The 139452-nt window shown below is 43.0% G+C and overlaps 12 protein-coding genes across 24 annotated transcripts in view; 4 read left to right on the top strand and 8 right to left on the bottom strand.

The window, feature by feature from the left end:
* LOC109905018 (aldehyde dehydrogenase, dimeric NADP-preferring) overlaps nt 1–774 on the top strand; it is a 6212-nt gene extending 5438 nt beyond the window's left edge. For all 4 annotated transcript variants that reach the window (XM_020502137.2, XM_020502136.2, XM_020502138.2 and 1 more), the window contains exon 10: nt 73–774. In XM_020502137.2, coding sequence (XP_020357726.1) covers nt 73–347 — 275 coding nt within the window. In that variant the 3' untranslated portion in view covers nt 348–774. The remainder of the gene's footprint in view (nt 1–72) is intronic.
* ccdc142 (coiled-coil domain containing 142) lies at nt 584–6973 on the bottom strand. Of its 2 annotated transcripts, XM_020502134.2 has the most exons (13): nt 6375–6973; nt 5778–5915; nt 5584–5645; nt 5418–5472; nt 3689–5287; nt 3523–3609; nt 3207–3371; nt 2809–2972; nt 2442–2558; nt 2203–2317; nt 1879–2056; nt 1430–1641; nt 584–1274 (listed from the first exon to the last, which is right to left on the bottom strand). In XM_020502134.2, exons 2-13 carry the CDS (start codon nt 5863–5865, stop codon nt 1024–1026), a joined length of 3093 nt encoding a protein of 1030 aa, XP_020357723.1. In that variant the 5' UTR covers nt 5866–5915; nt 6375–6973; the 3' UTR covers nt 584–1023. The 2 variants fall into 2 exon arrangements, with proteins under 2 accessions (XP_020357723.1, XP_020357724.1); XM_020502135.2 differs by having other exon boundaries at nt 5778–6973.
* Nucleotides 6974–7007: 34 nt separating this feature from the next.
* Nucleotides 7008–10600, bottom strand: slbp (stem-loop histone mRNA binding protein). 2 transcript variants are annotated; one of them, XM_020502140.2, is made up of 8 exons: nt 10278–10600; nt 9350–9478; nt 8830–8934; nt 8684–8746; nt 8340–8474; nt 8100–8249; nt 7699–7810; nt 7008–7531 (listed from the first exon to the last, which is right to left on the bottom strand). In XM_020502140.2, exons 1-8 carry the CDS (start codon nt 10334–10336, stop codon nt 7463–7465), a joined length of 822 nt encoding a protein of 273 aa, XP_020357729.1. In that variant the 5' UTR covers nt 10337–10600; the 3' UTR covers nt 7008–7462. The 2 variants fall into 2 exon arrangements, with proteins under 2 accessions (XP_020357729.1, XP_020357730.1); XM_020502141.2 differs by having other exon boundaries at nt 8684–8740; nt 10278–10574.
* A 1346-nt stretch (nt 10601–11946) lies between these two features.
* Nucleotides 11947–16944, bottom strand: tmem129 (transmembrane protein 129, E3 ubiquitin protein ligase). 4 transcript variants are annotated; one of them, XM_031789823.1, is made up of 5 exons: nt 16779–16944; nt 14773–14862; nt 14047–14521; nt 13666–13825; nt 11947–13101 (listed from the first exon to the last, which is right to left on the bottom strand). In XM_031789823.1, the coding sequence occupies exons 3-5, from the start codon at nt 14511–14513 to the stop codon at nt 12853–12855; spliced, it is 876 nt and encodes a 291-aa protein (XP_031645683.1). In that variant the 5' UTR covers nt 14514–14521; nt 14773–14862; nt 16779–16944; the 3' UTR covers nt 11947–12852. The 4 variants fall into 4 exon arrangements, with proteins under 4 accessions (XP_031645683.1, XP_020357722.1, XP_031645682.1 ...); XM_020502133.2 differs by lacking the exon at nt 16779–16944 and adding an exon at nt 15551–15707; XM_031789822.1 differs by lacking the exon at nt 16779–16944 and adding an exon at nt 15070–15646.
* A 16336-nt stretch (nt 16945–33280) lies between these two features.
* Nucleotides 33281–41333, top strand: atoh8 (atonal bHLH transcription factor 8). Of its 2 annotated transcripts, XM_020502130.2 has the most exons (4): nt 33281–33494; nt 33648–34330; nt 35287–35478; nt 40535–41332. In XM_020502130.2, the coding sequence occupies exons 2-4, from the start codon at nt 33650–33652 to the stop codon at nt 40538–40540; spliced, it is 879 nt and encodes a 292-aa protein (XP_020357719.1). In that variant the 5' UTR covers nt 33281–33494; nt 33648–33649; the 3' UTR covers nt 40541–41332. The 2 variants fall into 2 exon arrangements, with proteins under 2 accessions (XP_020357719.1, XP_020357718.1); XM_020502129.2 differs by having other exon boundaries at nt 33282–34330; nt 40535–41333.
* A 3452-nt stretch (nt 41334–44785) lies between these two features.
* st3gal5 (ST3 beta-galactoside alpha-2,3-sialyltransferase 5) lies at nt 44786–58316 on the bottom strand. Its single transcript, XM_020502124.2, has 7 exons — nt 57985–58316; nt 51826–51932; nt 51350–51473; nt 50385–50716; nt 49581–49767; nt 49230–49388; nt 44786–47478 (listed from the first exon to the last, which is right to left on the bottom strand). Exons 2-7 carry the CDS (start codon nt 51855–51857, stop codon nt 47221–47223), a joined length of 1092 nt encoding a protein of 363 aa, XP_020357713.1. The 5' UTR covers nt 51858–51932; nt 57985–58316; the 3' UTR covers nt 44786–47220.
* Nucleotides 58317–60196: 1880 nt separating this feature from the next.
* On the bottom strand, nt 60197–72957 carry polr1a (RNA polymerase I subunit A). Its single transcript, XM_020502123.2, has 32 exons — nt 72599–72957; nt 72149–72353; nt 71832–71981; nt 71610–71717; nt 71439–71524; nt 71243–71343; nt 70916–71105; nt 70603–70756; nt 69667–69840; nt 69403–69525; nt 69080–69307; nt 68604–68858; nt 68294–68485; nt 68053–68202; nt 66058–66241; nt 65777–65859; nt 65509–65667; nt 65047–65145; nt 64779–64931; nt 64606–64688; nt 64274–64439; nt 63890–64108; nt 63492–63706; nt 62912–63079; nt 62669–62804; nt 62342–62499; nt 62053–62182; nt 61510–61878; nt 61112–61312; nt 60886–61003; nt 60621–60785; nt 60197–60473 (listed from the first exon to the last, which is right to left on the bottom strand). Exons 1-32 carry the CDS (start codon nt 72673–72675, stop codon nt 60373–60375), a joined length of 5100 nt encoding a protein of 1699 aa, XP_020357712.1. The 5' UTR covers nt 72676–72957; the 3' UTR covers nt 60197–60372.
* A 48-nt stretch (nt 72958–73005) lies between these two features.
* ptcd3 (pentatricopeptide repeat domain 3) lies at nt 73006–80899 on the top strand. The gene is made up of 24 exons (XM_020502122.2): nt 73006–73125; nt 73346–73398; nt 73522–73561; nt 73651–73696; nt 73788–73856; nt 73953–74057; nt 74147–74270; nt 74397–74500; nt 75043–75122; nt 75222–75309; nt 75400–75460; nt 75659–75741; nt 75862–76006; nt 76112–76162; nt 78211–78300; nt 78420–78448; nt 78538–78644; nt 78768–78846; nt 78940–79030; nt 79796–79881; nt 79989–80137; nt 80231–80272; nt 80360–80518; nt 80604–80899. Exons 1-24 carry the CDS (start codon nt 73037–73039, stop codon nt 80647–80649), a joined length of 2016 nt encoding a protein of 671 aa, XP_020357711.1. The 5' UTR covers nt 73006–73036; the 3' UTR covers nt 80650–80899.
* Nucleotides 80897–98709, bottom strand: immt (inner membrane protein, mitochondrial (mitofilin)). 4 transcript variants are annotated; one of them, XM_020502120.2, is made up of 14 exons: nt 98264–98709; nt 97330–97403; nt 96879–97065; nt 96551–96695; nt 95384–95506; nt 93313–93426; nt 92902–93035; nt 90613–90716; nt 84602–84737; nt 83351–83480; nt 82822–83042; nt 82514–82645; nt 82145–82274; nt 80897–82070 (listed from the first exon to the last, which is right to left on the bottom strand). In XM_020502120.2, the coding sequence occupies exons 1-14, from the start codon at nt 98303–98305 to the stop codon at nt 81463–81465; spliced, it is 2280 nt and encodes a 759-aa protein (XP_020357709.1). In that variant the 5' UTR covers nt 98306–98709; the 3' UTR covers nt 80897–81462. The 4 variants fall into 4 exon arrangements, with proteins under 4 accessions (XP_020357709.1, XP_020357708.1, XP_020357710.1 ...); XM_020502119.2 differs by having other exon boundaries at nt 82822–83045; nt 98264–98608; XM_020502121.2 differs by lacking the exon at nt 95384–95506 and having other exon boundaries at nt 82822–83045; nt 98264–98604.
* Nucleotides 98710–101137: 2428 nt separating this feature from the next.
* Nucleotides 101138–106013, bottom strand: rnf103 (ring finger protein 103). The gene is made up of 4 exons (XM_020502117.2): nt 105205–106013; nt 104625–104773; nt 104168–104283; nt 101138–103539 (listed from the first exon to the last, which is right to left on the bottom strand). Exons 1-4 carry the CDS (start codon nt 105428–105430, stop codon nt 102018–102020), a joined length of 2013 nt encoding a protein of 670 aa, XP_020357706.1. The 5' UTR covers nt 105431–106013; the 3' UTR covers nt 101138–102017.
* A 738-nt stretch (nt 106014–106751) lies between these two features.
* On the bottom strand, nt 106752–112431 carry abhd18 (abhydrolase domain containing 18). Its single transcript, XM_020502116.2, has 13 exons — nt 112288–112431; nt 110617–110725; nt 110420–110504; nt 110111–110211; nt 109558–109633; nt 109315–109399; nt 109195–109222; nt 108948–109086; nt 108750–108839; nt 108507–108608; nt 107974–108301; nt 107697–107859; nt 106752–107599 (listed from the first exon to the last, which is right to left on the bottom strand). The coding sequence occupies exons 2-13, from the start codon at nt 110706–110708 to the stop codon at nt 107545–107547; spliced, it is 1344 nt and encodes a 447-aa protein (XP_020357705.1). The 5' UTR covers nt 110709–110725; nt 112288–112431; the 3' UTR covers nt 106752–107544.
* A 269-nt stretch (nt 112432–112700) lies between these two features.
* Nucleotides 112701–128673, top strand: trappc11 (trafficking protein particle complex subunit 11). The gene is made up of 30 exons (XM_020502115.2): nt 112701–112959; nt 113477–113701; nt 113917–114086; nt 114190–114260; nt 114456–114570; nt 116252–116351; nt 116534–116607; nt 116745–116841; nt 117066–117199; nt 117287–117434; nt 118085–118178; nt 119696–119775; nt 120376–120454; nt 120570–120624; nt 121705–121850; nt 122063–122124; nt 122227–122359; nt 122480–122610; nt 122713–122868; nt 123051–123238; nt 123587–123735; nt 124814–124935; nt 125145–125264; nt 125376–125441; nt 125700–125856; nt 126147–126258; nt 126404–126495; nt 126630–126763; nt 127264–127431; nt 127752–128673. The coding sequence occupies exons 2-30, from the start codon at nt 113495–113497 to the stop codon at nt 127794–127796; spliced, it is 3405 nt and encodes a 1134-aa protein (XP_020357704.1). The 5' UTR covers nt 112701–112959; nt 113477–113494; the 3' UTR covers nt 127797–128673.
* The last annotated feature ends 10779 nt before the right edge of the window (nt 128674–139452 follow it).

Raw genomic sequence — 139452 nt, 5'->3', positions numbered from 1 at the left:
GAATTTTCCTAGTCTAATATCCTATCTTATAATGACCTCACTTGCTGCTCTCTGAACTCTGACCCCGTGCAGGTCAAAGTGGAATGGGCAGGTACCACGGGAAACACACCTTCGACCAGCTCAGCCACCACCGGGCGTGCCTGATCAAGTCCTTGGGCATGGAATGCATTAACATGGCCAGGTACCCACCCCAGGACCGCTCACGGGCACGCAGGGCCAGACAGGCCATGAGGAGCTCCCTGTGTGACCAATCCAAATCCACCTTCGTGTGGGCAGTTTTGGCCACCATCTTAGCCTGTGGTCTCCTTGTCGCCCTGATTGTAATTGTAGTCATGGGTGCCAGGTAGCCCAGGTTCTCACTACTGCAACTCATCAACTGGAAATTGTTTTTTGCATCAAATGCACTTCTTGAAGTTGCTATATTGTAATGTATCATCATCAATGCATTATGTCAATAATTCTGTAATCTTACTATGAGAGGGTTTACTATCTATATATCAACCATGATCATCTATTTTATGAGCTGATGTTTCCTTTTCTGTGGTTAAAAAGTAAACAAAACAAACCCCTCAGGAGCCAGAGATGAAAAACAAATCTTTACTGTCCATTACTTCATTAGCACAGATTTACAAAAATATGTTAAATTATATGCACATGCCATGGATACACACAATATTTGAAATGTTGTTTTGAAAAGAAACAAAAAAACTTTTCAGTAACGTTATTGCTTTGTACCTTTTGTCGTTAATGATAACATAAATAACTTCAATACTAGTCTATTGACATGGCTTTGATTTGTTCAGATGAAGTCCTAGGAAATGTAACATCCAAATGTTCCTAGTAACTTCATAATCTAGTAAACTGGCCCTGTCTGGCCCTAGCGCATTAAGACATTTATTAATTCAAAGAGCAAAATGGCTTCCAGATGAGCAGCCTTGTAGGACAGCCTTTAGGCCAAAAGGCTGTTAATTTCCAGTGTCTGGACTGGAGGAGGAATGAGCTTCTACATAGAATACCTGAGGGTTAGGGCTCTGACCTTGTCAGGCACTGCAGCCCAGGGAGCTTCCAGCGGTTTCCATTGTGTATGCGCAGGTCCAGCCACTCTTGCTGTGCCACGGCCAGGTAGGAGTCCTGCGGGGTGGAGGCCAGCAGCTCAGGGCTCATAGAGCCCTCTGCCTGGGCCAGGGCCTGTTGACATGCAGACTGGAGGTCCATGTTCTCAAAATTATTCAGACTGCTAGACGATTGGTCCACCATATTGGCACTACTTGGACCTGACGGGTAGAAATCACAAGATTGTCAACAGGAGAAACAGGCCAAATACATTGCTGTAAAGTGTTGTGGTACGTCTGACTAATTCCACTATAGTGGGATTCAACTAAAAATCATGTTATCAATGATGAAGGTACCCCCCCTGGTGGACACTTACAGCAGCGTCTGAAGGGCTCCCAGCCCCGCGAAGGCATGTAGGGCTTGGCCACGGGCTGCTGCAGTAGGCACACGATGGCGTTGTCCACCTGGTGGAAGACCCGGAGGGAGAGCAGCCTCTGGTGGATCTCCTCTGACAGGCTGTATTCCTCAGAGCGTATCAGGTTCCGGATCAAGTCAAAGTCTTGCTTCAGCTGTAGAGCCCCCTGGATACTGCAGAGAGAGAGAGAGGGGAACAGAAAGGTTGGTGAATGGGTGTGTCTATCACTCCCCTTACTAGTGCCATGTTAGGAGATAACAGTAATGATAATCAGTATAATCACAGAAATAGAATCACTAGTATGGGCTTCCCAAGTCAGAGATTCTATGCCCATTGTAGTAATTGTATTTCTATGGTATTCAGCACGGTTGTATTTGCTCATCTAGAATCAGGGAATACTGTACACATACCTGAACTTGATCTTCTGCTTGAGGATGTGCTCCATCCAGGCCTCCATGAAGGCTGTCATGGCCTCTGTCAGGGCGGGGATCCGAGCCTCCTCAGGCAGGGGCTGCACTCCCTCCAGTACCTGTCCTATTACACTCTGAGCTGCAGTAGTAGCGTAATCACTAGGGCTGCTGGGGAACTCTACAGATACAATAAGATGAAGGAAAAAACAAGCATCAATTATATTGGCTCCATACACAAAGTACAACAGAAAAAAACTAAAATAGTGGACATGTTTCTTATGTTTAGAATATTGGATATTTCAGTTCCATCAGCCTGTAATTTACCCGTTTTATAGTTCACTCTCCAGTGCTTTGCTGAGGGCATGGTCTGCAAAAATATCTCCTCAGACATCCTCTTACAGTCCTTGGAGAAGATTCTGAGCACCAGTTCAGAGAATACCTTCAACAATGCAGACATAATAGAACTGAGTTTATTTGAGTAATAAACTCAAATCGGTTATAAGAGATGACAGGTGGAACATTGGTCTAGAAATTGACAGATCAACCATTATATTGTCCCTCACCTGTAGATCTGTGACACTCTGAGTAAGCTGTGCAGCCAGCAGCTTGAGGAGATGATTTTCATTCACACTCAGGGCCTCCACATGCTGCAGTAGCCTCACCACTGATGCTCTCAGAACCTTAAAGCACAGAACACTCTTATGTAAGTGCATCCCTCAATGTCAACATAGGATTTTTCACTAAAGACAAGAAGAAAGATGGAGACCACCTGAAGCAAGGCCAACATACATTCAATAGGGAAATAGAAGATGTGTCCCCCAAATGTCACCGTATTCCCTATATAGTGCACTGCTTTAGACCAGAGCTCTAGTTCAAAGTAGTGCACTATATAGGAAGCCATTTGGGAAGCATGTCAGAGTGAAGCCTCACCTTGAGGTCTCCTAGGGTGACAAGCAGGAACTTGTTGAGGGACCAGGAGGAAAGGAACTGGTAGGCCTTTCTCATGACCCAGAAGGTAGAGGATCGGACGGATGCCACCACTCTGCTCAGCGATCCTATGTGAAGGGACCTCATAGTCCGAGCATTACTGTCACCTGATGAAGGATGAAAAGCAAGATGACTACCGTGTGGCCTGGTAGAATGTTTAAGAGGTAGAGAAGGAGAATGACCTAGGGATATTTGGAGGTGATTTCCAGATTAATAAGCAGTTTAAATCATATGGATATGGGGGTTAACTTGGACCAGGTGGGCTGATATAGGGGTTACCTTGGACCAGGTGGGCTGATATAGGGGTTACCTTGGACCAGGTGGGCTGATATAGGGGTTACCTTGGACCAGGTGGGCTGAAGATTGAAGACACTGCAGCACTGTGAGGAGTGGAGGGGACAGCTGCAGGAGTCTCTCCATGGTACATGTCATCACCATGCAGTTCTCACACTCAACTCCTGGAAGACATTTATCTTTCAGTCCTGAGCCCAGTGACGCACACATCACTGCAAGAGAGAAAGAAACACACACACAAAGATTAGAGACAATACCTTAACAGAAACCAAAAATATTGTGTTGTTATATTACTATAACTACATGATGCAGATGGATGTCAAATTACAGTGTATTAAGGATGTTTTAAACACAGAAACTGACCCTCATCCCAGTGCCTAAAAGCAGTGTTGGACAGGAGCTGTAAGATGAAGTCATCAACCACTCCTCTACACTCTTCAGGGATGAGCTCTGCAAGGCATTCAACTATTATTTATTGAAAGTGTCACAGTCACACATCAACTGATTAAAAACAGGCAGCATTTGTTACCTCCTCTACAGCCATGGTTGAGCCACAACACAAGCTGGAAAACCATCTGGTCGTTCCACTGGTTAACACTGCCCAAAGGGTCTCTCTTTGGTGGCTGGTGGAAACGCTGAATGACGGCTTTGCCAAACTCCCTCCACAGCATTGTCCTGTAATGACCAAAGAGCTCCACACAAGCCCCAGACTGGACTGACTTGGGTCTCTTTATCTCCTGCCTGGCCTCATCTGTGGGTGAAGACTCTCCCTCAAAGCACCTGGGAGAATGTTCTGGGGTGTTGGTACACTCCGGCCTGGGTCTGTTGGGGATGTGTGGAGCCATCAGGTCTGTGGAGGACACCAGGGCCTGGAAGAGAATCTCTAGAGACTTTCGGTCCTGACGGATGAAGGCTATAAAGGGGAGATCAGAGGACCAGGAACAGGGTTTTCCCAACCTGGATTCATCTGAAGAGGGCCCAGGGAGGTTCTCCAGTGTGAGCCCATCAGGACTGGGCTCTGAGGGGTGTAGAGGGGAAAGCAGCGGGAATAACAGTTCTAATTTCTCCCACGTAGGGGCTGGGGCTCCAGTGTGCAGGGCCTGGGAGTGGAGAAAGCTCTGTTGGGAAGCCCATTGGTACAGCTGCTCTGCCGCGATCTGCCCCCTGTGCTCTGCCAGTATCCTCATAAGTTCAACCACTGGGAACGGTGCAGGAAGGCTACCCCTCCGGGTGGGCTGCCTGCTGGACAGCCCAGGCCAGTCAGACAGCTGCAGGGTCTGAGTTCTCCACCGCGAGCCTCTATGCTGGACTCTCTGCTCCTCCAGTACCTGGTTAAAGACCTCTGCCCCAGCCAGCAGGTCTTCTAAGGCATCTCTAGGCACCCTGGCCAGCTGAGCTGAGGCCAGAGCGGAGAGGGCTGTATAGATACAACGTTCCATCAGAACCAGGGCCTGCAGTCCCAGCACTCTCAGTGTCCGCTGCATGACAGCAAGGGTCTCTGTCCTCTGGAACAGAACAGTTCTCAGCCAGACGTCAGACTGGGCTTTGGCACATAGAGCATCCCAATGGCTCACGTGGATACGTAGTTCCTGGCACAGGCCTCCCATCCCAAAGCTCCAGGCAGAGTTTGGTCGCTCCAGGACTCGACTCCTGTCCATCAACAAACCTAGCTCCCGCTCCAGCAGGCTAGTCAGTTTGTCAACGTACACAGTGGTGACTCTGGTGCGCCGGGCATACTCATGGAGGAAAAGGAGCTGAGCCCGCTGTTCCAGTAGGTACTGCAGCTGCCCATAGTGCTGGCTGAGGGTAGCGGCTGGAGGGTGGTGGTAGAAACTGCCCTCTGTAGCGAGGCCCCTGACGCAACTCTGCAGCTGGCCTGTCCGTGGCCCCCGCAACACTTGGCACTGTGGACTGAGACCCAGCATGCCCTGGTCTAGCCGCTGCAGCCTGCTAGATGACTGAGAGGTGAGGTTCTGGCACGCTACAAAGGTATCCCGGTTCTCAAATTCCCACATATCATCACTTTTCTGCCTCAGTAGCCACCTCAGGCTGGGGTTGAAGCGAGTCCTCAGCAGGGCCTCCGCCTTCTGCAGAGACTTGGTGAAGGGACAACTCTGGGACCAAGAAGCTGAAGATGACAGGAGTATAGTGCTACTGTAATGCCACACAAACAGCATTGTCCTCTTATCAATTTGTTTCTATTTACATAGCTCAGGTGTTAACTATCAAAACAGTAACAAAGAAGGTGTTGCCCATACCATCAAGCTTGTCCTTTGAAAGAAAGTCATCATCTGACAAAGCATTTAGTCTCTTCTGAAATAAGATGGTTCAGAGAATGGTCAATAACAAAACCATAACTTAATGTTTTTTTACATTGATTTAAGCATACCACAAAATATTTCATTGAGAATGTTAGTCACTTACCTGTTCATCTTCAGAAGAAAAGGGTTCTGGGTTCTCATTCACAGGGGATGTCTCTGTTTTATCTGGATGAAGACAAAGAGTAGTATCAAACCACGCAACAGTGTTCCTATTCTGAAACAGAACACGAAGTAACAATAAACTACGTATTCACAATCACAATGTCAGTGTAGTCGTTAGGGAACAGAGAAGGTTACCTCCTGCCTTGTCCAAACCTCCCTGCCCCTCTATTTCCAGAGCGGTCCCATTCTGGGTCTCCTGGTAGGTGCATAAAATCTGAGCCATATCAAACAGGACACAGCATTCAGGGGTCTTTCCCAAAATGGCTCACATTGCTGTTGGAAACAACGTTATTAATTAAATGCCCTCATAGAATAAATAAACACATTTCCAGGAAACAGCACTGAGCTTTAACGTTACTCAAGGTAACATGATCACCCTCTTTACATTTCGTATTCAGGTTACGTCCAGCGCTTAAACTTTAGCAATGAGGTCAAGCTCGCCTGCTGATGTTTTCTGATAGTATTCCTTGACAAGCTGTCGCCACCAAATACTCCATCTGTGCGATCGCTGATAGTGGACTATCGTATAGAAAGGCAACAATAGCCACCGTTCACATAACTAATACAGGTGTCTATTTGAAAACGATTTCACACTTGCTTGTCATTGCCAAACTCTAGTGAGATTCATAACTCTATCACAGTGACACACTCCCTAACATGGTAGCTACGCGTTGGCCATCTGAAAAGTATAGGCTACTTACTGCCATAAGAAAACGGCAATAAACACAATACCTGTGAAATCAGTATCCGACGTAAGGGCCCAGTAAGAGAACCCCATTTAGCTGGCTAGTAAGTCTATGCTTCCTCTTGACGCCTAGCGTTGGCAAGTTCATTTGTCAACATTGCTTTTTACTCCACGTTGCTTGCCACTCTTGCTAGCAAATATTTTCTAGTTAGCAAGCGACGGCCAAATTGAAGAAATTAGCATCCATTGTTGCTAGCTACCGTTAAAAGGTAATAAAACATCACATTTGTACTTGAATACTTCCGTGTTTCACATCAACACTTGCTGTGAGGATTACAGCAGTCAACCGTTAGCAATTTAGCCAATCCTATTTTGAGTTTTAATCCTAGTGCTCACGAAAGTAGCGTGTTTGGTCCACGAATAGCATTGCTAGCTCAAAGCTAGCTAACCATCATGATACAAACAGCCAATGAAAAGAGAGCGTCCCTTGTTATGGTTAATACGGGGCGGAGCTATGGCGCTCGTCCACATAGATCTATTGCTCATCCATGCTTCCGATAATCACTAAGTAATAAGCATTACTGTACTATGAAAAACTAGCTAAGAACATATACATTTCGCAGCTACAGCCAGGCAGAACGCTGAGAATGCATATACAGAAAACTGATCATAGACTAAAATAACCTTGACGCATAACCTCATTTATTTTTTAAAAACTGCCTATAAAAATCTCAATGCCAACATAACCCTTCAAAATATAGTACATTGTATTTCAAAACAATTTACACAGGCTGCCAAATTCGGATATTTTTTTCTAATTGGTCATTTTTACCTACCACATCAGATCTTTTTCAGAGCTGATCTGATAGAGAAAAAAAGATCTGATTTGGACTGCCTGTCTAAACGCAGTCAAATTTACACTCCCAACTACTCACAATAAATGTATTTTCTTAACATAAAGTCATTAACAATTATAAAATGCAAGCATCCACAGCACAACATAAGAAAATTTTAACTATATACAATTCAGGTCACTGACTTGAATTTAATCATGAATTTATCCTGGAATTTTAATTAAGCATTATTTTTTTCCTGCTAGGGTGATCGCCATGGATTGTCTTTCAATGCACAACAGTTAGGCCATGTCAAGATCAACTGATGCATCTATTTTCATCATCTTGCTGGGAGTCCCTTGGCAGGAGTCCTAGAACAAAAAACAAAAAAAATCTAGATTAGTTTTATACTGAAAAAATGCAGCACAAAGTCACTCCAATTGTGTTTGGTAAGAGTCCAATAGTGCTTCCCAAAATTGCTTTTGAACATGGACCAATAGTTGTCTTCAAACATGCCAAGACTGGTTAAAGAACATACCGGTTGAGACGAAGAGGCATTGCTGACTTTAAGAGGCTGTGTGCTCGAGTCTGAATCCAGCTCAGGGAAGTCCAGCTCAATATCCATGACATCATCCAAGTCAACCTCCTCTCTAAATGATACATGAAACAAAGAACAACTGTATTACAAACTTGGTTTGAGTAAGCCATCTGGCACAAAGGTGTCCTCTCATGAAGGATTTTCCCTGAGACTAGATAGATAAATTTTTTCTACAGGATGGCTTTAACATATTTCCCAAATCCAATTTCAGGAGAACAACGTGTGCTTACAATTGAAGGACTATATCAAAGGAAGTATAAAGTTAAATGGCATAAAAACATAATATATATATACTTTTTTTGCTTGATCGTTTTAAATGCCAGGATATTTGAGGGGCTTACATGGCCTGCAGCTCACTGCCTTCCAGGGCTGGGGGATCCCACGCGTGAATCTTCACCTTCCACAGCTTAATCTGCTGGTCCCATGAGCGCCGGCTGTACTTCTTAAACTTGTTGGGAGTCTTAGGATGAACTCCCGGCTGCCTCAAGTGCCTGGCAAAACAATGGAAAACAAAATGGGTTAATATTAACTTTGATCTATTAGGGTGGTAGCTGAATGAAAACCAACACTATTTTACTCACTTGGGTACTTCCTTGATGTATCTGTCGTAGGCGAGTGTGTTCTTCCCATAGGTGATCTGTTTCTGCCTCCTCATCAGGACTTCCTCGTCCTCCTCCATGACCTCACCGGGGACAGGAGAGTCCCTGGACTCTGAGCTGAAGACAGGAAACAGATTAATGAACGAAATGCAATGAATGGATGTACCCTGAGTGCCAGTCTGTTTGTGCTATCATGCCAACTCCTTGTCACGCACATTGTTTGTTTGGCTTGACAATGAGCGAGCAATGGAGTTGGCAAGAGCACAAAAATCTGGGACCAGGCTCTCATGCAAAACACAGTATGAGACATACATTTTCAAACATACCTCCCAGAAGAGTTCTTTCGTTCCCTTGGACCAAAATCTGATGTTAGTATCCTCCGCCTGTAACTAAAAGAAACAATACTATAAGCAATTGAAAGCTTTTACAAGCACATTTATCTAAAAGGGGAAACTCCGCAGTGACTGCTGACCGTTGCATATCCCGACGGACACTTGAGCGCCTTTCGTCAGTCTCCACTTCACTCCCCCAATCCGCGCATCTAGGAACTGGACCTTCACTTTCAGGAGTGGTAAAACTGAAAGAGGAATGAAATGTACAGTTATTATGAGATTCCTCTCCAGAAGATGGCGTGAAAAAGACATTAAACATTACCATACATTTTAATTGTTTTTAACAGCATTATTCAGGGTGACATACATGGGGCACATTTGCATTTAGCAACCATCTGTCAACCAAGCTATTGTTCTCAAACGCTTCCCTCATTTACGTGTCATAGGGAAGTCTACTTAATTTATGGTTGTCAAGGTCTACATCCCAAATTGCTTGTCCCAATAAAGTGCACTATAAAGAAACCATAGGGCTCTGGTCAAAGTAGGGCACTATGTTGGGAATTGGGTGCCATTTGGGACACAAAAAAAGGGCTACACAGAAAATCTACCTAAAATATTGGTTTGATAACTCCCAAGTGAGCAGTCTGAATCTTATCTTACCTAACAGGTCTGTGGTTAGCATTCATCTTAAGATCACTGGTACCGGTTGAGTCCAAGTCCCCATTTGATCTCATACTGCCATCAGCTCCCCGTTTCCGGCAGTTGGACCACCTTGAAGGGCCCCTATTCCTAGAAACAATGATATATGGATCAACAAGACTGAAAGATCATGCCATTGTCAAGAACGTCATTTTCCCGAAGAACTTAACATTAAAACAGTACTAAAAATGCCTTGTTCCCTTTGATTTAGTTGATTATTGTCAATCACTACAGACTCAGTGGAGACACTAGTAGGTACACTAGTTGACTATTTATGAGATATTTCAAGCACAGTACAATAGCTGCTTCGGCGCCATAGGATGCATGAGCGCGAAAGGTTTTGCTAGTCAACCAACGTTACTATAGCTAGCTAGCAAGCAAGCTAACGTTAGTAGCTAGTTAGCTGTTGCATTAAAGCCAGTTACATTAGCTAGCTACATTTTAAGGGAAATACGTTGTTATAAAGTTGTCTGGCTAGCTAACGTTAGTTAGATAAACAAATGAGTTGCACTTTCTATTTAGCTACTGTAACTAGTTAAGGCAAGTTAGCGAGCTATTGTTAGCTGATTAGCTATCCAGCAGTAAACTTAGCTAGCTAACACCTGATCAAAATAAAAGGTTAGGTGTCTAGCAAACGCTACGTTACTGTACGTAGCAAAACTAGTCAAGAATGCATAAGCCAGCAATGCAATAAATGCTCACATACTTATAACACAATAGGAAACATACATTAGCTGGAAAAGCGTACCTAGAAACAATTAGCCAGCTAGCTAACCAGACCAGCAACAATTCGGGATTTCGCGGGAGAAGACTGGCGCGAGAGAAAGCGAAAATAGATTTTTAAATAGATTTTTGTTGCTAAATTACTTACAAACTCATGACAACTCACCTATTTTCATCTCCGTTATATTCAGCATTGGTGCGTCTGGATTTGTGGCGAAAAGACATTTTTTTTTCTAAACTTACAGAGGAACGAAGGGCTTGTAGCTACTTCCCTTAAAGCAGAGATCTTTTGATTTTGATGTGAACGCGCCAAAGCTAAGGAATGGCGCTTTCCCTGACGTCAGTCAACAATTGAAGCATTCATTTCGCATGGCCCGGTGGCCAAGGAGTGTAAAGATATCGGTTAAGGACCAATGGAATTGTCTAATTTCGCAGCCTCTGCTGTTCCGGGGCACCGTGCCATGTACAAACGAACATGCCCGTTGTTGTCACGTGACGGAAGGGGAGGGATTTGACGCGCTTGTTTACAAAACCACAGATGGAACAGTGGTGGTTTAGTTATAAATAGAGGCATATATTTAGGGGGCTAGGCAAACTTTTAGAATATTATACAACATACAAAGAGGCGCCCTATACATTCTGTTACATAGCATTGTTTAAATATTCCTCGTGTAATGGTGAGCTAACATGGCTGCCATAGAATGTTGTAGTGTCATGTAAATGCGTTATAATGCTCATTCTAGACAATCCGTTTTATAGCATTTTTTTAAATTGTGTATATTCCCCATGTACTGTTAATGTGCAGCTAACGCCACGTCAATGTGCTATACAAGGAAACTCCGAAATTTCAAAATGTTTAACTGGAAGTAGTTATATACGTGCTGCGTTCAAGCAAGTCGGAAATGTCGCGGCATAACATGGCTAGAATGTTGAAGTGTCGTTAATACATCATCATAATGCAGAATCCGCATTGGCCCAACTGTCTATTGATGCATTCAAGACAACTGGGACCTCTGAAAAAACGGGGTCAAATCATGTCAGTGACCTTCTGGTCAGAAAGTTAGAGGTCTACATAAATGCCAGAGTTTTCGACATGAAACTCCCACTTAATTGGTAATTAGATACTTATGCATACATTTCAGTTTTCTAGATCCGACTACCATGTGAATGCGGAATCATCTTTGCATCTGGGACAGCATGGGCAGCGCCAATGAGTAGAAACAAGTGTTCTGTAAGATTGGCTGATCCCTCTTGATGACCCGATTGGACACAGTTGTCTTGAACGCACTGAATTCGGACATTTCCGAGTTCAAAATTGTTTTAAAGGCGGCGCTAACACATGTTCTGCTTATACATTTCGTTGATTAAAAAACCTAATGTTGCCGCGTTCAAAACAACTGGGATCTCGGAAATCTGTGACTTCCAACTTCAGTGCGTTCAAGACAACTAGAAACTCAAAAAAACGAGCACCAACTGAGAAAATAATTTAGAATGTTCATCCAAATCGGAAACTCCGGCATCTTTCTAGTACTCCGTCTTTCTGACTTGAATATCGTCATGATTTGTCCCCAAGTTCCCAGTGAATGCGCCATTACTGTTGATTGCCACAAAGAGGCGCCCAAGACCGTCATGGTGGATCACTAGGCCTACTGATCAATGAGGTTCAGTAATTTCCTCATCCATTCTCGGTATTGTTAAAAACATGTTTTGTGGCAATTCTCACACAACAATTCTTAACCTTTTTGTTCCCAGGTCAAGTTAGTTAATTTTCTGTTGACAAATCCTCATCGAAATGTGGTATCAAGCAGTGGACATTCAGCAACAAACAAAACAAATTAGAGGGTAGCTATATTTTAATAAAGGTAACATAATTGTGAAATTAAGTATATGGCAATTTTAAAAAACCATGTACCACATCAGTTTTCCCCATGTCATCAACTGACTACTTCATTAATTATATTTTCATAGCCCTACTTGACAAAGTTCCGTAATTGCATAACAGACCGATGAAAGACTGATAACACAAAGATTAACAAAATGTTTCCATTACAGCACCCTTGAAAAAGAGACAGTAAAAACAGAGTAAAGATATGTTGTGCTGCACTGTCCAGAGCCTACTACATTTTGCCCCATTTGAGTCTCATCAGATCAATCAACTGGAAGATGTTGAAAACCACACAAGGTAATTCAAGGGGCAGACAAACGTAGGCTTAAGTGACTCAGCGATATGACGTAGGTACACAAAGTAAACAGCATAGTGGGTTGATTTCCACAACTACGAGCATTGACTCACGAGGCTAAACTTCTCAGCTGTTTTGGTTCATACCTACCACTCTTAACACTGTGACACGAACACGAGCACATGCACAGATACTGTGCGAGCCTTGCATCTCGCTCATCGCAATATCGTCGGTGCTGCTCATGGAAACATCATTTTGCTGAGACTAAATTTAACCTCTACTTAGAAATCTACCCAGCTTTAAAGCTCAAAGTTCATGTTGTAGCCATATTGTGCAGGGAAAAATATTTGATCAAATCAAAATCATGAAGAGCAAAGTTAGAACAAAACTAGAATATGCCAAGGTTTCCCATAGCAGAGTAATGGCACTAATGATGCAATAGAGACAAGGCACAATTAGAAAAGTAATCACAAGGGCTATCTGATGTACATCGCACCAAACCACCAGCAGATTCCTATGCATATCTTTAGAATTGACTGAGAGGAACACAGTATTGAGTGATCAGGGGACAATGCAGACATCCAGGATGCAGAACTTGGCCCTACAAGTGGGGCAAGGCACTCTGTTGCCCAACCAGGTCTCAGGTTTCTGCTGGTCCTGGCGGCTGGCAAACCATTTGCCCATACAGGTGAGACACCACATGGGTCTACAGTAGCACTGCTGGCACTCTCCTTCACCCTCCTCCTGGCATAGCCGTAACAGTTTGGTGTTGGCGGGCACCTGCATGCAACCAATGCAGGACTCCAGCTCCTAAGAACAGAGGCAGAGAAATACTGGGCATGATATTTCTAGTTTCTACTACACTGAGCAGAACACATTTTTTCATGACCATTTATCAAGCATGTTGGGAGAATTCATTTAAAGGTAGACTCAGCAAAATTATGTTGTCACGAGCAACACTGGAGATTGAGGTGAGCGCTTTGCGCTCACACAGTCAAAGGGGGATACCAAGTCAGTTGTACAACAATGCCTTCAACTGAAATGTGTCTTCCACATTTTACCCAACCCCTCTGAATCAGAGAGGTGTGGGGGGCTGCCTTAATCGACATCCACATCTTCGACGCCCAAGGAACAGTGGGTTAACTGCCTTGCTCAAGAGCAGAACAACAGATGTTTACCTTGTCAGCTCGGGGATACGATCTAGCAACATTTCGGGAACTGGCCCAGCGCTCTAACCACTAGGCTACCACACACAGTATGTGCACAGGTTCACTTCACGCTGTGTCGTTTACTTTCTGCATCATATCGCTGAGTCTACCTTTAATGTTGAATACATTAAATGGTTCACCCATAGACAATATAACATGGGGGCACCTGTCCGCTTGTCAGCTGGTAGACTTGGTTCATTTCCACCTGGGATTTGAATGTTTCCAAGAAGAGGTCACTCATAGTCTGGTGAATGACCACGTTGGCAGCATTCCTGATTGGTGCATGCAGCTTCTCTCGCAGTTCTGCATATTCTGTTGAATTGAGCCTACGCAGGTGCATAATTCAGAACTGAGTATTTCACATATATAGTACAACAGCATTATGCATCAGAAAAACAATATTTGCATTAAACAGGTGTTACAATGGGAAATAAATATGGTAGATCTATTTAAGGTTTTGAAAGGGGTTGGCATTTACGGTTTACTTCTCAAATGAGCTGACAAGACAACAGCAAGCTTAGCCTATAGCTCGTGTTAGCTACTGTACCTTATGTCAAAGGGCTTGACGCTGGGGTTGATGCTAGCGACTCGGAGTGTCAGGATCTGAACAGGAGTGGCTGAGTCAGGGGAGAGCTGGTGTTGCCTTGAGTCTGTGACTGTCAAGTGAGTGTCTTGCTGCAGTGCAATATGTACATAATAGGTAGTGACCTTCATGATCCAGGTGTCAGTGATGAGAACCCTTGCACCAGGGGCACCCGTTGCAAACTTGTCAATGCGGCGAAATTCTGTGTTGACAGAGGAGGCAACTGCCCCCCAGCCGGACTGGGGCAATGCATGGGCTTTAAGGTTCTGCGATATTGGATGATTTCCCCATTTGTGCCGAGACCAGTAGATGACGAGCACCCAGCTAAAGAGCTGAAGAGCCAGTGACAATGTGAAGAAAGCCCTCCAGCCATCACTTATTAAGTGAACATAGGCCAGATACTTTTCTGGAGCAGCTATGCACATTCCCATGTAGTACCCTGTTGGATACGGAACAGAAAGTTTGCTCAAATGTCTATAAACTTGACGTTTGAATGATGTGGCCAGCTACTAGCTAGGCAGAATTATCACAGATAAAAGAGACTAGCTATACTATAGTAAAAAACAACAATACAATCAGTTAGTACGAATGATCACTTGACAGGACAGTGATCAATGTGGGTATTGCATGTCAATAGCTATTTTTCACTAGGCCCCTGGCAGCTAGTTAGCTGCTAGCTAAGTGACTTACCAAGTGGCAAAGTTGAATGAACTAGTAAAGTGACGCTCGTTCTCCTCACATGATATTGAATGAAACCAATATCTTCACTTCCAAGCCATCCTGAAAACAGATTTTGCACGGTGAAACCAGCTGATCGAAATTCATTTGGTGTGAATACAAAGCAAAACGCTAATACTATGTAGGCTAAAGAAAACGTTACTTCTGGCCGATCCATGTTACCAATGTATTTGTATCTAGTTAAGCTAACAGTCTAGCAAATTTTATTAACACATTAGCTAGCTAGAACTGAATAGGAAGAAACCAGACCAAAAAATGACAACATCCTGTGCCACGACTTTCGCTATCCCCTGAATTTTCAAAATAAAAGTCGGGTGCTGTAGTCCAAACAAGTTATTTCTTCCCTTTCATTTAGGGGAATCCCCGTTGAAACCGGATGCAGTTTGATTTCCATCTTAAATGAAGGTCCAATTCACTAACTTTGCCCCCTCTGCCCTCGATTTAGCTCAAGGGAGCGAGTGACGAATTTAGACCACTTATGGTTGATATGACGCACAATTCAATGCAAACTGTAGTTAAGCGTCATAATCCGGGGGCCGCGAAGTGTCACATTTAATCAACGTAGGTAGCTTTTAGGAATACTAAAATGTATTGGAATAAACGACCAAACAAAAAAACTATCTAGCCAACTATGGGTAACTGTAGCTAGTTGTCTGACTCGAGTGCAAGCTAGCTACGTTAGCTTGCTAGGTACATTCATAGCTTTAAGTTGGTTGTTTTTAAACTCAACTTCCAAGATTTCCACCAAGGACTTTGTCTCTCTGATCATCACTCTCCCTTGCTCTAAGGGCTCCCCAGTGGTGCAGTGGTCTAAGGCACTGCATCTCAGTGCAAGAGGCGTCGCTGCAGTCCCTGGTTTGAATCCAGGCTGCATCACATCCGGCTGTGATTGGGAGATATCTATTTTCCTGGACTTCCTATAGGGCAGCGCACAATTGGCCCTGGGTAGGCTGTCATTGTAAATAAGAATTTGTCCTTAACTGACTTACCTAGATAAATAAAGGTTAATTTTTTTTTAATTGCTTGGGCAAGGGACATTTAAGGTACACTCAGACGTGACGATGTAAAACGTTATTCAAGGGCTGAGGGTTTAGCGCTGACAACCATGAGTTTGAACGGCAGCCTGGGTTTCGCAACAAACATCTTCTGTGCATTTTATGGCACACTACAAACCAAAAAGCTGTACTGGGTAAAAAAAAAAAGGTAAAATAAAACCCATATGTGATAGGGAAACCTAACTTAATTTACCCAAAATAAAACAAAAAAACACATTGACAACACAAAAACCCCTACTTCTTCCTTCCTTCAAATCTCCATATCTTTCTTCTCGGGCTCTATGACCTGAGAGGGTGGTACGGCTTTTGCAATGCAACCCCTCCGCCGAGAACTCTTTCAGAGCCAGGAACCGTTTCTCTCCACCTTGGGAGTGCCATTAATCACCATAGCTATAAATATCACAAAGTCCACCTGCTTAACCTTGAACATATCTGGGTCCTGCTGTTGAAGGGCAACCCCTGCAGCCTTAAGTGAAGGCCTATCCACCACCATGGACTCTTCAGGAGAACTATTTGAATCCTCAACCCTTTTAACAGGAGCTGCATATGAAATGCTCTGAACAGCCCTGACTTTGGACACCTCATTCTCTTTCACCCTTGTTGGGCATTCCAAAGACATGGCTTCATGGTTACCACCACAATTGCAACATGTCACATTTTCATCACTTTTAAAACAAATGATATGATCTTTTCCAAAACTTGAACATCTCGGTTTCTCTATTCTGCAAACACTTGAAACATATCCAAAAGCTTTACAATGATGGTCTTGGAACAGATGTTCCAAGAGGCACACAGGGCACATCAAACTTATCAAACCGGGTGAGAGGCAACACGCTCCCTCTGATCCTCAGAAGAACAAAAAAATCTAAACAACTCTTGTGACCCTCACAGCCTTCACTTTACCCAGCACTCTCTCCACCAGTTTGGATATATCACATGGATTCTTTAGAATTGGTAATCCAATCAGATGCTTTTTGAATAGTTTGTTCTCAAGTAAATTTCCCAACCACGTTGTGGCGAAATCCTGCACGGAGCCTTCACCGTGCGCTGCCACTTTAAGAGAGCATCAGCAGTAAGGAAGGAGGAAATAAAGACAGCTTTTTCAGCTCTTTGGGGAGGAGCTCTTGGTTGGCGCGACAGTTTGATTGTGTGTGCTATGCTGCAGAAATTTGGTTTATTTTCAGTGTGTGTAGTTTATTAAGTATTTAACTCAATCATTGGTGTGACAGTTCTAGGTCGTGGTTGTTATCGTTTGGGCCCGCGCTGGTTATGGATCGCATGGATTAGTAGCAACATTGTTGTGAAGCTTTGACATACAAACCAACAAACCATCGAACGGTCAGACAGGACACCAATACACCTGATGGTAATCATGGTCAGGATTCTTTCATTGTGGAAGGACTCGATGGACTAATGGAGTTGGATAGCACTGACCCTATTCCCCAGGCTTCCGGCTCACCTATAACATCTCCACCATTACCCTCCCCTCAAACCCTTCCTGTTACCCTGTCCAGAGAGAATGGGAGAGGTGTCTCTGTGATCACTGGACAAATGGAACATCAATGGACACACACCAATCATAGTTTGACAATGCAGGAGAATGCCATTCGCAAACTTAGTGAATGTGTGGAGGCTCATCAGACAGATGTGCAGCGGAGGTTGGATGCTTACCCTCTACCTTCCCTGTCAAATGGAGGAAAACCAACAACAAATTGTTCAGAGACAGAAATATTTACAAGATTCTCTGAAGCAGGATATTCAAGGAAAACTGCACTGGTTCAAAACACAAATGGAAACTAATCATCATCAAGTCATGATGAGGAGGAACAAAGGAGGAGGAACAAAAACAGAGTGCAGAGGAGTCAGCCTCTGTTCTTGAGGAGGAACAAAAACAGAGTGCAGAGGAGTCAGCCTCTGTTCTTGAGGAGGAACAAAAACAGAGTGCAGAGGAGTCAGCCTCTGTTCTTGAGGAGGAACAAAAACAGAGTGCAGAGGAGTCAGCCTCTGTTGTGAAGGGAGTATGTTCTTATCTGAAGGAATTTATGGAGGACATGAATAACTCTCTCACAGGGGAACTACGATTTCTGATTGAACAGAGTCAAAAAGGACGGGGGAACTACGATTTTTGATTGAACAGAGTCAAAAGGACACCGTTAATGAGATGGGGAAAGCACAGAAGGCCACAGACCTTCAAATGGAAGAGCTGCACCAGGAGGTAATGCAGTACTTTCCCTTCTGGACAAATCTTCTGCACCTCCCTTAGGTTTTACCTCTGCCACTGGCTTGGCCAGTAAGGGAATAGGAACAGGTAGCACTACAAAAGCCCCTCAGAAGATACTGTTAAACAGAACTCCCGCTGCCACTGTCATGCCTCCTCTAGAGCGCTCCCTCCCTATCAAACTTATTTTCCCCACTTTTGGCAGCCCAGAAGATGATGTTGATCCACTGTTTTTCTTATCTAAGTGTAATTATTTTCTTTCTATCCGGCCCCTTACTGACTTGGAGGTTCTTGCCACCCTCCGCAGTGTTCTCTATGGTACAGCAAGAGACTGGTGGGAGATGGGGTAAACATGTGTCAACCTGGGAGGAGTTAAAAAAAATATTCCTCTTAGCCTTCCTCTCAGAGGGATGAACTGGCAGAACGTGTTCGTAACAGAGTCCAGGGTGAAGCAGAGCCAATACGGGACTTTGCCTTCTCCTATCGAGTTCTATGTAGGAGATGGAAGGCTGACATTACTGAGCAGGAGATGGTCAAACTCCTTCTTAAGAACATGGTTCCCCGCCTTGCTAGTCAACCTTGAGAACGTGTGCAGACTGCAGAACGTGGATGATCTGGTGCGTCTTGGGACTCAGTTTGAGAAGGACTGGAAGCACCACCTCCAAACTAAAAACCCTGTTCCCTCATCCAAGTATACCCATAACTCTCCTGGGGCTAAACCATCTCAGATATTTGTACCCAAGATCCAGGACAAAAGTCCAGTTATATGTTGGAGGTGTAAAGTCCAACATCCTCCAGATTCTTGCCCCCTCTATGTCCAGCGTCAGGATTCAGGAAAAGCTCAGAAAGGACAGAAGACTGAAAGTCTAGACAGGCGTGGTGGCTTGCATACAATTGGGTAAGCTTTAAAGCCCACCATGAAGCCTTTAGACAGCACAACTAGCGGTCTTATTCCTATTCTGCAACAACTTTTGGTTCCTCTGACTGTTAGGAACTGGAGAGGTCATAATCGACACAGGGGCATCTTACACCCTGATGCAAGAGGCCCTGTGGCAGAACATGGCATTACCTCATGAGGAGCTACGAACATGGGAGGAGGGACCATTGTACTTGGCCAATGGAGAACCTACCACCCCCATGGGCTGGATTGGTATAATAATAAAACTGCATGGTGAGACTATTAACCTTCCTGTGGCTATTCTTGCAGATTCAAGCCTTGCATTTGCTGTAGTCCTTGGCCTAGATTTCCTGTTCTTCAATGGACTGACCATCTCTATGTCCAAACCCTCCTATCGGCTGCACTCTGACTATTCCCATTTCAACCTGGTAATGCACTGATTTCAGGCTGGAGCCTGCTACATTATGCAGAGTCCGGACAAGGTCAAGTCAGAGACAGAGAAAATATAAAGAGATAAAGACAAAAACATGTTCCACCAGTGAAGTCCGAGAACCCAACTATCACCCTGATTACCGCCGTACCTCCCCTTCTATCCGAGAGCAAAAACAAACCTGATGCTGATTTCTACATCAAACAAGCGGTGGAACAGGCATGTCTGTCGGATGATGAAAGGTGTTAGCTCTCCCAGATGTTGGACATGAACAGTGAGGTCTGTACTCTTACACTCATCCGTACAACCGTATTCAAACACAAAATCTATACCCGGCATGAGGTCCCCATTAAGCAGCGTCCCTACAGGCTGTCCCCTACCAAACTGGCAATTCTCAATGAACAGCTCAAAAGCATGTTGGAGAATGGAATTGTGGAACCTTCTTTTCCCTTGATGGGCTTCTCCGGTTGTCCTGATTCCTAAAAAAGATGGTGGATATCGATTCTGTGTGGACTACAGGAAGCCGAATGCCATAACAGAAAGCGATGCTTACCTTCTACCAAAAATAAATGACATACTGGAATCTCTGGCAGGAGCATCCATCTTTAGTAATCTGGATCTGAACAGTGGCTATTGGCAGGTGTCAATGGATCCCGCTAGTCAGGACAAGACTGCCTTTGTCACCCCTGCTGGTTTGTACTCCTTCAGTCATGCCTTTTGGTTTGAAGAATGCTCCAGCAACCTTCCAAAGGTTGATGGAGACTGTCCTGGGAGATCTGAGGGGTAGAAATTGTCTTGTGTATCTGGATGACATCATAATCTACTCCTCCTCTGTCGCGGATCATCTGCAAGACATACAGTCCGTCTTCGACAGACTAAAGGCTGCAGGTTTGACCTTGAACTTGAAGAAGTGTCATTTCTGTCTGCCAGAACTCAAGTTCCTTGGTCATGTGGTTAATGCTGAAGGTATTAATTTGCAGCCGTGCAGGAAGTCCACAGCTAAGATCTCTCTTGTTCTCTTTCTCTCCCCGCTATTGTTCCAGTGCTTTACCCTGCAACCAGACGTTCTATTTTTCAAATGCAATTCCCATTGAAGTTCATTAGAGCTGGACTATTATTACCCTGCCAGAAGTATTTGGGTGGACATTTTAGTTAAAAGTGAGGTTGCTTGTAAGTTGTGTATTGTTATTTGAACTGTATTGAGGTGGGGTGTACTAATGACATGTGGCCGAGAAGATTGTGGACATTTTTAAGGCCTTTGTGTCTATGAAGGGGGAGACACTCTACACAACTGTTATAGACCTATAACCATCCTGCCCTACCTTTTCTAAGGTCTTCGAAAGCCAATTTAACAAACAGATCACCGACCATTTCGAATCCCACCGTACCTTCTCCACTATGCAGTCTGGTTTCCGAGCTGGTCATGGGTGCACCTCAGCCACGCTCAAGGTCCTAAACGATACCATAACCGCCATCAATAAAAGACAGTACTGTGCAGCCGCTTTCATCGACCTGGCCAAGGCATTAGTCTCTGTCAATCACTGCATTCTTATCGGCAGACTTAATAGCCTTGTTTTCTCAAATGACTGCCTCGTCTGGTTCACCAACTACTTCTCAGATAGAGTTCAGTGTGTCAAATCAGAGGGCCTGTTGTCCGTACCTCTGGCAGTCTCTATGGGGGTGCCACAGGGTTAAATTCTTGGGCCAACTCTTTTCTCTGTATATATCAATGATGTCGCTCTTGCTGCTGGTGATTCTCTGATCCACCTCTACGCAGAGGTGTATACATCTGGCCCTTCATCTGGCCCTTCTTTGGACACTGTGTTAACAAACCTCTAAACAAGCTTCAATGCCATACAACACTCCTTCCGTGGCCTCCAACTGGTTTTAAATGCTAGTAAAACTAAATGCATGCTCTTCAACCTATTGTTACCCGCACCCGCCCACCCAACTAGCATCACTACTCTGGACGGTTCTGACTTAGAATATGTGGAGAACTACAAATACCTAGGTGTCTGGTTAGACTGTGAACTCTCCTTCCAGACTCACATTAAGCATCTCCAATCCTAAATTAAATCTAGAATCGGCTTCCTATTTTGCAACAAAGTCTCCTTCCCTCATGCTGCTAAACATACCCTCGTAAAACTGACTATCCTACCGATCCTTGACTTCGGCGATGTCATTTACAAAATAGCCTCCAACACTCTACTCTGCAAACTGGAGGTAGTCTATCACAGTGCCATCTATTTTGTCATCAAAGCCTCATATACTATCCACCACTACGACAGTGGTATGCTCTAGTTGGCTGGCCCTCACTACATATTCGTCGCCAAACCCACTGGCTCCAGGTCATCTATAAGTCTTTGCTAGGTAAATCCCCGCCTTATATCAGCGCACTGGTCACTATAGCAACACCCACCTGTAGCACGCGCTCCAGCAGATATATTTCACTGGTCATCCCCAAAGCCAACACTTCCTTTGGCCGCCTTTCCTTCCAGTTCTCTGCTGCCAATGACTGGAATGAATTGCAAAAATCACTGAAGTTAGAGTCTATATCTCCCTCTCTAACTTTCAGCATCAGCTGTCAGAGCAGCTTACCGATCACTGTACCTGTACACAGCCAATCTGTAAATAGCACACCCAACTACCTCATCCCCATATTGTTATTTATCCTCTTGCTCTTTTGCACCTCAGTATCTCTACTTGCACATCATCATCTGCACATCTATCACTCCAGTGTTAAAACTAAATTGTAATTATTTTGCCTCTATGGCCTACTTATTGCCTTACCTCCCTACTCTTATACATTTGCACACACTGTACATAGAATTTTCTATTGTGTTATTGACTCAACATTTTTGGGGTAACCGTGTTGTTGTTTTTGTCGCACTGCTTTGCTTTATCTTGGCCAGGTCGCAGTTGTAAATGAGAATTTGTTCTCAACTGGCCCACCTAGTTAAATAAAGGTGAAATAAATAAATAAAATAAAAACTCCATATTAATGCCCATGATTGGTAATAACATGTTCGATGAACATGTGTCCACACCTTTTGGTCATGTAGTGTATGTTATACCCACCTAATTTTTGCCTGCTTGAATGGCAATAGCTCAGATACACATGAAAACATGAAATTACCCAGGGAATAGGTAGAACATCGCTCAGAGATGCACAAAAACAATGGAACATTCAAAATGGGTGAACCTTTACTTTAAGTACTATGGAAGAAGTTAGTACAATGCTGCCACCTACTGCAGAAGAACACAAACTAATCTAATTTTATTGGTCACATACACATGTTTAGCAGATGTTATTGCGGGTGTAGCGAAATGCTTGTGTTTCTAGCTACAACAGTGCAGTAATATCTAACAATTCACAACAATACACACAATACACACAAACCTAAAAGTAAAAGAATGGAATTAAGGAATATATAAATATTAGGATGAGTGGCATAAACTAAAATACGGTAGAATAGAATACAGTATTTACATATGAGATGAGTAAAGCAAAAATATGTAAACATTATTAAAGTGACTAGTGTTCCATTAAAGTGGCCAGTGATTTCAAGTCTATGTATATAGGGCAGCAGCCTCTAAGGTGCAGGGTTACGTAACTGAGTGGAAGCCACCTATTGATGGCTATTTAACATGGCCTTGAGATAGAAGCTGTTTTTCAGTCTCTCGGTTCCAGCTTTGATGCACCTGTACTGACCTCGCCTTCTGGATGATAGCGGGGTGAACAGGCAGTGGCTCGGGTGGTTGATGATATTTTTGACCTTCCTGTGACATCGGGTGCTGTAGGTGTCCTGGGGGGCAGACCGCATCACCCTCTGGAGAGCATGCAGTTGGCGTACCAGGCAGTGATACAGCCCAACAGGGTGCTCTCAATTATACATCTGTAAAAGTTTGGCAGGGTTTAAGGTGCTAAGCCAAATTTCTTGAGCCTCCTGATATTGAAGAGGCGCTGTTGCGCCTTCTTCACCACACTGTCTGTGTGGGTGGACCATTTCAGATCATCAGTGATGTGTATGCCGAGAAACTTGAAGATTTCCACCTGCTCCACTGCGGTCCCATCGATGTGGATAGGGGTGTGCTCCCTCTGCTGTTTCCTGAAGTCCACGATCAGCTCCTTTGTTTTGTCGACATTGAGTGAGAGGTTATTTTCCTGACACCACACTCCTAGGGCCCTCAGGCTACACTCTAGGCAGTCTCTTCTGCTGATGTGTGTGGGTCTGGTAGTGGTACTCTCTCTATTCTACTCTTTTCCTTTCGGGCATGGTTAATACCTGCCTGGCGCCCAAACAAAATCTTTATCTTTATCCCTCTCAAATAAATACCGCCACAAGCCTTATCAGGTTATTTTGTTGAGTCTAGTCAACCTATCTCTGCAGCAGTAGCATTATAAATTAGCAGAACCAAACCAAGAACCAATCTGCGTTCATAAACGTTATGTGGAATAAATATTGTAGCGACCCTTCTGGGGTAGGGTGGGCAAACCACGTGCCAGAGTAGGTCACTCCCACTAAGGCCAACTTTGAGAGGTTAATATCCCCGAATTAGTGTGGATATAACTAGTGGGGAGAGCCCCATTTGGCTCTCTGGTGATTATCTCTCTCTGGGGGGATGCTTCCCTCTGGACTGTGAGTTACGGTATGGCTAGTTAGGTTGTTTTGTACAGCTCCCCATTACCTTGTGCAGTCGCTCCATTCATTTGTTCTTTAAGCTAGTAATGTTATAAGATCGGGAACCCCGTAAACGCCACAATACATTATTTCAGTATTAAAAACGAAAATTATGTATTTTTAAGAAGGTAATCTCATGGTCAAAAAAGTGAGACATAATAGCCAACTTTAAGTTTATTTCAACCTCTGTCTGCCAAGTGGTCTTGACCTTTATGACACTTTGTAATGCTGGTTCAAGATCCACTCCTGTTCATCAATAGTCCAATAAAAGATCATTCAGTGTAATGTGACAAAGTAACAGTTAATATAGTATTTGTTGGAAAGAGGAAAACAAATTAACAAAACAGATGTGCCTCCAAATGAGTATAATGAACACTATATTTTAACTGTACGATCCTTACAAAAAAGTATGAATTACCTCACCAGAGCTGCACAGCAACAGTGTCAGCTGGAAATATTTACTCTTGAGACCTGGTGGCGGCGTGGCGTCAGCCAGGGCAGAGTACATGCCAGAGGAATTTAATATCAGGAGGAAGCAGCAGCAGGTCGCTCAGCGGCTGGCACTCTGCCCAGGAACAACTGGAGGCCTTTGTGTTAAATAGAAAATAAAGAGAGCCCAAGCCTGTTTGTATCTCTTTACTCCCGAAAATGTTTATAACATTAAAGCCTGTCTATATATAAGGTCACTGCCTAAATTTTTTATGAATTAAATAGATATCTTGGATTACATGAAAGGCTGTATTTGTTCAAAATATTTTTTGAACTTCTGTGTGTGTACCAACCAACTGATCTATTTCATAATACCTTCAAATATGACATTCACATTTTAGGCAGAAAGGGCCTACATGAGAGTGACTTCCGGACAAGCTAAACACCTTCTTCACCCACTTTGAGGATAACACAGAGACACCAACGCAGCCTGCTACCAAGGACTGTGGACTCTCCTTCTCTGTGGCCGATGTGAGTAAGACATTTAAGCGTGTTAACCGCCAGCCCAGACGGCATCCCTAGCCACATACTCAAAGCATGTGCTGACCAGCTGGCTGAAGTGTTTACGGACATATTCAATCTCACCCTATCCCAGTCTGCTGTCCCCACTTGCTTCAAGATGTCCACCATTGTTCCTGTACCCAAGAAACAAATGTAACTGAACTAAATGACTAGCACTCACTTCTGTCATCATGAAATGCTTTGAGAGGCTAGTTAAGGATCATATCACCTTACCTTACCTGACACCCTAGACTCACTTCAATTTGCTTACCGCCCCAATAGATCCACAGACAATGCAATCACCATCGCACTACACACTGCCCTATCCCAGCTGGACAAGAGGAATACCTATGTAAGAATGCTGTTCATTGACTATAGCTCAGCATTCAACACCATAGTACCATCCAACTCATCAATAAGCTCGGGGCCCTGGGTCTGAACCCTGCCCTCTGCAACTGGATCCTGGACTTCTTGAAGGGCCTCCTCCAGGTGGTGAAGGTAGGAAACAACACCCCAACTTCGCTGATCCTCAACACAGGGACCCCACAAGGGTGCGTGCTCAGCCCCTTTCTGTACTCCCTATTCACCCATGACAGTAGTAGACCTGCTTACCAACAATGAGGTGACAGCCTACAGGGAGGAGGTGAGGGCACTGGGAGTGTGGTGTCAGGAGAATAACCTCTCACTCAATGTCGACAAAACAAAGGAGCAGATCGTGGACTTCAGGAAACAGCAGAGGGAGCATGCCCCTATCCACATCGACGGGACCGCAGTGGAGCAGGTGGAAATATTCAAGTTTCTCGACGTACACATCACTGACGATCTGAAATGGTCCACCCACACAGACAGTGTGGTGAAGAAGGTGCAACAGCGCCTCTTCAATATCAGGAGGCTCAAGACATTTGGCTTGGCACCTTAAACCCTGACAAACTTTTACAGATGCATATTTGAGAGCATCCTGTTTGACTGTATCACCGCCTGGTACGCCAACTGCATGCTCTCCAGAGGGTGATGCGGTCTGCCCAACTACCTGCCCCCCAGGACACCTACAGCACCCGATGTCACAGGAAGGTCAAAAATATCATCAAGGACAACAACCACCCAAGCCACTGCCTGTTCACCGCGATATCATCCAGAAGGTGAGGTCAGTACAGGTGCATCAAAGCTGGAACCGAGAGACTGAAAAACAGCTTCTATCTCAAGGCCATGTTAAATAGCCATCAATAGGTGGCTTCCATTCAGTTACGTAACCCTGCACCTTAGAGGCTGCTGCCCTATATACATAGACTTGAAATCACTGGCCACTTTAATGGAACACTAGTCACTTTAATAATGTTTACATATTTTTGCTTTACTCATCTCATATGTAAATACTGTATTCTATTCTACCGTATTTTAGTTTATGCCACTCATCCTAATATTTATATATTCCTTAATTCCATTCTTTTACTTTTAGGTTTGTGTGTATTGTGTGTATTGTTGTGAATTGTTAGATATTACTGCACTGTTGTAGCTAGAAACACAAGCATTTCGCTACACCCACAATAACATCTGCTAAACATGTGTATGTGACCAATAAAATTAGATTAGTTTGTGTTCTTCTGCAGTAGGTGGCAGCATTGTACTAACTTCTTCCATAGTACTTAAAGTAAAGGTTCACCCATTTTGAATGTTCCATTGTTTTTGTGCATCTCTGAGCGATGTTCTACCTATTCCCTGGGTAATTTCATGTTTTCATGTGTATCTGAGCTATTGCCGTTCAAGCAGGCAAAAATTAGGTGGGTATAACATACACTACATGACCAAAAGTTGTGGACACATGTTCATCGAACATCTCATTACCAATCATGGGCATTAATATGGAGTTTTTATTTTATTTATTTATTTCACCTTTATTTAACTAGGTGGGCCAGTTGAGAACAAATTCTCATTTACAACTGCGACCTGGCCAAGATAAAGCAAAGCAGTGCGACAAAAACAACAACACAGTTACACATAAACAAACATACAATCAACACAATATAAAATTCTATCTACAGTGTGTGCAAATGTAGAAGAGTAGGGAGGTAAGGCAATAAATAGGCCATAGAGGCGAAATAATTACAATTTAGTTTTAACACTGGAGTGATAGATGTGCAGATGATGATGTGCAAGTAGAGATACTGAGGTGCAAAAGAGCAAGAGGATAAATAACAATATGGGGATGAGGTAGTTGGGTGTGCTATTTACAGATTGGCTGTGTACAGGTACAGTGATCGGTAAGCTGATATGACAGCTGATGCTTAAAGTTAGAGAGGGAGATATGACTCCAACTTCAGTGATTTTTGCAATTCATTCCAGTCATTGGCAGCAGAGAACTGGAAGGAAAGGCGGCCAAAGGAAGTGTTGGCTTTGGAGATGACCAGTGAAATATATCTGCTGGAGCGCGTGCTACAGGTGGGTGTTGCTATGGTAACCAGTGCACTGAGATAAGGCGGGATTTACCTAGCAAAGACTTATAGATGACCTGGAGCCAGTGGGTTTGGCGACGAATATGTAGTGAGGGCCAGCCAACTAGAGCATACCACTGTCGTAGTGGTGGATAGTATATGGGGCTTTGGTGACAAAATGAAAGGCACTGTGATAGACTACATCCAGTTTGCAGAGTAGAGTGTTGGAGGCTATTTTGTAAATGACATCGCCGAAGTCAAGGATCGGTAGGATAGTCAGTAGTGGTGGTTAGTATATGGGGCTTTGGGGACAAAACAGATGGCACTGTGATAGACTACGTCCAGTTTGCAGAGTAGAGTGTTGGAGGCTATTTTGTAAATGACATCGCCGAAGTCAAGGATTGGTAGGATAGTCAGTTTTACGAGGGTATGTTTGGCAGCATGAGGGAAGGAGGCTTTGTTGCGAAATAGGAGGCCGATTCTAGATTTAATTTAGGATTGGAGATGCTTAATGTCAGTCTGGAAGGAGAGTTCACAGTCTAACCAGACACCTAGGTAAGTCAGAACCGTCCAGAGTAGTGATGCTAGTCGGGTGGGCGGGTGCGGGCAACAATCGGTTGAAGAGCATGCATTTAGTTTTACTAGCATTTAAAACCAGTTGGAGGCCACGGAAGGAGTGTTGTATGGCATTGAAGCTTGTTTAGAGGTTTTTTAACACAGTGTCCAAAGAAGGGCCAGATGTATACAGAATGGTGTCGTCTGCGTAGAGGTGGATCAGAGAATCACCAGCAGCAAGAGCGACATCATTGATATATACAGAGAAAAGAGTCGGCCCAAGAATTGAACCCTGTGGCACCCCATAGAGACTGCCAGAGGTACGGACAACAGGCCCTCTGATTTGACACACTGAACTCTATCTGAGAAGTAGTTGGTGAACCAGACGAGGCAGTCATTTGAGAAACCAAGGCTATTAAGTCTGCCGATAAGAATGCGATGATTGACAGAGTCGAATGCCTTGGCCAGGTCGATGAAAACGGCTGCACAGTACTGTCTTTTATTGATGGCGGTTATGGTATCGTTTAGGACCTTGAGCGTGGCTGAGGTGCACCCATGACCAGCTCGGAAACCAGACTGCATAGTGGAGAAGGTACGGTGGGATTCGAAATGATCGGTGATCTGTTTGTTATATTGGCTTTCGAATACCTTTGAAAGGGTAGGGCAGGATGGTTATAGGTCTATAATAGTCGTGTAGAGTGTCTCCCCCTTCGAAGAGGGGGATGACCGCGGCAGCTTTCCAATCTTTGGGGATATCAGACGATACGAAAGAGAGATTGAACAGGCTGGTAATAGGGGTTGCAACAATTTTAGCGGATAATTTAAGAAAGAGAGGGTCCAGATTGTCTAGCCCGGCTGATTTGTATGGATCCAGATTTTGCAGTTCTTTCAGAACATCAGCTGTCTGGATTTTGGTGTAGAAGCTGGAGGGGTTTGGGCAAGTTGCTGCAGGGGGTGCAGGCTGGGGTAGGGGTAGCCAGGTGGAAAGCATGGCCAGCCGTAGAAAAATGCTTATTGAAATGATCGATTATCGTAGATTTATCGGTGGTGAAAGTGTTTCAGTGCAGTGGGCAGCTGGGAGGAGGTGCTCTTATTCTCCATGGACTTCACAGTGTCCCAAAACTTTTTGGAATTAGTGCTACAGGATGCAAATTTCCATTTGAAAAAGCTAGTCTTAGCTTTCCTAACTGACTGAGTATATTGGTTCCTGACTTCCCTGAAAAGTTGCATATCGCGGGGACTATTCGATGCTAATGCAGAAAGCCACAGGATGTTTTTGTGCTGGTCAAGGGCAGTCAAGTCTGGAGTGAACCAAGGGCTATATCTGTTGTTAGTTCTACATTTTCTGAATGGGGCATGCTTATTAAAGATGGCGAGGAAACCACTTTTAAAGAGCAACCAGGCATCCTCTACTGACGGGATGAGGTCAATATCCTTCCAGGATATCCGGGCCAGGTCGATTATAAAGGCCTGCTCGCTGAAGTGTTTTAGGGAGCGTTTGACAGTGATGGGGGGTGGTCGTTTGACCGCGGACCCATCACGCACACAGGCAATGAGGCAGTGATCGCTGAGATCCAGGTTGAAGACAACAGAGGTGTTTTTAGAGGGCAAGTTGGTCAGGATGATATATAAGAGGGTGCCCATGGTTACATATTTAGGGTTGTACCTGGTAGGTTCCTTAATAATTTGTGTCAGATTGAAGGCATCTAGCTTAGATTGTAGGACGGCCAGGGTGTTAACAATATCCCAGTTTAGGTCGCCTAACAGTACGAACTCTGAAGATAGATGTGGGGCAATTAATTCACATATGGTGTCCAGGGCACAGCTGGGGACTAAAGGGGGTCTATAACAAGCAGCAACTGTGAGAGACTTGTTTCTGGAAAGGTGGATTTAAAAAAAGTGGACGCTTGAATCGTTTAGGCACAGACCTGGATAGTATGACAAAACTCTGCATGCTATCTCTATAGTAGATTGCAACTCCGCCTCCTTTGGCAGTTCTATCTTGTGGGAAGATGTTATAGTTAGGGATGGAAATTTCAGGATTTTTGGTGGCCTTCCTAAGCCATGATCCAGACACGGCTAGGACATCAGGGTTTGTGGAGTGTGCTAAAGCAGTGAATAAAACAAACTTAGGGAGGAGGCTTCTAATGTTAACATGCATGAAACCAAGGCTTGTACGGTTACAGAAGTCAACAAATGAGAGTGCCTGGGGAACGGCAGTGGTGCTGGGGGCTGCAGGGCCTGGGTTAACCTCTACATCACCAGAGGAACAGAGGAGGAGTAGGATAAGGATACGGCTAAAGGCTATAAGAACTGGTCGTCTAGTGCGTTAGATTCAAGACATAATGTACATACAAGGGTATGGTAGTATGTGAGTACAGTGGAGGTAAACCTAGGCATTGAGTGATGATGAGAGAGGTTTTGTCTCTAGAGGCACCAGTCAAGCCAGGTGAGGTCACCGCATGTGTGGGTGGTGGAACAAAAGGGCTATCTAAGGCATATTGGGCAGGGCTAGGGGCACTACAGTGAAATAAGACAATAATCACTAACCAAAACAGCAATAGACAAGGCATATTGACATTAGGGAGAGGCATGTGTAGCCGAGTGATCATAGGATCCAATGAGTAGCACTAGATGAGTCAGGGAGACAATACTGCAGGGAGACAATACTGCTGCTACGCTAGGCGAGCTAGAGACACGGCGATTCAGACAGCTAGTGGGCTGGGGATAGCAGATGGGCATCCGGCGACATCCCAACGGAAGAGCCTATTGAGACCACCTTGGCAGACCAGTCGGCAGACCAGTCGTGATGGATTGGTAGTAAAGGGTCCAGGCCAACTGGCAAAAGAAGTATTGTAGCCCAAGAATTGGCTGGTTGACCTCTTTTGCTGGCCGGGAGATGGGCCTAGCACGAGGCTAGCTCCAGGCTAACTGGTGCTTGCTTCGGGACAGAGACGTTAGCCAGGAGTAGCCATTCGGATAGCAGCTAGCTAGCTGCGATGATCCGGTGTAAAGGTAAAGGACGGGACAAGACAAAGAAACACGTCCGACTGCTACGCCATCTTGGAAGACCCATGAGTTGGTCTCTCCTTTGCCGCTATAACAGTCTCCACTCTTCTAGGAAGGCTTTCCACTAGATGTTGGAACATTGCTGCAGGGACTTGATTCCATTCAGCCACAAGAGCATTAGTGAAGTTGTTTACTGATGTTGGGTGATTAGGCCTGGCTTGCAGTCGACGTTCCAATTCATCCCAAAGGTGTTCGATGGGGTTGAGGTTAGGGCTCTGTGCAGGCCAGTCAAGTTCTTCCCCACCGATCTCGACAAACCATTTTTGTATGGACCTCGCTTTGTGCACGGAGTCATTGTCATGCTGAAACAGGAAAGGGCCTTCCCCAAACTGTTGCCACAAAGTTGGAAACACTGAATCGTCTAGAATATCATTATGCTGTAGCGCTGAGATTTCCCTTCACTGGAACTAAAGGGCCTAGCCCAAACCATGAAAAACAGCCCCAGACCATTATTCCTCCTCCACCAAACATTACAGTTGGTACTATGCATTTGGGGAGGTAGCGTTCTCCTGGCATCTGCCAAACCCAGATTTGTCAGTCAGACTGCCAGATGGTGAAGCATGATTCATCACTCCAGAGAACGCATTTCCACTGCTCCAGAGTCCAATGGCGGCAAGCTTGGCACCACTCCAGCCGACACTTGGCATTGCGCATGGTGATCTTAGGCTTGTGTGTGGCTGTTTGGCCATGGAAACCCATTTCATGAAGCTCCCGACAAAGCTCCCGACGTTGCTTTCAGAGGTAGTTTGGACCTTGATAGTAAGTGTTGTAACCGAGGACAGGTGATTTTTACACACTACAAGCTTCAGCACTCAGTGGTCCCGTTCTGTGAGCTTGTGTGGCCTACCACTTTGCGGTTGAGCCGTTGTTGCTCCTAGATGTTTCCACTTCACAATAACAGCACTTACAGTTGACCGGGACAGCTCTAGCAGGGCAGAAATTTGAGGAACTGACTTGTTAGAAAGAAAAGCAATGCATGGCTCTGTCCTCAATTTTATACACCTGTCAGCAACGGGTGTGGCTGAAATAGCTAAATACACTAATTTGAAGGGGTGTCCACATACTTTTGTATATATAGTGTTACAATGGAGGCTGCTGAGGGGAGGACAGCTCATAAAAATGTCTGGAACGGAGCGAATGGAATGTCATCAAACCATATGTTTGATAGTTTATGATTGCGAAAAAGCCGCTCTCACTACACTTGAAGTTCATAAGAATACGACTTTCAGATCGCGAAAACGTATATCATACATAGTCAATACTGGCCGATGTCATAACGCGGGAGGTTATCTTCTCTCGAACGCGATATTCCTATCACGAAAAATGTGTAATTTAACAGAGGGTCTAACACATTTCTCCTCTCTGTGTGCCTCATCAGTCCAGGGTGCATTGCATTACCTTTGCGAATGTCAGACTACATTCGGCGAGGAACATATATCTGCAGGTTGAACATGGTGAGATTGTAGTCCCCTAAATTGATAGTGCCGTTTGTTTAGGCGATTTTAGAGATAACTAGCTACTTCACATGCTGATATTGACTTTGGTATTATTTTGTAGCTACGTTTGCGAGCTAGCTTGCCAGCCCATAGAGAGAGCATTGCATTGTGGGTTTTGTAGTCGATTTAGCTACAACAGATTTCCACGATTTTTTGTTACCAAACTTATTATAACGACCAAATGAAAAATGTGTTCACAAAAAATATTGTTATAACATGTTAGTGTTATGTAACACTGTAAATTATAGGAATGAGTGTTTTTTTCCTGGACTGTCCCCCGTTGTCTGCCCTGTTCCAAAATCTTTCTTTGCTATCTAGACGCATCAAAAAAGTCTAGGTTACACTGTTAGCGGTTACCATGTGCACCATAGTGCACTTAGCTACAAGTTTTGCTTGCTAAATGAAGACCAAAAATAATATGATGGGTATGCTCCGCAGCTCTAGGAGGCGTATAGCCTAGACCTAAGTTGTAAGGCATACAGATTGTGATATAATAAAAAAAAAAGTTGTTATTATACTGAATTTATGACGATAATTATTGAAATGCAATTATAATTGTCCTTCTGTTGGCCTGTCCATAAAAGTCACCAAGTAGCCATGCGCGTAATCAGTGGTTTAATATGTTATTACGCACGGCGAGAGATATTTTGGGCGGTCTCTCGCTGTCGGCGGCGTGGCGACTTATCTCACCGACAAGGGCTTCTATGTAAACTGAGGCAAAACTAAAACAGATGAAACTCAGAGCACATTCACAAAAAATGCTGCCAATTTTGATGGCTCCAGAAGACGCGGAATCCACGGGAGAAACACGCGCCTGCACATGCGGTCTATTCTTTATTTGAGTTATTTAAAGTAAGCCTGTCGATGCTTGTAATTAGAGTGCTACATTGCATAGTGATTCGTCTGGCTATATTTGATTGATTAGGTTACAATATAATATTATTATACTTTTGCGCGATATTAAGGCAGTGCTGTCGGTTTTCAATAGTGCCTTTTTTTGTGTAGAAATGAGGAATCCACATCTACTCAGCGATGGCTGGAAGACAATCAATGCAAAGGATTCAACTGGGAATAAAAAGTTTAAACGGAAAGGTCGGGACCCCAAACGTGTCACCAGTGATGAAGTCAAACATTTCCAATATGATTCAATAATGGACGACGATTCTATGGGGGAACTGATGGAAGAGACATGTAGAAACATTGTAAAAAAAAGACTACAGGACCCTGGTTCAGTTCTATCTGTGGAGAAATCCATGATTTCATCTGGAAACCCGAATACTGCTCTTGACATGAGGATAAATGCTTTACCATCAACAGTTACTGGGAAGCTCCCATCATCACAGTCACAGCCTTTATCCGAGTCAACACCGACAAGCAGAGACTCTTTTCTCAGCACATTCCCGCATGTTACAAGTTATGGCCATCAACAGTCATTTGGGACTGATCACACATTACAGTCCCGGATCGTCCTGTGCCAGCGCTCCGAGAAGTCCCTCTCCTCGGCCTCTCAGACAGCCTACATCAATAGCAGCGACCCGGTTGAATCGCCAAAGAAACGGCTAGGAGAAACGTCTGGCGTCGTCACTGAGATCAAAGCCGTTCAGCAGACACGGAGGCTACTGGCGAATGCCAGAGAGAGGACCCGGGTGCATACCATCAGTGCAGCCTTTGAGGCGCTGAGAAAGCAGGTATTAACACTGAATTCACTAAACAAACAATCCGTACAATGACGCCTCTTGTTCAAAATGTGATGTTCATGCTGAACTCAGAGTAACTTTTTGCACTTAAATGCCCATTTCAGTATGCCACTGTATGGAGATATGGAAATTATGAAAATAACTGTGAATGTCATCATAATATATCATACTTGAGTATGAATGTAGGCTAATATATCTCACTTGAGTATAAATTGTATGGCCCCTTCTATAGATAGTTTATTAAATTAATTTTAGTGTCAACAATTTACAATTTGGTATTATTGACATTATGTTCAAAATATGTGCTCAGTTTGCTACATTAAAGATATGAGAAAGAACAGTCTGTAAGACATGTCAGTCCAAACAGCTGAATTGTCACTCTGATTCTTATTCTGTTCTACATACACAATTATTTGTCTGGTCCCCCAAAAACATGTTCCCCTTCTGCAGGCCTATGTAATAGTCTATTCATGTCATTTATATGCAATCAAAATATCAGTGAAAATCATATCCACATGACACCTCTCACAATGACAGAAAAATATGTCAAATGCATATGAAACAGGGAACAGGCTTCTTAATGACAAAGCTCTTCACACTCCAGGTAGTCCAGTTGGTCTGATACTTGTAGGTGTACTATGAAATATCAATATCAAATACAACTAACTCTTAGTTGACCAAAACCAACATGGAATATCTATCCTTTGAAAACAAAATCAGATAAGGTGTTGTGAACCATTTTTACTGGGTCATGTCATCACCAGCTGTTTTGGCACTTAGAAAGATATGTTGGAAAACTGTCACATGACATCACCTGACACCGGCAATTGTATCTAAAGAGCATGCATACCTTAGCTTAACTGAAGATTTCCTCAACTTGGTTCTACCATCCTCTCATATCAGTATGATGGGCCTCCTTAACCTAACCAAATGTTAACCCTATACAGGTGCCCTGCTACTCCTATGGACAGAAGTTGTCAAAGCTGGCTATATTAAGAATCGCCTGTAACTACATCCTGTCGCTAGCTCAGCTGGCAGACCTGGACTACACCCCAGATCACGGCAACATGAGCTTCAGAGAGTGCGTGGAGCAGTGCACCCGCACCCTGCAGGCCGAGGGACGCTCCAAGAAGAGAAAGGTAAATTGGATCTAGAGAAGAGGAGGAGGGAGGGGGATGCAGTATTTAGGCTACTGTCCTACGACGGTCTGGCCTGAGATTTTATCCCGTGCATGTCTTCTTTGGCTGAAGGCCTCATGTTGCAATGACTAGGTGGGGTGAGACATTAACATGGAAATGGACTCCTGCAAGTGAAAAGTATTCAAGCACACGTTTGGAGACATTGCTGAGGCATTGCAATAAGTTTATTTAAAGTTAAAGGCTATCAAAAGAAGAGCATGGCCTCTGAAGCATCAGTAGTTACAGAGAGGGAATGGAAAGCCAAGTCAAAGCCAACTTCTCCTTCAAATGTGTTTATTGCAATATAGCATATCAATAACATGAAACATATTTCAGTGGATTCAACTATGCTTATAAAGAAGGTGTTGATAAAGAGCAACCGGTGACCATACAAGGCCAATTAAATCATTGGTCATGGATATTTGACTTTAAAATAAAGCTACATGAATGGAGGTTTTCTTTCTGCTCATTTAACATCCTTCCTCCTACACTGTCATGTCACATACTAACAAATCTATCAGACATTTTAGAAGGACTGCTAAATTGATGACATCATAGCATTGAAAACTTAGCAGAATCGCATTATTGATTTATTTTATTTGACATTTTGCAGGATGAAATCTCTTGACATGCATTCTCATTTTCAAGTGTCCAAATGAAAAAATAACTAAACAAACTAACAACACTTAGTCACAAGAATACAACTACTGTCTAATAATAATAACAATGAAATAATAAGAATTAAAATAAAACAACTTACCGTAACAGTATAAAAAAGTTGTTGTACAACTACTAATAGGCCTACAACTAATAAAAACTACTTCTACAACTGCTACTACAACTAATAAAATCTACTGCTACACCTACTAATAAAACTAATAAAACTACTGCTACAACTAATAAAACGACTGCTACAACTACTAATACAACTAATACAACTACGAATACAACTACTAAAACTACGAATACAACTACGAATACAACTAATAAAACTACTGCTACAACTACTAATACAACTAATACAACTACGAATACAACTACTAAAACTACGAATACAACTAATAAAACTACTGCTACAACTAATAAAACTACTGCTACAACTAATAAAACGACTGCTACAACTACTAATACAACTAATACAACTACGAATACAACTACTAAAACTACGAATACAACTAATAAAACTACGAATACAACTACTAATACAACTACTGCTACAACTAAAAAACTACTGCTACAACTATTAATAGAATTAATAAAATTACTGCTACAACTACTAAAACTACAAATACAACTAATAAAACTACTGCTACAACTACTAATACAACTAATAAAATTACTGCTACAACTACTAATACAACTAATAAAACTACGGCTACAACTAATACAACTACTAATAAAACTACAGCTACAACTACTTATACAACTAATAAAACTACTAATACAACTAATACAACTACTAATACAACTAATAAAACTACTGCTACAACTACTAATACAAGTAATAAAACCTACTGCTTCAACTACTAATACAACTAATACAACTACTGCTACAACTACAGCTACAACTAATAAAACTACAGCTACAACTAATAAAACTACAGCTACAGCTACAACTAATAAAACTAATAATACAACTACCAATACAACTAATACAACTACTGCTACAACTACTAATACAACTAATAAAACTACTGCTAAAACTACTAATGCAAGTAATAAAACCTACTGCTTCAACTACTAATACAACTAATAAAACTACAGCTACAACTAATAAAACTACTAATACAACTAATACAACTACTGCTACAACTAATAAAACTACTGCTACAACTACTAATACAACTAATAAAACTACTAATAAAAATACGAATACAACTACTAAAACAACTACTAAAACTACTATTACAACTAATAAAACTACTGCTACAACTACTAAAACTACTATTACAACGAATAAAACTACTGCTACAACTACTAATACAAGTAATAAAACCTACTGCTTCAACTACTAATACAACTAATACAACTACTGCTAAAACTAATAAAACTACAGCTACAACTAATAAAACTACAGCTACAACTAATAAAACTAATAATACAACTACCAATACAACTAATACAACTACTGCTACAACTACTAATACAACTAATAAAACTACTGCTACAACTACTAATGCAAGTAATAAAACCTACTGCTTCAACTACAGCTACAACTAATAAAACTACAGCTACAACTAATAAAACTACTAATACAACTAATACAACTACTGCTACAACTAATAAAACTACTGCTACAACTACTAATACAACTAATAAAACTACTAATAAAAATACGAATACAACTACTAAAACAACTACTAAAACTACTATTACAACGAATAAAACTACTGCTACAACTACTAATACAACTAATAAAACGAAGTACCTGTAATATATGCATTCATATTTACAAATATCTTCACATGGTGATGTTTCTATTAGTTAAAACACAAACAGTTTGATTTTAATGCCCTGATTTCTATAGGTCAGTTCTTCCAAACATTTGGGCATTTGTATCTGAAAGATAACCTGCTGGCGTAAGTTCCCCTAACCTGCTAGTCAAAACCGGCAGATCTGCCCTATCTACTAATGCAATACAGCAAAAACTTCCCTTTGACTGATCAGGAAGCTGCAAATAGAAAAACATGGGGCAGTGTGACAGACAGAGGGATGGTATTTCTAACAGTAACGACAACAAAAGAGGGAAGAATACACTCTCTCCAATTAAGACGGGCATTCCTTTGCCTACTAAGGATCCCATTAAATTAAATCATCATCAACTCGTGTTTGAAAGGGAACTGGGTGTTTTGCCAGTTTTTTGTCCAGAACAGAATAAAAAGTGCCCCTGATGAATAAAAGGGGTGATTGATGCCTTTGTGTTTTATGACACTGGGAGTCATGTAAACTGAGGCTGAACTTCCTCCAGCTCTCTTCTGGATCCACACATCTCCATGGCCTCTCTATAAATCAACAAGGTTTTTAATGCATGGATGAGACCCAAGTATGGAGAACGTTCATTTACACATTAACTTCTTCACACTGATCTATCAATTACTGTCCTTCCAGTTCTTAATCTGTCCCCTGTCAGTCCTCTCCTCCAGTTCTTAATCTGTCCCCTGTCAGTCCTCTCCTCCAGTTCTTAATCTGTCCCCTGTCAGTCCTCTCCTCCAGTTCTTAATCTGTCCCCTGTCAGTCCTCTCTTCCTCCCAGTTCGTCATCTGTCTTGTCAGTCCTCTCCTCCCCCAGTTCTTCAAACTGTCCCATCAGTCCTCTTCTCCTCCCAGTTCTTCATCTGTCCCCTGTCAGTCCTCTCCTCTGTCATTTAATCTCTCTCATTTATTCTCCAGATTCTTCTGTCACCCTCTCATCCATTCCCACCCTTTTCCTCCCATCTTTCATGGTGAAACTACATTATAAATTAATCTAATTTAATCTATAATTGTGTAGTTAAATCAAGGTTAAATAAAACAATCTAATCTACATTTTAAACACACATTTAGTCATATCTGTAATTTAATGTTTTAAATGTCATTTAGCAACTCACCTATTGCCAAAACCCATAACATAACATAGTAACATCACACCATAGGTTGATTACCCTGAACTTAAAAACTGTAAACAAGTTGTTTTTCACCAAAATAACTACTGTAATCTATACATTTTGTAAATTGCAAATTACATCAAAGTTGATGCAAACATTTAAACACTTTTCTTAAAGATAAAAAAAACGTGTCTAATATAACATAATGATGAATTAGGTGTTTATTCATAGATTACATATCCAACATAATTACATGCATACAACTTTTCCCTGCACTCCCAGTTCTCTGCTCCCTCTAGCTCTCTCTTCCTCGCTGGGAGCTAATGTGTTTCCCTAGCATAAAGCACATTCAATAGCTGAGCGGTTGTTTTCCTGGCAGTCCCAGACACCAGATGTTCGTAACGCTAGTTGGGAAGTCCTGCTGGCGCCACTCAGGGCAGAGGGCAGGGTGAAGGCACGCGAGCTGGGGCCCAGAGAACTCACTCGCTACAGGAATTGGCACATTCCCCAGTGCGGTACTGGCACATTCCCCAGTTCTCCCCTGGCCATCTGTTCCAAAAAAACACTTTGAAAAAAAAATACACTGATCATCACTCTCTCAGGATACAGCACTGAGCAGCAGCTGTTACAGAGGCCGGGGAAAGAGAGGGAGGGAGAGAGAGGGAGGGGGAGAGAGGGGTGGGCTCTGTGAAAGAAAGAAATCCCTTTGTCAGAGAGAGCCAGTGAGTCTAAGGGGAAACTTTCGAGGGGATAAAAACACTTTTTCCCAATGCATACTTATTAAAGACATTTAGAACGTATTCCTGCGCTTTGCTTAAAGCCCTGCACTCTGCTCGGAATTCACTTATTGTCTACTTGTTGGAACTCTTTTCAATAACATTTCAAATCTAGCACTTAATTAATACTTTATATTTCACATTTGATCAACATGTTATTTAAATCACTGTTTTGTGGATATTCACATGCGAACTGGAAGACCTATTTTCAGAAGTATTTGGAAAACAAATGAATGGAAATGGAATCAGAGAGTTTTGAAAGTCAAGTCTTCAACAAACAAACATCAAGTCATAAACAAATGTTACAATTCCCTACCATGTGTTAAAGATGGGGAAGAAGGAGCTGTCTTTTTTATAGACACATTAACGAAAATATTTTGGTTGGTTTGCATCCAACGCTAAAGAGAGGGAGAAAGAATGTTGTTGTGTCCCACTCAGTTGTATGCTACATCTGATCTGACCAAGCAGTTCCTTTACTGGTATGGGTTATATTCTTCTACCCCTTGTATTTACATAGACAACTCTGCACCTATGAAGTCATCGGATTTGCATGCTTTATTTTTACAGTTCTATTTGTACGCATCTCACCACCTCTTGATATGCACCCACAGGAGATTGTGTTTTCAATGCCTGATACATTCTTTCTTGTCTTTTATAGGAGTAAAATTCTCACAGCATCGGTGGCGTGAGCCAGGCTTTATAACAAGGCCCTTGAACAAAATAAATTCTTTACAGCTCTGTTATTGAGGTTGTTCAAGGTCACTCCTGGGGGAGACTACAACCAATCACTTGGACATACAGTATGATGGACCTAATTTCATAGGCCTACTTGATACCTGTTGAGCTAGAATCTCTCAAGAATCTATCAAGAATCTCCAGTTATGGATATGTTTCTGCCCATTGTGAGTTGGAATGAATCTCATTCGCTTGATGTTTGAACAGTTAAAAGAGGGAGACAGCATTGATGTTCTTTATGCAAACAAGAACACATGTCTGGTGGATGAAATCAGATTGTTCAATCATATGACAATTGGAGGCAGAGACAGCAGTGACTATAACCATTCATAACAGTGATTATAACAGTTTTATTCAACTATGAACCCCGATGCCTTTTCAATGACATACAGGTTGTTGTTTTTCTTTATAGTATGATTGGTAATTTCTGCTTGATGGAAGCTAACTAGTGAAAGCGCTAGTAACATATATTTGATTACAAGATAACTTAAAATGACATAGCAATGGTATTTTATTCAGCAACTGTTTTTATGTGTTGAAATATGAATTAAGTTACATGGGTTATTGTCTGCTACCTGAGCTCAGTATTTTAAAATATCCCAGATTGACACATTAAAAAGTGACCTCCCTTTCAGCTGGCCTTTTCTAATGACAAATCTCTGACTGTTGTGTGCTAATCAAGCACTTTTTAACCAAAAATAAAGGAACTGTTGTTAATTTATTTGAATGGATATGCATGATCATTAAACACCTCTAACATCTTTAAATCATTATCTCAAGTACTGCCAACCTAAATCTCACAACAATCACACGCTATACCTTTAAAGAGCTTATAGCAGCTGTCAAGCTTCCCTCAAAACAAAGTTGTAATTATGACTAGGATCATGAAAGACATTTCATTTTCTATCTGAATCTACCTCGTGTATGTGTGTCTAAATCTTGATGTGTTCATGTGTTGTGTTCTTTTAATCCTAGACTACAATACGTATTTTTGAGGCACGTCATAGAAAGGACTTGTCAAGATCACCACTGTTTGTGGCCTACAAGATAATCGATCAGTATTTTCCAGTCCATTTAATAGAATTTGGTGACAGCTTAAAAATGTGTAATGGTAATTTGTATAGTCTATTTGCATAGGATACTGGATCCAAAGGTCAACAAGAGAGGATTGAATGATGTTGTTCTGCATTACATTACCTTGTGCCTTACTTTACATTAACAAGTTACAAATATTAAAATAACTTACTTTTCTAAAAGGGAACAAAAGTCACGATGTAATTGCAAATATATTCTAATAGATTAACTGAATTATCCTGTAATAAAGGGCCCATGTGCTGTATTATCAAGAAATTAAGTACTTAACTTTCACTTCTCATACAGAGGATAATTTGAATTAATAGTAGATATTTTATATAAATGAATAGTATATCTAACAACATTAGAAACAGGAAAACCTGGTTTTCAAGGTATTTACCCGAGCACATTGCTTTCACTGACAATCTGTTTTCTTCTAGCGTTGCTAAGCTTTGGAAGCTGGAAACCGTTCAGGCTTTTACAGTCCTTAAAATTGGGTCTGGAGCCGGAGAGGAAACACCAGTATCCTGTATATACAACTTCTGTCTGTCTGGAAAAAAGAGGCAGAGCAAATGGAAAGCAAGCTGTGGCGGCCAGGAATCAATCTCATCTGAAAACAGTGAAAATATACAAAACCAACACATTGTTGAATGTGTAGATTTAATTTATTAATGTTCCATTTTAAAGATAGTTTAACAATGTGCTCTCTTAAAAAATAAATTACACTGAATATTCCCATTGTGATGAAGAGAACATTATGTATGAAATAAAAGGGGACATGTTTGCTAGTTTGGGACCCTAGGGAAAACTTGACCTGAGCGAACATCCAAAACACACACATCAATTCTAATGTTAATCATTATCGACTATAGAACTAATCCTGTGCTGGAACAGGAGCTTGGGATGATGAAAACAAGTTTTTGAAGCCCTCAAAAAAATAAAGGGAACACTTAAACAACACAATGTAACTCCAAGTCAATCACACTTCTGTGAAATCAAACTGTACTTAGGAAGCAACACTGATTGACAATAAATTTCACATGCTATTGTTCAAATGGAATAGAAAACAGGTGGAAATTATAGGCAACTAGCAAGACACCCCCAATAAAGGAGTGGTTCTGCAGGTGGTGACCAGAGACCACTTCTCAGTTCCTATGCTTCCTGGCTGATGTTTTGGTCACTTTTCAATGCTGGCGGTGCTTTCACTCTAGTGGTAGCATGAGACGGAGTCCACAACCTACACAAGTGGCTCAGGTAGTGCAACTCATCCAGGATGGAACATCAATGCGAGCTGTGGCAAGAAGGTTTGCTGTGTCTGTCAGCGTAGTGTCCAGAACATGGAGGCGCTACCAGGAGACAGGCCAGTACATCAGGAGACGTGGAGGAGGCCGTAGGAGGGCAACAACCCAGCAGCAGGACCACTACCTCCGCCTTTGTGCAAGGAGGAGCAGGAGGAGCACTGCCAGAGCCCTGCAAAATGACCTCCAGCAGGCCACAAATGTGCATGTGTCTGCTCAAACGGTCAGAAACAGACTCCATGAGGGTGGTATGAGGGCCCGACATCCACAGGTGGGGGTTGTGCTTACAGCCCAACACAATGCAGGACGTTTGGCATTTGCCAGAGAACACCAAGATTGGCAAATTCGCCACAGATGAAAGCAGGTTCACACAGAGCACATGTGACAGACGTGACAGTCTGGAGACGCCGTGGAGAACGCTCTGCTGCCTGCAACATCCTCCAGCATGACCGGTTAGGAGGTGGGTCAGTCATGGTGTGGGGTGGCATTTCTTTGGGGGGCCGCACAGCCCTCCATGTGCTCGCCAGAGGTAGCCTGACTGCCATTAGGTACCGAGATGAGATCCTCAGACCCCTTGTGAGACCATATGCTGGTGCGGTTGGCCCTGGGTTCCTCCTAATGCAAGACAATGCTAGACCTCATGTGGCTGGAGTGTGTCAGCAGTTCCTGCAAGAGGAAGGCATTGATGCTATGGACTGGCCCACCCGTTCCCCAGACCTGAATCCAATTGAGCACATCTGGGACATCATGTCTCACTCCATCCACCAACGCCACGTTGCACCACAGACTGTCCAGGAGTTGGCAGATGCTTTAGTCCAGGTCTGGGAGAAGATCCCTCAGGAGACCATCCGCCACCTCATCAGGAGCATGCCCAGGCGTTGTAGGGAGGTCATACAGGCACGTGGAGGCCACACACACTACTGAGCCTCATTTTGACTTGTTTTAAGGATATTACATCAAAGTTGGATCAGCCTGTAGTGTGGTTTTCCACTTTAATTTTGACTCCAAATCCAGACCTCCATGGGTTGATACATTTGATTTCCATTGATCATTTGTGTGATTTTGTTGTCAGAACATTCAACTATGTAAAGAAAATGTAAAGAACTATTTAAGAATATTTCATTCATTCAGATCTAGGATGTGTTATTTTAGTGTTCCCTTTATTTTTTGGGCCAGTTGTGATACTGCCTGGAATCAAATCAGGGTGTCTGTAGTGACGCCTCTAGCACTGAGACGCAGTGTCTTAGACCGCTGAGCCACAAACACCACCACAGAACCATGGTGTCTGTAGTGACGCCTCTAGCGCTGAGATGCAGTGTCTTAGACCGCTGAGCCACAAACACCACCACAGAACCATGGTGTCTGTAGTGACGCCTCTAGCGCTGAGATGCAGTGTCTTAGACCGCTGCACCACTCGGGAGCCCATGTATGATACTTGTAGCAGACTACTGTACTTTCCACTCCATCTAATGGAAGAATAGAATTACTGCAGGGGGAATTGAACCCCTTTGGTCTACTACAAAGGCAAATGAAAAGGGTTCTGATATGTTCCATGACAAATATACATTGTTTAAGCCTATAGTTTGATAAAGACAGGGTGGATGGGAAATTTGATCACGCAACCCAGTCTCTCTACAAAGCACTAACTACCTGCATGTTAATCAACATGGTACAGATTGGTTTCCCACATTCTTGGGTGTAAAACAAGGAGATGCCTTATCAGACTCTTGTTTGCTATGTTCATGAATGATTTGGCAAAATAAATTAAACAGTAAAATATTGGAGTAAGATATGACATCTTATATGCTGATGATATTATTTTAATGGCAGAAACTGAACAAGACCTACAGAAAATGGTATTATGTACAGTCAATTGTTGCAAAAGATGGAGACGCATGATCAATCAGAAAAACATAGATATTGCATTTTAGAAAACCGGGTACCAAGAGAATTGTTTTTCAGGATGTTTTTTGGTGAAGAAATGCAAGGTTACTAGCAATTCTAAATATTTGGTCTTTATTTTGATGAACATATGACCTCTCTATACGGCACATCTGCCCGGGCCGACTCAGCAAGTAGAGCTCCTGGGGGAGTTCTAGGAAAAACAAAACCACTCAAAGATATTGGTTATGCTACGTATTCCAAACTGTATCAGACATGCGTGTGTCCTGTCTTGGACTATTCAGCAGGAGTGTGGGGTGCTAAGAGGTATCTCAAAAATTAACACGTCCATAACAGAGCAGTACGTAATTTTTTTAGGTCTCCACAAGTTTGCACCTATACTGGAAATAACTGGGACATGGGCTGGGATTCCTGTGAGGTGAGATGGTAGGCGTGTATGGTGAGACTTTGGAATAGACTGTTGGATATGCCAATTGCCAGAATAGCCAGCAGCGTTTTTCAATGGGATCTCTCCATAGGGGGAGCCTGGACAACTGAAATGTCTGACATTTTCCAACAGTCTGACTGTGAACAGTTGTACGAAAACCAAATGAAGTCAGACATAGACGCTATTAAAACACAACTGATGATGCAATATTAAAATAAGTGGAGGAGATTAATCATAAACCCTTTCATTAAGGGGGAATTTCTGTGTAAGAAATATAATGTACAACCTCCCGAAAAGCAAGAGATCGCTATGTAAGATTAGGGATATTGCCTCCGCGTATTGAAATAGGTAAGATCAGGGATATTGTCTCTGTGTATTGAAACAGGTCGGTATTGTGGTGAAATGGAAGAGGAAACACCATGTAACTATTGTGACCTCAATGAAATAGAGAATTCTATTAATATGATCCTCTATGGCCCTTTCTACCACGTTATGCACGTGTCCTTATTCCAGAAAGCCCACCAAATATACCCTGGCATTATGTGGCTCAGCCATGAGGAGAAAGCCCACCAAATATACCCTGGCATTATGTGACTCAGCCATGAGGAGAAAGCCCACCAGATATACCCTGGCATTATGTGGCTCAGCCATGAGGAGAAAGCCCACCAGATATACCCTGGCATTATGTGGCTCAGCCATGAGGAGAAAGCCCACCAGATATACCCTGGCATTATGTGGCTGAGCCATGAGGAGAAAGCCCACCAGATATACCCTGGCATTATGTGGCTCAGCCATGAGGAGAAAGCCCACCAGATATACCCTGGCATTATGTGGCTCAGCAATGAGGAGAAAGCCCACCAGATATACCCTGGCATTATGTGGCTCAGCAATGAGGAGAAAGCCCACCAGATATACCCTGGCATTATGTGGCTCAGCCATGAGGAGAAACTGTCCATTGTGTATTTCCGTTTGTGGAATTCTTTAATAAAGCCTGGAATAAAAGAAAAACGGTGACTGATAATTAAATTATAAAAACATTTAGCAAATGGCACATACATATATAGGTTGTGTGTAGGCCTGCCTCCCATTTGAATCTTCTGAGGGCAAATACTTATTTTCCACCATAATTTGCAAATAAATTAATTTTAAAAAATCATACAATGTGATTTTCTGGATTTTTTTTTCTCATTTTGTCTGTCATAGTTGAAGTGTACCTATGAAAATTACAGGCCTCTCATCTTTTTAAGTGGGAGAACTTGCACAATTGGTAACTGACTAAATACTTTTTTGCCCCACTGTAAATATAATTAGTACCGGCTCCCATCTTAGTCCAAGTCAAGCATTGAGTACATTATTATAATAAAAACAATATAATAATTACATTACAAAAATGTAAAAACACAACCAAATTCAGACATCTTGTGGACAAACTAAACATTGAACTTAAAATCGAAAGCATAAAAAGGGTAATGTTAATTATCTGTTGTTAGTCCATCTGTTCATTATTCACAATATTTATGGTAATGTTTGTACACTTTTTAGCATCAACTTTATGCTAAGATTTAATTAAGTAATTATACATGATCTCTTAATAAATACAAAAAACATTTAAGTTTAGCAGTGATAATACTTCCCTTATAGAAGGATTTAGGCTTGTCGTTTTCAACTGCGCAGGGGAGAAGTGTACAGCTTCACTGTTCCCCATCATGTCAGCACATCTACTAGTCCATGCAGATTCAATATGCTGGCATGCACTAGAACATAGAAGAGTTTGCAGTCAAGTCCCCAGATCCATAGACTCAAATCAACTTTTTGAATTCCAGGGTGAAAAGTATTGGAATGATAAGTCAGTGGAAGGTAGATCGTTGGTGTGTCGCTAGCTGCGCTGCGGGCCCAGATCAGTCTCTTTCAGCTGGGGCAGAAGGTGCAGTGCAGGCCCCCTGTGAGGTCTGATACAGTCCCTTCCCTCACCAGGCTCTGGAGGAGAGCCCTTTCACGGTCCACGTTGTGCATGTTCTGCCCCAGCATAGCTGTCATGGGTATATTGTCATAGTAATGCAGGGGCGTCTCCTTCTGGCTGAGGTTGTAACCAAAGCCTGCTAGGCTGACCTCGTCACACAGGTAGGTGGCCAGGTTGAGGGCTGAGATGCCCATGGTGGGCACGTTCTGCACAAAGAGGAGAGCAAACAATGTCAAGTTACAGAGGACAGTGAATACAAAATGTACACTGCTCAAAAAAATAAAGAGAACACTAAAATAACACATCCTAGATCTGAATGAACAAAATCACACAAAAATTATCAATGGAAATCAAATGTATTAACCCATGGAGGTCTGGATTTGGAGTCACAGTCAAAATTAAAGTGGAAAACCACACTACAGGCTGATCCAACTTTGATGTAATGTCCTTAAAACAAGTCAAAATGAGGCTCAGTAGTGTGTGTGGCCACGTGCCTGTATGACCTCCCTACAACGCCTGGGCATGCTCCTGATGAGGTGGCGGATGGTCTCCTGAGGGATCTCCTACCAGACCTGGACTAAAGCATCCGCCAATTCCTGGACAGTCTGTGGTGCAATGGTGGATGGAGCGATACATGATGTCCCAGATGTGCTCAATTGGATTCAGGTCTGGGGAACGGGCGGGCCAGTCCATAGCATCAATTCCTTCCTCTTGCAGGAACTGCTGACACACTCCAGCCACATGAGGTCTAGCATTGTCTTGCATTAGGAGGACCCCAGGGCCAACCGCACCAGCATATGGTCTCACAAGGGGTCTGAGGATCTCATCTCGGTACCTAATGGCAGTCAGGCTACCTCTGGCGAGCACATGGAGGACTGTGCGGCTCCCCAAAGAAATGCCACCCCACACCATGACTGACCCACCGCCAAACCGGTCATGCTGGAGGATGTTGCAGGCAGCTGAACGTTCTCCACGGTGTCTCCAGACTGTCAAGTCTGTCACGTGCTCAGTGTGAACCTGCTTTCATCTGTGAAGAGCACAGGGTGCCAGTGGCGAATTTGCCAATCTTGGTGTTCTCTGGCAAATACCAAACGTCCTGCACGGTGTTGGGCTGTAAGCACAACCCCCCCCACGTGTGGACGTCGGGCCCTCATACCACCCTCAGGGAGTCTGTTTCTGACCGTTTGAGCAGACACATGCACATTTGTGGCCTGCTGGATGTCATTTTGCAGGGCTCTGGCAGTGCTCCTCCTTGCACAAAGGTGGAGGTAGCAGTCCTGCTGCTGGGTTGTTGCCCTCTTACGGCCTCCTCCACGTCTCCTGATGCATTCAAAAGTGACCAAAACATCAGTCAGGAAGCATAGGAACTGAGAAGTGGTCTGTGGTCCCCACCTGCAGAACCACTCCTTTATTGGGGGTGTCTTGCTAATTGCCTATAACTTCCACCTGTTGTCTATTCCATTTGCACAGCAGCATGTGAAATTTATTATCAATCAGTGTTACTTCCTAAGTGGACAGTTTGATTTCACAGAAGTGTGATTGACTTGGAGTTACATTGTGTTGTTTAAGTGTTCCCTTTATTTTTTTGAGCAGTGTATTAGAAAACAGGCACGGCCCTCTCCTGTGCTACAGGTAAAGATTGCTGCTGGTTGCTAGCAGAACAATCAGTTTACAGAAAAGGCATTGACACATTTTTTACACCCACAATTTGAACAGTCAATATTGAGTCTCCTTTATCTTGCCAGGGGATGGCAAAGATAAACATTCTACCAACTGGGATGATTATGTGCATAGAATGTCCGACTAGTAGAGAACTCTTCCAAAACGGCCCATTATGTCTATACATCAAAGCTTTTTTTATTATTGTTCCTTTCATTTCAGTTTAGTTAGTGTATGAATATGTTTTGTAAGTCTTCAGTGTAATATGCACTGTTTAACTGGTGAAAGGTTGTCTGACCTGATCCCAGCCCCAGAGGCGTTTCTGTGGGGAGGAGTAGGCTAACAGGTCCATCGCCATCTGCCTGATGATCTCCAGATTCAACACACGGAACTTTGATAAGTCTACTGGAATCTTCTCTGGCACCTTCTGCCAGAAAAACAGCCAGTCCCAAAGGGACTGAAACAAAAACAAATCTAATGTTAGGTAAAGTAGTAGGCAGTGTCTGAATTTGCATTTCAAATCGCTCAGCCATGTCTGTGCTCCTTATAAAAATTTCAACAACTATGCCTACACATTACCTAATTTCATTCTCTTTTTCTTTAAATTAATATTTTGTTCATGTTTCTGGTGGTGGGCTTTACAACTCACAACTCTCTGTCTGTTGATCATTGCTCTGATCCACTTGAAGTCTACAGCCTTGTAGACCACCGCCACAAACAGCAGCTCAGGGTCCACATCTTCCCAGACCTTGGGGCTTCCCTCTGGGTAGCTCATCCGGATAGAGGTCCGGTTCCCCACGTCTTTACTGTAGTTCCTCAAAGGACCACTATTGAGCCTGTGGTGCAGTGAACAGAATGTCAACGTGACACAGGTCCACTCATGAAACCATTCACTCTTTGGATGAATCAACAATGATATACTATAACAGTTCTACCCTTCTTACTTAGAAATGTTATCATTATAGTGATGACTTCTGTTCCACAGAAAGTCTCATCCTGTTGATAAGCAGCAGGGGACGGCAGGTAACCTGATGGTTAGAGAGGCGAGCCAGCAACCAGAGGGTTGCTAGTTCGATTTCTGGGTCAAAAGTGGAAAATCTACCGGGAAGTGAGCTGGCAACCTGAGGGTTACTGGTATCAAATTCTAGATGCCATTGCCTACCATTGTGCCTTGAGCAAAGCACTTAACCCCCCACAACAACTGCTCCCCGGTGCCTAGTGTGGCAGCTCTCCACACCTCTCCAAAGCCTGTATATGTACATGTATGTGTGTCTTACGGAGGGGTTGGGTTAAAAGCGGAAGTTATTTCAGTTGGACCTTGTATGCATTTGACCAATAAAGTGACCGTAATCTTAATGTGCGACAATAAATTGCCGGTCAAAGGTGAATTCACTGCCTGGTCTAGAGATGAGCCATTTGAAAATCCAGGTACACAAAGCAGGTGTAGTCTCACCTAATGACAACATCAAACTGGTCAAGCAGGGTACCCAGCTCAAGGCCACGGAGGATTCCTCCATTTCCCAAGACCACACAGCGTCTGCACTCTTTCTTCAGCTGCTCTGGTTGAGCAGGGAGGAGGTTGAGGACATCCTTCAGTTTGCCATGCATGTCACGGAACCCGAATGGTGGGGGGTACTTGAACATCTCTCGAGTCAGCAGTGTGTCCCGCCACAGGAAAGGATCAGTCACATGACTAGAGCTCTGGAGCCTTGCTTCTACTCCCTTCCTGGCAAAGGCTGGTCTGCACTGGTTCGAAAGAACACCCCGTACAAAAGAGTGCACAAGCTGGAAAGATCATATAATTGTATCAAATGCACCACTATAAATAAACACATTAAAAGAAGCTATCTACAATTGATAAATCCATTTTTGGTCTTTTCAATTCATGATAACGACGCATTGATTCTTGAAGAATATAACTTATAAATGCCTCATGAGCTTAGCTCAACTGTACTATACACCCCATCAGAACTCAAAATATAAGCTTGTTTTACTCCATTGTTTATAAACAATGTAATTGTAAACAAATACGGTATAGCCTCAAAACATGGTTAAAACTATAATTTTAACAACATGAATGGTTAGTCCTTGCACCCATATGGTTACATTTCTCCAGCCCAATCCCTGTGTTGTTGTTTGAACATTTTGGGGCTCCTGAAGTGGCGCAGCGGTCTAAGGCACTGCATCTCAGTGCAAGAGGCGTCATTACAGTCCTTGGTTCGTATCCAGCCTGTCTCACATCCTGACGTGATTGGGAGTCCCATACGGCGGCACACAATTGGCCCAGCGTCGTCCGGGTTTGGCCGTTTGTAATGTTCACATTGTAATAAGAACTTGTTCTTAACTGACTTGCCTAGTTAAATAAAATGATTATAAAGTCAACGCTGAACGGTTACAAACAAAGATGAAGAGCCTTACCTTTCGGTGGTTGGGATCCACGTGCCATGCCAAAGGCATCTGTGATTCAGTCTCAAACCAATTAAGGGTTACAACAGCCAGTAAGATCATCAACCCGAGGACCATCAAGGGCAACAACAAACGTCTGCAGGAATAATATGTTCACTGTTACACAGTGAACAATGCTTCTTTATATATAATATCATACATGATCATGACGTAATGCCTCCAGGACAAGTTATGTAGTGTGCTTCTGAGCCAGGTAAGGAAATTAAGCTAGTATTTCTAAACAAATTTGTGGCTGCATGATGAAATGCCCATGAGCTCATTCCTGACACAGGGACATGCAAGCACCTGGAGTAGCCTAATAATAACTGAGTAACAACTGAATAACTTATCAAGTAGGCAGTTGGAACTCTGTAAAACAGGGTTTCAATAGAGTCTTCATTTAGCTAGTGATTATTAATAAATAGGGTGAACAAACTAACAATATTTACCTGTTGGAGCCACAACGCTTTGAAATCCTCATCTTGTTGTTGTCAGGAAGTTAATGTGCCTCCCTCTGTCGTTATCGCTGATTAGCCTGTTCCTCATGGGACAGTTCCTACACCCAGTAGCAGGTCAAAGGTAATTCAGCACAGCCAATCCAAAACAGTACAGTATGTGTATGGGGTAAATCCATTTGAATTCAATCACTTTTTGAAAGCATCCCTTTGAATTTGAACGAAAGATTCCATACACATTTGTCCATTGTAGAAGTGCTCAGAAAGTGACTCTTTGGACCTCAATGCAAAAACATTCAAGAGATAAAGGTGCTCAAAGTTGACCTATTTTGCATACCCCACCATACCATCTGACATCCATGTCTTCATCACTGGAAAAAATAAACGGTTCAGATTTATATCACTTAAGTTTACAAACAACGTTATCCAACTATTATATATTTGAATAAAGTTTCTTTTATATTAAAAAAAATGCATAAATGTCCATTTTTTTTTCTCATATTCGCATATGCTGTAGCTTAAACCCTATTCAAAATCAGCGGAGGTTTTTGTGTTGTGCCTGCCATCGGTTGAGACACAACACCCTCTTGAATACAGGGTGGGTGTCATGTTTTGGCTGATAAAATGTACTAAAAGGGGAATACAATTGAAAAAAAATGTCTACTTTGAAATGGTACCACAAAGATGGTTGGAGGTCCACACATAAGAGAATGTTGACTTGAATGGGAACATCTGTTTTAAAATTATACTGTCAATACTCTATAGGAAAAATATTGAAATATAGATAATAGAATATAGAATAGAACATTTAAGTTTACATTCGACAGTGGGTGGACCAGCGGCCATCTTTATGCTAGAGATTACAAGTAAAACTGTCCATTCAATTTCAAATGGTGCACCAGCTAAATTGCAGTGGTCTTAAGGGATAAGTCCATTCTATGAATTATATGTATATGATTGAAATGACACTATATTGGATCAATCCAACATGGTATCTTTCCATTCGGCAGGATACATTCCGAGTAAGAATTTCAGATTAGTCCTGTGTACCGGGTAGTGCTGCGGGGGAGTGCCGCCGCACTCCTTCCACCTCTTCCTTTTCACGACTCATTACAGAGAGGATTTACTTAGTAAGAGCTCTATGTTGGAGTGTACAGTGCATTCGGAAAGTATTCAGACCCCTGGACTTTTTCTACATGTTGTTATGCTACAGCCTTATTCTAAAATTGATTAAATTGTTTTTCCCCCTCCTCAATCTATCTACACACAATACCGGATAATTTCAAAGCAAAAACAGATTTTTTAAACTTTTTTGCAAATGTATTAAAAAAAAACAGAAATATAATATTTACATAACTATTCTGACCCTTTACTCAGTATTTTGTTGAAGCACCCTTGGCAGTGGTTAGAACCTCGAGTCTTCTTGGGTATGACACTACAAGATTGGCACACCTGTATTTGGGGGGTTTCTCCCATTCTTCTCTGCAGATCCTCTAAGCTGTCAGGTTGGATGGGGAGCCGTCGCTGCACAGCTATTTTCAGGTCTCTCCAGAGATGTTCGATCGGGTTCAAGTCCGGGCTCTGGCTGAGGCACTCGGGACATTCAGAGACTTGTACCTAAGCCACTCCTACTTTGTCTTGGCTGTGTGCTTAGGGTCGTTGTCTTGTTGGAAGGTGAACCTTTGCCCCAGTCTGAAATCCTGAGCTCTCTGGAGCAGGCTTTCATCAAATCAAAGTTCATTTGTCACTTTGATAACCTGTTCAAGTCTTATGGCTTGGGGACCAAAAGGCTTCTGTTGAGAAGCCTTTTGGTCCTAGACTTGGCTCTCCGGTACCGCTTGCCACGCGGTAGCAGAGAGAACAGTCTATGACTGGGGTCTTTGACAATTTTTTGGGCCTTCCTCTGACACACGCCTGGTGTAGAGGTTCTGGGTGGCACGCACTACCCTCTGTAGCGCCTTACGGTCAGAGGCAGTAATGCAACCAGTCAGGATTCTCTCGATGCATTCTCACGTAGGTGTTCCTTTTGTCCAGGTGGGAAAGGGAAGTGTGGAGTGCAATAAAGTTTGCATCATCTGTGGATCCGTTTGAGCGGTATGCAAATTGGAGTGGGTCCAGGGTTTCTGGGATAATGGTGTTAATGTGAGCAATTACCAGCCTTTCAAAGCACTTCATGGCTACGGACGTGAGTGCTACGGGTCTGTAGTCATTTAGGCAGGTTACCTTAGTGTTCTTGATCTACATATTGTAGTGATTCAATAGCTCACATACGTAACCTTCGTTCTCCTGTATTCAATAGCATGTTGTCTCAACTGATGGTGGGAAAGACACAAAAACCTCAGATGCAGTCCAAACACGTTAATTTTACTTCCTTTACACACTTTTCCTCGGGGGAATCCCCATCAAAAAATGGATGCAGTTGGATTGCCATTTTAAGTGGTAGTCCAATTCAAACATTGCCCCCTCTGCCCTCGATTTAGTTTGAGGAAGCGAGTGAAGAACTTTGATCAATTGTGGGGTTGATATGACCCAAAATTCAATGCAAACATGTCCAATTTAAATCAACATAGCTGCATTTTTGGCATGTGAGAACAAAATGACTCAAGCTTGCTAAAACACACACACACACACACACACACATATATATACACACACACACACACACACATACATACATACATACATACATACATATATATATAAACCCCTTTCTGTGTTTACAAACATTGCAGCACGAGGGCGATGCGCGCAAGTGGATGGCAGAACAAGAGTTCTTATAGAACACCAGCTAAAATAAAAGCCTCTATTTACATGTTGCTTATGCGTGCATTTCACACTACTTTTGGATTATAATTGGATTTTAAGGCTCGTATGAATGTCCTGCTTAATATAATGTTTGTGTCATCATCGCAAATCAACTGCATTATACTTTTAAAAACACTTCAACCTCACCCAGCAAAATGGTTTGTTATAGCTTTTGCTACAGCCTATATCAATGAGTGTTAGCATCTATCTAACAACTTCTGCATCCACAAGTTATTTTGCAAAGAGCACAACCAAATACCTTAGCAACTGTTCAAGAAAGAAAAACAACATAATTGTAAGCGTAAGAGAAGCCCCCCAAAATGTTGGTTTAAAAGTAACACAAGTCTAGATTAAAGTTATGTTGAATGGGCGCAGATGGCGATGGCCTTCTTACAGCCACCAAGAGTCGCGCACATCTGTGCGTGACGTCAGTGTGTCATGTACTGGAAAAGGGTCAATATAGATTACATTGATTTTGGCGTTGGTACATGCGAAATTTGCGTAGTCTCGTGGTGAGGAGCCTATAAAAACGTTGGCTAGCTATAAAACTAGCTAGCCAGGATAACTGTAGCTAGCTACCTGACAGGAGTGTGAGCGACTTTAGGCTGCTAGGTATCTTTATAGCTTTAGGTTGGTTGTTTTTAAGCTCAACTTCAAGACTTCCACCAAGGACGTTACCTCTCCGATCATCACTCTCCCACGCTTGGGTAAGCGACATTTGAGGTACACTCGGATGTGACGATATAAAACGTCATTCAGGGGGTGAGGGTTCAGGTCCGAGGGCTCTTCGCGTTTGGACTGTAGCGATGTAAAGTAGGTTCAAGTGCTTTCAATAACTGTGAACTTGGGAAAAAAAACATGACGTCAGGTCGGAAAATCGGAGATCTAGAATGAACATAGCTGGTAAAGAAATTATTATAAACCAGCTGGCTGACGATACTACACTTTTTTCTGAAAGACGCTAACCAAATTCCCATATCGATCAATGTGATATAATCCTTTTCCAAAGCGTCTGGTCTATATCTTAGCATTAATAAATGTGAACTCATGGCTGTCAAAGATTGTGACACCTTCATATTATGGTATTCCAGAAAAAATAACTTACATATTTAGGCATAACCATAAAAAAAGAGGCTTAAATTTTAACCCTCTTATTAAAAATACCCAGAAGAAGCTAAATCAATGGCTACAGAGGGACTTATCTTTAAAAAGGTAGAGTCCTAATAACCAAGGCTGAAGGTATCTCTAGACTAACATATGGTGCTCTATCTTTATATCTTGACAGTAAAATAAGCAAGGAGATAGACCAGATGCTTTTCAACTTTCTGTGGAGAAACCGTACCCATTACATTAGGAAAACTGTTGTAATGAACACTTATGAGAATGGTGGACTGAATTTTCTGGACTTCACTACTTTAAATAATACTTTTAAGATCAATTGGATAAAACAATTCCTAAGAAGACCCACTTCTATCTGGAATTTTATTCCTCATCATGTCTTCTCTACTTTTGGTGGCCTTAACTTCATGTTGTTTTGCAATTATAATATTGACAAAATTCCAGTGAAACTTTCTGCTTTTCATCGGCAGGTTTTCTTGTCATGGTCCTTAATTTATAAACAATTTTTCTCCACAAAGATGTATGGAATAATCAGAATATATTGTATAAAAATACTTCTTTGTTTTTAGAATATTGGTTCCGAAATAATATCCTATTGGTGAGCCAACTGGTAAATGCAGAGGGTCTTTTACTCAGTTGTAAAGTGATAAGAATTCCTTATAAGGTCCCTGTAACACCTAAAGATTTTGCAATTGTTTTAGATGCCATTCCCTCAGGTGTTGCTCTGTTATTCAGGAACGTGTCAAGACCTGACCCTCAGAGCCTACCTTCTATTGACCCTGTTGACTCATCAGTAGGAAAGATTTGTTTCTCTTTTGGTCCATTCAACAACAGAGCGATAAGAACCTTGTTTCAGCAGGATGTTGTATACCTTATTGTATACCTATTCCTTATTGGAATGGATTTATTGATAATATCTGTTGGAAAAAAGTTTGGATGTTGCCACACACATACCTACTTGTTAACAAAAATTATTCATAAATATTATCCTGCCAACCACTATATGAAGAAATTTAATGAAAACATCAACTCAAATTTCTCCTTCTGTAATGACCACCCATAAACAATGTTGCATCTTTTCAAGAAAACTGTGGCAAAACATCAGATTTATAATTGAACACTTTTGAAGGTCTTACACGATTGTGGAGAGATGTACTGCTTGGATTCTTTACCTATAGGAATAAGCCGAAACATGTTTATGTTTAATTCATTTCATTATTCTTGTGTAATGTGATATTGTACCCCCTAGCTCAATTGTATATATATATCCTTATATACACACATATACATATATATACATATACATATATATACACATATATACATATACATATATACATACATATATATATACATATACATATATATACACATATATATATATATATACATATACATACATATATATACACACATATATATATATATATATATATATATATATATATATATATATATATATATATATATATATATATATATATATATATATATATATATATATATATATATATATACACACACATACATATATACATATATATATATACACACTTGTGTTCCCTCATATACTCTCTGTATTGATTTGTTGTTAACGGAAGAAGAAAAAAATATGTTGAAAGATGCCTCCGGTTCCGAGTTGGATTTTCAAGTCGGACCATTCAAAAGGATTTTCTCCAGTTAGAGCTTGTATTTTTTCCGAGTTCCCGGCTTAAACGTACAATTATATAAACAAATAAGAGTTTGTTTTTTTAGACGTTAAAAGGTTTAAATTTGTATTTATTTAAATGATTTTCCAAATCCTTAGACAACCCCGTTGTACGCTTTTTATTGATAGCAAACGCAACCGTTTAGCTATATTTTCCAGTGATGAAGTATGTCCATGTCTCATGGTATGGCGGTGTATGCAAAATAAGTCAACTGAGCACCTTTAACTAGTCCTGAATGTTTTGGCACGATGTCAAAAAACAATTGAATTCCAATGGATTTACCCTATGGCTTGACAGTTGGTTAGCTACTGAAGCCCACAGCTAGATAGCAAACGTTAACGCCCTAAAATATGTCTGGGAAGATCACGTATTTAACGTAACATAGGAAGTCCAAAATCCAACTTGTTATTTTGACACAAACGGTTACGCGCTAGCTAACGTTAGCTAGCTTTTATCATACTATCTATCACCAGCAAGCGAACGTTGGATGCTTATTTAGCCAGCTACTGTAACTACTTACCCATCAGCGGACGTTTATAAGCAGTCATCTTGACAGTATAATGAATGTTCACGTTATCTGACGATATGTTATTTGATGTAGCCAGCAACAGTAACGTTGATAATCATGGAAGGGACGTGGTTATCACGAGTAGCCACAAAGTCATAATCATGACTAACCCCGTCTATTTCTACAATGTATCTTCTTAAAACCTGGTTTTAAAGATAAGCCTAATCACACTTCTAGCATTATGCCTAACCGTACATTTACCCCAAAAAGCAGGGTTTTCATACAATTTTACGACAGCCAATATAGCGACTTTGAAGCTGTGGTAACTAGTGGGAATTCGTACTAATCTGCATAACCAATGAGCGGGGAGCAGATTCATAATTGCTTCCGGTATGTGACCTATCCTTCAAAATAAAAGACCACCCATAGCTTCTTATACCTCAGTGACCCAGAATGGATGGTCTGTGGATGTACACACTTTCATAGAATTACATATAATAGCCACAGCCATAATAATAACCTAATAATACATTTTAATAACAACCTCAGCCACGCTCAAGGTGTGAAATTATATCATCACCGCCATCGATAAGAGACATTACTGTGCAGCCGTATTCATCGACCTGGCCAAGGCTCTCGACTGTCAATCACCACATTCTTATTGGCAGATTCAACAGCCTTTGTTTCTCAAATGATTGCCTCGCCTGGTTCACCAACTACTTCTCAGATAGAGTTCAGTGTGTCAAATCGGAGGGCCTGTTGTCTGGGCCTGTTGTCCTCTGGCAGTCTCGATGGTGGTGCAACAGGGTTCAATTCTCGGGCCGACTCTTCTCTGTATACATCAATGATGTCGCTCTTGCTGCTGGTGATTCTCTGATCCACCTCTACGCAGACGACACCATTCTGTATACTTCAGGCCCTTCTTTGGACACTGTTAACTAACCTCCAGACGAGCTTCAATGCCATACAACTCTCCTTCCGTGGCCTCCAACTGCACTTAAATGCAAGAAAAACTAAATGCATGCTCTTCAACCAACCACTGCCCGCACCTGCCCCCTCGTCCAGCATCACTACTCTGGACGGCTCCGACTTAGAATATGTGGACAACTACAAATACCTAGGTGTCTGGTTAGACTGTAAACTCTCCTTCCAGACTCACATTAAGCATCTCCAATCCAAAATTAAATCTAGAATCGGCTTCCTATTTCACAACAAAGCATCCTTCCCTCATGCTGCCAAACATACCCTCGTAAAACTGACCATCCTACCGATCCTCGACTTCGGCGATGTCATTTATAAAATACTCAACACTCTACTCAACAAAATGGATGCAGTCTATCACAGTGCCATCCGTTTTGTCACCAAAGCCCCATATACTACCCACCACTGCGACCTGTATGCTCTCGTTGGCTGGCCCTTGCTTCATACTCGTCGCCAAACCCACTGGCTCTGCTAGGTAAAGCCGAGCCTTATCTCAGCTCACTGGTCACCCCCAAAGCCTAATTTAGCCGCCTTTCCTTCCAGTTCTCTGCTGCCAATGACTGGAACGAACTGCAAAAATCACAGAAGCTGGAGATTCATATCTCCCTAACTAGCTTTAAGCACCAGCTGTCTGAGCAGCTCACAGATCACTTCACCTGTACATAGCCAATCTGTAAACAGCCCATCCAACAACCTCATCCCCATACTGTATTTATATATTTTGCTCCTTTGCACCCAAGTATCTCTACTTGCACATTCATCTTCTGCACATCTACCATTCCAGTGTTTAATTGCTAGTGTAATTACTTCACCACCATGGCCTATTTATTGCCTTAACTCCCTTATCTTACCTCATTTGCACTCACTGTATATAGACTTTTTCCCCTACTGTGTTATTGACTATGTTTTGTTTATTCCATGTGTAACTCTGTTGTTTTGTGTGTCAAACTGCTATGCTTTATCTTGGCCATGTCGCAGTTGCAAATTAGAACTTGTTCTCAACTTGCCTACCTGGTTAAAAAAAGATTTTAAAAAAATATATATAATCTTTTATCTTTATTTGGCCCACCAGAGTGCTAAATACAATTCATACAAATAGCTTCCAATATCAACAGCTGCTTCTGGTATGGATACTACATGGCATGCATTGGTCTTCCTTTAGCCTTAGAAACCAAAGCTATTTTGACTCCACACCCAAACAGACCGTGTTATTCAAATATATTCAAATAAAGAGGCCATACAATAAACACTTCAATACATATTTAATAGTCAAATACAAGACAACATACAACAAATAAAAAAACGGTCCCTTTCCTCATTGTCATAACAATGGCACTTGCAGTGAACTGGTGCGTTCACTTCCTTCCTTTGAAATATCTAGACATGGAGGCTATGGGTACCTGATGCATTTAACAACATTTATTGCAATGGCTGCTTCAGATCAAAGATCCCAGTCCCTCCTTTTACAACCTTACCCACCACTAAGCAAGCTGAGGGAGAGACCAACTTATCATGGGAGCCTGTTGAGAGAGCAAAGATCAGACACCTCGTTAAACCAACAACTGATGAGGGGCAGACCATGTATTGTTCTATTTATTTTATGATGTATTACGTCTCCTGTTGTATTATGTGTACAGCCTACAGATGTTTTGTGTAATAATGCCTACCCAACATAGTGGCCTGCTTCAGGAACTTGTAGCTCGTCTCGAAGGTCATCTGTTGCAATGGAGAGGAGTTGGACTGAATGGCGAAGCGGTTGAGAGGTTTGTACACGCCCTCAAAACACATGTAGTCTGCCACCAAGGATAAATGCCTGGGGTCCACCTCAATACCTGCAAAGGAAAGGAGAGCAGAGAGGAGATCACACAGCTCTCCAGAACCTGTTGTTGGGAAATGAGTAGATAGCTAAAGAAGTTGTGAGCCTGTTTGTACCGTAGACAGCGAAGACATCTTTAATTTCCTTCTCAATGACTCTCAGGGCCACCTCAATGCCGTACGTGTTTGCCATGGCGTGGACCTCATTGGAGTACAGCCGATTCACATCAAGAATCTGAGATTAAAACACATAGCATAGAATGTATAAACAAAGATACCCACATTAAGAAATTATGTTTTTACTGTACAAGTACTCTATACATGTGAAAGTTTGTGGATTTACTTCACTGTGGTTAAACAGCTCGTGCATGTTGATGCCCTCAGTTTTGAGCTCCAGCTCCTTGGAGCCATCTTTCTTAGTGACCTCACTGAGCAGACATCTGGTGATGCCCTTAGTCTCCATCACCACTGCATTTTGGGCCACGGCCACCACCAGCGACGTCAGGTCAAAGTGCACCTTGCTGACAGGCAGGATGAGCGTAACCTGACAAACAGAGAAATGCAAAAACTCCACTCAATCCACATTCAAAACATTTATATTCAAGTCAAGTACTTGGTTTTGTGAGAAACAATGCGGACCATCAATGAGGCAACCATTGGCTGAAATAAGTATTTTAGTATCTTAAACCCAGAAAGTAATATTCCAAATCAGACAGAAGGGCACAGACTAGGGGTACATACCTCACACCAGAGACCCTGCTGGCTGTCATAGGAATAGTCCTCGATGCTGGAACTAGTTTCCAGCACAGTGTTGACCCTCATTCTGTCCTGTGTGTGTGTGCTTTTCTGCTTCGACCTCTTCCTTGCCCCAGCACCACCAGGCTCTTCAGTGGCCAGGTCACCGGGCACCTCATCAGGCACCTCTTCAGAGTTCTCCTCTTTTTCCTCCACCAGGTCCTCTCCCTCAGCATCCTCTCCCTCCTCACTCTCATAATCCACTTCTTCCTCCTGATTCTCTCTCCTTTTCGCATCCGAGGCGTCAGCGTCTCCCTCATTCCCCACATCGTCCACAATCATGCTCTCCTCCTCCCCATCCCCTTCTCCACTCTCCTACAACAAAGAAATGACTTACACAAATTAAGATTGGGACAAATGTAGCATAATTCTACATTTAAGAACAATGGTCACTTTGGTAATGATTAAGTCCAAGCTTTAAAGACAAATGTAAAGTTATGGCTGAAAGGAACAGATGAATAGGGAAAAGTCTATGCTTGTTTAACACACCTGTCTAGCTGAGGAGTCCCCTACATCCTGGTCATTATCTCGTACTGTAGCCTTGCGTGTTTCCACTGCGTTGATAGAGGCCAGCTTGGTATTGCGCTTCTTAATGGCCTCCAGTAGTAGGCGGAAGAATCTGGAAAAGACAAGGTAGCAAAGAATGCCTTACATTGGTTCAGACCGACAACACGGAAGTACATTTGTCGGACTAGTAACCGTGATCTGATTCTCACACACACACGGGTTGTGTTGGCAAGAGAATGTGTTGGGCACAGCGCTGGTTATAATAGCTCACCTGTTCTCCATGTAGTGGAGGATCTGATGGGGAGTCAGCATCTTGTCTTCCTGGTAGCGCTCTGGGGAAAGAAAGCGGAAGATGATCTTGAAGACGCGGTCCTTCTGTTGTTTGTTCTTCACCCGGAGTGTCTCCAGGACATCCACTTTGTGCAACACCTTTGAACAACAATGGACAGAATAATGACTCTCACTCACAATTAATTGAAACACAAGAATGGAGTGATAACCATAGAAAAATGTATTATATTTCTGTGGTAGTAACGATTGAATTACTTTGGGATGTAATGGTTCATAAACAGTAAGTAAATAGAGCCAATATAATAACCTCAGCTAGACACACGCGAGTCAGCTTCTTCCTTAGTGTCTTCACCCGCTTGATGGCTTTTTTACTGTTTAACACAGGAATACTCATCATCGGAGTCTTGATGCTGGAACTGGCAATCATCAATATTTCTCTAAGCCTGTGGGTGACGGAGAAAATATTCAGACACTAATGTCCAGAGTTTGTACATTTTATTCTGGCAAAGAGTCATTGCACAGTTATATTCCAGTGGAGACCATACTGTACCTTGGGATACCAAGGGTAACGTTCATCTCCCCCCTGCCGGCAAAATGGAAAGTGTTGAGGGTCATCTGGGTGGAGGGCTCTCCGATGCTCTGAGCAGCCAGCAGACCCACCGCCTCCCCTGGGTCACACAGGGCTCGCTGCCACTTCAGCTGCAGCAGATGCTTTAGTCTGCATAGACAGAGTGGAGACCATGACATAACCTAAGCACTCAGTAAAAAATACAGTAGCTACAATGGCTTCTAAAATGATGTACAACAGCGCAATCTTAGTTTCTACACCTAAAGTTTGTCATTTTTAGAAGACGTATTATTCTTTATTTTACCTTTATTTAACTTGGCAAGTCAGTTAAGAACAAATTCTTATTTACAGTGATGGCCTCAGAACAGTGGGTTAACTGCCTTGTTCAGGAGCAGAACGACACATTTTTACCTTGTCAGCTCAGGGATTCGATCTAGCAACCTTTCGGTTACTGGCCCAACTCTCTAACCACCAGGCTACCTGCCGCCCCTCTAAAATGTACGTAAATGTCCATTTAGGTAAATACTATATGCAATATAGACGATCTGGATTGAAATCTCACCTTTGTGCATCAAGGTTCTTCGAGCTTCCCTCAGATAACTGCTTGACTTGGATGTCCTTTAGATAGGACTCCACAATGCTTTCAAACGTCTCTGACACTGACCCAAATGAGATGTCAGGCCTGAACAGGCTCAGGCAGGGCTCAGGACAGTGTGAAGTCTTCTTCAGGTACTTAGATCTGCTGTCCTGGTCTAGAGAACTCCATCTATCCACCAACTAAGAAACATGGGAAGGTAACATATTAGAATGTTTAACAAAACAGCAAACTACCAGAGTTTGATATGATACATTGAAAAAGTAGAATGACAAATAATACATCCCAAAAAACTGGTAAATAGTTGTAGAGGGATATTTCATCTGATAACATTGCGGGGTTGCAGCAGTGGGACAACACATTACCTTCAGAGTGGCAGTATCCCTGCCATTGGCCAGGTTCTCTAGAGCCTGGCGCTCTGCCTTCTTCAGTTTCTTCTGGGAGAAGAGCAGGAAGGCCCCCTCCCTGGGAGAAAGATGCTCCCTCTTGGCTTTCCACTTCCTGATGGCTTTGAAATGGTTGGTGGCAGCCTGAGGGTCCAGTTTGGCCAGGACCTCATCCAAGCACTTGGACTTTCTGATGACCTGTGAGTAACAGGAAATTCTAAATGGGTGCTGCAAAAAGTCATCTTTAAAAAAAGAATGGATGCAATGTTTGCCATGCACGGTCTTGAAATAAAGACGTGCTTTCAGTCTCAATAAACACTTTAGAAAACAGGATCAGTTGACTAGAGCAGAGGCAAATCCTACCTCATAGTTGTCCTGTATAAAGGGAAACTGCCTTGGCTGGAGGAACTGTGTCTTGGGGACGTCCAGGCCATCCTCTCCATAGAGAAACTGGACCACGCTGCCATCACTGTCCCTCACAGTCAGGTCATACTGAACCACCAGGCCCTCCAGGTGTTTGATCACACATCTGGAACCACAATGAGTCCGTTCAGAAAGGGGGAAATGTAAATATTGTGTGAATCCCACAGGACTCTGGTCGAAGGCTGTGTACTATATAGGGAATAGGGTGCCATTTGGGACGTAGACATTCACACTTCTGTAAAAACATTCAGACTTCTGTAATGCCAGCTCACCTCTGAAGGTACCCTGATCGACTGGTCTTAACAGCTGTATCTACCAGACCCTCCCGGCCAGCCATGCAATGGAAGAAAAACTCCTGCAACAATGAATCATGAACATTCAGAAACCTTCAATTATGAAGTGGAACAATAAAACACATAACTTGGGGCAGAGAGAAGTCACGTACCGGGGGCTTGATTCCTGTCAGGAACCTGCCAGACACAAAACCTCCAGAGCGGGGCGAACTTTCATACGGCTGGAAGCATGGCAGAGATTTCCCAGAAGGCATCAGGGGAGGACGTCGACCCTCCAGCTCAATCTGACCCAGCAGACAGGAGATCTAAAAAAAACAAAAGAAATGTACTCATCAAGTTGCGATTGATACACAGAGACAAAATGCATATCGGTTGTGTGTCTTAATGGTTCGATGTCTGCTTGGTTCCTTAAAGGAGTACCTGCATGGTATTGACAGTGGAGCCTTTAGCCCCAGACTGCACCATCAGCTGGAGGTTGTTCTCAGGGAAGCTGCAGTGGAGACCCAGGGGCATGACCACCTGGCAGGAGAAAATAGCATCAGTCAAAACCGTACAGCAGTTAAAAGTGTTTCCTGCTACCAGGAACTCCTATCAAAGTCCATTAGAAATATATGCAGAAACTTTAATCCAAAGCGACTTATAGTGATGTGTGCATACATTTTTTACATATGGGTGGCCTCGGGAATCGAATCCACTATCCTGGCATTGGAAGAACCATGCTCTACCAACCGTGCTACAGAGGACCACTAAGGAATATATTCTTCTTTACAGTGATAGCCTGACATTCACACGCAAACAGATGATGACTACCATCTGATGGTAACCTCTTCACAAAACTGAAGGATGAGCAAATCAAACAATGCAAACTCCCATGTAGCTCACCTTGTTGATGTCGTTGTTGACCTGATTGGCCACCTCCTTAAACTTGAGGTCCACCATGTTGAAGTCTCTCTGGTCTGGGTTGAGGTGGGCGTCCTGCCAGCGGCCCCTAGCCTCACTCTCGTCCACGGTGTCAGGCAGGTTAAAGGCTGCCTGCAAGGCCTGGGTTACACCAGAGCAAACAACTGTTACTGCCACACTAATGCAGGTCATTCAATTTGTTTATTTGTTCCTGGAACGTGGATCAACTGATTGATACTGGCATCTTTACCTTAGTCCCACACGTGACAGACTCTTTTATGATCTGCTTTCTCTGTCTGTTGGCTCCTCGTTTCACCAAGATATCTTCCACACCTGAAATGCATTCAATAAATAACTCTTCAATTTTGAGAGAGCCTTGTGATGGATCCATGAGTCTGTTCAGATAGATCTAGAACACCTGTTAGTATGTCCCAAATAGCACCCTATTCCCTATATTGGGCACTATGTTTGTCAAAAGTAGTGGGCTATATAGGGAATAAGGTTGAAGTTGGGATGAAGCCCATGCCTTACCCATAGTGAACCCCCGGTACAGCTGGAGGTAGGCAGTGAAGAGGCGAGCCAGGCAGCTGAGGAGTTTACCGCTGGTCTCTCCTCCATATAGCTCGTAGCAGCAGTGGACCAGGCCGTATGCTGAGCTGCCATAGTGGGCCTTGTCCAACACCCCCACCAGCAACTCTCCCTGACGGAAGATCACCTGCAGGATCAGACACAGTTAATGGCAAAGTCTAGGACTAGGTGTGCATTGCACAAAGTGAAAAAAAATGGTTTAACATACAGCTAATACAAACTATTACACTAATAATAAAATAGATCAAATCAAGGTGGGTACAGTGCCTTGCGAAAGTATTCGGCCCCCTTGAACTTTGCGACCTTTTGCCACATTTCAGGCTTCAAACATAAAGATATAAAACTGTATTTTTTTGTGAAGAATCAACAACAAGTGGGACACAATCATGAAGTGGAACGACATTTATTGGATATTTCAAACTTTTTTAACAAATCAAAAACTGAAAAATTGGGCGTGCAAAATTATTCAGCCCCCTTAAGTTAATACTTTGTAGCGCCACCTTTTGCTGCGATTACAGCTGTAAGTCGCTTGGGGTATGTCTCTATCAGTTTTGCACATCGAGAGACTGACATTTTTTCCCATTCCTCCTTGCAAAACAGCTCGAGCTCAGTGAGGTTGGATGGAGAGCATTTGTGAACAGCAGTTTTCAGTTCTTTCCACAGATTCGATTGGATTCAGGTCTGGACTTTGACTTGGCCATTCTAACACCTGGATATGTTTATTTTTGAACCATTCCATTGTAGATTTTGCTTTATGTTTTGGATCATTGTCTTGTTGGAAGACAAATCTCCGTCCCAGTCTCAGGTCTTTTGCAGACTCCATCAGGTTTTCTTCCAGAATGGTCCTGTATTTGGCTCCATCCATCTTCCCATCAATTTTAACCATCTTCCCTGTCCCTGCTGAAGAAAAGCAGGCTCAAACCATGATGCTGCCACCACCATGTTTGACAGTGGGGATGGTGTGTTCAGGGTGATGAGCTGTGTTGCTTTTACACCAAACATAACGTTTTGCATTGTTGCCAAAAAGTTCAATTTTGGTTTCATCTGACCAGAGCACCTTCTTCCACATGTTTGGTGTGTCTCCCAGGTGGCTTGTGGCAAACTTTAAACAACACTTTTTATGGATATCTTTAAGAAATGGCTTTCTTCTTGCCACTCTTCCATAAAGGCCAGATTTGTGCAATATACGACTGATTGTTGTCCTATGGACAGAGTCTCCCACCTCAGCTGTAGATCTCTGCAGTTCATCCAGTGATCATGGGCCTCTTGACTGCATCTCTGATCAGTCTTCTCCTTGTATGAGCTGAAAGTTTAGAGGGACGGCCAGGTCTTGGTAGATTTGCAGTGGTCTGATACTCCTTCCATTTCAATATTATCGCTTGCACAGTGCTCCTTGGGATGTTTAAAGCTTGGGAAATCTTTTTGTATCCAAATCCAGCTTTAAACTTCTTCACAACAGTATCTCGGACCTGCCTGGTGTGTTCCTTGTTCTTCATGATGCTCTCTGCGCTTTTAACGGACCTCTGAGACTATCACAGTGCAGGTGCATTTATAGGGAGACTTGATTACACACAGGTGGATTGTATTTATCATCATTAGTCATTTAGGTCAACATTGGATCATTCAGAGATCCTCACTGAACATCTGGAGAGAGTTTGCTGCACTGAAAGTAAAGGGGCTGAATAATTTTGCACGCCCAATTTTTCAGTTTTTGATTTGTTAAAAAAGTTTGAAATATCCAATAAATGTCGTTCCACTTCATGATTGTGTCCCACTTGTTGTTGATTCTTCACAAAAAAATAAAGTTTTATATCTTTATGTTTGAAGCCTGAAATGTGGCAAAAGGTCGCAAAGTTCAAGGGGGCCGAATACTTTCGCAAGGCACTGTACATGTGCAACATTGGTAAGTTGAGTAGTACTTTTAGTGAACAGACTGACCTGGGAGTCACACATGGTTTCAGGCTTGTAGCCAGGAACACAGCGTGGAGACTCCTTGATCCAGGCCTTACTGGGGATCTTGGCCTTCCCTGTCAGGTTCAGAGGGATGTGGTTTCCTGGGATGACGTTCATCAGTAGTGTAGACACCACCTGAATGACAAAGGACACCTGTGTTATTACCTGTACAAATATGAATTATGACCTACTAAACCTCTCAACCCATGGGTAGGTCCTTCTGCACCTGTTTCCCAGTCCAGAGAGGGAATGGTTTGAGTATGGCGGGCGGCAGCAGCTTGACTCTGCCGACCTTGTCGGTCAGACCTCGGTAGACCAGCTCAGTGTACTGGTCACGGGAGAAGAAGCAGCCGCGGATGGTCATCCTAGTGCCTGACACCATGTGATCCTGGATCAGACCTGCCAAAGGCTTCCCATCCTGGGGGACATAGACAAGGCAGTGAGGCTGTATAGCAACAGTAGGTGTTGAGGGTGAGAAAACAATAGCTTATCTAGCAAAAAAAAAATTTTAGTAAGGCTGAGCAATGAGCATTCACCTTGGGCACAAGGTACTGCTGGTCAGTGCTGACAAGTGTGTAGGCCTCAGCCCTGCCCAGTTCACTCTGAGGGAAATGGGCATTCATCTCATCCCCATCAAAGTCAGCGTTGTAGGCCTTACAGTTAGCGTAGTGAAGCCTTAACACTTTCTCCCCTGGCAGGATGCGGGCGCAGTGAGCCTGGATGGACGGCCGATGCAGTGTTGGCTGCCGGTTGAGGAGCAGGACGTCGCCATTCTTGATGTGACGATTCACCTATGAGAATATGAACATTGCTCAATAGATGGCAAATATAATAGAAAGATGAAATGGAAGATTAAAATGTCGCTTCATTAAAGATGATATAACTAGTGGGAAAGTATATGAGATTACAATAAAAAATGAATTAAGGAATCAAGGTTAATAAGGAATCAAGGAACCATTAGATAGGGAGAGGAAACGGCTGGTGTAAGTGGTGTTAGAAAGATTGGCCTTACTATCTTCATGGGCATCATGTGCTGCCCGGTGCAGGGTGTGAGGAGCTGCTTGGCGATGGCCTCTCTCTGGGTGAGGCTAGTACTGCTCAGGATGGTGCGGGAGCCGTCCTCGTTAATGACCATGGAGGCCCCAGGGTGAACATTGGGCCCGTTCAGAACTGCCTGCCTCAGCTCCTTAACATTCCAAGGCGTCACAGGTTGGGGGTAAGTCAGCTTGGTGGCAAACACCTGTAGCAAAACAGATGGAGTTTATCATGCGAGCTCACACAACGCTCCAACTATCAATGGACATGCAGAATGCAGGCAAAGGCAATGACTCTTACCATGGGTACTCCAATCTCATTGGTCCCAATGTACATGTCAGGACAAATAACAGAGCGTGCTGCATAGTCCACACGTTTGCCCATCATGTGCTTCCTGAACAAACCATCCTTCTTCTCTAAGATCTGAAAGAGAAAACAGGGACAGCATGAACAAAAAAAATGTATGGGTTGGAAGATGAAAGTATACTGACATTTTTCACTCCCTTTGGCTAAAAGGCTGCATTTATGGAGCAGGTGGCAAGAGATTTCCATGGGAAAACATACCTGACGAATGCCAGGGTACTTCTCCGTCATCAGTTTGTCCATGTCACTGTCAAAGACTATATTGACGTGACTCTGGAGCCGAATCCAGGTGTTGTAGAGTTTATCTGTGAGTGTGGCACCGGGGATCCCTGCCAGGAAGGCCTGGTCTGTCTGAGAGGGGTCGGCTTCCTGTACCTTTAAATTTAGAGTACAGAGGAATGGCAACACTTTGCACACAATTGGTTAACTTTATTTCATGCAAAAGACCCAGATATATATTTCTAGGAATGTGGAGCCGTGTTTGTGTCTTGACTTAATATGATGTTTACATACCCTACATTACTCATCTCATATGTATATACTGTACTCGATACCATCTACTGCATCTTGCCATCTTTATGTAATACATGTATCACTAACCACTTTAAACAATGCCACTTAATATAATGTTTACATAACCTACATTACTCATCTCATATGTATATACTGTACTCGATACCATCTACTGCATCTTGCCTATGCCGTTCTGTACCATCACTTATTCATGTCTTTATGTACATATTCTTCATCTCTTTACACTTGTGTGTATAAGGTAGCTGTTGTGAAATTGTTAGGTTAGATTACTTGTTGGTTATTACTGCATTGTCAAAACTAGAAGCATAAGCATTTCGCTACACTCGCATTAACATCTGCTAACCATGTGTATGTGACAAATAAAAATTTGATTTGACTTTGCTTTTGTTGTTTTTCCCAAATGTTCTGTATGTTTTTTACATTTCTTAAAAGACTTAGCGAGGTAAAAGAGAATCAAATCAAAGTACAGTACGAGATGACAAACTAATAAAAGGGTAATTTATAGTCATACATGGAAAATCAAGTGTGTCACCTTTGACCTTTTCATTCCCTCAAAATAATGTTTAAAGAGCAAATGCGACCCCACTCCATCAGTTCACATACCTCCACCAGCTGCAACTCCTTTTCCTTCAGCTTCTCTCCAGCTAGAAGTGCTAGGAGCTTCTGGATAACGCCACTGTCCTTCATTACTGCCTGCATGTTAACCGTCTGGCCGTTAGTGAACATCTGGTCTCCCAGACGGTTAATGGGCCGATACCTGGGGAAAACAAGAGGGTTACTCTCATAAGTTACTGGAAAGCTTCACAACTAGGAGGTTTTTGTGATGCAATTCCAGACCCCATAACTATCAGAAGAAAACAACTACATTCAAAACAAACCCACAAATTGTAAGGCTGTTCTCTGAGAGATTCCTCACCTGCATGGAGGGACCACCATAAGCTCCAGGAAGAAAAGGTCAGGGTAAAAGCCACTGGGTGAGCTCTCCAACTCCTCCAGTCCAGAGAACAAGCACTTCAGGAAGAAACCTTCTTTATCCCAAAGTTTGGCGATGTGATCCCGTGCCGTGCTAGGGGTCAAGTATCCACGTTTTCCAGCCATCCCATCTTCTGAAAAAGGAGAAGAGACCAAGGGCACTCATTCAAACTTTCCAATTCAGGACAATAGAGTTGCAGAAATGTCAACATCTTTTAGTCCTCTACCATATTACCAATCTTGAAGCAGAAGACTGAATGGTATGCATTACCTTCATCGGGTCCCTTGATGGCACCATCTTTATACATAGCCGCAGGCAAGGTGACAATCAGTTTGCTGTTGTGCTCCCTGCGCACTTGTGATCGGCCACTCCTATTTGGGAATAGTAAAACTCAGTGTGAAGCTTCACACAGGGGACAGAATTGCTATGAAATAAATGGTAATTGGACAGAATGGTATATACTTACTTGCAGTGAGGGCATTTCCTGGAGTTCATTTGGACCCTCCAGAAGAGTGTTATAAGCTTGTTCTTCTTGTCACAGATATGCTTGATCTGAGAACACAAAACATTACATTTCATCACATTGGTCTGAATTGTGATGTTCAGTTTCTATGACACATTCACAATCAGCTCTTACTGGTGAGCTGTGATCGTCGCCTGTCTTCCGTTTGTTGACATGAGCACAGTAGTCCTCTAACACCACCTGGATCTCAACCCCAGAAGCTTGGGCATTGCCTTCCAGGAACTGCAACAGAGATAGGGTCAAAACCAGTTGTGTGAGTGATTTCAGAGACAGGAGTGTGATTTCAGAGACATCATTATTTTTGAATATTACCACTCCTGTCTGTGTGATGCTCACCTGGTTCAGCACATGCTCCAGCTCATAGACCTCCTGTAGAGCTCCCACATCCAGCAGCTTCAGCTGGTTCAGCAGGAGATGGATCGCTGCTCTGGGGCAGGACAGCATGTGGCAGTTCAGACATGACCCTCGGATCAGCAGGTACAGTTTCTGGTGCCAGAGTAGAAGTGAGAGAGGGTATTACTTTAAAAGAAGACTACCACACTGTAACTTGTAGCCTATCGACTGTGTTTTGGATCGTGTAGCAGTTTATCTGGAAACAGGCCATGTACTTGTAATAACTACTGGGATAAGCGTGTTCAATGTTGTTCACTTACATCAAAGAAGAGTGGGTTGTATACGGGTAAGGGTAGCTCGATGTGCCCAAGGTGCCCAGGGCAGTTGTTGAAGTCTTGCATACAGGTGGAGCACACCTCTTTGGAATCAGCTGGGCCCAATGACAGGTCATAGAGGCCATTGGGGGCAACATTACCAACATTATCCAGGAATCTGAAGTTGGTTATGTTCTTGACACTCAACTTTCTGTGGAGAAATGGGAACATGACATGATAACGCTACAATGACTGAATGCAATATTTTATCAGTTAACTAGCATAATATCCATAGTAGCAGTACCACAAACGGACAGTCCAAGAACAGTGAACACTAACCAGTTATTAACTATAGTTAGCTAGTCCAACACACTCCAATCCAAACGCAAAAGTCATGCAGGGGCATGTTATTACGGCTTCAAGAGCATATGCACTCATAACAACTTGTATTCTTACCTTATTTCTTCTGCAGTGTACATTCCAAATGTCATTCCCTCCAGCCGCCTCCATGGTACTTCTTTCCCAAAAAGCATACTTTAGAAATTCCAAGTAAATTGTTTCTATGAATGTATGCGTTTCTTACTTGAACTGTATAAAATCCACATGCGCTACGAAGTTACAATTCTCCAACACGTGGGACATTCCTCTTCATGGACGGTACCATTAAGAGATAGGGGTGAAAAGAAAGCACGTATTCTCATTCAACTGAACATGTGAATACATAACCGGTTAATTGATATGAATAATTACAAAATATTTATTGTGTCATTCACCATAACCAAAGCTACCTAATCAATCACATAATACTATCCGTTGGTGGGTGTTACTGCAGCTCCCCCCTATGAACACTTAAATCGTAATTCCTTACCATGAGCCTCCGGGGTTGTTTCCAAAATGGCGGCCCCCGGTAAACACGTAGGGCATTACATTTACAGGAATGGTCGCTTTCTTCTAAGTAATTTTGAACAATTCTGTTTTCGGAGGCAAGTTTTACTTTACACTGGCATTGCATTGACAGCTGTTAATGTATTGGTTGTGTGTTTGTTCCGGTGACTGACAAGACAGATCATTATAATTTGCTTTGTCACTGACATGAGGTCACATAAGTAACTGCTAGCTTGCTGTCAATGCACAACCGAACTATTTTCATGAACCTAATTCTAAATGTGATTATATGATTGATTAATGCATCGTTAATTTCAGGAACTTTGGATGGAGTGTAGTCGTTTGTCAACAAAATGCATCAACTGAAAGAGGTACATTTAAATCCAATGAATGGCACCCAGTAAAGTATCTCAAGCACAAAGAGCCAGACCAGGATAGTGTACTTCATAGATGGTGTTAATTGTAGAATCGTTCTTTTTCTAAATATATTACAGAGTCTGCAGAGGCAATTGTCATTCCCAAAAAGAAAACGTGGTATGTTGTATTCAATTTATTTGAAATCACTCAAGACCGAGTTACCAATTTGATATTGTGACGAATAATAACCATTCTTGCTCTGACAGGAGCAAATGGGCTGTGCTGCAGGCTCTTGCATCCACCGTCAACAGGGTAAGAAGTCTGCATTGCATTTCCATGTATATTTTGACAGAAGTAGTAGTAGGCCATGATAGCCTAAACAATGCACAATCATCATTTTCAGGACCCCACTGCACCACATTACATGTTCCAGGATGATCCTTATCTTACTCCAAGGACGTCTCCAGAGTTTGTAAGTAATGGACAGGAGTTTTTTGGAACTGTGCTGCTGCTTTTTAGCCAGTTTGCACTGATGTTTTTTTGTCTTCTGTTTTTTTGTCCTCTACAGAAATTATACTCCCTCTCCCAGGAGTCTGGCAGAATGGCAGCTAACCATATTGTCAACAAAAACCCTAAGTTCTTCCAGAAAGACTTTGCTGAACCACATATTCCAGTAAGTTTGATTCTAGTGTGTTATTTTGAATTGGGAAAGCTGCACGATGATAGATAGGTAATTGAGACTGGTGTGTGTCTGTCCTATAGTGCTTAATGCCAGAGACCATGGAGCTGTGTATTGAGGAAGTGAGTGAGGCAGCGCTGCTGGAGCGCATCATGCTGAGGAAGGTGAAGGCTGCAGTAGACATGTATGATCAGCTGCTACAGACAGGTAAGTCACCCACATTTCTATTAATTGTCATGTATTATTTACAGAGTACAATTGACATTGGGGGTGTATAAAGGCTGCGATTAGAAATGTTTGTTTGGCAAGTGTCTGCCCGTTCTCTCTATGCAGGCACCACCGTGTCTCCTGATGCTTCTAATGACCTGCTGGACCTTATTTGTCTCTATGGAGATCGTGACCCTGTGCAAGATGACAAGCCAGAGGCAGAAGATGTGGTAGGACATTATTTATGTGGCCTCTACTTGTTTATACTTTTTTTTTTTTTTTCTCCACAATTTCGTGGTATCCAATTGGTAGTTAGTCTTGTCTCGTCGCTGCAACTCCCGTACGGACTCGGCGGAGGCGAAGGTCGAGAGCCGTGCGTCCTCCAAAACAAAACCCAACCAAGCCGCACTGCTTCTTGAAACAATGCCCACTTAACCCGGAAGCCAGCCGCACCAATGTGTCAAAGTAAAAACCTGGCGACCGTGTCAGTATGCACTGCGCCCGGTTTGCCACAGGAGTTGCTAGTGCTGGATGGGACAAGGACATCCCTGCCGGCCTAACCCGGACGACTCTGGGCCAATCGTGCACCGCCCCATTGGTCTCCCGGTCGCAGCCGGCTGCGACAGAGCCTGGACTCGAACCCAGAATCTCTAGTGGCATTGCCTTAGACCACTGTGCCACTCGGGAGGCACCGTTGTTTATACTTTATAGCTAGTTCTTCTGTCACAGCTCAGTGTTGTTTACCTCTGGACCTCTGTTGGTTTTCCCTCAGGCTCAGGAGGTGCAGGAGGAGGGCAGGAGGAGGAAAGGGAGGCTGCGGAGAGCCTCCGACTTAGTGAGGATAGTTTGGAGGTGAGTTGTTTGAGTGGCGTTACGTTTAGAGAGAAAACGTTGCAAGTAATGCCTTTAATGACATGCACTATCCTATAAATGTATCACCCCGTCATGCAGGGAGAACAACAATGCAGAGAGGATCTTTAACCTTCTTCCAGAACGTGACACACGAGCATACTCTGCTTTGATCAGAGGCATGGTGAAGGTGCGTTAGATGTTGAATTGGACAATGTTTTCTGTACAGTCGGTTTGTTTCTAAGGTGTTTCTGATTACATGTGTGTATTAAATCCCCAGTATGGAGCTCATGTGAAGGCTTTTAATACATACACAGACATGCTGAACAACAGACTGACTGGTGAGTATATTTACAAAGACAACATGCCAAACAATACAACTTTATTGTCCATGCGAACAACTGAATTTATCTTCCTACTATATATATATATATATATATATATATATATATTCTCTCGCTCTCATATTTACAATTCTGATTACTGATGATAATACTTGGCGTGTGAATTGGAACATTTCTTGTCGTTACCACCTCCAGCGGATGTCCACACCTTCAATGCTCTGATCTCTGCGGCACCAGAAGTCCGGGAGAGGTACACTGAGAAATGGGACCTGATTGTTGTAAGTGTATAGGAAGCAACTTACACTGTTGAACCTTTTCCTGTTGTCTAAGGACTGCCCTGTTTATATGTCAATCTCATATCTTTCTCCTTTTTTTTCTTCTCCTTCCTGGGTTCTTAGGACTTACTAAATCAGATGAATGAGCAGAAGGTGAAGCCCAATCTGCTGACGTTTAATGCATTGCTGAAGGGCCTTCGTCGCTGTGGCTCCTTAGCCAGGGCTCAGTCTCTGCACACGCTCAGTGAGATGAAGGCTATGGGCATTGGTGAGTAGGAAAATGCATCACTGACCAGTAACACTCCTGAAGGAAATGAATGTCAGTATATGTGACTTATAGCAGTGTCCTAACAGATGATTTATTTTCTTTTAGCACCCAGTTTGGCTTCTTTTGACCATGTTCTGGGCATTTTCTACAAAGCAGGTGAATACCTACAGTACCAGTCAAAAGTTTGGACACCTATTCATTCAAGGGTTTTTCTTTATTTTTACTATTTTCTACATTGTAGAATAATAGTGAAGACATCACAACTATGAAATAACACATATGGAATCATGTCGTAACCACAAAAGTATTAAACAAATCAAAACATATTTTAGATTCTTCAAAGTAGCCACCCTTTGCCTTGATGACAGCTTTGCACACTTTTGGCATTCTCTCAACCAGCTTCATGAGGAATGCTTTTCCAACAGTCTTGAAGGAGTTCCCACACATGCTGAGCACTTGTTGGTTGCTTTTCCTTCTCTCTGTGATCCAACTCATCCCTAACCATCTCAATTGGGTTGTCGTCAGGTGATTGTGGAGGCCGGGTCATCGGATGCAGCACTCCATCCGTCTCCTTCTTGGTCATATAGCCCTTACACAGCCTGGAGGTGTGTTTTGAGTCATTATCCTGTTGAAAAACAAATGATAGTCCCACTAAGTGCAAACCAGATGGGATGGTGTATCGCTGCAGAATACTGGGGTAGCTATGCTGGTTAAATGTGCCTTGAATTCTGAATAAATCACTGACAGTGTCACCAGCAAAGCACCATCACACCACTTCCTCAATGCTTCACGGTGGGAACCACACATGCAGAGATCATCCGATCACCTACTCTGCGTCTCACAAAGACACAGCGGTTGGAACCAAAAATCTCAAATTTGGATTCATCAGACCACATTATAGATTTCCACCAGTCTTATGTCCATTGCTCATGCTTTTTTGCCCAAGCAAGTCTCTTCTTACAAGTGTCCTTCAGTAGTGGTTTCTTTGCAGCAATTTGACCATGAAGGCCTGATTCACGCAGTCTCCCCTGAACAGTTGATGTTGATGGGTCTGTTACTTGAACTCTGTGAAGCATTTATTTGGGCTGTGTCACGAACCGGCTCAAAGCCCGTAACAAAGGGAGACAACGTGGAGATAAGGAGTAACAAAATATATATTTATTAACTAAAGTAACTAAGGAAAATATACAATGGTGTGTGTAATCAGTAATCAGTAGTGTATGCGAGTGTTTTGCATGCATGCATGTGATAATGCAGGGTGTTGAAAGGTGCCAAAGCAAACAAACAAAAGGCCACCAAGAACCCCAACACAATCTACAAAGGTGTCTGCATGGAGAGAGTCTCCTCCATGAATGTGGAAGAGGTATATTTATCCTGGGAGACACATGGCCCAGGTGTTTCCCATGAAGCTGACGACCCTCCCAACTCCACCCACCGGCATCCTAATAAGGAAACAAGAACAAAGACAGAATACGGCAGACAGAGTGGGAGGGTCGTCACAGCTGCAATCAGAGGTGCAATTAATTGGCCATTTCTGAGGCTGGAAACTAATGAACTTATCCTCTGCAGCAGAGGTAACTCAGGGTCTTCTTTTCTTGTGGCGGTCCTCATGAGAGCCAGTTTCGTCATAGCGCTTGATGGTTTTTGCGACTGCACTTGAAGAAACTTTCAAAGTTCTTGAAATGTCCATATTGATTGACTTATTTGAGCTGTTCTTGCCATAATATGGACTTGATATTTGACCAAGTAGGGCTATCTTCTGTATACCACCCCTACCTTGTCACAACACAACTGATTGGCTCAAATGCATTAAGAAGGAAAGAAATTCCTCAAATTAACTTTTAACAAGGCACACCTGTTAATTGAAATGCATTCCCGGTGACTACCTCATGAAGCTGGTTGAGAGAATGCCAAGATGCAAAGCTGTCATCATGGCAAGGGTTGGCTACTTTGAATAATCTCATATAAAATATATTTTGATTTGTTTAACACTTGATTCCATATGTGTTATTTCATAGTTTTGATGTCTTTACTATTATTCTAGAATGTAGAAATAGTATAAAGAAAATCCTTGAATGAGTAGGTATTGTAGATATGTTGTCTTGATTTCTATTAAACAGTTTCTTGATTGGTTTGAGGTGGTATGTTAGGGGGAGAGTGGTTCCATGTTTTTGTTACTATCTTTTTCTCTCGGCCCTTTCTAGCGTCTCCTTCCCAAGGGCAGACTGATATCCTACAGGAAGTGATGACTGAGGTGGCAGGAAGGACATTCGTTGCTCAGGATCCAGATGATGGTATGCCTGTAGCATTTCGATCTTAAAGGCTGATAGTAGAGGTCCATATATCAATAACTTAATTGACCAAGTGATTCATGCCATTTTGAATGTAGCTTTGACTTTATTTTCCCTCCCAGTAAACTTTTTCTCCAGTGCCATGAGAATTGTAAGTAGTCTAGAATACATCTATATATGTTTTTGAATATTTCAGTATGTTTGTGGTGACTGTTTAAGACCTGATGTCTCTGTTCCCAGTGTCTGGATACCAAGGACATTGAGGCAGCGTACAAGGTGCATGACCTGCTCAGTGTGGGAGAGAACTGGAGGATGCTGGGAGATTCCTTCCAACAGAGTATCTATTAGTGAGTAAACCTTCTAAAAAAAAAAAATGCTTGCAAATCCACATCGGAGAGTAGCATTTCTTCACCTTATTTCTGGTTGTTTTGCGCCAATACACTGTCACCTCTGACCTCTTGTTTGTTCAGTGGCAGAATGTTCAACCTGCTCTGCATGATGGAACACATAGATGTGGTGCTGAAGTGGTACAAAGAACTGATTCCTTCTGTAAGCACTGACATGGCAACATTGACATGTACATTTTATTCATACTCTCACATGCATTCTAAGACTAATGTTCTGAACTTTTTTGGTCCATAGCTCTATTACCCCAATCCACAAGGAATGAGAGATCTGCTCCAGGCACTGGACACTGATAACAGATTGGACATGATCCCACAGATATGGAAAGGTGGGTTGGAAGTAAATGTACTGCCTGATTCATTAACTAGGTTTCCATCCAATTGGTAACAGATTTTCATGCAAATATTCCAGAATCTGCATAAAGAACATTTTCCCACCCGTGGTATGTTTCCACCAAATGAACAAAATATACATTTTCACGTACCGAATAAAAGTTCGTGTTTCAATCGCATGATCAACTCTACCAATACTTTTGTCACCACTGTTGCGTTACATAGCAAATGCACTCTACCCAATGGCTCGTTGATAGTGCGGGTAGGCTGGTCTACATGAGATTATTTACATTTCTCAAACTGCAGTCAAGCATCATGTCTCCAGAATAGGACCCTTGATATTTTTTGGAAAGGAGCATCAAGATCACACTGCACTTTCACCACCCTGTGAAGTTCATAATTTACTTCATCTGTAGCCCAAAACTGCATGGTTTCGAGTCGTAGTGGGAGGACCACACACCATGTCATCGTGTGCCTCCAAATTTACTTAGATATGTTATTCTATTTGCACAAAGCTGTTTCCACTGGCATTTCTTGCATAATTAATTTGAACTGAGAAAGACCACAATTGTCTGCATTCATTATATTACGCCGAAACTTGTTGCTGTCGTGATTAAAAATATACGATATGACTTCACTCAAATACTGTGGATGGAAACATGTTTATAGTAGAGGAATGAAAAATACAAAACAATAACCAACATGTGGATTGTCTGACATAAGCAGTTTGGAATCAACCTCTGCTTTGGTTTCCCCTCCAGACATCCGACGGATGGGGCATGACAACAAGTCCGATTTAGTGGATGAGCTGCTGTCACTCATGGCCAGGGACAAGCACAGCCCTGAGGTGAGGCATGGAGAGAGACACCTAGCTAGAAAATAAACTACCATTTACCTTTTACTGTAAATAGTAGTCTATTCTACATTCTGACTGATCTATTGGGATTCATGCAGATCCAGGAGTCTTTTGCAGTGTGTGCGCTGGATGTTAAGAGCCTGTATGAGCAGGGGCAAGGAGCCAGGATGGCTCTGGAGTGGACAGCCACTGCCATGACCAACATAACCTCTGTCCTACTGGCAGCCCAGAAGAAGCAGCAGGCATGGTGAGTAGACCTGGACACAGAAGCCACAGGGTACTTAAGTTGGAGCCAATTGACATGAAACATTCAGTATTTTAATCCTTCTTTTAAATCTAGGGATATGTTGAAGCTCTTCAAGACCAAAAACAGAGTTCCATCGTAAGTCTATTTTACATAGTATTCACTTAATGTAAACACTATCTAGGCACCCTAGTTCTGACCCATCTATTAACTGTACTATTGTAGTGAGGAGCTGATGGAGGAGTTCCTGGCCAGCATCAAGAGCAGCAACGACCCTCAGCACGCCATGGAGCTGGTACAGATTTCAGCTAGCTTCTGTCTCCCCAGCACCCCCAAACTGGCTGAGAGGGTACTGCAGGCGTTTGAGCTCTCTGAAGAACAGAAGTATGACTACGTAGTCTATTTTTCATGTGTTAGCAACTCTTTTTGGCACCAGATGTCTTATGTCCTTGTTCCCTTTCCCATGTAGGACTATTCTGTCCGAGCTGGAGGTCTCAACTGAAGTCAGCGAGTGATGTGAAGTCTAATACAGAATCCAGGACTTAATCTACAGGTTGAGCCAAACCTCTGACGTCAATACCATGCTGAATGGCTACACTAGAGGTTGAAATGCAAAATATGAATTGAACAGTAACATTTGTAGCCAACACCAGTACTACAATTAATTCATTGTAAATGCAGAAACTGTGCTTTTGAAGCTAAGCCATTAGCTAAAGTGTGTATGTGTGTAAGTGTGTATATGTGTAATAAATATGTACCAACTCACTCAACAGCCACAATTTATTGATATCCAATATTAACAGGGAGGAAATAGCATGACAATTGATTCTGCACAACATGATCAAAGCAAGAAACACATTGTGAGCTGAAATGGTGAAAGAGGCTAGTGAGAGACATCTTACAGGACCAAGGTTCCAGCTATCTAAACCAGTGGTTCCCAACTCCAGTCCCTTTAACAGTACACATTTTGTTGTAGCCCCAGACAAACTCACCTGATTCAACTTGTCAAGCTTTCAGGTGAGTGTCTGGGGTTACTGGAGTTGGGAACTACTGATGTAAACAGCATACCCAGTGAGGGATCTCATCCATTACACCTGCTGAGACCACAGGTACATCAAACGCATTAGTACTACTCAGTAAGTCATTTTCTTGTAGATGCTTGGGAAGGTTCTAAAGAGAGGGCATGTTTTAATACATTTCTGGGATACACCCATCAGTGGTATAGTGGTGCTTCAAACAGATTTCCTCTATTCATAAATTAACTCCTCATGGAGAGGGCAGAGCTTGCTGTTGATGCAGATGGGGCCACTCCCATGACCTGGACTCAGCTAAGGCGCCATGGTAGTGCCCAACCCCACTGCATTGGCGTATGCAGACAGGAGGCTGACCACCTGTTTCGTTTCTAGTGTGAGCCGGGCCTCTTTGAGCCAGTCCTGAGCCACCCTGCGCGACTCGCCCTTCAGCTGGTTGACAAGCTTGGCGGCCAACTCCAGGTCTCCATGCTCCAGGCTGTAGGCAGCATAGGAGAGCAGCTTGAATGTGTCGAGATCTTCGGCAGACAGCTTGGCGGGGGGAGCCTCCTGTGCCTTCTCAAAGAGCAGCATGGCCTGCAGGTAGGATAGGAAGTACTGGTAGAGGCTGTTGCGGGTCTCGTCAATCAGGGCAACACGGCGGGCCAGCTGGCGGATGGTGTAGAAGCGGGCGCGGAGAGAGGCCTCGCTGTAGACGCCGCGGCTGAGTGACTCTGAGGGCAAGGCAGTGGCCAGGGCCTGGGCAAACTCATCCTCGGCACAGCTCTCCTTGATGGCCTGCACGGCGCCCTCTAGGGGCTCGGTGGGGTCGTTTAGGGCAGCAGTCTTCAGAGTGTAGTTCAGAGCCTCCACTGAGAGCCACAGCTGATGGGCCTTACGGGCCTCCTCCTCTGCTATAACATGACCTGTAGGGTAACATGACTACACTTTAGTATCTCGTACAGAACCCACCACAAAAGCGTGTGTCTGTCTCACTCACTGTCAATGGCCTCCTCCATGCCCTTGAGCCTGGCGTAAGCTGCATTCATGTCCAGGGTGAAGCTGTCCAGTTGGTCCTGTGTCAGACGACGGTACTCTGTCTCCTTCTCCATCAACGAGCTGTTCAGGATCTGGAGACAATTAAAATCATGTTCATTCAGCATTAAATATGATTAAGGGTTCTTAATGTTTGCATTGTTAAATATTAACAGGAAGTAGTTCAGCTGTAGCAGTGACAAGCACTCAAAACAATGAATAAACTGGTTTGTTGGATGGCTAAACTTATCTCCTGGATTTCAATATGAAGGATGTCTGATAGGCTGTGGTTATGAGTCACAGTAGATGGGATGTTTAATATGGATATACTTGCCTCCTCTGCCTCGGAGCGCAGTTCCTGCTCCTGCACCTTGAGGACGTCACGCAGGTGGTCTGTGTGTGCTGCAGCCTGCCTACGCAGCTGGGTCCGCATCTCTGCCTCCATCACCTCCCGAGTCTCCTCTACCTGGTGATGGACACAGATTGGTCTCATTCTACTCGTGTGTCCAACAGCAAACATTTAGCTAGATTGCTACAACCTACTGTGCGAGGAAAGGAAAAGTCCAGCCATCAAAACAGATGAATGCTGCCCTGTAACAAGGCAAAGACCTTAGACAAATAAAGAAAAGCCCTTGAGCTCACCTTCTTCTCCTGCTCCAGACGCATCTGTTCTCGGTTGTGTTCCAAGGCGGTGGAGATGGCCACCTCCAGGGCCTTCTTGTCCTCCAGCTTCTGCTGCTCTAGGGCAGAGTCGATGTGGATCTGCTCCCTCACCCTCTGCTCAGCCAGCTCCCGGTTCAGCTGGTCGATGCGTCGGTGGGCATGAGCAATCAGGGAGTTGAGGTCATCTTGAGTCAGCTTCCCTGCTGGGAGACGGCCGAGGCCAGTCCGTGAATTTAAGAGCCGATTTATCCTGTGCCCCCCTCTCTCCATGGTTCTATGGCCTAAACCAGTTATCTTTCCTTGCATCCTCTCATCTCAAAACTCAAGGGTGGGGGGCTTGAACCTTCTCCAATACGGTTGACAAGGAGAAGAAGAGTCGCAGAAAGACTAACTGAACCTAAGCATGTTATTGATGCTGTGCAAAGTTTTTCAAAGGCTTACTGCAAAGCCGAACTGTTAAAATGTGGGTGGGTAATGGGAGTAAGATGTAGGGGTGAAGCTGACTTACTGAGTCCCTTCCAGTTGGCCTGGATCTCTGGAGTGATGCTGTTCAGCTCCTTCTGGAACTGGGCCTTGGCCTCGTTCACCAGCTCGCTGTACTGGGACACAATCTTAGCCTCAGACTGGGCTGTCTGGACCTGCAGTAACGATGCACCAGGATAGGTTAAACAGACATCTAACCAGAAAGACAAGTATGCAGAGTATGACGTAAGAGACAGTATTGATCATTCCATGCATGTGTCCAAAATAACACCCTATTCTTCATGTAGTGCACTACATTTGACGCGAGTGGTGCACTAATACATATACAACAACAACAAAAAGATAAAACGCAACAATTTCAAAGATTTTACTGAGTTACAGCTCATAGAAGGACAGCCACTGGGGAGCCAGGCCCAGCCACTGGGGAGCCAGGCCCAGCCACTGGGGAGCCAGGCCCAGCCACTGGGGAGCCAGGCCCAGCCACTGGGGAGCCAGGCCCAGCCACTGGGGAGCCAGGCCCAGCCACTGGGGAGCCAGGCCCAGCCACTGGGGAGCCAGGCCCAGCCACTGGGGAGCCAGGCCCAGCCACTGGGGAGCCAGGCCCAGCCACTGGGGAGCCAGGCCCAGCCACTGAGAATGAGTTTTTCCCCCACAAAAGGGCTTTACGAAAGAGCGAAATACTCCTTAGCAGCCCCCCCCCCCTCACCAGACGATCCCATAGGTGACCAAGCCAGATGTGGCGGTCCTGGGCTGGTGTGGTTACACTTGGTCTATAGTTGTGAGGCCGGCTGGACGTACTGCCAAATTCTATAAAAACGACATTGGGTGATGGCTTATGGTAGAGAAAGTAACATTCAATTCGCTGGCAACAGCTCTGGTGGAAATTCCTGCAGTCAGCATGTAAATTGCACGCTCCCTCAACTTGCGGCTTTGTGTTATGCAATAAAACTGCACATAGAGTGGCCTTGTCTCCAGCACAAGGTGCACCTGTGTAATGATCATGCTGTTTAATTAGCTTATTAATATGCCACACCTGTCAGGTGGATGGATTATCTTGGCAAAGGAGAAATGCTCACTAACAGGGATGTAAACTAATTTGTACACAAAATATGAGAAATAAGCTTTTTGTGGTTATGGAACATTTCGGGGATCTTTGATTCGATCTATTGAAAAAAAATGGGAACAACACTTTCATGTTGCGTTAACTTTTTTTCAGCATATGAAATAGGTTGGAATGCAACCCATGTGTTAACAGTGTAAAACAGGGCCAGTTTACCCTGGTCACCACGCTGTCCAGATCTACCACCATGCTGTGAAGGTTCTCCTCTGCAGCCAGGATAGATGGCCGGGCTGCAGCAATCTTTAAGTGCTTGGCTCCATCGATCACTCCTCTCAGCTTGTCCAGCTCAGCCCTAAACACCAGAGATGCAGAATTAATCCCTCTTGCACAAAGCACAGAGTCATTGATCCTTTAAAAGTTAGTTTTCTGTTGTATAATTTTATAAAATAATATACAGTACTGCAAAAGTTTAAGGCAGGTGTTAAAGAAAATGGTGTAAAGAATGCTTTCAAAAATAAACATGTTAATATATTATATTTATCAATTAACAAAATGCAAAGTGAGTTACCAGAAGAAAAATCAACATCAAAATCAATATTATTTGGTGTGACCACCTTTTGCCTTAAAACAGCATAAATTCTTCTGGGAACACTTGCACAGTTTGAAGAAACTAAGCAGGTAGGTTGGCCCAAACATATTGGCAGCCTCAGGTGCTTCTCTCTCTCTCTTCTAATCCCAGACAGACTCGATGTTGAGATCAGGGCTTTGTGGGGGCCATACCATCACTTCCAGGACTCCTTGTTCTTCTTTACACTGAAGATACAGTGAAAGTCATTAAGAACTGTTTGGGGTCATTGTCATGCTGCAGAATAAATTTGGGGCAAATCAGATGCCTCCCTGATGGTATTGCATGATGGATACGTATCTGCCTGTACTTCTCAGCATTGAGGAGACCATTAATTCTGACCAAATCTTCAACTCCATTTTCAGAAATGCAGCCCCAAACTTGCAAGGAACCTCCACCATCCTTCACTGTTGACGGCAGACCCTCATTCGTGTACCACTCTCCAGCCCGTCGGCAAACAAACTGCCTTCTGCTACAGCCAAATATTTGACTCATCAGTCCAGAGCACCTGCTGCCAATTTTCTGCACCCCAGTTCCTGTGTTTTCGTGCATAGTTGAGTTGCTTGGCCTTGTTTCCACATCGGAGGTATGGCTTTTTGTCCGCAAGTCTTCCATGAAGGTCACTTCTGACCAGACTTCTCCGGACAGTAGATGGGTGTACCAGGCTCTCTCTTTGCAGTTGGTAATCAAGCCCACTACTGTTGTGTAGTCTGCAAACTTGATGATTGAGTTGGAGGCGTGCATGGCCACGCAGTTGTGGGTGAAAAGGAAGTACAGGAGGGGACTGAGTACACACCCTTGTGGGGCCCCAGAGTTGAGGGTTAGCAAAGTGGAGGTGTTGTTTCCTACCGTCACCACTGGGGGCGGCCCGCCAGACCAGGACCCAGTTGCACAGAGCGGGGTTGAGACTAGAGGTCGACCGATTATGATTTTTCAACGCCGATACCGATTATTGGAGGACAAAAAAAGCCGATACCGATTAAAATCGGCCGATTTTGAAAATGGATTTGTAATAATGACAATAATACTGAATTAACACTTATTTTAACTTAATATAATACATCAATAAAATCAATTTAGCCTCAAATAAATAATGAAACATGTCCAATTTGGTTTAAATAAAGCAAAGTGTTGGAGAAGTAAAAAGTGCAATATGTGCCATGTAAGAAAGCTAACGTTTAAGTTCCTTGCTCAGAATATGAAAGCTGGTGGTTCCTTTTAACATGAGTCTTCCCAGGTAAGAAGTTTTAGGTTGTAGTTATTATAGGAATTATAGGACTATTTCTCTCTATATCATTTGTATTTCATATACCTTTGACTATTGGATGTTCTTATAGGCACTATAGTATTGACAGTGTAACAGTATAGCTTCCGTACCTCTCCTCGCCCCTTACCTGGGCTCGAACCAGGCACACAGACAACAGCCACCCTCGAAGCAGCATTACCCATCGCTCCACAAAAGCCGTGGCCCTTGCAGAGCAAGGGGAACAACTACTCCAAGTCTCAGAGCGAGTGACGTTTGAAACGCTATTAGGGCGCACCCCGCTAACTAGCTAGCCATTTCACATCACATCGTTACACCAGCTTAATCTCGGGAGTTGATAGGCTTGAAGTCAAACAGCAGAGCTGCTGGCAAAACGCATGAAAGTGCCATTTGAATGAATGCTTATGAGCCTGCTGGTGCCTACCATCGCTCAGTCAGACTGCTCTATCAAATCATAGACTTAATTATAACACACAGAAATGCAAGCCTTAGGTCATTAATATGGTCAGATCTGGAAACTATCATCTCGAAAACAAGACTTTTATTCTTTCAGTGAAATACGGAACCGTTCCGTACTTTATCTAATGGGTGTCATCCATCAGTCTAAATATTCCTGTTACATTGCACAACCTTCAATGTTATGTCGTAATTACATACAATTCTGGCAAATTAGTTCGCAATGAGCCAGGCTGCCCAAACTGTTGCAAATACCCCGACTCTGCGTGCAATGAACGAAAGAGAAGTGACAATTTCACCTGGTTAATATTGCCTGCTACCCTGGATTTCTTTTAGCTAAATATGTAGGTTTAAAAATATATACTTGTGTATTGATTTTAAGAAAGGCATTGGGTGTTTATGGTTAGGTACACGTTGGAGCAACGAGTCCTTTCTCGCGAATGCGCACTGCATTGACTATATGCAACGCAGGACACGCTAGATTAACTAGTAATATCAACCATGTGTAGTTATAACTAGTGATTATGATTGATTAAGTGAGGCAGGTGGTTAGAGCGTTGGATTAGTTAACCCTAAGGTTGCGAGATTGAATCCCTGGGCTGACAAGGTAAAAATCTGTCGTTCTGCCCCTGAACAAGGCAGTTAACCCACCGTTCATAGGCAGTCATTGAAAATAAGAATGTGTTAACTGACTTGCCAAATTAAATAAAGATGTTTTTAAAAAAAGGTGTTTGAAAAGGGAAAGGCAAAATTACTGATTGTTATGAAAACTTGAAATCGGCCCTAATTAAATCGGCCAAACTCTAGTTGAGACCCAGGGCCTCCAGCTTGATGATGAGCTTGGAGGGTACTATGGTGTTGAATGCTGAGCTGTAGTCGAACAGCATTCTTACATAAGTATTCCTTTTGTCCAGATGAGATTGGGCAGTGTGATGGCAATTGCGTCGCCTGTGAACCTTTTGGGGCGGTATGCAAACTGAAGTGGATCTAGGGTGGCCGGTAAGGTGGAGGTGATATGATCCTTGACTAGTCTCTCAAAGCACTTCATGATGACAGAAGTGAGTGCTACAGGGCGGTAGTCATTTAGTTCAGTTATCTTCACCCTCTTGAAGCATGTAGGGACAGGGAGCGATTGAATATGTCCGTAAACACACCAGCCAGCTGGTCTGCGCATGCTCTGAGGACGCGGCTAGGGATGCCGTCTGGGCCAGCAGCCTTGTGAGGGTTAATGTTTCAAATATTTTACTCACGTCGGTCACGGAGAAGGAGATGGTGGTGTCGCAGTCCTTGTTAGTGGACCGTGACGGTGGTACTGTATTATCCTCAGTGGGCAAAGAAGGTGTTTAGTTTGTTCGGAAGCGTGACGTCAGTGTCCATGACGTGGCTGGTTTTCTTTTTGTAGTCTGATTTCCTGTAGACCATGCTACATGCGACTCGTGTTGAAGCCGTTGAATTGCGATTCCACGTTGTCCCTGTACTGGCATTTCGCTTGTTTGATTGCCGCGGAGGGCATAAATACACTTTATATTCAGCCCAGACCTCTTTCCATGGTTAAATGCAGTTTGTGCTTTGCGCGAATGCCGCCATCCATCCACGGTTTCTGGATAGGGTAGGTTTTAATAGTCACAGTCGGTACATTGTCTCCAATGCACTTCTATATAATCTCACTCACAGAGTCAGCATATAGGTCGATGATGTTCTCCGAGGCTGAACGGAACATATTCCATTTCGCGTCATCAAAACAATCTTGAAGTGTGGATTCTGATTGGTCAGACGTAGAATGGTTCGAGTCACGGGTACATCCTGTTTGAGTTTCTGCCTACAAGACGGTAGGAGCAAGATGGAGTCGTGGTCGGAATTGCCGAAGGGATGGCCTTGTATGCATCGCGGAAGCTTGAGTAGCAGTAATCGAGTGCATTACCCCTTTGCGTAGTGAAATTAATATGCTGATAGAATTTAGGTAGCCTTGTTCTCACATTTGCTTTGTTAAAATCCCCAGCTACAATAAATGCATCCTCAGGATATATGGTTTCCAGCTTACATAGAGTCAAGTGAAGTTCCTTGAGGACCATCTTGGTATCTGCTTGAGGGGGAATGTACACAGCTGTGACTATAACTAACAAGAATTCTTGGTTGGTAAAATGGCCAGGATTTGATTGTAAGGAATTCCAGGTCGGGTGAGGACTTCAGTTCCTGTATGTTATGATTACACCATTAATCATACACCCCCGCCCTGCCTCCTCACAGAGAGGTGTTTATCTCTGTCTGCGCGATTCATGGTGAAGCCCGGTGGCTGAACCTATTCCGACAACATATCCCAAGAGAGCCATGTTTCCGTGAAACAGAGAATGTTACAATCTGATGTCTCTCTGGAAGGCAACCCTTGCTCCAATTTAATCTACCTTGTTGTCAAGAGATAGGACATTGGCGAGTAGTACACTCGGGAGAGGTGGGCGATGTGCACGTCTACGGCGCCTGACCAGGAGACCACGCCGTCTGCGGCGCCGTTGTTTTGTGTCGGCTTCTGGAATTAGATCCATTGTCCTGGGTGGTGGTACAAAGAGGATCCGCTTCGGGAAAGTTGTATTCCTGGTCATAATGTTGGTAAATTGACGTTGCTCTTATCTTATATCCACATTTTGCAAATAAATTCTTTAAAAAAAATCCTACAATGTGATTTTCTGGATTTTTTTCCCCCTCATTTGGTCTGTCATAGTGTACCTATGATGAAAATTACAGGCCTCTCTCATCATCTTTTTAAGTGGCAGAACTTGCACAATTGGTGGCTGACTAAATACTTTTTTCCCCCACTGTATACCGGTACCCCAGCACAGACTCCATACCCCTTGTGTTTAGCCTCGCTTGTTATTTTACTGCTGCTGTTTAAATATTTGTTACTTTTATTCTCTACTTAATAAGTTCAGGAAAAAAAGTGGTAAAGCATTGTTGGTTAGGGGCTTGTAAGTAAGCATTACACTAAGGTCTACATCTGTTGTATTCGGCACATGTGACAAATACAATTTGATTTGAAATATGTGGATTAAAATACATTTACATAGCAACACTTTTGACATCAAACTTTCTAACTCCGCCCATAACTTAAGGACTTTATAGCATTCCCAGAAGGCATGGATTACGGAGTCATTGTAATGTTTAATCTGGATAAGTAAATCTAAGTGGTGCAACACATCTGATTAATAAACCTAGATTTACAAAACCTAGATTCATTTAAACCATGCGGGTGCAACTCTTAAATTTTTTTGTGGTCCACTGTAGATCATGAGTTATGCTTTTTCTTATTGCCATCATTTCATTTTTTCCACATGCATGTTTTATCCTGAGATTTTAGGTTATCCTGAAAATATTTTTAGGGGGCATTGAGTTTTCAATATTGGTCAGGTACAGCAGGAGATCTGCAAATACATTTAGTTTACATTTACCAATACCTGTTACGTTTGGTCCGGTCTAATTATTTCTGCAAGCGGTTCAATTGCCAAGAAGGGGGAGAGGGGACATTCTTTCTTGTGCCCATTCCTAAAGCAATTTCATCAGAAAATGCATCATGTGTGTATATATTTTTTCTTTAGGACAGTTATATATTTTTATACAATTCATTTCAGCTGGAAAGTTGAAAGCTTCCAAAGTTTTGAATAGGAAAATCCATTAAAGCCGGTTGAAAGCCTTTTCGGCATCAACAACCATTATTGAGATACATCTCTTGTTTTTTTAACTAGAAGTTCATTTTAGTGAGCATAAAATAGTAAATACACCACTTCAAACTTTAATATCACCAAATCTATTATCAAATCGGCTGAAACAAAATAAAGTAGTGTATACTAGTGACCACAACATAATGTTAATAAATTATCAAGCGGCTCTTACTTGGCCTTGAGGACGGCTGCTCCAGCCTCGTCTACTGATCGGCTGCGTTCACTCAGTGCATCTTCCAGGACTCTCCACTGGGTAGACTTCTTATCAGGGGGTGCCTAAACATTTTTTTTTTTTAAATTCACATCATGAATGATTCACAATACAAATGTTTAATTATTAAAATCACATTTATGCACATCCATATCAGGTACATTATATAGAAATAGACATATTGCAAAAGGCTGCAATATTCACTCTGCATGCACACACACTACATATCTTTCCAAACATGATGCAGAGCGTAAAAAAAATGCTGCTGCTTTCAAACAAACAAACATACGTGTTCTGTACGATAACGTTTGTTCTTAGGGGTAGCCCCCTTTTTTTAAATTTTCACCTAAAATGAGACCCCCAAATCTAACTGCCTGTAGCTCAGTCCCTTGATGCAAGGATATGCATATTCTTGGTATCATTTGAAAGAAAACACTGAAGTCTGTGGAAATGTGAATGAGGTAGAATATAACACAATAGATCTGGTAGAAGAAAAACATTTCTCTTCTTCTTCTACCACCATCTTTGAAATGTAACAGAAAGGTCCCAAACCTAGCCATCACCCTGCTTCTAATTCTGATGGTGTCAACAAGATGGCAGCAGTGTATGTGCAAAGTTTCAGACGGATAACTTGAAGTATGAGCAAACTACATGACATTTAGTGTGAAGTCACCCAGGTACATCTGGGCAAATCGTGAAGGAGACATTTACATTCACATAACATTTTTCTGCAATAATATCGTCAAATCTGTATACTTGGACTTTGATTTAGCTTTTCCAGTATTAGTAGCCATATTTTAAGTTCAACATTTGCAAAACACCCAGTTTTCATAACTCTTCATATTCTTATAATTCTTGTCCAAAAGGAAAAGGCACACTGTCGCACAAGGTTAGCAGCTACATTTAGCCACAGATACAGGGTTTCCGGATACTCCCGTAAAGCCCAACTCATTGGCTATCTAGCTAGCTTAGTTTGATTGGTGCCTATTTGACAAAGTTAGTCGCTCAATTGAACACCGGCCACGTCATCAGCGTGCCATGAAAGCGTTGCTCTCTGACCAAATGTGGTGTTCTATAGGATATACTACACCCCTAATGATATAGTGAAGTCTGGTTACGTTCTAGGATCTCTGAGGAATGCATACAAATGTGAAAAGTTGAAACAACAATTAGGGTAAGATTTTTATAGATTCCTTTCTTAGAAAATTGAACGAGTGGAAATACAAAAATTATCGTGCATGCTATATGGACCTTTTTAGGATATGAAAAAGGATTTAATCTAACAAAACTTCATGTTCTCTCTGGGACCCTTTGGATGATAAATTAGAGCAAGATTTCAGAAGTACACATTTCACCTTCAGAGGTGAATTTATCAAACCTATTGCGGTGAAAAAATTGTTTTGTTGTTAGCGCTCCTCAAACAATAACATGTCATTTTTTTATAGCCATGATAGCTACTGTAAAATAGTCAGTGCAGTTATATTAACAAGAATTTAAGCTTTCAGCCGATATAAGACATATGTACCGACATGTGTTGTTTTTCTAAAATCTACGATCGTGACAAGGCACTGCATGATTTACAACTGTCCCGTTGACGGGATGCAGATCCCTAAAGATTTATTCTCTTGATCTTATTCTCTGAAAATAGGAGGTGCAAGTTGTGGTGGTCCAGATCTACTGCAGGATCTCGTTTGTGCAATGCCCCATTCTGATAGAGACTGGGGAGGCATGTTGGGATGGAAAATAACTCATCCCTGCGGCATTCTCCCTTTGTCATGTCCAACAGCACTATATTCCAAGAGTTCACCCAAGCGTTTTGCAACATTGCAACTCATATCGGTTTTGCAAAATGTGAAAAAATATAATTGCAATATGATATTTTGCCTATATCGTGCAGCACTATTTTAATGTAATGAATAACTGTTAGACCTGAAGTTCTAGCAGAACTCCCTTTTCACACATGAGAATATGTCCACCCCCCTCACCTCAGCCCCCTCCCTTGCCTCCGATGGCTAACAAAACAAACATCTACAAAAGATTTGGATTTAATTAGGGCATCACAACAGTTTGGGTTACACTTTTTCAGAATGTGTACCCTTGTCACTTCCTCTCCTCAGACACTGAGGCCTTCTTCAGTTTCAGGGTCACAAAACAAACATTCGCAACAGAACGTGAATGTAATAAGAGGCTAAAATCTTTTGAAAAATCTTGCCAGTTTGGGTTGTTTTTGAAGATATGTCCCTTCCTCACCTCAGCCTCCATGGCCTCCCTCAGTTGGCGGGTGTGCTGGGCAATGGCCTGCAGAGCTGCCTCCTGAGCACCGATGGCCTGCAGGGTCACCTTGGCTGTGCTGCCCAGAGCATCTTCCAGATTGGATGACAGAGCTGCAACAGTACACACACACAGCCTTGTTACCTTGTTTGTCAATCATGATGCCATATAAGCAATCCCCATGTCAAACCTGCACTCCATAATGTAACAAGACCATGCATCAATGGCAATCTGCTGAAAATAACCATGCGTCCACTGTACTCATTGACTCATGTATTGCATTTGTCTTCATTGTACGTAATGTTTAAGCCAGAGTAAATGCATGTTGTTACGGTGTATCAGGCTCCATAACTCATAGCAAAAGGTGACAGGGAAAGATGAGACACCTACATGTCAGGAGGTCCTGCTCAGCCTTATCCTGCTCAGCAAGACGGGCAGCCACTTCACCCTCAGGACGCTCCTTCACTGCAGGCTCATGTTCACACTCAGTACATTTGGCTGCCGCTAGGGGGATACAGAACACACTCAGTACATTTTGCTCTGCAGACAAAATCATGGCCACAAAAACACATGCCCTACATTCCATTCACACATACATGTAGCGCTTACCTGCTACTACAGATTACACTGTACAGTCATGGCCAAAAGTTGAGAATGACAAATATTAAATTTTCAAAGTCTGCTGCCTCAGTTTGTATGATAGCAATTTGCATATACTCCAGAATGTTATGAAGAGTGATCAGATTAATTGCAAAGTCCCTCTTTGCCATGCAAATGAACTGAATCCCCAAAAAACATTTCCACTGCATTTCAGCCACACCACAAGGACCAGCTGACATGTCAGTGATTCTCTCGTTAACACAGGTGTGAGTGTTGATGAGGACAAGGCTGGAGATCACTCGGTCATGCTGATTGAGTTCAAATTACAGACAAAGCTTCAAAAGGAGGGTGGTGCTTGGAATCATTGTTCTTCCTCTGTCAACCATGGTTACCTGCAAGGAAACACGTGCCATCATCATTGCTTTGCACAAAAAGGGCTTCACAGGCAAGGATATTGCTGCCAGTAAGATTGCACCTAAATCAACCATTTATCGGATCATCAAGAACTTAAAGGCTTGCTCAGGAATGGCAGCAGGCATGTGCATCTGCACGCACAGTGAGGCGAAGACTTTTAGAGGATGGCCTGGTGTCAAGATGGGCAGCAAAGAAGCCACTTCTCTCCAGGAAAAACATCAGGGACTGACTGATATTCTGCAAAAGATACAGGAATTGGACTGCTGAGGACTGAGGTTAAGTCATTTTCTCTGATGAATCCCCTTTCCGATTTTTTTGGGGCATCCGGAAAAAAGCTTGTCCGGAGAAGATTAGCGCTACCATCAGTCCTGTGTCATGCCAACAGTAAAGCATCCTGAGAGCATTCATGTGTGGGGTTGCTTCTCAGCCAAGGGAGCGGCCTCACTCACAATTTTGCCTAAGAACACAGCCATGAATAAAGAATGATACCAACACATCCCCCGAGAGCAACTTCTCCCAACCATCCAGGAACAGTTTGGTGACGAACAATGCATTTTCCAGCATGATGGATCACCTTGCCATAAGGCAAAAGTGATAACTAAGTGGCTCGGGGAACAAAACATCTATATTTTGGGTCCATGGCCAGGAAACTCCCCAGACCTTAATCCCATTGAGAACTTGTGGTCAATCCTCAAGAGGTAGGTGGACAAACAAAACCCCACAAATTCTGACAAACTCCAAGCATTGATTATGCAAGAATGTGCTGCCATCAGTCAGGATGTGGCCCAGAAGTTAATTGACAGCATGCCAGGGCGGATTGCAGAGGTCTTGAAAAAGAATGGTCAACACCTCAAATATTGACTCTTCGCATCAACTTCATGTAATTGTCAATAAAAGCCTTTGACACTTATGAAATGATTGTAATTATACTTCAGTATGCCATAGTAACATCTGCAAAAATATCTAAAGACACTGAGGCAGCAGACTTTGTGAAAATTAATGTTTGTGTAATTCTCAAAACTTTTGGCCACGGCTGTAGTATGGCATGAACAGGTATAGTAAAATACCAACTAACATGAACAACTCCCTCATTCACAGCATATAACCTCTAAATACAACAAAAATTGCAGAGTAATACAGATACATATCATATGCATTACAAGCTAGTGCAATCTAGGATTAAGGGTTTTGTGAGGGGTAGTGATTAGTTTAGGGGCTAGAAGGGGACAGCATGAAGAGTCTTTATGCAGAGGTGTACAGTAAACAGAGGTGAAAGGGTGAGATGGCAAATAAAATCACCAGGAGAATAATGAACAGGAAAGAAAAACAAGTATTAGAGAAGAGCAGGCATATAGCATGGAGCCATGCACCCTAGGACCCCCTATATTAGTGAAAGAGAGAGCGCCATGCACCCATGCAGGGGAGGCTGTATCCACCCGGTTCTGACCTGCCGGGACCCCCTTAAGGGCGGCTGGGGGAGGCACGGCCTCTGCCTCGTGGGTTCCAGGGGCTGGCACAGAGGGCACCTCGCCGATGGCTGAAAGGATTTGTGCCACTTGAGCAGAAGCTTCTGCAACAACACAGTGGAGCTCAACATCAGTGGACTGACTGGTCTTCTTGGCAAGGCCATGTTATGGTAACCAACAGGACATATTGCACTGGCACACAAGAACACAGCAGCAATACTGACTCATAGCATAGCTGTAGATAAGAAGGCAAAACTCTAAAGTAACACAGGCAAGATACCCATTATCTCACTCCAGTGATTTACACTGACAGATAAAGATCGGTCACCTGATCGTCAACCGGTCTTCTCAAAACCCACAGCAGACATGTGACCTGCATCACATTCCTCTACTTCAGTACTGAAGACTCATTAAGTTGAGATGAAATACTCAGTTCCTATCAACAGTCACGTCCTTCACTGGTTTGATGGGATCCCAATTTTATCAACACCACAGACAGACTCAAGGCCCTTAAATGAAAAATAGTTAACCTAGCTAAATAACATTGAAAGTTCTGCAGAGGTCTAATGACCACCTTGGTAAAGCCATCAGCTAATTAGGAAACTTGCCACATGTCAAGATATTGAACAATTAGCTAAGAAAGAAAATCATGAGTAAATGAAGGACTTTCTCTCCAAGAAGATACCCATTTGAGGGGAAAACTAAGATTATATAATCACATAAATAGATCTAAAGGCATAAAATACCATGCGATTATGCACTGTTCAGTGATTTAGAGGATGACTCTTTGCTAACCTGAAAAGTGTAATCATGCATCGATTGATAGCAAGAAAACTTAACAGTTCAAGTCCATTTGTATTTGTAAGAACAATGAAGTAAACCATCCCAAGTACACAACACAATTTCAGCAGATCATTTCAGTTCAACAACAGAGAGAAGACATGGGTTTGTTGTGAAAATTTTGATTCCAGAAGCATGCAACATCTAATGGATGATATTCCCATTAAGCACCTGATCCCTCTTAATTGAATAGTCTTAAAAACAATGGTGTGCCAACGTTCTTAGTACTTGACTCACAAGATAATATTTTCTCAACACCTCAGAGAGCATGAAGTACATCAGCTCTCTCAGGCACAGCTGTAACTCACCCTCTAGGGTCTCCTGAGGTGCTGGAGCAGGGGGTCCCTCAGCATCTGGCTGCTCTGCTTTCCTCTGAACCTCTTTGGCCTTTGGCTGCTTCGAGTCTTTCCACACTTCAGACATGGAGGAAATCTGAACAGGTTCAACCTTCCTCTTCAGGACAGTAATAGAATAATAGTGTCAGGGAAGATTGAATTGAATGTGAACATCTGTACGTGGTTCTTTTGTTAGATGAGCTAGCTTGTGTTTGACAACAAACTTAGTCAAGTTTAATGACACGAATGACAAACTATGACTCCTCAAAATGTGCTCTAGAACACCGGTTGTTTGACTTACTGGTTTATTTATAACAGGTGGAGGTGCTGCTGGGCCGAGAGCCAGTCCAAACACTTGATCTGAATATGGTATGGATTTCTCAACATTGGCCCTGAATTTGGGATCCCAATTGGCATATAGAATTGTTCCACCAACTCCTCCACCCATAGTGAGGACACTGGCAGCTACAATCTTGCCTGCAGAAGACCTGCAAGTACAGTCAGATGTAAGATATTCAAACACACAAGAAAGCAAACAAAGCAGCTGCCATTCAGAATGATAAAAGGGAATATCACATTGATAATGGCTTTAGTGCTTGTGTGCAGCTTTAGGGTTACTTGCTCCTTCATCTCTTTGATTTATTTACAAGCAAGGGTCAAGGACAGTAAGGTAGCTGCTCTATCAATTAACATAAACAGCTCAATGCAGCATTTGGCCACTTAAGTAACTCAGCAGGAGGCAAGTCACCTACCCTGAGCCTCCTGAAGTGTAGCTACGACATTGCTGGAGGGGGTGAAGGGGGACACCATTCCCACACAGGCATTTCTATGGAAAGGAGAAGATCAGCATACACATGCACTATCCACAGGAGCACCACATGTCTATTATGGGACCTATACAAAATACACAAGCACTTGTTCTATTAAAATTCATTGGAATAGGATAGCTGACAAGAAAAGCTCATTAATCAGTTATTACATGTGTGCAATGGAAACACAAACAAAAGCTACTTTCTTCAGGTCATTCTATGAACTAAGAATTTGCCAAGGTCATGTCCCCTTGATATGAATGTGCATTTGTCCTTTCTTTTTCAAGTAGCTAGTTGAAAATGAAACGGATTGTGCTAGGAAACAGTAGCAGAGACCGCATTTCCCCTACACATTAGATACTTGAACGTGTAGCAAAACAACTTGACTACAACATTTGCGTTATCACACATGTCCACAACATTAATACAAAAATGGATAATACAACCACCGAGCCCCGCCTCCAATTCTACGGTGTGCATTGGTGCGCGCTCGTGTCACTCTCGAGTCTTTTTTATTCGGAAGGCAGTGCAGTCAATCAATAGAAATACGCCTCTTTCCACTACGTAATTACGTGATTTGCATTCAATTACAAGACTTGCGTCAAGTTACGTTCAGTAGCCTAAGTTTAGCGCAGCTTTCTTTCAATGAAGGCATTTAACATGACACTTTATGTTATGGCATTGAATTCCCACCTTTCCGTACACTATATGTTGTGAGGAGAGGTCGTAAAACATGTCTGAAGACGTAAACTGTTTATTTCTCCCAACAACAAGCACAGTGGTGTAGGCCCTGTCTCTGGGTCACTGAATGACCGCTCGGCTAGCATAGCTAGCAGGCTAGCTAGCTAGATGTTCCATTTAGAACAGTGATACTTACCCGCGCTGCAGAATTTGCCCCTTTCAAGCAGACACGCAGCATTGTTGTTGGTACTCCCTTTCTTCGTTATTTATGACAAACTGTTTCAATTCAGCAAAGCATGATAAAAACTGTCAATCTCAAGCATTAAAACACACGAGATACTTCCAAACACCGTTTCGCCGAGGGTGACACACAGTCGAAGGGGTGCGCATGCGCAATGGGTACGGACATAGAGCTAGATAGAGGCCCAATTTTTATATCTGTGTCATTATGGCGTACGTGATTGCACCATTGAGGTTAACTTCAATAGGAATCCCCACCCAGTTGACTACTCTGACTCCTGTAAAATGGCGGAAGCTTGTTTGGAAGCCCTCAATGGCGTTGCTCATGCTAAAATGGCCTTTTGGCCACTAGAGGCATCTATTATTCTCTACGAGTACGCCCAACTGCGAAAAGAAAGCATTACGTCACGGGTTCATAGCTCTTTCGTTTATAGCTGAAGAACACATCAATATATATGCATCATATTTTTGGTTACCATTGGAACAAATATTTCCCTTTCTTTTTTTTGATTGCAAAGGCATATAAAACAATGTATGACGCGTTCATAATGAGCCCTTTGCCACAAAAATCTATGGTGTTGCAAAAGCTATCAACATTTCGGGCTCCCGAGTGGTGCAGCGGTCTAAGGAACTACATCGCAGAGCTAGAGGTGTCACGCGGTCAGGACCCAACGCGGTCAGGGTATGAGGGGTTTGGCCGGGGTAGGTCATTATTGTAAAAATAATAATACTTCGCAAGTCGCCTAGTTAAATAAAGTTTAATATTTATAAAAACATCCCTATCATACCTGAAAAACAGAACTAGTGACATTGCAACAAATTATCTTTGGCAGAGGAATGTCACGTTCAAAAACACTGGGAACTCGGAAATCTCTAACTTCCGACTTCAGTGCGTTCAAGAAATCTGGGAACTCGGAAAAAACAAGCTCTGACTGGGAAAATCGTTTGAACGGTCATCAACCGCAATTCCAAATCGGAAACTCAGGCATCTTTCCAGACCTGAAGATCACTGACGTCATGAGTTTATTTTTTTTCTCCGAATTCGAAGTTGTCTTGATTGCAGCATTACTCCGCCAAAATGTCCTGGTGAGATAAGCAATTTCGTTATATGGAGGCATATGAGTGTCGAATGCCATACTTATTTGATCGCACGTGGCACGAAAAATCTCCCCCCTACTCTTCACTCCGTTGACAGTTTAGACTACATTTCACTGATCTTGTTAGCAGAAAGCATTTTTTTCAAGGCAGCTGTCAATGATTCCGTTAGGCTGTGTTTCATTTTATTTTTGTTTGTCTGTTTGATCGAGGGGGAGACACTAGTTAGTAATGTCTGCATTTTTCGATTTGTTTAAAGTGTATTAATCTATAAATAAATATCTTTGCCAAAATTCATCTCTCCCATGTCTTATTCGACTAGTAGTTGTTCTGAAATGTGTATTGCTTGACTACATTTCACTCCCTCCTATAAGTTTAATATAACACACATACATTAATTATTAATTTCGGTTGCCTACGTGAAGTTTGTTCTATAGAAAGTACTTGACTCGTGATAAAATTAAGGAATTTAGAAGAGGGAGGGAGATTTCGGCAAGGCCATTTTCTTGCCTGCCGAAATCCTCCCCTACCCCTTTCTATCTTGGGAATGCAAGGCCTGGCACACTTCATATCATTTTGGTAGCTCTTGTTGACCAGTATTGTGTGCCACAGAAAGTATTTGATTCTAGCCACAAAATTAAGGAAATTAGAAGGGGGGGGGGGGGGGGGGGGTTCGGGAAGCAAGAAAATGGCCTTGCCGAAATACTCCCCCTTCTAATTTCCTTAATTTTGTCACTACAAATACTTTGTGGCACACATCAGAGTCAAATACTTTCTATAGAACAAACTTCGTCAGGATAGGCAAACGAAATGAATCATTAATGTGTGTTATATTAAACATAGGAGTAAGATGTAGGCAAGCAATAAACATTTCAGTTACTAGTCAAATAAGACATGAGAGAGATGATGAATTTTGGCAAAGGGATTTATTTATAGACTAATACATTTCAAACACATAGCCAAACCGAAAACTGCAGACATTACTAGACATTAGGGAGATTTGGCACAACACCGGCAGCTTTGGGGAAAACGACTTAGTCGTAGCTGTTGTTCACACGCGCATCTGCCCACTCATTAATCCCTCATGTACAGAAACTTTCGCAATATAATTTTACTGCAGCGTAACGTGTTTAGCCACTCATAGTTTTTTGAATGTTTTATTTAACTAGGCAAGTCTGTTAAGAACAAATTCTTATTTACAATAACAGCATACACCGGCCAAACCCTAACCAGGACGACGCTGGGCCAATTGTGCGCCGCCCTATGGGACTCCCGATCACGGCCGGGTTGTGATACAGCCCGGAATCGAATCAGGGTCTGTAATGACACCTCTAGCACTGTAATGCAGTGCCTTAGACCGCTGCAACACTCGTGTCCAACCTGATCTTGCCTGCATTCAATAATCAAGGACATGCATTTCCATTGTTAGAGTGGTCATTCAACTATCTTGTCAATATAATAGATCATCTTCGGTTATTTTGTCATGGTTAGTGCTGTCCGGTATCCCAAGGACATCCCTACCGTAAAATCTAACCATTTTACTTCAATGGGGCGAAGTCAGAGTTGGACATCCGTTTACCAAGGAACATTTTGTCATAGGCTGAGCCGAAATGGCAAATGTGTGGTCTTAACAAATGTTTGCTGGGAGATAACTGTAGTTACTTAAACTGTACAACCGGTACCTGGTTTCTGGGTTCAGGAATGGGAAATCCAGCAAATACCAACCGACAAGAAATTCCACATGAACATTTGTTGTTTATTTTAATGAGTAACATGTTACATGTCAACACTTCCAATTCTCTTTTCAAACTCCAACAACACAGATGACAAGAACAAGTGAATAGACTTGTTGGGGTCCCCTACCTACATGATGTTAATCCGTTAAAAAACACAGACAAGAGGCATTGACATGCTCCAACGATACATGAAAACGGAGTCAGCAGAGCTGCATAGCACATCGCTTCAAGGGTCATTCCATTATGAACAAAACACTTTTTCGTGCTGCAGGGTAAGAGAATGCACTGATACAATTAACCTTAAAAACCAAATCACATGCCTGAAATATAACTTTCTAAATACATCTGGGAATGATTGGCTTCAATGCCCATATATAGAATTCTTAGGTAGTAGAGCAACTCCACATCAGATTGATACTGATCATGAATAAAGTAGACCATGTTGATAGACAAGATTGTGCAAAGAGAGGACAAAATGTATCCTACTTGGTTTCCTGGTGATTTCCTTGTTCATAACAGTTCTGAAACTTTTGTATCTCCAAATGACTTTTTGGGGTGGGGCAAAACATCAAGATAGGGCATTAAGGTCTCTTCATGACATAGTAGATGATCAAAAATGCATTTAAACTATCTGAACAAAAGCCAGATTTAATCTATTATTTAATCTATTATTTAATCTATTATTTTTGAGACTAGTAGTATTAGAAATAAATTTCCCCTCGCAACGGATATACCCTATTGTGTGTATGTTTGGTTTACACGACCAAAATGTTTAATGAAAACCAACTACAAGGATCCAAGGACTGACGATGGACACATCAAGTATTTCTATAAGTTAAGTGCAGGACAGGAGGCAGTTTGGCAGACAGAAACATTCTGCTATTCCTGTTGCTCCAGTAGGTCCAGACCAGATGATCTAACTGGCTTCCTCTTGTAGGATGGCCCCCTGCACACCGGGCAACAGTGCTGTCCACCTGCCAGCCAGACCACAATGCACTGCTGGTGGAACACGTGGGCACAGGGCAGTCCCATGACAATGCAATCAGTCTCAAAGTTCTCCAGACACACAACACACTCTGTGCAGTGTATCATGTCACTGGGCCATTGGGACCAATCCGCTTGTTGCTCTTGTGCTTCCCTTTTCATGCATGGTACATCCCCTCCATTTTCAGAATGACAACATGAATCAGCGGCACAATCTCTCTCTTTACCACAGCCATGTTCTTCATGCTCACTGTTTAAGCCTTGGGTCTGTCCTCCTGTAGTGTTTTGTATGTTGCTGTCCAGATCTCTGCCGCTGTTCTCTTCAGAGTTTGGCCCACAGACCTGTGTGCACTTGAACCTCCAGGTGGGCAGGTTGTTGATGTAGTCAATGGGGATAAGCGGGTGAAGCCAGAGATCAGGAAAGGCCAACCTCTCCAGAAGGAAATTGGGGTCATCGTCCCAGTCAGACTCGTTGGGGAAGTTATGAAATGAGGTTATGGGATGGACCAAGTAGCTGGTGTACCAATCCCAGAGGCTGGACAGCCACTCCAAGTTATTGGGGTTCTCTTCTTCATTGTTGCATCTCCTCTTCTTCTCAAAGTAGTCGATGAGAAGCCCGTGTGCCAGGTAGGTGCTGAGGAACAGGGCGGGGTGGGAGGAGTAGAAGGTCCAGTCGGTCCTCACCCAGGAGGCGATGGTGGTGGTGTCTGCGTAACGCAACAGCTTGAGGCTGTAGTCGTAGAAGCCCTCCAGATATGGCAACTGTAAGAACCCCAGGATAGGCAGCCAGGAGATGATGAGCAGGGAGTTGTAGGTCCCCAGCGTACTGATGAGAACCACGAAGCGCTTGATGGTGGCGCCCTGTGTTATGAACAGGTCCAACCAGGCCATGAGGTTGACCATCACTAGACTCAACACAAACAGGTCATTGACCTCTGGCTGAACAGAACGGAGGAAAGTGTCCATGGCCTGTAGGGAGATGAACTCTCCAATGCTGTTCCCATATCTGTAGATGCCCTCCGGCATTTTCAGGATGTACGATGGCAACTGTTGCACACCTATCTCTTCCAAGGAGGTTATATTGTCCCAGCTCTGCACATCTACAAAGATGAACTCGATCCGACCTGTGAACTTGACACTGAGTGCTGAAAAAAAGGCTGGAGGTTGTGCCAGCTTGGCAAATAGGAACATCTTTACTGGGTGCTTCTCACTGGGGTGCCACTCTTCAACAAGCTGCTGAGACATGCGGATGGTTTTTATACGGGACGCTACGTGTGCCGTCATCCACTTGAAGATGTGCTCTGTCTCAATGCGTCTGCCATTGTACTCTTTCAGCATAACCTTTCCTTTTGAAGCATAAGTCTGAGGCACAGACATTATAAGTGTGGATTTCATCCAACCCCGTTTACGACAATACCTGCAAGAGATAACAGGATCATCATCAAGGCTACTAATATGCAAATACTGATGTGGCCTATACCAGAATGCAACTTGAAGAATTACCATACACCTTATGGAACAGGGGACTGTGAAGCAACAAACATAGGCACAGACATGCATACACACACACATGATAACATACACACACGTACACATTAATTTTGTGTTGTAAATATGTGGTGTGGAGTAGGGGCCTGAAGGCACACACCTGGTGTGTTGTGAAATATGTTATGAATATATTGCAATGTTTTAAAAATTGTATAACTGCCTTAATTTCACCAGTCCCCAGGAAGAGTAAGCAGCTAATGGGGATCCATAAAAAAAAAAAATATATATATATATATATATATATATATATATATATATATTACTAGGCAAGTCAGTTAAGAACAAATTCTTATTTTCAATGACGGCCTAGGAACAGTGGGTTAACTGCCTTGTTCAGGGGCAGAACAGCAGATTTTCTACCTTGTCAGCTCGGGGATTCGATCTTGCAACCTTTCGGTTACTAGTCCAACGCTCTTACCACTAGGCTACCTAAATACAAATAACATGCACTTAAATCTAATTAAGTATTATGCAGTTCAAGTATGCATCCAACTTACCTTGAGTCACTGGAACAGTTAAAAGTACCAGTGCGAATGCCAAACTGAGAAACCTTTTGGACCATTTTACCCCAGTTGGCTTTGCTCAAAAGAGCTTCTCGATCTTGGGCAATTACCTACAGAAAGAGAAAGGATGATGTGTTAACATCTGCGTTTAATGTAGGAATTGTTTAATTTATTTCACTGCTTGATGTTTTGTGTTAATGTATCTTCATCCTCAATACATGTGAAAAGTAGCAGACATTGAGGAACAGAGTACAGTGTTAGAGCCAATACCACAATGACTTATTTTAGTCAAAAAATTTCAACAACATTTTGAACATTCAAAAATGTTCCTTCTGGAAGAGCTCCTACATTTCTGTTAAATTGTAGCTATGTGAGGTAATATATAAGATTCTATATTACTTTTGGAAGAGGTCTAAAGGGGGCATGCAATAAAGCAATCATATCCACCTACCTGGACCAACCAAATGCCATCTTTGGTGTCCTCCACCAGCTCATAAAAGTGCATCTCCCCACTGAAGGTAGTGCTGGACTCAGAATGGGACTCAGCTTGCTCCTTTTCATTTTTGATGGCAGAGTACAACTCCCCTTGCATCAGGTCACCTAGAAGAATAAAACAGTTATGTGAGGAGTACTAGCAGATCATGATACGCGAGTACTAGCAGATCATGATACGCGAGTACTAGCAGATCATGATACGCGAGTACTAGCAGATCATGATACGCGAGTACTAGCAGATCATGATACGCGAGTACTAGCAGATCATGATACGCGAGTACTAGCAGATCATGATACGCGAGTACTAGCAGATCATGATAAGTGAGGAGTATGAGTGAATCATGAAACCTTTGAGTGAGACAACTTTGACCCACTTTCTAGCAGCTTTCAGAATGACAAGTGCACTGATACAGTCAGACAGTTTTTCCACCACCAATATTGATTTATTTGTACGGAATTTAAAACAAGCCAGAGTAGATCAGATCACTGTATTTGCAAGTGTTTTGATAACATTGGTTTGTCATTAAAAGCTTTACCTGACTTTTCGACTAGTTCTCTGACATCCCTCTTCTCTGCAAGCCCAGAGTATCCCAGTCCTCGACATTCTAGAATGGTCTTTAACTTATTGAAACTCAGGGTTACAGGATCAACCAACTGGGTGGCAAAAAGACCAGTTTCATACCAGACAACTGCTTCAAAAAATCTGGCTAAAACGAATAACACCATAAAATACAGTAGGAGAAAAAATAGTTTTAACCACATCTTACACTGTAAGAGGGTTACTGTAGTTACCGGTGTAAATAGCAGGGTCAGAACCCGTATCTTTTCATTGGTGTCTCCAGGTTTTGTTTAGCCTACTCGATGTAGCAGTTGTCACTCACTGCAACTTATGTTACAGTAAACAGTTAGATAGGACAACTTCAAGGCTTATCTAGTTAGCTATATGTATCAGGGTACAGACGCTCAAAACAAGGCCGATTTTAGGCAAATACACTACCCGATGCCCTTAGGGCAAACTATTCGTTCTCGGTGTCCACCATTTTCACAAATAGTTTCGGTAGCTAGTTACATGCATCTTGAACGCTAGCAAACTAGACGTGAGAATTTCCTTAGCTAGCCAGGTATTTTCGGCCCTGACAGCACAGCAAAATAATCACGAGAAAAGCAATGTCACCGGAAGGATAAATAAAGTCCCCCACTCGTTAGCTCATTTCGCAAAACCATCTGATAGATTATGATGCAGTCTGGTGATCGCTGTAGTCCTGATGATCGTCGTCTTTACGGCCAGATCAGCTGGTGTACATAACAAAGTGACGCTGTCACTATACACGTCATAACAGTTTCCGGTTCCACCCCCACGTGCCGATTATATAACAATATCCTTGGTTCTAACTAAAAGTCCCTGTCGATAATTACAAAGACCATGGTGTCCTATTGTACCGTGCCGAAAGACTATGAATGACAGGAAAGTAGAGGAATTTAACATTTTGATGCTGTGGAACAAAAAGTGTTGCTTTAAATTATAGGGTTGTACTCTTATGGGCTACATATTGTGCCTGGCCCCAGAACCACTACACCAGATTCCATCTGACCCTATTCTGTTGCCATTAGATTCTGTATGTGGTCCTATTGTGAAGTCATCACATCAGAAATTCTACCCCCAGAATTGGTCTGTCCGTGCTGTGATGTCATCTGAATCCTTCTGGCCCAAATGCCAGAGTTCTGTATGGCTCTTGATACTGTTCAATACAGTATCAGAACCATCATTACAGAACTGTACAGATACCATTCATTTTGCTCATCTGGCCCAAACGGGATGGTTTTTATCTGTTCACTTTGCCTTTGGATACGTACAATGTCATACACCCAATGGTGTCACAAACTACGTATATGACCTAAACAGAACTTTCATATTATTTGTAAGAAGGTCAACTGTGCAGTCATAATGTTCATTGTGTACTGCGTATGAATGAGCATGTAAACACTTGAGTTGCAATCCTGATTTGAGTAATGTTACTTAGATTTCTGCAAATGAAAAATGTTTTTGTAGATGTAACACACCTGAATGAAAAACAGACAGGAATTGATAGATTGACTTTTATTTCAGAGTTAAAACAGAAGGTCCACTGGAGTAGTAAAACATTGTTTAGGAACATTTGTGACATTTATAAAACATTTGGTTGATGAGGGAGTAGACCATTTACTATTAACTCAGTGTTTACTGGAGCGCTACTGTCCTTTAGGTTAACTCCAACCCTCATCTAGCACACCTGATTCTAATAATTAGCTGGTCGACATGCTGAATAAGATTAGTTACAACTGGGGTTGGAGCAAAAACCCACAGAAGGGTAGCTCTCCAGGAATGGTGTTGGAGAGCCTGCTCTGACACAATATCCCCCATCTAAACTTTTGTAAGAAGTAACAGGTGTATAACATGTTAGAGCAGGGGAGGATCAGAAATATTGAGAATAATTCAATGTGGGGCAAGACAGGTTTGGGGGAAAGATATGAACATGTTAAGATAAAGTGAGGCACATCTTGATCAAAGCCTTTAGTCCTAGAATAAAAGGGTGAAGGCAACAACATGGATAAAGATGGGTTGAGGAGCACAAAGTGTGGAATTGGCAAATGTGGGATCATGCTTGAGCTTTAGAAGACATCTATACCCATTTATCCATATAAACCATATTCAATTTTTTACATAAAACTGTCATTTCAGTAGCACCTCATTGTAAGTGTATGGATATGTTACAAATGTATCCTTCAGGATTTGTTTGACTATTTGAGGTCATCAAATTCTACTGCATAATTTGAAATTATTTACAAATTAGAAAATGGAATCCTTTTCCTGTGAGGATGAGTTTCTGTTTTAGTGGCTAGGTATTGGAATACTTTTCAAGGTATCGGTCGTAGGCATCATAAATGGCTTGCCTGTAAGACAAACATACCAAATAAGTATTTCAGAATATTACAGAAAGACAACAATGGGCATCTGTCTCTTTGTGAAATTGTGGAACCATTTACTCACCGAAAAAGTCCCTGTTTGAAGAGGTAGGCGCTGACATGGCCACCGTTGAGATACCGCACCTCACAGCCTGGCCAGATCTCTTGTAGACTGCGCACACCGGTGCGTGGAATATAAGCATCTTCCTTTGCCTGTATCAGAATGATTAGACTGGGATCCAACGGCACTGGAAAACCAAGACAGCCAGGCTTGAGTGTTACTCAATTGAGCCTAACAAGTTCTACTGCACAACTACAGCATTTTTTGGGTCCCAGCTCTATAGGAATCTGTCAATTCTCACCTGAGAAGTTAGCGATGTGTGTGCACTCATCCATGACACCCTTCATGAAGTCCAGAGACTCAGTGTGGAGGGACTGGCGCTGCCGCCCACTGCCCTTGTTGATGTTGGTATGCTGCATGTTCACAGAGGAAAGCATCTGGTTCAGCCCATGATCGTGGTCCTGTCCATTAGCTCCTTCCCCAGCCCGGGAGTGCAGGGCAGAGGTGCGCATCCCCATGCGGTCCCTCTCGGGGGAATGCAGACCCAAGATGTCCGTGGAGAGATCCAGACCAGAAAGTGTGTCAAGTGAGCTCTTTAGAAACTCCTGACCCATCTTGAAGGAATCAACCTGAAATTAAAGGTTGTCTTGTCAATTATGAACCAATTGACTGCACTAATAATGTATCAATTATTAAAGAATGAATCAATCTGTAAAGCCATTTATGACAACTGCTGTAAAAAGGATTGATTGAATTGACATCAAGCTATAAAACAGATGGTACGATATAGTACGATATGTATACCTAACATCATGTTATGGAATTAAGGTTTACCCCACAGTACTCCAACAGTCTGATGATTTCCTGTTCGTACACAGAGTGCATTGCATACTGCTTCTCCAGTTCCCTCCAGTTCACAGCTTTGCTCAAAACACCCTGTAAAACACAAAATATGTATTTCAGAGCATAGCACTTAACAAATTTGGACAGTTTACTGATTTGCTTTTAGTTTTTAAAAATAAATTGAAGACTGAGAAATGGGCTTTATAAATTTGAGATGGATAAAGGAATACTTACTGTTGTAAAAACATTGGAAGCTGTGGTCCAGGAGAGACAGGGAATCAGCGGTATGGGCTTTGGCCAGTTGGTTACAGCTAAGGATGCCATCTGTGAGAAGATGAGAGCTTCCATTGATTGTTCTATCTCCTTTAAGAATGAACTTAACTGATGTCTACTTTTGGTAACAGAATGAATGATTGTGTGGCGTGTACTTACATGCCCTCCCATTGAGATACCAGTCATGCCAAGGGGCCAGTAGTCCTCCCTCTCCAGCCAGTGGAGCAGCACTGCAGACTCCAGGATGAGTGCTGCTCCCATCACAAAGAGGTCAGACACATTCCTCAGGCTGGAACGACTACACAAACACCAAGCATAAAGCACAAATCATACCGACATTGCCTTGACACTTGAATAACGGTAGATGTTTTGATAAAAACAAGACAAGGTTATGGGGATGACTTACACTTGTTCTTTTGGTTTCCGGTATCCATGTACAAGTCGTAGTTAAGGAATTGGAATAAGTTGTACAATGTAAATAGTATATTAATACCTATTTGACTATTTCTCTAATTAAAAAGGATATAATAAGGGTTTTCCAGGAGAAGTGAAGCCATTCCTGCCTCCTTTATCATCGGTCTGGCCATGAGGGTCCGCCTCTTCCAGAAGAACTGAAAATAAAGCTATTTTCTATGAGAGGTTGTACATCAAAGGTTGATACCTGGTTTGTGCAGTTGATCAGGGGAAGCTATTAAATTTGATTGACAAATGTAGCTACCCTGTTAGTGCAAAGAATATTATGAAGCATTTAGTAGCTAATGTAACTTACATGATCTCCAGTCCCAGCCAAGTGAATACATACTGGCTTGTGGTTTTTCCACTTCTTTGGAACTATAAACTGGAACCTTAAAACACAAAAAAATAGGCCTTGGGATTAGTGTCTGCTTTGATACCAAAGACTAAAAATTGGACCCAATGCCTCTCTGTTTGGCTGTTAACATTAAGGAGATGGATTTGGGGTGAGGCCCTGTGATAGCATCCTGTTCGGAGGGAGAAACTACCCTATGGGCTGTTCTGGCTCAGACAAGGCTTCTTACTTTACTTAAATCTGAGATCTGCATTTTTTTTTTTTTTTTTTTTACAGGTCAGGAGGAGGATCCAGCATCATGGGAAAAATAAAAGAAATCACAGTAGAATACAGTTTTTCTGTCAGTTTCACCGCTACCGATTCCAGCTTTGACAAAAAAAAGGCATAAAATAAACTCAGAAGTAAGATCAAATTGATCATAGACTTTTCCCAAGTAATAGGAGACATGGTCTATTATTACTATATGGCAATCTGCAAAATTTGACTCATTTAGTGACCGTATTATTTCCATTACCTGGCTTTGATGGACTCTGATGGCAAGATACCAGGAACAATGTGCTCCAGAGGAGATATGAAATACCCATTGTGTATTTTGCAGTCAGACTGGTCTTCTACCTAAGACAACAGCAAAAAATATATACAACTGCATGATGTTTCACCATAAAACAGGTTGAGTCAATGGCAATGTGCATATTATTAAAATGTGAAATGGCTCACTAGGCTACAGACCAATGAAAAAAAATTGGAAAGGCACTATCCAAAATGCATTTGTTAAGACTTTAGGCTTAACAAAAACTATCAGATTGAAGTGAGGGAGGGGTACCTTGTCAATAAACACAGGATAGTCCTTAGGTACCAGTTCCTTACACTTCTCTCTATTGCCAACGATTTTCCGTAACTCAAATATTCTGTGGAAATATGAAAAGGTGGTTAAATTTACACTGCCACAAAAATAAGAATTAGGTGAAAATGTACCTAGTGATTGCCATGCCATATGACAGTGGGCATATTTTAGGCTACCTTTTCAGATCATCAGGCTTTCCCCAACCTTGGATGAAAAGCTTGGTGAGGAGAAGCTTTCTGTAAAGAACATCCAGCCGGCTCACACCCATTGACAAAGATCTCACATCTGAATGATAAGCCAGAAAATAAGCCCATTAGAATTCACTTAATGTCTACCAGAAACATTTATTCCTGAAAACCAGAAACACAGGCTCTCTCGAACCCCATGGAGTTCACACAAGTGACAACAGGCACGTTTAAGAGTGTCTGAGATCCTTTGTACGTGTAAATTCAGATTGCCATCCTAGCGTCGCCTTCATGTTGGTGCTAACAAGCAGCCTAGATAGTGCTAGGAACCAATAGTCAATCCAGTAGGGGCTGGAAACTATAGTGAGCTTTGAATGGTCAATAGCAACGTGACGTCCCGAAATGCAAGACAAAAGTTAAGATTTCCCCAATTTGGGTCCAGCCCTGTTCGTGCTCCTTTGGCCATACTTGCAGCGCCCAACATCCGCCGGCCCACTTGATTGAAAATGAATGGGGCTCCATTATTTCATAACCTCCAATGTTTTAGACCAGGGGTGGGCAAACTTTTGGGCCACATAGGGATTTAGACATTCAATGGAGGGCTGCATTTTTGGGGGGACCAAATGTTCGTTAAAAATCTACTGGTGGGGGTGACGCAGCAATCTAAGGCACTACATCGCAGTGCTTGAGGCATCACTACAGACCCGGGTTCGATCACAGCTGGCAGTGACTGGGAGAACCATGAGGTTGAGCACAATCGCGGACCGGGCGCATGCACGCTGACACGGTCGCCAGGTGTACGGTGTTTCCTCCAACACATTGGTGCAGCTGGCTTCCGGGTTAAGCTGGCATTGTGTCAAGAAACATTGCGGCTTGGCAGGGTCGTGTTTCGGAGGACTTCGCCTCTCTAGAGTCCGTACGGGAGTTATAGCGATGGACAAGAGTAACTACCAATTGGAAACCACTAAATTGTGGAACAAAAAAATATACACTTTTCTCGTCCCGCTGGCTGTACTTTGCCCCGGTTGTTTTAGACGAACGTCTAGGAGTGAGCTCTGCGACAGCCGAACACAAATGGGGTTTTACAACTAGGCTCAGAACAACATGGTAGTGTTGGCATTGTTTATACATTTAATCTCTATAATGTCGAAATAAACATAGCTCGAACTCCCATGTCACAAACTCAGTCCCAGAAAATAAAATCTGTATAGTAGCCTCAAATGTAACTCTATAAATGAATCGCGCCAAAGTTGGTTCCTGTTCCAGTCATGTCTTTGGTCACGTTCGCGAAGTCAAACAAAAACACCCTAATGATTGGTTGACAATAGAGCCTCCCACAATGCAGGCGACGGCTGCAGGATGAAGTTGGTAAAGAGCATTTAGAGACACTTGCAGTCTAAACTTAATGACCTTAGATCACATTATTTATGTCAAGTTCATGCAGCCGCAAGTCGGACAATGATTAAATAATACAACACACGTTGTAAGGCTATGACCAACGATGATCACTGACTTGACAAAAGTGATCCACTCGAACACGCCCAACGTTAGCTATAGTGAATTAACATGCCTTACCATTAAATTAATTGTTGAATGCCAATGTAACGCCTGAAGTAATCACGAGAGACAACAAAAAAAGGCATTAGAAAGAGGATATTATACCTCAAATCGAAACGGAGTGTGGTGGCCTTTCGCTGATAACTCAGTCTTGGAATTGTATGGCTATCGTAGAGGGCGAATTCCACTACCGCTGGGCTCCCCACGTCCCATCGTGCCATGCGAATTGTGAAACGGATGTAGCTATTTCTTTTTCTGTGGTGTTTGTAAAAGTCACTTGGAGATTGCTGCCACCTTTTGACAAGGAATAGTGACAAAAATACATGTATACACTACTCATACAGAGTTTACTGGTGCAAAATAAACTGTTGGATAACAAAACAAATTGTGTATTTTGATGTCCAAAAATGTTATGGTGTGACGAATGATATAAATATAATTGGGTGTTATTTGACCTATTGGATACATTGAGGAGTGGCATGAACTCTTGTTGATTGTCCAGCAGGTGGCGGTAGTACTCAATATTCTGCCTGGGTTTGTGTTCACTAGCTAGCTAACGTTACATGTCAACAGAAGGAGACAGGAAGCTATTCGTCACTGGCTAACTAGTTGGCTTTGCTAACGTTACTGTTTGCTGACTGATGTACATTCTGAATTCGACATATAGTTGGAAATGTTACTTATGTAGCTAAGCACTTTTTTATTTTTCAGTCGGTCTTCAACACTCAGCCAGTTAGCTTACCCGAGTTGCCTAGCTAGCTAGCATTAGCTGGCTTGGTAAGTAGCTAGTTTGTTAATCGCCTTTACTACAAGCTACCATTTCTGTTACTGTGTGTACGTCGACAATTGATCATAACATGAATGTGTCAACGTGAATGTAGCCAGCTATTTCCACGAGCCAATGCAGTCCTATGTTATTGCCTCTTTCTTTCTGAATTGACTCTGGTGATTGTGGTTGTGCCTAGCTAGCTAATAATACGGACATTGTAAGCTAAATCACAACTTTGTGATTGTATTTGTAGGGCAGACATCAGCTGTAACAACTGTAAATACTTGTGACTTGTTGTTTGATACACATGTTGTTTGTTTATTGTGTTTTGACTGTTTTAGGATTCTTTTCACAATGTACTCGCAATTCTGCTTGTTTCTGCCAGTTGTACAATGTCTTGTTGAAGTAAAAAAATATATAGATATATTTCTCATCATACGAACATATGTTGTGCACCTGTCATTGCAGACGTACATAGGTATCTATAGTTGTAAACAGTCTGTGTTATCTGTTCCATGTTTGCAGATTGCAGCAGCATCAATCATGATGAGTCCGACCCAATGGGATCTGCCCCCGGAGCTGTGCTGCCGGCCCATGGCCTTTGTGGCCCTGACTGGGCTGGATGTAACTTATAACGCCATACATAGGGCAATATGGGATGCCTTCTGTGCCAACAGGAGGGCCGACAGGGTCCCCATCTCATTCAAGGTCCTTCCAGGAGACCATGAATACCCAAAGTGTAGGACCAAAGTAAGTGCTGCTTGATGAGGTTACCCACTTACATAATTTGTTCCCAAACACAAACATTTGGGGCGTATACACTAAAGCACAACAGTAGCAAAACTGTGTGCAATGGAAAACGTAAACAAGCGATCAGATAGTAGACGAGGCTACCTTCCCGTTTCAACCTGTATTCTTCAGTTTCATGCCTACAAGTGAATACGACCCTGTTGTTGTTTTCTCAGAGAACCTCCTATGAGTGGTACATCCCCAAAGGGATCTTGAAGACAGGCTGGATGAACAAGCACCTGAACCTGGTGCCTGCATTGCTGGTGCTGTTCTATGAGCTGGACTGGGATGATGCAGTTTGGAAGGAGAAGCAGTCTGAGTGTGCCACTAAAGTAGAGATAGTCAGGTACAGTAGTACTACTCCTCTTCACTGGTCATCAATGAAGGTCTATAGGTGGGTTTGTTGAGTTGAAGCAATGTATATCATGAATATGTCATGTCATTCACAGAACAAGCCTTCAAGGAAGAAACACCAAGGTTGCAGTTGTTTTAATTCAGAAGAAAACCCCTCTTCCTCCAGGTAATTGCATCTACAGTTATACAGATCATAGATGTTGATTGTACTTTTAGGTTTTATGATCAACATAGCCACAATATTACATCTGTAGGACTGACAACCATGTCAGTACTGTAGAGATTGTATTGTGTCATGCAATGTATGTTTAGGCTGCATACTTGGACTATGACTGAATTTGTGCTGCTGCTGTCTGCCAAGGTGAGGACCTGGTGGCTTCAGAGAGGGCTGCTTCCCTGTGCAATGCCTGTGACCTGTCTGGGAAGTCTCTCTTCGTCCTCCCTCACACTGATCACCTCGTGGGCTACATCATCAGGTAAGTAATTCCTCTTGGTGGGACCCGGGATCAGATCAAAGGCCCTGAGCAAAATTACCGATAGCCGTGTTGACACCATCATCTCTTAATATATGACATGTACAGTACCAGTGAAAAGTTTGGAAACTACTCATTCAAGGGTTTTTCATTAGTTTTACTATTTTCTACAATGTAGAATAATAGATCAAAAAAAGTGTTAAAAAAAAGTGTTAAACAAATAAAATAAAAGTAGCCACCCGTTGCCTTAATTACAGCTTTGCATTCATTTGGCATTCTCTCAACCAGCTTCACTTGGAATGCTTTTCCAACAGTCTTGAAGGAGTTCCCACATATGCTGAGCACTTGTTGGCCGCTTTTCCTTCACTCTGCGGTTCAACTCAACCCAAACCATCTCAATTGGGTTAAGGTTGGGCGATTGTTGAGGCCAGGTCATCTGATGCAGCAATCCATCACTCTCCTTCTTGGTCAAATAGCTCTTACACAGCCTGGAGGTGTGTTGGGTCATTGTCCTGTTGAAAGACATATGATAGTCCCACTAAGTGCAAACCAGATGGGATGGCTTATCGCTGTAGAATGCTGTGGTAGCCATGCTGGTTAAGTGTTCCTTGAATTCTAAATAAATCACAGTGTCACCATCGCACCTCCTCCTCCATGCTTCAGTGGGAATCACACAGGCAGAGATCATTCATTGACCTACTGTGTCTCACAAAGACACTGCGGTTATAACCAGAAATCTCAAATTTGGACTCATCAGACCAAAGGACATATTTCCACCAGTCTTATGTCCATTGTTTGTGTTTCTTGGCCCAAGCGAGTATCTTCTCATTATTGGTGTCCTTTAGTAGTGGTTTCTTGGCAGCAATTTGACCATGAAGGCCTGATTCACACAGTCTCCTCTGAACAGTTGATGTTGAGATGTCTGTTACTTGAACTCTGTGAAGCATTTATTTGGGCTGCAATCTTAGGTGCAGTTAATTGGCAATTTCTGAGGCTGGTAACTCTAATGAACTTATCATCTGCAGCAGAGGTAACTCTGGATCTTCTTTTCCTGTGGCGGTCCTCATGAGAGCCAGTTTCATCATAGTGCTTGATGGTTTTTGTGACTGCACTTGAAGAAACTTTTTCAAAGTTCTTGAAATTTTCCGCATTGACTGACCTTCATGTCTTCAAGTAATGATGGCCTGTCATTTCTCTTTGCTTATTTGAGCTGTTCTTGCAATAATATGGACTTGGTCTTTTACCAAATAGGGCTGTATACCAACCCTACCTTGTCACAACACAACTGATTGGCTCAAATGCATTAAGAAGGAAAGAAATTCTACAAATTAACTTTTAACAAGGCATACCTGTTAATTGAAATTGATTATAGGTGACTACCACATGAAGCTGGATGAGAGAATGCCAAGAGTGTGCAAAGCTGTCATCAAGGCAAAGGGTGGCTACTTTGAAGAATCTGAAATATAAAATATATTTTGATTTGTTTAACACTTTTTTGGTTACTACATGAGTCCATATGTATTATTTCATAGTTGTGATGTCTTCACTATTATTCTACAATGTAGAAAAAAGTCTAAATGAAGAAAAACCCTTGAATGAGTAGGCGTGTTGAAACATTTGACTGGTGTTGTATATTACCCTTATCACGAAGCCTCCCTAGTATATGTTATGTACTTATTTGCAGGCTGGAAAATGCGTTCTATGAGCATGCACAGACCTACTATTACACAGAGATTAGGAGGGTCAAATCCCACAAAGAGTTCCTCAACAAAACAACCCATCAGGTGAGACATGACAGAAATAATGTGTATGTTTTCCTGGTTCCCTATGATCTCCACCACCACTATGTTAATCAATGACTCCTCCAAGTCTCTATGTGTCATTTTTATTTTAATGACTTAATTTGCATCTAAGCTAATGCTGGTTATATCACTGCAATGTCATCAACTGGTGCATGTTGTTGCAGTTGCTGTTTGTGAGACACCAGTTTAAGATTGCATTCTTCAGTGAGCTCAAGCAAGACACACAGAATTCCCTAAAGTAAGTTCAACACAGCTCTACTGGCTTGTGTTGTGTGTGTGTGTGTATATATGATTGGTCTTACAATGCATCTCTCTAGTGCTGTCTGTCTGTCTGTCTGTCTGTCTGACACATCATTAGTACTGTTTCTGATGCAGGTACTACAGGACTGCCTACAGCCTTGTACATGAGCTGAGAACCCACGAGACCAACATGCTGGAGATAAAGACCATGGCTGGATTCATAAACTACAAGGTGCTTTTGGATCATAATGAACTGGAATGCAGACATTGCGCTCAAATCAAATCAAATTTTATTTGTCACATACACATGGTTAGCAGATGTTAATGCGAGTGTAGTGAAATGCTTGTGCTTCTAGTTCCGACAATGCAGTAATAACCAACGAGTAATCTAGCCAACATATAGACTGTGCTGTATACCCTGTTGAGTTACATGTGTAACAGAAAACCTCTTTTCAGATCTGTCGATTATGCTTCCAACACAACACACCTTTGGATGCCATTGCTCAGTTCAGGAAGCATATTGATCTGTGCAAGAAGAAGATTGGTAGTGCAGAGCTGGCATTTGAGCACACAGCATGGATGTCCAAACAGTAAGAAGTCAATACCCACTTCCCTACCATTCTTCCCTGATGCCATCCTTGATAATAACCCATCTTCACCCATTTCCTCACTCCCAGGTTCCAGTCTTTTGGTGACCTGTTTGATGAGGCGATCAAGCTGGGTCTGACGGCCATCCAGACTCAGAACCCTGGCTTCTACTACCAGCAGGCTGCCTACTACGCCCAGGAACGCAAGCAGCAAGCAACTCACCTGTGTGCCCATGAGGTACAGCAATGCATGTGTGACTCAGACAGCTGTCTTTCACAAGACTGCAGAAGCTTGAGAGAGGAAAAATGTATATAGAGCCACTATTGCTGCATTTCCAACTGAGACTTACCTCATACTGGTGTGCCTCAAGGGTTTTAAGTTAATGTCAGCGTTAATGTAATTGTGTGTCCATCAGGAGTGTGACACTAAAGACTTAGGGTGTGCAGAACCTCTGCATCATCAAGACAGTAGTTTTGTGAGAAGGTGTTAGAGTTCACAGTTAGCCATTGTTATGTAAATGACAGCGGAAAGTACCAGTGGCCTGGCTTTGTCCCCAAGTGAGAGCAGGGCCTCTGCAGCTCTGCAGTGAGACACTGGTGCTGGCCCATGTAGATGGAAACAGAAAAGTCTGAGCCTTTTGGGTAAAACAGTGGGGGAGATCTCAGATGGAAACTCAACATATGAGTATATAATGTGTAATGTATGGCATTGATATGGGCTAATATTTTTGTTGATGTCTGCATCGTAGATTCTTCATGCAGTGCAATCATTCTAGTTTACACACAGCACAACAATCGCATTAGAAGGCCTCTATGCCCCCTCATGGCATCCCCCCCCATGACCGTTATCACATGTTGACGGACCGTCACTGTATATCCCTTTCGCAGGCCAGTGTGAGCTACCCCACCCCAGACCACCTGGAGACTCCCAGCGGGGCTCTGGACTTCTATGGGCAGAGAGCCTGGAGACAGGGCCACCAGAGTGAGTATGCCCATCTCAACACTAATCTTTCAGCACTAAAAGTAGCTTTTACAGTGGGGCAAAAAAGTATTTAGTCAGCCACAAATTGTGCAAGTTCTCCCACTTAAGATGAGAGAGGCCTGTAATTTATAATCGGTACACTTCAACTATGACAGACAAAATTAGAAAAATAAATCCAGAAAATCACATTGTAGGATTTTTTATGAATTTATTTGCAAATTATGGTGGAAAATAAGTATTTGGTCAATAACAAAAGTTTATCTCAATACTTTGTTATATACCCTTTGTTGGCAATGACAGAGGTCAAACGTTTTCTGTAAGTCTTCACAAGGTTTTCACACACTGTTGTTGGTATTTTGGCCCATTCCTCCATGCAGATCTCCTCTAGAGCAGTGATGTTTTGGGGCTGTTGCTGGGCAATACGGACTTTCAACTCCCTCCAAAGATTTTCTATGGGGTTGAGATCTGGAGACTGGCTAGGCCACTCCAGGACCTTGAAATGCTTCTTACGAAGCCACTCCTTCGTTGCCCGGGCGGTGTGTTTGGGATCATTGTCATGCTGAAAGACCCAGCCACGTTTCATCTTCAATGCCCTTGCTGATGGAAGGAGGTTTTCACTCAAAATCTCACGATACATGGCTCCATTCATTCTTTCCTTTACACGGATCAGTCGTCCTGGTCCCTTTGCAGAAAAACAGCCCCAAAGCATGATGTTTCCACCCCCATGCTTCACAGTAGGTATGGTGTTCTTTGGATGCCCCAGATCGAGGGAGATTATCAGTGGTCTTGTATGTCTTCTATTTCCTAATAATTGCTCCCACAGTTGATTTCTTCAAACCAAGCTGCTTACATATTGCAGAGTCAGTCTTCCCAGCCTGGTGCAGGTCTACAATTTTGTTTCTGGTGTCCTTTGACAGCTCTTTGGTCTTGGCCATAGTGGAGTTTGGAGTGTGACTGTTTGAGGTTGTGGACAGGTGTCTTTTATACTGACAAACCAGTTCAAACAGGTGCCATTAATACAGGTAATGAGTGGAGGACAGAGGAGCCTCTTAAAGAAGAAGTTACAGGTCTGTGAGAGCCAGAAATCTTGCTTGTTTGTAGGTGACCAAATACTTATTTTCCACCATAATTTGCAAATTCATTAAAAATCCTACAATGTGATTTTCTGCATTTTTTTCCTCATTTTGTCTGTCATAGTTGAAGTGTACCTATGGTGAAAATTACAGGCCTCTCTCATCTTTTTAAGTGGGAGAACTTGCACAATTGGTGGCTGACTAAATACTTTTTTGCCCCACTGTATGTGTTTAGACTTGTGTGTACAGCTCAAATCAAATGTTATTTGTCACATGAGCCAAATACAACAGGTGTAGTAGACCTTACAGTGAAATGCTTCCTTACAAGCCCTTAACCAAACATGCAGTTTTAAGAAAAATACAGGCGTTTAAACCAAGAATGCTGTTTTGATCAGTCTCTCAGTTTCTAAATATTGATTGAAATGTCTTATTTTGTATTTGCAGGTATCGATCCCCCACACATGGAGAAGGAGAAAGGAGGGATCCTGGCGCTGCAAATGAAGGAGAAGGATGTTCCCCACTCCGTTAGTCCACATTCACTCACTCATTCAGCACGACACAGCCATTCTCATATTCTACTAACGCTGAAGCCTCTTTCAGTGCATGAAGGCTACATTGCTACACAGGGTTGGGCTTGCGCAGTCCATGAGTGTAGACCTATAGTAGGTTTATGGATAGCAAGCTCTCACCCTCATGGTAAATTGTGGAAGAAGGCCATGCCAGGTTTTCAGGTCAAAGGAGGTTCAGTTTTATGGTGTATGATGGTGAATAAAACCACTAAGCAGATCAAAAGTGAATTCTGGATTTGGATGATACTGCAACATTACAAACTGAAATGACCCAATTTGCTCCATGAACAGTGAGGATGGAATATTTATTAACAGCGTTACCATATTGCCAGGTCTGTTGTTCAGTGGACGTTCATTTGAAAGGCCAAAGTTTCTACTACGTAAACAGAAGGTTGTCTTGTGGCATCCTTCACTAGTGATGTAGAGCAGTATCTGGTAATATATGATTCACTTTTAGTAAGAATACCATGAGAACCGCACCGGAGTTTTCTGCAAAATACTGATTCTTCTTGGTTTAACTTGGTTTATTATGTTGTTCTGTTTGCTGTATTACAGGAGCTAATCATTGCTCTGCTCAGCAACGCTGTGGCTCAGTTCAAGAAATACAAGTGTCCTCGGATGAAGAGCCACCTGAGTGAGTTTTACCCTGAGCTGAAGGGGAACAGTGCATTTGGAGCATATTGTTACCATAAGCATCACTTTTGTGTGCGTCTACATGTACTTGTCAAAGTTTGTCTGTCTGTCTCCAGTGGTGCAGATGGGAGAGGAGTACAACCATGCCAAGGACTACACCAAAGCACTGAAGTAAGCCTGACTCAGCAGACACAGTGGGACAAAAGTCAAATGTGTTACTAAGTCAATTAGAGTATAATAACAAATCCCCACTGTCATTGGGCGCAAGCCTGACTTCCAGAAAATTACTGGACCAATTGCAACCATTGATGGCGACTAGATTATCGGCAACGGATCTCCTGTTATACCATAAACAGGCGCTAAAATCACTTGCACAGCTGATCTCAATTGCAACCAAATCGGCCATTGATTTACCTCTCCCTAAGTGAATCTCGGTGTTTACTCTTAGTCCTGTTTGCATCCAACGTTTGTCAAGAAATTTCTCCCTCTTTTGGCTATTATCATCGGAACTATTGAGTCCTGCAATTTGAGGAGACTAAGGGCAATTTGTCTATTTGACAATCATTCTGTACAATTGATATAAAGTATTTAATTTCCTTGTTTACCATGGCAAATCTACTATGGCAAGGAAGCTTACCCTACACATTTTATGAATGGAAAAAAATCATGGTGTAGGATACATTTATCGCTTCCAATTTATGTATACATTAATGTTTTTACTTGTCTTAAAAATATAGCTTATGGCCATTTCTTATCAAGAGGGGAAGGACGTATTTCTGAACTGTAGGCAACACATTTGAAACTAAATTATATATATTTTTTTAATCAAATTATATTGTATTCTAATAAAGCTATTTTAAAGTTGCACAAATGATATTATAATTGTTAAAGTAAGGTATTTTAAAGCATTATTTTAAAGCAACAGACATATAGCATACAGTTTTGTCTCTACGTCATTGTGAAAAGCTTGTTCATGGTTAAGCTGGTGAAGAGTGAAGAGTAACATTTCCTATGTTGTGTGGACGGCAGAGATTATTTCTGTGATGACACTGAATAGTGAACCTTTTATATGTTCCTACAGGACTACAGTAATGAGGCCAGTAGAGCTACTGTGGCGTATTAACTCGCTTTTATTTTGGCAGTCAAAGCTGAAATATTATAAATGTGATTAGATTGAATAATTAAACGTTTTGGATAAGATAATCATTGTGAAACTTACCTACCTATGTTGGTCTGTGTGTCTATATGCAGACTGCTGGACTATGTGATGTGTGACTACCGTACAGAGCGCTGGTGGAGCCTGCTCACCTCCATCCTCAGCACAGCACTACGGTGCTCCTACCTGATGGCCCACGTCAAGGACTACATCAGCTACTCCATGGAGCTGGTCGGACGAGGTACAGGATGGTATAGTACAGGACACTCTTCAGCTGCACCCATCTCTCCCCAGATTACATTTTCTGCTTCTATGGGCTACTTAGTCAGTTTAATATGTTGCTTAATTACAATGTTCAGTTTGTTTAGAGCCTGGCCATCACCTTATCAACAGCAGCAGAAGTCCATCGTCATTTACATTTTTCCTTAAGTTCCCTTTTGTCTATTTCTCCAGCTTCTACTCTACGGGAGGAGCAGAAATCCAGGATTGAGAAGAATCTCATCAAGGTCCTGATGGTGAGTTGAAGAAATGGCACCTGTCACATCACCCGATGTTCATGTGACTGTGTAGCCCCTGTTCTGTGGATGTTAACGCTGAGCCTGTGTCTGTGTTCATAGAACGAGGTCCCAGAGGCAGAGCCAGATTGTGACCAGGCCTCAGCCAAGGCTGCCCAGGCCCTGTGGAGCGACCGCATGTCTCTGGCTGGCAGCAATGAGTTCACCATCGAGGTGCAGGACTACGTACCCTTTGGTTAGTACACTTCTACAGTATACCTACCGAGATCATACAATTATGCATCAAGATCTTAAACGATACAAGAGAGATTCTGTGAACAGCTACCTAACATATACCACACATTTGTCTTTCCAGTCCAGTGCAAGGCCAAGTTCCTGTCCCCTAGTTTCCACGTGGATGACCCGGTCCAGCTGCATGTCTACCTGAGGGCTGACTGCCCTCACCCTGTCCGCTTCTCTAAACTGTGTGTCAGCCTCAGCAACCAGGTACAGGCCCACTACATAACTCTACTCCCCCACCACAATCCATGCAGGTACAACCACTCTCTGTTGACTCGGGCTCTCTGGTGGCTCTCTGTCCTTTTTCAGGAGTATAACCAGTTGTGTGTGGTAGAGGAGCCGTGTAAGTCTCAGGATATCCTAGAGGCCTCCAGTCAAGAGAACATGTGCCTGGTCCCTGGCAAGACACGCATATACAGCTTCAAGTTTGTGGCTAAAACTGAGGATGTGGGGAAGAAGATAGAGGTAAGGGAAAAAGTGTGTCACTCAGGGTGTCCTAAACTGTGCTGTACTGGCATAGCAGACACAGATTTAACATAACCAAGAGAGATGAAGAGCATCACCTTTTTACCTGTGATCTATCTTATGGATTTGTGCACACTGTGTGTTTAGCTTTGTGTGTTTAACTTTGTGTGTGTGTGTGTTAGATCACAGCGGTGGACCTGATGCTGGGCAGTGATAACGGCCGCTGCGTCTTCCTCAACTGGCGAGGCGGGGGAGGAGATGCTGCCTCGTCCCACGAAGCTCTGCTGGCGGCCAGGTCCTTTAAGAGCAGGGGGCGTGTCCCAGAGCAGCATGTGGAATGGGACACTGTGTCTATCCAGGCCAGCACCATGTGAGTCTCCATAGTGTTCAGTTTAATCACACTGTCACGTCACTGATTCCCAAGATCCATGTATGACATGCTTCACTGTCTGCACACCAAGGTAGACAGACATTTTCCATAATGCACTGCAACATTTCAAGTAACGGGAGCTGTGATGCTGTACCTTGCCATTGTGTGTATCGCATTGTTTACTAAATCTCTGGTTAAACTAACCAGTTAAAACGAAGGTAATTAGCTCACAGCATAGAGGAAAATGTCGCCCTCAGTTTTTTTTCATACTGTCATAAGTTCAAAACATAGTTGAGTTGGTAACAGACGGTGCGTCATCCTAATCTGACAATGTGTTTTGTTCTTCAGGATAATCTCTCGCATTCCCAAGATCTCTGTTCAGCTGAGTCATGAGCCCCCTGCTCTGAACAACGAGATGTACCGCATCACTGTCTCCATCCAGTCCAACGAGGAGACAGTGACCAAAGACGTCAAACTCACTGCCGGACTCAAACCAGGTAGGCAGCATTACACCAGAACTGTTTGACACAGCACAGGATCAAATCAAATTGTATTAGTCACATGCACCGAATACACAGGTGTAGACCTTACAGTGAAATGCTTACTTACGAGCCCCTAACCAATAATGCAGTTAAAAAAAATACAGATAAGAATAAGAGATAAAAGAAAAAAGTAATTCAAGAGCAGTAGTAAAATAACAATAGCAAAACTATGTACAGGGGGGTACTGATACAGAGTCAATTTGCAGTGGCACCGGTTATTTGAGGTAGTATGTAGATGTTGGTAGAGTTATTAAAGTGACTATGCATAGATGACAACAGAGAGTAGCAGTGATGTAAAGAGGGGGTGGGGGGCAATGCAAATAGTCTGGGTAGCCATTCTACTAGATGTTCAGGAGTCTTATGGCTTGGGGGTAGAAGTTGTTTAGAAGCCTCTTGGACGTAGACTTGGCGCTCCGGTACCAGGGTAGCAGAGAGGACAGTCTTTGACTAGGGTGGCTGGAGTCTTTGACAATTTTTAGGGCCTCCCTCTGACACCGCCTGGTATAGAGGTCCTGGATGGCAGGAAGCTTGGCCCCAGGGATGTACTGGGCCGTTCGCACTACCCTCTGTAGTGCCTTGGAGTCGGAGGCTGAGCAGTTGCCATACCAGGCAGTGATGCAACCAGGCAGGATGCTCTCGATGGTGCAGCTGTAGAACCTTTTGAGGATCTGAGGACAAATCTTTTCAGTCTCCTGAGGGGGAATAGGTTTTGTCATGCCCTCTTCATGACTGTCTTGGTGTGTTTAGACCATGTTAGTTTGTTGATGTGGACACCAAGGAACCTGAAGCTCTCAACCTGCTCCACTGCAGCCGAGTCGATGAGAATGGTGGTGTGCTCGGCCTCTTTTTCCTGTAGTTCACAACTACAGAACCAGAAACTGCTTGACACAGGATAGAACACTGGAAACAGACTTCTCAGAATGGAAATCTCAGTTTAAGGAATTCTATTTCTATGGACCTTACAGCATTGGGAAAACACTGACATACATTGGTTAGGTATCACAAGCTTTGATATTTGTCCCACCACCTTAAGGTCAGGATGCAAACCTCACACAGTCCACCCATGTGACCCTGAACGGTTTGGAGATGTGTGATGAATCCCATCCTGCACTGCTTCCAGACATTGCCATTGGAGACCTCCAGCCGGGAGAAAAGGTACATCCCCCACCCACACTCAGGCCTGCACAACCTCACTGTCCATCATGAAAAAAAGCATGGCCAATGGAGAATCTCCATTAATATAGCTTTTTGGGCCAGGACTAGGCTTCATCTGTGTCTGGGAAACCGGCCCCCCTTGTTTTGCTGAGATCTCTTGAGGGACATCAGCAGTGTGTTGTTTGTACTAATCGTTCTCTATTGAACAGGTTGAGAAGTGTCTGTATGTTCGCTGTGTCACCACTGGAGCCAGAATCTTCCTGTTCCATGTTGCCTATGCCTTGAGCACCAAGGTGGAGGGCAAAGACATCACCTGCAGGTGTCACAAAGTGAGTTTGTGCACTGAAACCTCACTCATTGCTAGTTTCAGTATTTGTGACTTGTGTCCATAAATATATATGAAATTAACTGTTTGTTGACCATAGCTTTCTTTTTTTTAGGATGAAACCGTTACCATAGAAACCGTTGTTCCATTTGAAGTTGCTGTGAAGTTTGTATCCACAAAGGTTTAACTTATTTTCCCTCTATTGATGTTGTTGGCATTGTTGTGCAAATGTAGTTTTGAGTGCAGTTTTGAGTGCTGTTTTAATGGAGTTTTGAGTGCTGTTTTAATGGTGTTTTGAGTGCTGTTTTAATGGTGTTTTGGGCGCAGTTTTAATGTGGTGTTGAATGCAGTTTTGAGTGCAGTTTTTTTGTTCAATGTTGGTAAGTCAGTGCTTGTCAGTGCAGCGACTTCAGTGATAATGGATTATGTTGTGTTTCAGTTTGAGCACCTGGATAGAGTGTATGTGGACATCCCCTTTCTGCTGATGACGGACATCCTGAGTGCATCCCCTTGGCCTCTCCACCTCGTGACCAGCCAGCTGCAGCTGGCCCCCACCATGGCTGCCATGGACCAGCCCCAGTCCCAGGTGGAGCAGGGTATGACACCACCATCTCTATGGTCGCGTCCCAGTTGGCACCCTATTCCCTCTGAAGTGCCCTATGGACCCTGGTCAAAAGTAGTGCACTATATAGGGAATTTGGGATGCACACTAAAGCTCCCTCTGACATAGCTCTGCAGGGGAAGCCTCAACATCTCCCATCTAAGACCATATATTCTAATGACCCCAGTCGGTGTAGTTTCAGTGTGTGTTAGTAGTTTGTAGCATAGAAACACACCCGAGTTCCTTGTAGCCTAACCTTCAGGTTTGGTTGTTGTTTTCCACCAGTGGTGCTTCAGACAGGGGAATGTGCCAGCGAGTGTTTCAGCCTTCAGTGTCCCCCTGTGCTCAACGGGACGAGCAGTGTGGCGTCTGGACAGTACCTCATCTCCTGGAAGAGGTGTGTCTGCTTGACTCCAGCCGGCCATTCTCCTGTTCTCTACTTTGACATTTCTCCTCCTGTCAAGCACAATGGGAAATTCACAAGGTCAAGACATTTTCTTTTCCTGAAGCTTTAACTCATTACATTTGTATTGCTATTTCAGGAAATCTTGGTGTGCAGATGCACCTGTCGTGACGACTGTTGCCACCCTCCCCCATGTGATGGTGGAGACCATTCCTCTATATGTTCATGCAGGTACAGCATGTCTTGATCTGAATGATGTATTATTTTCACAGTTGAGTCTAAAAATAACGAATATGTCTGTTTTCCAGTTTTTCTGTCCCATTCAGATGTACATAACAATGGTTCCCTGTGTTTGGTGGTTACAGAGCTGCCGTCGTTTGGAAGGGTGCGGGAGTCTATGCCAGTGAGGTACCACATCCAGAACCGGACGGGGCTGGTCCAGGATGTGGAGATGTCTGTGGAACCCAGTGATGCCTTCATGTTCTCTGGCCTCAAGCAGGTAGGTCTCTGCAACATGCCCCCCCCCCTTGGTAAACACATCAAAAAAACTGTAAAGTAGCACAAACATATTACTCACTGGCTTTAACTGCAACCGTCATTTGGTGTTTATTTCTGTGCAACTCAGCGACGAGTCCACTACGAGCCTGATACAATCTTGAGTACTATTGTGAGATTCCATACAGCCTGAGACAAAATGAGTACAGGACATTGCAATAGTTACAAGCAGACAACTCTCTACTACACTCCTTATTGTTGTCAGTTCAACATGCAAGCCCAGGGTACAACTTAACTGAGTGCCAGAGTTCGACTTGACACTGCTCTGTTTTGAGGCTGGAGTTTCCACCATTATTTGTATTCCAATTTAAACTGCTGCCTAACAACACATGTAGTAGAGAACTGATGGTTTTCATTCAGAATTAGACTAGAATAGACCATACCATTTGAGGACCCATGCGGTCTCTTGCTCTACATGCCCTTAGTGTCACGGTGTTTCCCCAGGTGCGTCTGAGGATCCTGCCTGGAGCGGAGCAGGAGATGTTGTATAACTTCTACCCTCTGATGGCAGGGTACCAGAACCTTCCCCAGCTCAACATCAGCCTGCTGCGCTTCCCTGCCGTGTCCGGACAGCTGCTTCGACGCTTCCTCCCCTCACGCATCTTTGTCAAGGTACACTTAGCTTAGAACCCAAATAAATCAAATGAGGGGACTTCTTGTCTATTCATTCTAATTCTATGTTAACAGCCACTAGGCTCTTTCTAACCACATGGCATATTCTGTAGATTCATCTCAGTGTTAGCTGCAGCGCTGTTAACTGACAATAATATTGAAACATATTTACATAGAATACAGTTGCAAAATTAACCAACTTAAACTCGAAATTCACCTTCCATCAACCAGTGAAGTGTTGATATAATTATGTTTGAGTAGACTGTGTAGTGCAAAATCAGTAAACTATCCTAATACTTATTTTTTAAAATATATTTCAGCCCCAGGGCCGACAAGCAGAAGATGCCTCCATTGCAGCGGCTTGAGATCCATAACAAGACCCCACCCCTAAGTGAATACTAGTTTACCTGAAACACATCTCTCACCTATTGGGCTCAACTGGAAAATGTTGTACCACAGATGCATTCACTTTTTGACCTCCTGTAAATCACGCTTTTAAAAGGATGCTTAACTACAATAGTTTACTTTATAATCTTGATTGATCCGTAACTGATTAATATTGTAGCTTGCTGATCTAAAACCTTAGGCTTTTGTTATCATGTCATGTAGCTGTTACACAGGGTGCGTTTGTAAATTCAGTCCGGCTATTTACTCCGATTTCAGAGCACTCGTCTTAGTGTGCCAGAGCGCAGAATAACTGATGGATTTCTGAACGAGCAACACACACTGAATATGATCAGTGTCAGTAAACGTAGACAAAAAGTGTAGTTAAATTGTTGCCAGCAGTAAGTTCGTCACCAACACTGGATAACATGAAAGCCTAACCAGCTCTGTTAGGGTGAGTAAAATAGTCAGTTAGGTGTTCTCTCATTTGTGTCTGGAAGTAGCTAGCAAGCTAGCCAACTTCAGCCAGTTAGCTTGGATGCTTGCCATTGTGAGGTCAGAACGCTCGGCTCGGCCCTACTCCTCAGCCAGAGCAGAGCATCCAGTGTGCACTCTGAACACTCTGAGAGCGAAACGCTCTGAATTTACGAATAGTGCGCACTCTGGCACTCCAGTGAATTTACTAACACACCCACAGTAATTGCCCTCACATTTTACTTGATCAATGATGCAGTTCCTCATTAGTCTTCAAACTAAAACATTTGGGTGAGTTATGATGTGTGTGTCACTGACTGTCAAATGTAATGAATACAGTATAACTAAGACGGCATAGAAATAAAGGTTTTTGTGAAGATTGTACAGCCTCTCAAATGCCTTGTTTTAACTTGAACTAACTAGAATGATGTGATGTCATCAGGCCTGCCCTTGAATTCAAAGTTCAGTGATGTTTCAGCATTTAGACAGGTTAAATCCAACTCTGCTGTGGGTGATCCTTTCTACTTTTCCTGAGAACAGTCAGGTAGCAGGTGATGGCTAGTGGTTCAAGTAGTATTTAACTGAGTTGGAGTCATTTCAGGAAATATACTGAAATTCCAGTTCTCTTAAATGCTTTTCAATGAGGAATTAGAATTTGTTATAATTTATAAATTGACTGGAATTTAAATGGAATTCACCCCAACCCTGGTATCTGATTTATGGGGAATGAGACTCATCATGGGATAAGTAAAAGATTTGCTTCCATCTGCCAATTTATTGGTGTGCCATTGGAAGTTCCCACCTTCAACAATGTTTGGAGTATTTGCTCAGTGGTAATGTGGAAGTAGGTATCACACATTGAGAAGAAGGGTTGCTTTATTGCAGGGATCGACAACAGGCAGCCAGTGGACGATGTAATTTGACACACAAAGTTTTCTGGGCAATTTTATTTTATATAGTACCAGTCAAAAGTTTGGACACCTCATTCCAGGATTTTTCTTTACAAATTTCTACACTGTAGAAATGTAGTGAACACATCAAAACTAACTACTATTTTAAAGTGTTAATCAAAATATATTATATAAGTAGCCACCCTTTGCCTTGACAGCTTTGCATATTTCCCTGATCTCTGGAAATGTCTGCATTATCATTCTCACGTTGTGCCTTTCCACAGTGGAATCTGGTGTGTGACGATGCATGGATTGCTCCTTTCACCATAACAATATTATTTTTGAGAGTGCTATCCGGATTTCTTATGTCTGGAATTATTTATTTTTTATTGAACCTTTATTGAACTAGGCAAGTCAGTTAAGAGCAAATTCTTATTTACAATGGCGGCCAACTCGGTGCCAATTGTGCACCGCCTTATGGGACTCCTAATCACAGCCGGATGTGATGCAGCCCAAACCCAGGACCTCATACAGGTGAAGGTGTGTGTTCTCAGTCTGATCTTCTAGGGTATCATTAGAACTGTCTACATGATGTGACTTGTCGAACTGGATCTACTGAGCAAACATAATGCCCCAATATGCAGCTTAAATGAGGAACCATTTAGACATGTTGAGACATATTCAATTATACAGTTTGATGTTAGGGAATGTTTACTACATCAGTTCAAAGTACAGATTTAGGATCTTAATTTGAGCCAATTTGCTACAGGAAAATAATCCTGTAGCAACAGGAAATGTGAATTATTATGTGGATTATAATTAATGGACATATTTTGGGTTGATACATTTTTTGTTACAACAAATCAAGACTGAAATTTTAAGGTGGAAATAAACTTTAGAAGCCTTTTTAAACCTCGAATACACTACAAGTTTGCATTTCCTGCTGTAAAGGAAAATTCTAAGCAACAAGAGAGTGATCAAATGAAGATCCTACATCTAAAGTGAAAACTATATGAAGGATTTTTTTTTTTTATTACTTGTCCAAGAAACGTGAAAGGTTTGTCAAACTGGCTAAACTCAGGAAATAGATTGTTTTTAGTTTCAGACAGAAACACTGTTGTTCTGCTGGGATGGACATTAAAATCTCAAAGGCACTTACCCTTTGGGCAAGTCAAGAGCACATTGTTAGAACTGTCTGGTAAGTGCAGTTGAGTGTCAGACAGTAGAGGTCAAGATTTTTGCCTTCAGCAAAAAATGGCCATCTTGCGTTAAGCATAATGAGATGTCAGATAGGATTTTTGCCTTTGAAGGCAAGTGACCAAAGGGCAAGTGCCTTTGAGATTTTAATGTCCATCCTGTCAGAAACTAAAAACACTCTACTGCCTGGGTATAGCTAGGTTCACAAACTTTTTGCGTTTCTTTGGATGAGTAAATTATTTGGTATGTTTGCTAAGGGGATTGGTCAAAAGCAGGCAAAGCAGCAATCCGTATCTCCTAAAATGGCAGAAAAATGTGCCCATCATAAAGAAATTGATGTCTCAAAAGACAAAGTTGGCCACTGCAGGCCAAGTGAGGGCTCGCATCAATTAGAAATATCAAATCACATTTATTTATATAGCCTTTCGTACATCAGCTGATATCTCAAAGTGCTGTACAGAAACCCAGCCTAAAACCCCAAACAGCAAGCAATGCAGGTGTAGAAGCACGGTGGCTAGGAAAAACTCCCTAGAAAGGCCAAAACCTAGGAAGAAACCTAGAGAGGAACCAAGCTATGTGGGGTGGCCAGTCCTCTTCTGGCTGTGATTATAACAGATTATAATTAGATTATAATTAGATTATAACAGAACATGGCCAAGATGTTCAAATGTTCATAAATGACCAGCATGGTCAAATAATAATAATCACAGGCAGAACAGTTGAAACTGGAGCAGCAGCACAGCCAGGTGGACTGGGGACAGCAAGGAGTCATCATGCCAGGTAGTCATGAGGCATGGTCCTAGGACTCAGGTCCTCCGAGAGAGCGAAAGAAAGAGAGAATTAGAGAGAGCATACTTAAATTCACACAGGACACCGGATAGGACAGGAGAAGTACTCCAGATATAACAAACTGACCCTAGCCCCCGACACATAAACTACTGCAGCATAAATACTGGAGGCTGAGACAGGTGGGGTCAGGAGAAGGTGGCCCCATCCGATGATACCCGCGGACAGGGCCAAACAGGAAGGATATACCCCACCCACTTTGCCAAAGCACAGCCCCCACACCACTAGAGGGATATCTTCAACCACCAACTTACCATCCTGAGACCAGGCCGAGTATAGCCCACAAAGATCTCCGCCACGGCACAACCCAAGGGGGGGCGCCAACCCAGACAGGAAGATCACATCAGTGACTCAAGTGACGCACCCCTCCTAGGGACAGCATGAAAGAACACCAGTAAGCCAGTGACTCAGCCCCTGTAATAGGGTTTGAGGCAGAGAATCCCAGTGGAAAGAGGGGAACCGGCCAGGCAGAGATTTTGGAATGAGATGTTCGATAAGCACCTGCTCGTCGAACATCTCATTCCAAAATCATTGGCATTAATATGGATTTGCCCCCCCCCCCTAGCTGATATAACAGCCTGCATTCTTCTGGGAAGGCTTTCCAATAGATGTTGGGACATTGCTGCGGGGATGTGTAATGCAGTATTCATCGTTGTATCCTTGACACACTTGAGTTGGTTAAAAGAAGCAATATCCCAAAATGGTGTGTTTAGTTCACTTCTGCTGCTCTTCAGGGACCTCTGATCGGACTGTCTATATCCTGATGGGCCTCTCAACTGACTGCTAACCTGATGATTAATCTACTGCTGCCTGAGACACAGGAGATTGACCTGATGATTAATCTACTGCTGCCTGAAACACAGGAGACTGACCTGATGATTAATCTACTGCTGCCTGAGACACAGGAGACTGACCTGATTATTAATCTACTGCTGCCTGAGACACAGGAGACTGACCTGATTATTAATCTACTGCTACCTGAGACACAGGAGACTGACCTGATTATTAATCTACTGCTGCCTGAGACACAGGAGACTGACCTGATGATTAATCTACTGCTGCCTGAGACACAGGAGACTGACCTGATGATTAATCTACTGCTACCTGAGACACAGGAGACTGACCGGATTATTAATCTACTGCTGCCTGAGACACAGGAGACTGACCTGATGATTAATCTACTGCTGCCTGAGACACAGGAGACTGACCTGATGATTAATCTACTGCTGCCTGAGACACAGGAGACTGACCTGATGATTAATCTACTGCTGCCTGAAACACAGGAGACTGACCTGATGATTAATCTACTGCTGCCTGAGACACAGGAGACTGACCTGATTATTAATCTACTGCTGCCTGAGACACAGGAGACTGACCTGATTATTAATCTACTGCTACCTGAGACACAGGAGACTGACCTGATTATTAATCTACTGCTGCCTGAGACACAGGAGACTGACCTGATGATTAATCTACTGCTGCCTGAGACACAGGAGACTGACCTGATGATTAATCTACTGCTACCTGAGACACAGGAGACTGACCGGATTATTAATCTACTGCTGCCTGAGACACAGGAGACTGACCTGATGATTAATCTACTGCTGCCTGAGACACAGGAGACTGACCTGATGATTAATCTACTGCTGCCTGAGACACAGGAGACTGACCTGATGATTAATCTACTGCTGCCTGAGACACAGGAGACTGACCTGATGATTAATCTACTGCTGCCTGAAACACAGAAGACTGACCTGATGATTAATCTAGTGCTGCCTGAGACACAGGAGACTGACCTGCCAGAGGACCTCACCCAAATACAGACAGTCCACTGCTGGTGCGTTTGACTCACTCACTCACTCACTCACTCACTCACTCTATATATATATATATATATATATATATATATATATATATATATATATAATACCGTTATCTATTTTTTTAATCACTTGTGTGTACTATAGGTGCTGTCCCAGATGTAAGCACAAGGAAAGGACACGTCAAAAATAACCAAAATATTGATGTGGTAAAGGAGCATCAGCTTTCAGAGGAGAACGCTGTATAAACCTAGATTACTGTATTCTATCCTATTATATGCCGCTCTGACATTGCTTGTCCAAATATTTATATACATATTCTTAATTCCTTTACTTTAGATTTGTGTGTATTGTTAGATATTACTGCACTGTTGACACTAGAAACACAAGCATTTCGCTACACCCGCAATAACATCTGCTAAACACGTGTATGTGACAAATAAAATAATTAGATTTTCTTACTGGAGCACCCATTGACTTCTATATAATCTTCAGGTGGTGTCACAGGAACCCTCAGCCCACAGCATGACAGGAATCTATTGTTGAAACATGTAGAGAATGAAAAAAAAGAATTGTGTGTGCAAGTTTTCATTTGTTAAAATTACTTAACATGCTTGTTTGAGGATGAGCTTCTTCGCTCTTGGTGTGTATGAGGGTGCTGCATGTGATCTCAATGGCCTTCACCAGTGGTATTCAAGGTGGGGGTTGGGTCATGGGGGAATTGCAGTGGGGTCACCACATAAAAACAATTTCATTGTTAGGGAGCAAACAATTAAGAGTACAGATTATTGTATGGGAAATATGCTATTTATTTTGGAGAAACAATTTATGATTTTAGTTGAGTCAATGTCTTTATTGGTACTTTTCATTTTTGATTAGAGAAATCAAAATGTAAGGAATTGAAGGTTATTTGTTAATAAAAAATATATAAATTTGACAAAGTTGAAGGTTCTGTCAATATATTTGGGCTGGGGTGGGGTCGCCAGAAGTTGCTGCCCAAAAAATGGTCTCCTTTCTGAAAAGGTTTAAATCTACAGTGCACCCCCCTCTGCTGGTGAGATGCAGACTAACTATGTGCGTCGTTGAAGGCCTGTTATTCCTTTATGTGAATTTCAAACATTCCACAGAGGTTATCAGATATAGGGAAAATTAACTGCCCTTTGTCAGTATGATGGAGAAAACAGGATCCAGGTGAAAGAAGAAACCAAATGGTGTTACTGGGAAAACAAGAGGTTGAGGATCCCTAGAGTTAGATTTGAACTGGGACGTGGACATGAAGCTGGGGTTGTGGTTAAGACTAGAGTTGAACTGGGACGTAGACATGAAGCTGGGGTTGTGGTTAAGACTAGGGTTGAACTGGGACGTAGACATGAAGCTGAGGTTGTGGTTAAGACTAGGGTTGAACTGGGACGTAGACATGAAGCTGAGGTTGTGGTTAAGACTAGGGTTGAACTGGGACGTAGACATGAAGCTGGGGTTGTGGTTAAGACTAGGGTTGAACTGGGACGTAGACATGAAGCTGGGGTTGTGGTTAAGACTAGGGTTGAAACTGGGATGTAGACATGAAGCTGGGGTTGTGGTTAAGACTAGGGTTGAAACTGGGATGTAGACATGAAGCTGGGGTTGTGGTTAAGACTAGGGTTGAACTGGGACGTAGACATGAAGCTGGGATTGTGGTTAAGACTAGGGTTGAACTGGGACGTAGACATGAAGCTGGGATTGTGGTTAAGACTAGGGTTGAACTGGGACGTAGACATGAAGCTGGGATTGTGGTTAAGACTAGGGTTGAACTGGGACGTAGACATGAAGCTGAGGTTGTGGTTAAGACTAGGGTTGAACTGGGACATAGACATGAAGCTGGGGCAAGCTTCCAGAAAATTGGAACGGAAATGGCGCCACACCAAACTGGAAGTCTTCCGACTAGCTTGGAAAGACAGTACCGTGCAGTACCGAAGAGCACTTACTGCTGCTCGATCATCCTATTTTTCTAACTTAATTGAGGAAAATAAGAACAATCCGAAATTCCTTTTTGATACTGTCGCAAAGCTAACTAAAAAGCAGCATTCCCCAAGTAAGGATGGCTTTCACTTTAGCAGTGATAAATTCATGAACTTCTTTGAGGAAAAGATCATGATTATTAGAAAGCAAATTACGGACTCCTCTTTAAATCTGCGTATTCCTTCAAAGCTCAGTTGTCCTGAGTCTGCACAACTCTGCCAGGACCTAGGATCAAGAGAGACGCTCAAGTGTTTTAGTACTATATCTCTTGACACAATGATGAAAATAATCATGGCCTCTAAACCTTCAAGCTGCATACTGGACCCTATTCCAACTAAACTACTGAAAAAGCTGCTTCCTGTGCTTGGCCCTCCTATGTTGAACATAATAAACGGCTCTCTATCCACCGGATGTGTACCAAACTCACTAAAAGTGGCAGTAATAAAGCCTCTCTTGAAAAAGCCAAACCTTGATGCAGAAAATATAAAAAACTATCGGCCTATATCGAATCTTCCATTCCTCTCAAAAATTTTAGAAAAGGCTGTTGCGCAGCAACTCACTGCCTTCCTGAAGACAAACAATGTATACGAAATGCTTCAGTCTGGTTTTAGACCCCATCATAGCACTGAGACTGCACTTGTGAAGTTGGTAAATTACATTTTAATGGCATCGGACCGAGGCTCTGCATCTGTCCTCGTACTCCTAGACCTTAGTGCTGCTTTTGATACCATCGATCACCACATTCTTTTGGAGAGATTGGAAACCCAAATTGGTCTACACGGACAAGTTCTGGCCTGGTTTAGATCTTATCTGTCGGAAAGATATCAGTTTGTCTGTGAATGGTTTGTCCTCTGACAAATCAACTGTAAATTTCGGTGTTCCTCAAGGTTCTGTTTTAGGACCACTATTGTTTTCACTATATATTTTACCTCTTGGGGATGTCATTCAAAAACATAATGTTAACTTTCACTGCTATGCGGATGACACACAGCTGTACATTTCAATGAAACATGGTGAAGCCCCAAAATTGCCCTTGCTAGAAGCATGTGTTTCAGACATAAGGAAGTGGATGGCTGCAAACGTTCTACTTTTAAATTCGGACAAAACAGAGATGCTTGTTCTAGGTCCCAAGAAACAAAGAGATCTTCTGTTGAATCTGACAATTAATCTTAATGGTTGTACAGTCGTCTCAAATAAAACTGTGAAGGACCTTGGCGTTACTCTGGACCCTGATCTCTCTTTTGAAGAACATATCAAGACCATTTCAAGGACAGCTTTTTCCCATCTACGTAACATTGCAAAAATCAGAAACTTTCTGTCCAAAAATGATGCTGAAAAATTTATCCATGCTTTTGTCACTTCTAGGTTAGACTACTGCAATGCTCTACTTTCCGGCTACCCGGATAAAGCACTAAATAAACTTCAGTTAGTGCTAAATACGGCTGCTAGAATCCTGACTAGAACCAAAACATTTGATCATATTACTCCAGTGCTAGCCTCCCTACACTGGCTTCCTGTCAAAGCAAGGGCTGATTTCAAGGTTTTACTGCTAACCTACAAAGCATTACATGGGCTTGCTCCTACCTATCTCTCTGATTTGGTCCTGCCATACATACCTACACGTACGCTACGGTCACAAGACGCAGGCCTCCTAATTGTCCCTAGAATTTCTAAGCAAACAGCTGGAGGCAGGGCTTTCTCCTATAGAGCTCCATTTTTATGGAATGGTCTGCCTACCCATGTCAGAGACGCAAACTCGGTCTCAACCTTTAAGTCTTTACTGAATATTCATCTCTTCAGTGGGTCATATGATTGAGTGTAGTCTGGCCCAGGAGTGGAAAGGTGAACGGAAAGGCTCTGGAGCAACGAACCGCCCTTGCTGTGTCTGCCTGGCCGGTTCCCCTCTTTCCACTGGGATTCTCTGCCTCTAACCCTATTACAGGGGCTGAGTCACTGGCTTACTTCTCTCATGCCGTCCCTGGAAGGGGTGCGTCACCTGAGTGGGTTGATTCACTGATGTGGTCATCCTGTCTGGGTTGGCGCCCCCCCTTGGGTTGTGCCATGGCAGAGATCTTTGTGGGCTATACTCAGCCTTGTCTCAGGATGGTAAGTTGGTGGTTGAAGATATCCCTCTAGTGGTGTGGGGGCTGTGCTTTGGCAAAGTGGGTGGGGTTATATCCTTCCTGTTTGGCCCTGTCCGGGGGTGTCCTCGGATGGGGCCACAGTGTCTCCTGACCCCTCCTGTCTCAGCCTCCAGTATTTATACTGTAGTAGTTTATGTGTCCGGGGGCTAGGGTCAGTTTGTTATATCTGGAGTACTTCTCCTGTCCTATTCGGTGTCCTGTGTGAATTTAAGTTTGCTTTCTCTAATTCTCTCTTTCTCGCTTTCTTTCTCTCTTCCGGAGGACCTGAGCCCTAGGACCATGCCCCAGGACTACCTGACATGATGACTCCTTGCTGTCCCCAGTCCACCTGGCCGTGCTGCTGCTCCAGTTTCAACTGTTCTGCCTTATTATTATTGTCACGCCCTGGTCGAAGTATATTATGTTTGTCTTCATTTATTTGGTCAGGCCAGGGTGTGACATGGGTTATTGTGGTGCGTTTTTGTCTTGGGGTTTTGTGGGGTGTCTAGCATAGTCTATGGCTGCCTGAGGCGGTTCTCAATCAGAGTCAGGTGATTATCGTTGTCTCTGATTGGGAATCATATTTAGGCAGCCATATTCTTTGAGTATTTCGTGGGTGATTGTTCCTGTCTTTGTGTTAGTTGTCACCAGATAGGCTGTATTAGGTTTTCACGTTCCGTTTGTTGTTTTTGTATTTATCGTGTTTATTCGTCTATTAAACATGTATCGAATTAACCTCGCTGAAATTTGGGCTGCCAGTGTGCATGGAGCAGCCAGAGCTGTCAGTCTGCATGGAGCAGCCAGAGATGTCAGTCTGCATGGAGCAGCCAGAGCTGTCAGTCTGCATGGAGCAGCCAGAGCTGTCAGTCTGCATGGAGCAGCCAGAGATGTCAGTCTGCATGGAGCAGCCAGAGCTGCCAGTCTGCATGGAGCAGCCAGAGCTGCCAGTCTGCATGGAGCAGCCAGAGATGTCAGTCTGCATGGGGCAGCCAGAGCTGTCAGTCTGCAAGAAGCCGCCAGAGCTGTCAGTCTACATGGAGCAGCCAGAGCCGCCAGTCAGCATGGAGCAGCCAGATCCGTCAGTCTGCCAGGATCCGCCAGTCAGCCAGACTCTTCCAGATCTGCCAGTCAGCCAGACTCTTCCAGATCTGCCAGTCAGCCAGACTCTTCCAGATCCGCCAGTCAACCAGACTCTTCCAGATCCGCCAGTCAACCAGACTCTTCCAGATCCGCCAGTCAACCAGACTCTTCCAGATCCGCCAGTCAACCAGACTCTTCCAGATCCGCCAGTCAACCAGACTCTTCCAGATCCGCCAGTCAACCAGACTCTTCCAGATCCGCCAGTCAACCAGACTCTTCCAGATCCGCCAGTCAACCAGACTCTTCCAGATCCGCCAGTCAACCAGACTCTTCCAGATCCGCCAGTCAACCAGACTCTTCCAGATCCGCCAGTCAACCAGACTCTTCCAGATCCGCCAGTCAACCAGACTCTTCCAGATCCGCCAGTCAACCAGACTCTTCCAGATCCGCCAGCCAGCCAGGATCTGCCGGATCAAACTACCTGCCTGAGCTTCCTCTCAGTGCTGAGCTTCCTCTCAGTGCTGAGCTTCCTCTCAGTGCTGGGCTTCCTCTCAGTGCTGGGCTTCCTCTCAGTGCTGAGCTTCCCCTCAGTGCTGAGCTTCCCCTCAGTGCTGAGCTTCCCCTCAGTGCTGAGCTTCCTCTCAGTGCTGAGCTTCCTCTCAGTGCTGAGCTTCCCCTCAGTGCTGAGCTTCCCCTCAGTGCTGAGCTTCCCCTCAGTGCCGAGCTTCCCCTCAGTACCGAGCTGCCCCTCAGTCCCGAGCTGCCCCTCAGTCCCGAGCTGACCCTCAGTCCAGTGGGGTTCTGGGTGAGGACTACTAAGCCATGGTCGGCGGCGAGGGTGGACTATCCTAGGACGCGAGGGGGAGGAACTAAGACATTGATAGAGTGGGGTTCATGTCCCGCGCCGGAGCCGCCACCATGGACAGACACCCACCCGGACCCTCCCTATTGTTTTGATGTGCGTCCGGGCGACCACGCCCTGGTCGAAGTATATTATGTTTGTCTTCATTTATTTGGTCAGGCCAGTGTGTGACATGGGTTATTGTGGTGCGTTTTTGTCTTGGGTTTTGTGGGGTGTCTAGCATAGTCTATGGCTGCCTGAGGCGGTTCTCAATCAGAGTCAGGTGATTATCGTTGTCTCTGATTGGGAACCATATTTAGGCAGCCATATTCTTTGAGTATTTCGTGGGTGATTGTTCCTATCTCTGT

This window comes from Oncorhynchus kisutch, linkage group LG15 (genome assembly GCF_002021735.2).
Source record: "Oncorhynchus kisutch isolate 150728-3 linkage group LG15, Okis_V2, whole genome shotgun sequence".
NCBI classification, from domain to species: Eukaryota; Metazoa; Chordata; class Actinopteri; order Salmoniformes; family Salmonidae; genus Oncorhynchus; species Oncorhynchus kisutch.
The sequence above is the reverse complement of the archived record's forward strand: the minus strand, read 5'-3'. Positions and strand labels throughout refer to the sequence as shown.

Bases quoted from the DNA above. Each gene is read 5' to 3' on its own strand.
- ptcd3 (XM_020502122.2), top strand. From the start codon at position 73,037: ATGGCGGCCCCCGGTAAACACGTAGGGCATTACATTTACAGGAATGGT. The intron at 76,163-78,210 runs GTGAATACCTAC...GGCCCTTTCTAG, and splicing joins GGGCATTTTCTACAAAGCAG to CGTCTCCTTCCCAAGGGCAG. The intron at 80,138-80,230 runs GTGAGTAGACCT...TTTTAAATCTAG, and splicing joins CAGAAGAAGCAGCAGGCATG to GGATATGTTGAAGCTCTTCA.
- ccdc142 (XM_020502135.2), bottom strand. From the start codon at position 5,865: ATGGCTCAGATTTTATGCACCTACCAGGAGACCCAGAATGGGACCGCT. The intron at 2,057-2,202 runs GTAAATTACAGG...TTGTATCTGTAG, and splicing joins GAGAGTGAACTATAAAACGG to AGTTCCCCAGCAGCCCTAGT. The intron at 1,642-1,878 runs GTATGTGTACAG...CTCTCTCTGCAG, and splicing joins AAGCAGAAGATCAAGTTCAG to TATCCAGGGGGCTCTACAGC.
- st3gal5 (XM_020502124.2), bottom strand. From the start codon at position 51,857: ATGAGGATTTCAAAGCGTTGTGGCTCCAACAG. The intron at 51,474-51,825 runs GTAAATATTGTT...TTATTCCTGCAG, and splicing joins AAGCGTTGTGGCTCCAACAG to ACGTTTGTTGTTGCCCTTGA. The intron at 47,479-49,229 runs GTCAGACAACCT...CTCTTTGTGCAG, and splicing joins GCCTCTGGGGCTGGGATCAG to AACGTGCCCACCATGGGCAT.
- abhd18 (XM_020502116.2), bottom strand. From the start codon at position 110,708: ATGGGTGTGAGCCGGCTGGATGTTCTTTACAGAAAGCTTCTCCTCACC. The intron at 109,400-109,557 runs GTAAGTTACATT...CTTTATTTTCAG, and splicing joins TGGCTGGGACTGGAGATCAT to TTCTTCTGGAAGAGGCGGAC. The intron at 107,600-107,696 runs GTGAGTAAATGG...TTTGTCTTACAG, and splicing joins TTCAAACAGGGACTTTTTCG to GCAAGCCATTTATGATGCCT.
- tmem129 (XM_020502132.2), bottom strand. From the start codon at position 14,977: ATGGATCGGCCAGAAGTAACGTTTTCTTTAGCCTACATAGTATTAGCG. The intron at 14,522-14,772 runs GTAAGTCACTTA...CGTATCCAACAG, and splicing joins TCATTCAACTTTGCCACTTG to GGTACTACATGGGAATGTGC. The intron at 13,102-13,665 runs GTGCCCCCATGT...CTCTGTTCTTAG, and splicing joins ACCAGCTGACAAGCGGACAG to GAGCTGGAGTCCTGCATTGG.
- slbp (XM_020502140.2), bottom strand. From the start codon at position 10,336: ATGTCTTTTCGCCACAAATCCAGACGCACCAATGCTGAATATAACGGA. The intron at 8,475-8,683 runs GTATGTTTGAAA...TCCTGTCTTCAG, and splicing joins CGAAAGAACTCTTCTGGGAG to CTCAGAGTCCAGGGACTCTC. The intron at 8,250-8,339 runs GTGAGTAAAATA...TTGTTTTGCCAG, and splicing joins TACATCAAGGAAGTACCCAA to GCACTTGAGGCAGCCGGGAG.
- trappc11 (XM_020502115.2), top strand. From the start codon at position 113,495: ATGATGAGTCCGACCCAATGGGATCTGCCCCCGGAGCTGTGCTGCCGG. The intron at 120,455-120,569 runs GTGAGTTTTACC...GTCTGTCTCCAG, and splicing joins TCGGATGAAGAGCCACCTGA to TGGTGCAGATGGGAGAGGAG. The intron at 126,259-126,403 runs GTGTGTCTGCTT...TTGCTATTTCAG, and splicing joins TACCTCATCTCCTGGAAGAG to GAAATCTTGGTGTGCAGATG.
- atoh8 (XM_020502129.2), top strand. From the start codon at position 33,650: ATGAGGAATCCACATCTACTCAGCGATGGCTGGAAGACAATCAATGCA. The intron at 34,331-35,286 runs GTATTAACACTG...AACCCTATACAG, and splicing joins TTGAGGCGCTGAGAAAGCAG to GTGCCCTGCTACTCCTATGG.
- rnf103 (XM_020502117.2), bottom strand. From the start codon at position 105,430: ATGTGGTTAAAACTATTTTTTCTCCTACTGTATTTTATGGTGTTATTC. The intron at 104,284-104,624 runs GTAGGTGGATAT...CTCTTTCTGTAG, and splicing joins ATGGCATTTGGTTGGTCCAG to GTAATTGCCCAAGATCGAGA. The intron at 103,540-104,167 runs GTAAGTTGGATG...TATCTCTTGCAG, and splicing joins AACTGTTCCAGTGACTCAAG to GTATTGTCGTAAACGGGGTT.
- immt (XM_020502119.2), bottom strand. From the start codon at position 98,305: ATGCTGCGTGTCTGCTTGAAAGGGGCAAATTCTGCAGCGCGG. The intron at 96,696-96,878 runs GTAAGTCAAACA...ACTGTCCTGAAG, and splicing joins CACCTGTTATAAATAAACCA to AGGAAGGTTGAACCTGTTCA. The intron at 90,717-92,901 runs GTGAGGAAGGGA...AAAAATGTTTAG, and splicing joins GGGAGGCCATGGAGGCTGAG to GCACCCCCTGATAAGAAGTC.
- polr1a (XM_020502123.2), bottom strand. From the start codon at position 72,675: ATGCTTTTTGGGAAAGAAGTACCATGGAGGCGGCTGGAGGGAATGACA. The intron at 62,500-62,668 runs GTTATTATATTG...TGTTGTTCAAAG, and splicing joins CTCGCGTGTGTCTAGCTGAG to GTGTTGCACAAAGTGGATGT. The intron at 60,474-60,620 runs GTAGGCATTATT...CTCTCTCAACAG, and splicing joins GAAGCAGGCCACTATGTTGG to GCTCCCATGATAAGTTGGTC.